This window comes from Maylandia zebra, linkage group LG7, assembly GCF_041146795.1.
Source record: "Maylandia zebra isolate NMK-2024a linkage group LG7, Mzebra_GT3a, whole genome shotgun sequence".
Classification (NCBI taxonomy): domain Eukaryota; kingdom Metazoa; phylum Chordata; class Actinopteri; order Cichliformes; family Cichlidae; genus Maylandia; species Maylandia zebra.
The window spans coordinates 5,404,230-5,535,309 of NC_135173.1; the positions used below are offsets into that span (position 1 = coordinate 5,404,230).

General features: G+C 40.9%; 7 protein-coding genes across 11 annotated transcripts; 3 read left to right on the plus strand and 4 right to left on the minus strand.

Moving 5' to 3' along the window:
• The first annotated feature begins 4,514 nt into the window (after positions 1-4,514).
• si:ch211-236l14.4 (SITS-binding protein) lies at positions 4,515-30,731 on the plus strand. 2 transcript variants are annotated; one of them, XM_004563370.6, is made up of 11 exons: positions 4,515-4,832; positions 5,122-5,572; positions 8,347-8,518; positions 17,182-17,389; positions 17,561-17,711; positions 24,388-24,585; positions 25,051-25,319; positions 25,400-25,536; positions 25,935-26,056; positions 27,830-28,009; positions 28,126-30,731. In XM_004563370.6, the coding sequence occupies exons 1-11, from the start codon at positions 4,828-4,830 to the stop codon at positions 28,297-28,299; spliced, it is 2,067 nt and encodes a 688-aa protein (XP_004563427.3). In that variant the 5' UTR covers positions 4,515-4,827; the 3' UTR covers positions 28,300-30,731. The 2 variants fall into 2 exon arrangements, with proteins under 2 accessions (XP_004563427.3, XP_004563426.3); XM_004563369.6 differs by having other exon boundaries at positions 4,516-4,832; positions 4,910-5,572.
• A 4,148-nt stretch (positions 30,732-34,879) lies between these two features.
• On the minus strand, positions 34,880-58,736 carry cpt1ab (carnitine palmitoyltransferase 1Ab (liver)). Of its 3 annotated transcripts, none has more exons than XM_004563372.5 (19): positions 58,604-58,736; positions 50,465-50,629; positions 49,887-50,029; positions 48,590-48,761; positions 47,999-48,100; positions 47,411-47,548; positions 47,217-47,294; positions 45,077-45,184; positions 44,359-44,446; positions 41,563-41,758; positions 40,726-40,914; positions 40,522-40,627; positions 38,733-38,846; positions 38,304-38,468; positions 37,661-37,792; positions 37,377-37,529; positions 37,105-37,218; positions 36,827-36,919; positions 34,880-36,725 (listed from the first exon to the last, which is right to left on the minus strand). In XM_004563372.5, the coding sequence occupies exons 2-19, from the start codon at positions 50,603-50,605 to the stop codon at positions 36,639-36,641; spliced, it is 2,319 nt and encodes a 772-aa protein (XP_004563429.2). In that variant the 5' UTR covers positions 50,606-50,629; positions 58,604-58,736; the 3' UTR covers positions 34,880-36,638. The 3 variants fall into 3 exon arrangements, with proteins under 3 accessions (XP_004563429.2, XP_004563430.2, XP_004563428.2); XM_004563373.4 differs by lacking the exons at positions 44,359-44,446; positions 58,604-58,736 and adding exons at positions 43,819-43,903; positions 53,579-53,705; XM_004563371.4 differs by lacking the exon at positions 58,604-58,736 and adding an exon at positions 53,579-53,705.
• A 21-nt stretch (positions 58,737-58,757) lies between these two features.
• si:dkeyp-19e1.3 (uncharacterized) lies at positions 58,758-77,824 on the plus strand. The gene is made up of 14 exons (XM_004563375.3): positions 58,758-58,973; positions 68,638-68,711; positions 69,060-69,145; positions 69,341-69,380; positions 69,505-69,585; positions 69,904-70,005; positions 70,098-70,207; positions 71,433-71,481; positions 73,082-73,202; positions 73,402-73,496; positions 73,744-73,809; positions 73,977-74,076; positions 74,493-74,645; positions 74,773-77,824. The coding sequence occupies exons 2-14, from the start codon at positions 68,646-68,648 to the stop codon at positions 76,158-76,160; spliced, it is 2,457 nt and encodes an 818-aa protein (XP_004563432.2). The 5' UTR covers positions 58,758-58,973; positions 68,638-68,645; the 3' UTR covers positions 76,161-77,824.
• Positions 77,825-77,880: 56 nt separating this feature from the next.
• On the minus strand, positions 77,881-82,187 carry uevld (UEV and lactate/malate dehyrogenase domains). Its single transcript, XM_004563374.5, has 12 exons — positions 81,984-82,187; positions 81,300-81,384; positions 81,151-81,216; positions 80,859-81,022; positions 80,631-80,772; positions 80,450-80,544; positions 80,208-80,313; positions 79,757-79,927; positions 79,507-79,671; positions 79,155-79,242; positions 78,900-79,023; positions 77,881-78,744 (listed from the first exon to the last, which is right to left on the minus strand). The coding sequence occupies exons 1-12, from the start codon at positions 82,023-82,025 to the stop codon at positions 78,580-78,582; spliced, it is 1,413 nt and encodes a 470-aa protein (XP_004563431.2). The 5' UTR covers positions 82,026-82,187; the 3' UTR covers positions 77,881-78,579.
• A 491-nt stretch (positions 82,188-82,678) lies between these two features.
• spty2d1 (SPT2 chromatin protein domain containing 1) lies at positions 82,679-87,235 on the minus strand. Its single transcript, XM_076885609.1, has 6 exons — positions 86,723-87,235; positions 86,323-86,437; positions 84,463-86,157; positions 83,390-83,549; positions 83,224-83,298; positions 82,679-83,134 (listed from the first exon to the last, which is right to left on the minus strand). Exons 1-6 carry the CDS (start codon positions 86,783-86,785, stop codon positions 83,041-83,043), a joined length of 2,202 nt encoding a protein of 733 aa, XP_076741724.1. The 5' UTR covers positions 86,786-87,235; the 3' UTR covers positions 82,679-83,040.
• Positions 87,236-90,292: 3,057 nt separating this feature from the next.
• On the plus strand, positions 90,293-102,194 carry tmem86a (transmembrane protein 86A). Of its 2 annotated transcripts, none has more exons than XM_076885610.1 (4): positions 90,293-90,320; positions 91,191-91,486; positions 97,098-97,362; positions 97,663-102,194. In XM_076885610.1, the coding sequence occupies exons 2-4, from the start codon at positions 91,466-91,468 to the stop codon at positions 98,088-98,090; spliced, it is 714 nt and encodes a 237-aa protein (XP_076741725.1). In that variant the 5' UTR covers positions 90,293-90,320; positions 91,191-91,465; the 3' UTR covers positions 98,091-102,194. The 2 variants fall into 2 exon arrangements, with proteins under 2 accessions (XP_076741725.1, XP_004563434.1); XM_004563377.3 differs by having other exon boundaries at positions 90,302-90,320; positions 91,354-91,486.
• Positions 102,195-102,356: 162 nt separating this feature from the next.
• Positions 102,357-119,547, minus strand: LOC101472376 (immunoglobulin superfamily member 22). Its single transcript, XM_076887069.1, is given in 28 exon segments — positions 102,357-104,745; positions 104,883-105,031; positions 105,107-105,188; positions 105,190-105,275; positions 105,278-105,388; positions 105,570-105,628; positions 105,630-105,790; positions 105,857-106,071; positions 106,074-106,176; positions 106,892-107,055; positions 107,227-107,532; positions 107,711-107,917; positions 108,226-108,367; positions 108,481-108,605; positions 109,391-109,665; positions 110,390-110,493; positions 115,125-115,202; positions 115,204-115,259; positions 115,569-115,632; positions 115,635-115,718; positions 115,806-115,940; positions 116,180-116,265; positions 116,268-116,346; positions 116,603-116,655; positions 116,765-116,864; positions 118,169-118,305; positions 118,961-119,095; positions 119,454-119,547. Coding segments are annotated over 28 exon segments (3,609 nt in total). The 3' UTR covers positions 102,357-104,526.
• Between the last annotated feature and the right edge of the window lie 11,533 nt (positions 119,548-131,080).

Below are 131,080 nucleotides of genomic sequence, written 5' to 3' on the forward strand. Positions count from 1 at the left end.
ATGATTAGTGCCTCTGTGCTGTCTTTCAGTCCAGCTTTGTCCAGCCACTGGTAGGATTTCTGGATATCAGCCACCTCCTCTATCTGCCGGTGGTACATACCGTGCAGGGCTCTGTCCTTCCATGATGGTTCCTCGTCTCCCTCCTCTTTCTTGGGTTTCTGCTGCCTGAGGTATTCACTGAGCACTCGGTCAGTTGGGGCCATCTTCCCAATGTATTCTTGGATGTTCGTTGTCTCATCCTGGACTGTGGTGCTGACACTCACCAGTCCCCGGCCCCCTTCCTTCCGCTTAGCGTACAGCCTCAGGGTGCTGGACTTGGGGTGAAACCCTCCATGCATGGTAAGGAGCTTTCTTGTCTTTATGTCAGTGGCTTCTATCTCCTCCTTTGGCCAGCCTATTACCCCAGCAGGGTACCTGATCACGGGCAGGGCGTACGTGTTGATGGCCCGGATCTTGTTCTTACCATTCAGCTGACTCCTCAGGACTTGCCTGACCCTCTGCAGGTACTTGGTGGTTGCAGCTTTTCTAGCGGCCTCTTCATGGTTCCCATTCGCCTGCGGGATCCCCAAGTACTTGTAACTGTCCTCTATGTCTGCAATGTTGCCTTCTGGTAGTTCAATCCCCTCAGTTCTGACTACCTTCCCTCTCTTTGTTACCATCCGACTACACTTCTCCAGTCCGAACGACATTCCAATGTCATTGCTGTATAGCCTGGTAGTGTGGATCAGTGAATCGATGTCTCGTTCACTCTTGGCATACAGCTTGATGTCATCCATGTACAGGAGGTGGCTGACAACTGCTCCGTTCTGTAGTCGGTATCCGTAGCCAGTCTTGTTAATGATCTCACTGAGGGGGTTCAGGCCTATGCAGAACAGCAGTGGGGACAGAGCATCTCCTTGGTAGATCCCGCACTTGATGGTGACTTGTGCTATGGGCTTGGAGTTGGCCTCTAGTGTTGTACGCCACATCCCCATTGAGTTCCTGATGAAGGCTCTTAGGGTCCCATTGATCTTGTACAATTCTAGGCATTCCAGTATCCAGCTGTGGGGCATTGAGTCATAGGCCTTCTTGTAATCAATCCAGGCAGTGCACAGGTTGGTCAGTCTGGTCTTGCAGTCTCGGCTGATTGTTCTGTCTACCAGTAGCTGGTGTTTTGCGCCTCTGGTATTCTTGCCAATTCCTTTCTGTGTCCCGCTCATGTATTGACCCATGTGCCTGTTCATCTTAGCCGATATGATGCCTGACAGGAGCTTCCATGTAGTACTGAGGCAGGTTATTGGTCGGTAGTTGGAGGGGACCGGTCCCTTCTTGGGGTCCTTGGGGATCAGGACCGTCCGGCCTTCAGTTAGCCATTCCGGGTGTCTCTCGTTAACTAGCAGCTGGTTCATTTGTGCTGCCAGACGCTCGTGGAGTGCAGTTAGCTTCTTCAGCCAGTAGGCGTGAACCATGTCGGGCCCTGGTGCTGTCCAACTCTTCATACTGGAGACCCTTTCTTGGATATCTGCCACTGTGATGGTTACTTGACCCTGTTCAGGGAGGTCGCTGTGGTCTGCCCTCAGATCCTCTAGCCACTGAGCATTGCCGTTATGGGTTGCATCCTTCTCCCATATGCTCTTCCAGTATTGCTCCGTCTCCAGCCTTGGTGGTGCTGTTCTCTTATTGTTCCCTTGCCACTGAGAGTACACCTTTGCTGGTTCTGTGGAGAACAGCTGGTTTATTCTCCTGCCTTCTATCTCTCTGGTGTACCTCCTCAAGCGGCTGCTTGATATATATATATATATATATATATATATATATATATATATATATATATATATATATATATATATATATATATATATATATATATATATATATATATGTATATATATATGTATGTATGTATGTATATATATATATATATATATATATATATATATATATATATATATATATATATATATATATATATATATATATATGGCCAAATAAGTAACTATTGTGCACAACCACTGTTTCCTGATATTTCCTGTTTTTCTGACATAATCTCATATTTGATGTTTTATATTTTATGTTTGAAGAACATGACTGAAGGTTTAAATCATTTCAACTCTAAGCAAAGTACTAAATCTACTTGACACCGCAAGCATAAATCATTAGCCTGTCCATCCTACACCTAATTAAACATTTGCCCCTGTGCCATCAACACTAAATGAGTGGTCAGAGGTAGTGGCCAGTTAAGGTCAGAGTCCTATGTTTTTTTCTTGTCCCATGTTCACACACTCGAATGGACTGGGTGCATGCCGTGCAGCAATCCTCTGACTATAAATAGCAACCAGTGTCATGGGCAATCTGGATAGCGTGTAAATGTAGACCCTTCCCCCCTCCCGGATGTTCCGTTGAAGTTACCAACCTGACCTCTGACCCAAGAGCCTGGCTGCGACAGGGCCACCGCTGAACTTGAATTTCAGGGTTTCGAATGCAAGCGTGAAAACACAAAAACACATGAGCAATCTTCAAGTACAGTGCATGCACACATGCAAAAAGACACAGTCTAAAAATGCAGAATCTGAAACAGTTTGAGACAGGTAGCAGTTCAAATATGTCACCCGAGGTCCTGAATACTTGCTGCATTCAGTCACTGTAAGAAAGACGTAAGCTGAAAGATCAACTGACTGTTCAGCTTCTTTGTCTCTCAAACAAGGTGCCTATAGAAGCACTGCAAAAAAATAAAACAAGACAATCTTCTTCTACATTCCTATGGTAATATGTAATCATAAAGCTGCATGCAGTTTTCCAGAGATTTTTAAATTGACTGCATTTGGAATAAGGTGATTAGGTAGAGCGCTCACACGGGTTCCCACAGACTTATCCAGTGTCTCTGCCCCTGCCAGAGTTATGTGATAGACCGGGGGGGTAGGAGGAGTGGCTGACATGCATAAATGAGGACAGGGGCAACTGATCTTCAAGGTATGTCAGTCAACACTCTTGGGATATCTGGTGCACTGCACCACAGAAGACCTCAGCCTACAAACGTAACAACATTGTTCCTGATCTGTGATTCCTCTCGTCTCATTTTTGCGTCCAATAAAAGTTTTGTTTGATACCAAAAGAGCCATAAACATGTTACAATAAGAGCTGTGTTGAAATAAATAGAGAGTGATAAATTAAAATGTACATGAGCAGTGTACAGCTTGGGTTGCAAAAAGTTACTGCATAACAGAAAATATGCTTCAGTGAGAGCAGCGTTCAGCATCAACAAATCTCAGTGTCCACTGAGATTAGTCACCATATAAAAGTATGGGTTGACCAGAAGTCCAGTGAATCTATGCTGACTTTATAACTCAAGGCAAAATTAATGCTGACAGTCAGAATCCCACCTTCAATCAATCACACCATCACCTGCAGCATTTCTGTCCTCAGATGTCTTTTGCCCATCACATGAAACGGAAGCACACACAACAAACTAAACTTCACACACTTAATGACACACAGGTCTTTAAATATCAAAACACACATGGAATCTACCATGGATTCCTTTTTTTGTGACAGTGCTGTATCTAAAATGTGCAAAAGTCACAATACTAAAGAGCAACACGTTAAACAAAACACTTGGTTGTAACTTATTTTAAGTGCAAGCTGTTGTCACATGCTGGAATGCAGATCATTTTCAAAACAAGTGACACTTAACAGAAAGAGCAGAGAAAGGCACATCTGGATGTAAAAGCCACAAGCTCATTTAATCATTGCCATCATCTTGTTTTGCATTGTCTGCTCTGTACTGGCTTTTCTTTTTGTGCCATGCATTTATTTTAATATTCTTATGTGTGGTAGTTTATATATATATATATATATATATATATATACATACATATATGTAACTAAGGAGGAACACCTAGACCAGCATTTGATATTTGATTTTTGATGTTTTTTTATATATTCAAAATATAGCTTTTTGGTATAACTTATGCACATAATGCACAAAGGAGTAGGTTTACTGTAATGTATTTGCTTTGAGCTATATGACTTTGGCCCTGGAGATACAGCAGAGATGTGTGATAAATAACAGGTGCCTCATTTCATTTTGTAACCAGCAAAACTAACAAATTGTCAAAAACCATTTTAATCCCTGCAAAGTCTGTAGAGCCAGTCAACAAGTGACATAATTATTTGTCATTAAAAATAGAGGAAAAAAACATATTTGGCCATTGTGGTAATGAGCCCAAAGATAACGCGCACCCACCCCCCAAAACAAAACAAAAAACAACGACAAAAAACCCACCAAAACGAAATGAAATTAAATTTGTATTTATTATTTTAATTGCTTGAAGCTTGAATAATTTGGAATATAATTGATCCTAAATGTTTGAACGCTTCTTTCATGATTTCACCATCAGTCCTTGACATTACCCTTTGCTTTTCATTGAAACACCCGGGGATCTCATTTGGATGAGGTATGGCATGTTCCCCGACCTTGCCATTTCCAATAGACGCTCCTCGCCGTCTACCAAACCAAGAGTTGAGAAGTGTGCTCAGACTTTACGCATGGAGAGCGCAGGGAGAGTCTGGGAGCACGCATGGGGGTCCCTCCCTTCCAGGCTGCCCGTGGCCTCCTCACCCCGGCGGGCACTTCCAAGACTCTGCCAGGCCCCCTTGATCCCCTATTTCCCCCTCTCTACCTTTCCTCTGAAGAAACTACCCGGCGTTACGTCAGAAAGTGCAGGACAAGCAAGACAGCGTCTTATGAGCTATTCGCAGGCATTGCTGCCAAACCCTACTTGAGGCTGCCTAAGAGCTCACTGCACCCAATGCTATTTACAAATCCAATCCTTTTAAAACATCAGCAGTATGTGGTAAGTCCGTTATTCATTCATATCATTTTATTTCTGCGCTGGGCTTTTTTTTTCTCACAGCTTTCCTCACATGACAGGTCTCTGTTGCCGGCACAATTGCGCAAAAACCCAAAACAGCAGTGTAAACCGTGTAATGATAAAGAGTAGAATGGTTCACACTGTAGCTTCACTGAAAACACCATGACATGATGAAGCAACAGATGATTTTGACGCTCAGAGATTTCTGCAGCATTTTTACTCTTTGACTCTTTGCTGATCTCAAAAACAACATGCCCCACGCTCGAAATAGGAACCCTAGCCCCATCCCAGAGGTAACATGGGATACGGGATTGAAGGAGATGAACGAGACCTGGAAAGGAGCGATAGCCTGTCTCGGGGTTGCCGTCTTCTTCGTAATGACCATCGGGATCATATACTGGCAAGTGGTGGACCAGCCCAACAAAAACTGGATCCTTAGGGGAACTTTCAGCGGACTGATTTGGGAGAGAAAAACCCACTCGCTGCTCATACAGACCCTGACTGAGGATAAGACCTACGTGGAAATTGACGTCGGGAACGTAGGGAACCCCGATATAGAGATTCCCTTCGTGAGGAACCTGTGCTGGCTCAATAAGACCGAGTTCTGCTATACCTGGGACTCGGTGGCCGAGGTGAAGATCTCGCTCGAAGCGAATGAGGATACGGAGACGGAGTGTTACAGCATGACTTGGGCACCGGTACACTGTCATGTGGAGCTGAAGGTAATGTTTCTCTTTATGTGCACACGAAATACACAAATCACAGCAAAATGTGGAGTGCAAACCCAGTTTTGCACTTTCTTCAGGCTAGGAACATTAATGTCCCCCTTTGTAGTTTGTAGTTTGCGGAATGACATTGCCTTGCTTTGATAACAGCCTATTTCTGGTGCACAGTGTGCAACAATTTATAAGCAGGTCCCTTTGCAAAGTTTCTCCGTCAAATATTATAGAATAAGAACTTTATTTTATATTTTATATCAATAATCAAGAAGAAAAAATGTATTTCACTCACAATCTGTTTATATAACTTATTAACGGAAAAGAGAAGCTTTCAAAATGGTAGAAATCTCCTTTTAGAAAAAGTTAAATGTGTTTCTTGCAGCATACGTGATTATCGTTTTCAAAAAACCGGATAAATGTTTTAAATTTGTATAAATTTTTTTAAATTTAACTGGATTTTTATATTGATCTCCAGTGTATGGCCACGGAATTATGTTAAACTACGTGAAACAAACATGTGCACATACAGTGTTCTTTTCCTCCATTTTAAAATGTATTTATCTGCATATTTGTCACACTTGGTACTTGTTTCAGATAATCAAGCTAGTTTTACAATTTCACATATTTTAGACAAAGATAACATGAATAAATGCAAAATACAGTTTAAAATGATGATTTTATTTATTAAGCACAAAAAATGTGTGGCAAATAACAGTTGTTCAAACCTACCTGGCCTTATGTGAAAAAGTAATTGCCCCCTAAACCTAATAACTGCTTGTATCACCCTTGGCAGCAAGAACTCCAATCCAGTGTTTGTGATAAGTCTTAGTCGTCCTAGTAGTTTTTGGCCCACTCTTCTGAGCAGAATTGTTTTAATTCAGCAACATTGAAGAGTTTTTGAGCATAATTGACTTTTCAAGGTCACGCCAAAGTGTCTCACTCTGATTAAAGTCCAGATTTTGACTAGGTCACTCCAAAACCTTAATTTTTTTTAGTTTTTTGTAGTCATTTGAAGGTGGATTTGCTTGTGTATTTTGGTCATTCTGTGCTTGAGCCTCAGTGAATAGCCGAACAGTCTCCTTCAGGATTTTCTGGTAGAGGTTTTCTTGAAAAAGCAGAATTCAAGGTTCCATCAATAACTGCAAGTCGTCCAGGTCCTAAAGCAGCAAAACAGACCCTCATGATTATGTTTGACTCTTGATAGGATGTTCTTTTAGTGAAATACTCTGCTATTTTCAAGCCACATGTAACAGGACGCAAACTTTGCAAAAAGCATTTGTCACATCAGTTCACAGAATGTTTTTCCCAAAATTTTGGGGATTGCCAAAATGTTTTTTTTTTTGTAAATGCAAGATAAGTCTTTTTGTTCTTTTTGGTCAGCGGTGGTTTTCATTTTGAAGCTCTCCATTGGATGCCATTTTTGTCTAATCTCTTTCTTATTGCTGAATAATGAACACTGACCTTAACTGAGGCAAGTTAGATGCTATTCTGGGTTCTTTTGTGATCTCCAGGATGAGTTGTCAGTGCACTCTCATCGTAATTTTGGTAGACCTGTCTCTTCTTCAAGTTTTCTCCATTTGTGGATAATGTCTCATTCTGTGGGACTAGAGTTAGAGTAAGAGGGGCTTGTTTGTCTAATATTAATTTTTTGGGATAATCTGAAACATAAGTGTGACAAATAGACAATAAAGAAATAAATAAATCAGAAAGGGGACAAAAAATTTTGTCAAATCGTTGTAGGTGACTTGTTATGCTTCTTCCTGTCGCTTTCTAAAGCCATTTAATTAACTACACTGAGTGAAGTACTTACTGTACTTTCCCCTGCCTTAATCGTCAGAAGCATTTAACTGTTGCAAAGTTTGGGTAGGTTAATCTGTCCCCACTGGAACATTCCTCGACATAACTCCCTGTCATGTGGTGTGACTGCTCACAGAAAATCTTCTAAACCAAAGTCACATTTATTTTCATAATTTCCAAAAATCCTGCCCAGAGCCTCTCAGGTGACTACTTGGCACCTGTTTTGAAACTGCTTAATGGAGCCCAGATTTGCTGACGTGAAAAAATAAACTTAAGTTCTGCGTATTTGTCTCTTGAAGACAGAAGGGGAAGCATTTGTTTAAAAAAATGAAATAAAATTCTCTCAATCCCTGCATTTTATTCACTGATATACCAGATGCAACCTTAACTGACACTGAATTTCAAATATTACATTAACTCATCCAGTCAAAAAACTGTTAATACAATGCTTTTATGAATAATGTTATTACATTTGTAGCTGTTTAAATTAAAGTAAAATCCTAATTTGAGAACAGAAATGAAATTTATTATGGACTGTAAGTCTCCTAAAATATTTAGATGCTCTTAAATAATTTGTTCTTGAGAGTTGCTGCCCTAATGCATCAACTGCTGTACTTCTAATTTCCTTATATTTACCACAGAACAGTGATGACAACCAAAAGCTTTCTGTTCTATTCTCTTTTCTTTTCTTATTATTTTGTCAAATACTGACAAAATGTTGGTGCCCTTTAGTGAGGTTGCTAAAGTGTTTTAAAACCAAAAGAAATTTTTTACCCTCTCTTCACAAACATTACTCTTTCCATACTTAATTCAGCTACTATTTTAATAATATATGACTTTTTATAAAGTTAATCGAATTAGTTAATCACTGTTTTATTTTTTATTTTTTCTTGTTTGCAAACATTTCACTCTGGTTTTCTTTCCCTTTTCCCTTTAATGTGTGATTGCATGTATATTTGCACATGCGTGTCTTTATTCAGGACTGCTTCTCCATGGCCAACATATCCTGGTACGGGGGTGCCAGTGTTCGGGGTCAGACTTGGCCGATCAACGATCAGAACACCACGATGCAGCCCTTCATCGTCAGTGATCTGAAGGACAATCCCTCTGGGTTCGGCTCTGCCCTGGAGCGCTACTTCCTTGGCTCATCGGGTAAGAGGTCACTGATGGGATTTGCTCTCGATCTCGTCGTTAGAAATGGATTTAGAAATCTTCTCCACGGCTATGTTATTACAAGAAAAAAGGTCTCCTCAGTAAGGATGTTGGCAGTTTGCCACGCTTGCTATTGGTGCAGCGTTAGAACAAGAACAAGGACTCTTGAAACTTGATCCCACATGAGTGGGTATACCATGTGTGGCGTGAATCCCAGGGCGCGAGGGAAGCCCTGTGGATGTTGTTGTGTTGTCCTACCCTTTTCAGCCCCTCATGTAAGCATTTATGCTTTAGCTGGCAAAAATGGTACTAAAGCAGCGTCCCTAAAACACACACAACATACTAGATAAGTTGGCTTCGCCACATAGATAGTGTAACACGATGCTGGCTGTGGCATGTCAGTTTATTAATTCAGAGATTAGAGTACAAAGGCAATCAAGCCACCTGTAGCATCTTAAATTAACTCTTAGGAATACCAGAGTAATTGTCTTTTGTTTCTATTAAAAGAGCAGGTTGGATGGAGGCCCTGCTGACTCTTATAACTCACCAGGTTATTTTGAGGGTGTTAGATTTTATCCTCGGGGGTAAAGGGGGGAGAGGCAGGGGCTGTTAGCGGATGTGAATGGTTAATATGACTGATGAAGAATGTCTGCAGAGAGTGTGTGCATGTGCGTTTACACAAATCTCATGGACTATGGAGATTCAATTTGTCTTTGTGTTGGGTTGGTTTCTGAGCTACTGCTTAAATAAACTAATCTTTGTTCCTATCGAATTTCGATATCAATCTGAGATCATGATTATTATTATTAGCACACTGACATTGTTCAAAAAATCTTTAATATTCACATATTCTCATTTCTACATGCAGGCCTTAGGTGTAGGGCCTTAAGTGAATATCTTTGAGCTCTGTAAATGGTTTAGGATTTAGCTGTGAGTAACTACAAAACTCAAATAACCTGCCACAGGGAACGCAGTGACATCACCCAATAAGGCGACACAAATAATCATCGACTTCACTGATTGTTAGCACTAGCTTCACTCACAGTCATTTACATGCTGATGGAACCTCATGCAACCGCATATACACACATATATCTTTTGCTATGTAACAGTGACAGGCTTCGCCTGAGAGTCACATGACTTAAATCCCTTTTCCACCTTGTGAAAGGATGCCAGTAATTATTAGGACCCCCGTAACCCTTTGTTTATCTGCTTAGCTTTCCACAGAGAGGAAAACACACATGCACACACATGCAGCCAGAGATAGCATGAGATCCCAATGAGATCAACTGTTTATTTGTTGCCAAGTAACCTCTCACAGATACATAGCCCCAAACATAGCAAACTGATGCTCAGCAATGACAATGATGCCTGTTGGAGCATTAAAGGTATATTTAACATGATATCCTGCTTTAAAGTTCAAGGATGTCTTTGTTTGGCTCCAGGATTTGCATAATGTGCACATTAGGCCCGAGAGAAAATGTTTTTCCATGATCAAAGACATTTTCCAAGCATTTCAACACTTCTCACTTTGCTTTCAGATATTGGACACCAGTCCAACAGATCACAAGAACATAAGTTTCATGTATTTTCCTTATTTGCCAACAACATAATCAGTCTGATGTGTGACAAACTAGTAGCTTCTCGGTCCATTTAGTTAAAGAAGTAATTTGTGTAACCTACAGAACATTTCATCACCAACAAGGGCTTTAACCTTCAGACTTGTGTGGTCCTGTGCTGCAAGTAGAAATGTTACACCTGCTTGAACTGCACGAAAGAGCTGTTCTCTCCGGTGTAAACTTGGTACATTTGTGAATTAGCAGCCACTTTTACAAAAGGCATACGAGACAGAGTTTCAGAGGCAGTCCAGTGATGTACTGTGTTTTACTGTCAGAACTGACAGCAAATGGACACCTTCTCAGACCACATCACGTCACATGCCAGACAAATCAATCCATCCATCCATCCAGCCAGCCAGCCAGACATTCATTTTTTCTAGTAATGGAATTCAGGGTCACGGGGGGTTGGAGCCGATCCCAGCTGTCATAGGGCAAGAGGTGGGGTACACCAAGGAAGGATCAAAAGTCAGTTGCAGGGCTATCACAGAGAGACAGGCATTCATTCACATTCACACTTGTGCCAATTTAGAGTCGCCAACCAACTCATCTTGCATGTCTTTGGACTTTTGGAGGAAGCCAGAGTACACAGAGTACACACAATGAGAACATGCACACTCCACACAGAAAGAAGAGGAATGGAGTTAATATCCAGTTATGGTTTAATTCCAGAGTAGTTTGCATACTCTATTAGTATCTACCCTTTATTTGCATGACCCCTGTTATAGTCTCTCTACATGTTGAATTTACATTTATATTTTGTACAAAAATATTGCATTTTACATGCATCAAAATGAATTTGTGCTCATTTTGCTGCTCCGGGCAAAATAACAACACTTTATTCTCATCTGTATAGAAAGAGCATTTTGTCAGTCTTCATTAGCTGCGTTTATCTTCCTTATCTGCCCAGCAGCTCAGTCCAAAGAACCACATGATATCTCAGATTAAAATCCAATGTGATTATGACTGTGAACTAGGTTATTATAGTTAACCAAAACCAAAGTAAAAGCGTGGAAAAACATTCCAGTTAACTAAAATGGAACTAAAAAGCCAGGCTAAGTGTAAACGTCTGATACATTAATCAAAGAATATAGAGATAAATTCAAATGCAAAGGTTTTGGGATGACTACATTAATAGAATCTGCTGCTTTAACATTATTATGGCTGTAATGTCACGTGTATTCCAGTGTTATTGAAGTCGAGACACTGACAAATACCTGTCATACTATTAAAAAATAAGCAAACTCAGCTTGGAAGCCAGAACTGAACTATAAATGAAATGCAAATAAAAAAAACTATGGAAAATTCAGCTATAAATCTTATAATGTGTTTGAGTCATAACTGCTTCATTTTTATGGATAATAGTATTGGGACAGGAAACAATTACAGAAGTTTTTGTGGCAAAGAAAATCCACATTCATGTGTGGATATCATTATAGAGATTTGTGAGGTTATACAACCGTGTGAAAGTTTAATTAGAAAAGTGATTTGTTCCTGCTTTTTTTCTCTTTCTTTGCACTTAATCAAGTCTAATTGAATGCAGATGGAAAAATACTTACAGAAATATAGAGAAGAAATTATATCATATATCACTGGTTATTAGCATGCACAGCTCCTCACCCCTTTCCAAGTGCTAACAGTTTCTTCTCAAGAAAAGTTGCTTTTAAATCCAGCTGTGTCCACCAACACTCAGCAAACCGTGATTAGGATAGTGCTTCTCAATAGGAGTTAGCTGCATGCACACAGCACCGTATGCAGTCATAGACACACAGTACACACTGTTCATGTGTATTTGAAATGCAGCGATATGTCTGCGCCAATAAATGTGTATTGTAATGTGTATTAAAACAAGAACTCCAGTGTTGTTTTTCGTTTAAAAAAAGGAGATTTTGGGAAGGCAGTATTCCAATAGTAATTTAAAAAAAAAAGTAAAACAATCGCCACATGTCTTTACTTTTGGTTAATATTATTTATTATTAATGGACTGACAACACTTTCATCTGAGCTGTCTTCATAAATCTGCTTTGGAGGAACAAACATACAGTTAATGCAGTTTTAACGTAACATTAGGCTTCACAGCTGTTTGAACCCGCTGATCGTTGCAAGTGGCCTGTCTACACTGACTCTAGTTAGTCATAGCTAGAGTTATAAATGTTGTGGGCAGTATAGAGCTGTGGCTGACATTAAAAACTTAAGAGGACTCCTTGGGATAGTTAAAGACCATGGCAGACAGATTGAAATATTTGTGATAACAGAGCATATATGTATGGTAATTGGTCATATTAAACAGAGAATCAAGAAGAGAGGTAAAGAGTAGCAAAGTAAAGCCAAGGTAGAGAAACTGGATGAAAGAGATACAGCATGCCACCATGCAGCAGAGTGACATTTGAGAGCGTTTCCAACTGGAGGAACTTATCACAGCCACACCTGTCTTTATCCATTCAAAAACACAACTGGACTAGTAAGAACAGATTAGCTATTAGCAAAGTAGCATCCTAGATCACATGCATTATAATGGCATATTAAAAGGGCTACAGCTAGAGGTCCGAAGGCTTGACATGGGAATACTGCATGTGTTCAAAAAGATTGTTATTGTGTGCTGCCTGTGGGCTTAAAACAATACTAAGTAGACAAACCAGTAACAGATGAAAACTGTCTCTTTATTTGTCTCCTAAAATAACAAACAAAATGAAATAGATTATAATATAATGAGATCTTTAGCAGTAATGGGAATACAAGCGGCGGAAACGATTATTTGAAACACATTGATTTGAAAGCAAAGTAGCCATTTTTGTCCCGTGTGTGACTAATTAACACGGCAGGATTTATGTGTAAAATAATTGTTGGATGTTGGCACACAAGTGAGAGGTGAATTATTTGCCAGAAATTCTATTCTCATATATAAAAGACTTCATTTTTCCATGGCCTGTATCCAAATGCTTTGTACTGAGCTGAAGTTTGGCTTGCATCGTGAGTTTCCGAATTGTTATTACAAACGAAAGTTCAGAGCAAACCTGTTAGTTTTTTAAAAATGTGATTGTGTAACTACTTTAAATGTCCCCCTCCTGTTGTGCTCAGCCAGCCAGTAATGAATCTAGTTTTTCTTAATAGATTTTTTTTTCATGAAGAGAAACACACAGAACACGCTTTCTCCAAGATTCCTCGCAACAACTTTACAACAACTCTTTAAGATATTACACCACTTCCTCCACATGCACACGTGACTTCTGTCTCTAATATAACGGAGCTTTATGTTGACAAGGGATAGAACAGTTAAAGCTAAAACATGTTTCCATTACTCAGTTTCATGGAAAGCAATAGAAGAGGAAGGAAGGAAACCACAAAAGAAAAACAGATAATTATCAAAAAATTTTAATGTCATTCAGCAATCTGAATGCAAGGTATCCAAGCTGTAAGCTTTTTACAAATGTTTTGGAGATGCAAAGACTAAATACACTCGCTTTCTCCTAACCAGTAATTGAAAGCGCAAATAAGGCTTACGGAGTACCAAAGAGTAAGAAATCAGAAAAGAAATCAGAAAAGAAATCTAGCTCTCTTAACTGTGTTCTTAATTTTTACTAAATATCTTCTCGTTGGAAATGTTTTAAAGATGATTTTCTTATTGGTTTTTAAACCAATCCGAGATCAAGATGCCAAACGTAGGACACTGCTCCAAAACACTCATCTGCGTTGCTCAATAGGTCACGACGAGGTCCCTGGGCAGCTGCCCCGAAACCTCGACACTCCTGCAAAGTAAGATGTGAAACACTTCAAGAATGACACCGTTAGCCAGCTGAAGCTTTGTTAAAAGCAAGCTGTCATCTCCTGTATGAGAGAACTACTGAATGAAAATCACCCCACAACATTTTCCACAGTTGACCTCTTATACTTTCCATGAAGGACAACAGGCAAGAAACAGAAGAAAGACTTTTTAAAGGGTGTAACAACGGGACAGCTTCTGTACTCTTCATATAGACACGTAACTTGTCTGTGGTTGCTCAGGTCATTTCCCTTTCCTTACTTTAACCCTGAGCTTTAGTGAAATCTTTGTTCAAGTGAGAATGTCAGAATATGAGTTTAAACGGTTTGCTAACGTCACCACTGAAGCCAAACAAAAAGTATTATATCAGCTCTCACAGTTTTTAGAGTTTGTCTAATCCAATCTGCTGGTAGTGAAAAGGACACATCTGTAATGTTTGTACAGAACACAGTGTCTCACCCTTGAAACAATAAAACTGATTGATGATAGGAGTAGAGCAGAGAGAGCCTCTTTAGTGTTTCATTATTTCTTCAATAAGTGGGATTGGAAATTTACTACAATGGCAATGTCCCAGTTTTGTGGCCATCAATTTCTTGAGGTTGGGCACAAAAACGAAATTTCCATTGTTAAAGAAGTACATGCCAAACACACACAAACTCGCACACACAGGGTTAGTGTTTGAATGCACATTTTTTTAACCCCTAGTCAGGTCTGTAAGTTTGCACGGTTGTCAGAAAGAACAGTAAAACTATGACAGGTAAACGAGTGCAGTTCATCTGGTCCACAGCAGCAGGGAGTCATAGAGTAGCATTTTCCTTCAGACCAGCACTCTCAAGGATCCTAGGCGCCACATTAAAACCTTACCGACCCTGGTGAAGGTGCACAGGGTCTGCTACCACCTACAGATGTTGAGGTCAGACTGAGTGAAAGTGAGCAAAGAGTCTTTATGGTCCTATAAGCTCAGCACTGTTTTTCTTGGAAAGCTGCAGTTGCACATTGAACAAGGTGTGCCTGAGAGACATGTACGTGAAAATTCATGTATGTCCACATATATCTGATAGTTGTTTGATTTGCGTGTCAACAGCTACAAAACTGAGAAACGTCAATCAGATCTGTACAGCAAACGTGTGTAATCTTTAAATTAACGAGAGGCGAGGCGAGAGCATATTTTCCACCAGTCACAAAATGTCACTTTTTGAGAGCTAGTAAAAAAGAAAAAAGAAAATGTATTGAATTTTGGGGAATTTTTAAGAAGCTGCTTTAAAAATCTCCCTCACCTCCTGGGTACACCACTATGGGAACAACTTAAGGCTTCAAATCTTGTTCATTTTCTTTAAAATGATCATAAATCCTGCTAGCATACGTTGCATCTTATAGAGCGTAATAAATAAACAGGATTAGAATGGTTTGGGTGGGGGGTTGTTTTTAAATGAGAAGCTCCCTGACAGGAAAAAAGGCACACCAGTGCGTTCATAGTGTTTTGAGTAAGATTTTATAAACAGACGACAGGATTTGGTATACTTAACTTTCAAAAATGCACGTTTAATCCGAGATGGAATAACAGGTACAGCAGTTTAGGATCAGTTTGTCTCATTTCCTTGAGGCTCTGCAGTGTCATTTCCAACAAAAATTAATTATGACTTGAGAAGGCAAATTCAACTCCATTTTCCACTCTGTATGCACTTTAGTAAAAGCCACTGTTTGCAGCTTCAGCAGCACATTAGTCTACGAGGCTTCTTGCTGTCTGGTGTAGTCCTTTTGCGTATGTTTCCACTACTTTCTTTCCACTTCCATCCTTCTATAAATCTTTATAATTTTCTCTGCAAACCACATCATACACCACCATACTCTTTCAAAGCACCTTTGCCTTATCAACTTTCTTCTATCGCGTCCATTCAACTCCTTTGTTATTGAAAATATTTCTGTATGTCAGAAATACATAAAATTAAATGTTTATCATAAATATTTCCTAAATAAAATCTGCATTTATCTGCCATTTATAAATTTGTAACAAACACGTGGATGTTGACCTAATACTTTGTGAGAGGCAGCTGAGGTGTTACCAGTATCTCTTTGACATTATCCATTGCAAACACGTGGGAATTACCCTGAGGCTGAAGGCTCCTCACAAGGCTTTTAAATACTGATCTCTGAAACTATTAATCTGATTATAAACTGGTACACGAGTATCCCGCCTGCTCCTGGTCCCTGCTTCCATGAGAACAGTAAGCCCACTGAAACTAGAGAGAGCAGCTGAAATGAGCCAAGGTCTCACCAGTTTCTCAGACTGTCTAATCTGTCCATTGATTGGTCACAAATCTTAAACCCCAGTTTGGTTACTTTGAGCAGCTTTTGCAAAATCTCAATACGAGGTCAGGGTCTGTGTTAATGGCTCAGTTTATTAGATGGGACAGAAACATAGCCAAGCAGAGCACAGAGGAACTGAAGGTTGTTAAAGCTGGGAGGGAGAAGGTGGGAGTCAGGTTAGGGGAGAAGTGGTTAGGGTTAGGGTAACCTGAGATGAATGGGGCATTCCTTCCAGGGCAACTACATCTGCAGATACAATTTTCAGCTACACATAATCTTGTCATTATGCAAGCCATCTGATGGACTGTATGTGCATGCAGTAGCAGAAATCTAAAGAGGCCCCCTTAACTGCAAGGTTTTAGAAGGATAAAGTAGACAAAAATCATCTTCAAATCTTCAATATTTCTGGTAAGTTTTGTTATTCGGAGAGGGAACATGCACGGGACATTCAATGCTCGTGTTTGCCCAGAAGCAAGCATAATGGACAAATAAAAAATGTTTCTAACCCTGCCCTCAGTGTTACTTTCCAGGCTACCTGAATCTCATTTCACTGGTCTGCAGTGTAACCTACCTACTTAGAACTTGCCAGTAGTTTCAGGGTAAACTCATCCAACTGTGTGCTGCTATATCTCATTCTGGGGAGTGTTTTTCTTACATCTGAGTGGAGCAATATCAGCTGACACAGGCTGCACTCTACCTCCCACAACACTCCATCCGTCATACTCATACTGGTCTCAGTAACACTCATGCACTATGTCATATAAGTGGAATTTGCAATGGACTGTCTTATTTGCGCTGATCTCTGCCTCTTTAAATCATAACTGTTTGAATTACCTGACTTTTCCTTCGCATGAGTGTATGACCTAGACTGTGACTTTATATTGCAGCTGTTTATCTGACTCCTTAAAGCAAGGTTTCATCCACAAGCATAATGTAAGCTAATGACCGACGCCCATTCCTGTGTGCTTCCTACCATGCAGGTGTCGCAGTGCTTGTATCTCCTGACATCCCCCTGCAGCTCGGGCTGGACAGCAGACAGCAGTTCTGCCTACAGTCACTTCCAAGTATGGAGCGACTCCCTCTGCAGTACACTGTGTGTGTGGCCCACAATGTAAAAGCTGCTCACCAGGAAGCAGTGCAACAGCTCTCGGAGCACAGCAGGGAGCTGCCCAACATGAAAGCACTGCGGTTAGTTCAGTTTAGATTTAGATTAGACCAGATGTAAATTTCACTCTGCTTCACTTCTGGTTATTATAACAGCGGTGCACTGGTGTGGTTGGTGAGCACCGATTGAAACTTTAGTCTCGCGAGCCAACTGTGTTTAACTGTTCCAGTCTGATTCCTGTGTGTGTGCCGCAGGCTGCCATTCTGGAAGCTGCTCGCCAACATGGACTCAGGGCCGAAGGTGGAGCGGGAGATGAGGACTTTCTCGAATCGTCTGAAGAGACACCAGCTTGGGGAGGGAGTCATCAGCCTCAATGAACATTCCACCACCCTCCTTTCTGATATGGTACATGATGCAGACACACACTGACTACTGAACTGTGCTGTGTCTTCTCCCAGCCTTTAAAGGCTGTGACAGAGTTAAGTTTTCATTGTGAAAATATTCTGCTAAGGCAAACCCAATCTGGGTCGGATAAAAATCCCACTGGTTAAACCGTTTAAATGAAATAAAAAATAAAATTAACCCACCAACAGGATTTAACAAATAGTGGATAAGGATTGGTAACACACTCAGTGTCTTGACAGTTTTTGTATGGCAGGTGTGAGCTCTCATATTAATAAATAGATTATAAAAAGTCAGCACTGCATCATAAAAGGTTGCTGTTTTCAGCATTTTCGAATGCAACCTTTGCTTTATCGCACTGAAGTGGACATTCCTGGTGGATTGGGCCACCTGCTGCGGTGCTGCTGCCATTTGCCATTGCAGGTATCAAATGATGGAGATAGAAGTTTTGCGGATGCAGGCATCAGCTGTATTTAGCTTAAATTTTTATTTAAACATTACAAATATAGTGTGTTGACATTATAGCTGGCTGCAGGGGCCATGCTTTATGTTCAATTCTACTAGTCTGTTGATACGAGGTCTTGAAATGAGAAGCCAGTTCATGGAGTTTCTATTTTCAGTAGAAGCTCTCTTCTTTTACTAAGCCTAGAAAAGTTTGTTAACCCAGTGACTAGAATTAAGATGTGTATATTATTCTTTTTTCATTCATCTTCATTTCTTCCGCTGCATAGCTGCAGATTTTCATAATCCACTGCTTCAACCACAGAGGTTGTGTCAGGTTTTGTGTGGAGGCGAGGAAGAAGGAACCCAAACGCAGGACTCGCAGGTAGGTGAAGCCTGGTGGTTTACTATGATGAGCGGATGAAACAGGACATGCAACGGAGGGCTGACTGAACTGAGATAGCTGGCTGAACTGAAATGACTGAACTCATAGCTGGACTGGCCATCGGGCATACCGGGCATTTGCCCGGTGGGCCGCTGGCGATTTTTTGTTTTTATGGGCCGATGGGTTTTTTTTTTGTTTTTTTTTTTTTTTTTAGGAAGGGTATATATAATGAAAGGTGTTGGATTGGCCAATTGGTCATGATCGACTCTGGGCTGGACCAATTACAGCCGAGGAGGCTGGCTGCACCCTCCCCCTTCTTTAGCAATCACGTGATTTTCGCGCATTGCATGCCGGGAACTCGTGGCAAAACAATCCAAGTACCGCATCAAATGCAAACATTTGCAGCACCGCAAAACGTTCATTCTCCGGTTCCAAAAAATCAAAGGAGTGAAAGAGTGGACAAAAGACATCAGCGTGCTGCCCAACTTTCACCACGCTCAGATTTATAATTATACGCTTCTTGGAGTGAGTGCATACACTCATGAACTTTAGTAACTTCAGGTCACTGCAACATGCCCGGGTACAGTTTACCGACGGATGGGTGCAGGACCTTGAAATGCACCGTGTAGAACGAAAGACTATTGTACATATCATAAGTTTACCAGTCTCACAAATCGTCTTCATAAATACACATTCATTAACAGTTTATTAATAGGACCTTTAAGCTCAACGGTAATTAATTAGTAGTGGAAATAATTTCTGGTAGTGTAACAGTGTTTATGTGGTATTATTCCACTTGCCACAAATATCAGTGTAATGGGGAAACAGCGCCCCCCCCTCTCGGTGTGGCTGGCTGCAGTAATCGCTGCCAGTCTGCCGTAGCCATACGAGAGGTGAGTTGTATTGTTCCGCACACAATATAGCTAAGTAGTACAGACACATAAAACATGTTTGATTAGCTGACGAGCACCGAGTGTAATAAGTGCTTAGTGGACACATGTCCAACACCAATTTTATGTACTTTTCATTTGTTTATTAATGTGTGAAACTGTATGCTAAAGCGGAATGCTAATGAGATGTTCTGCCGTAGTGTGCTGTGCGGAGTGGTGTGTGGCGAGCCTGTGCACTGATAATACACCGTTGTTTCCATTCAGGTACATCATTTGTTGTTGCTGTTATTTTATTGTCTATTAGAAATTGTAATATTGCTGCAGTAATCGCTGCCAGTCTGCCGTAGCCATACGAGAGTGTGCTGTGCGGAGTGGTGTGTGGCGAGCCTGTGCACTGATAATACACCGTTGTTTCCATTTAGGAAATAAAGTGGCAACGATCGATCAGAGACTGTCTTTTTAAAAACACTACACAACGCAGAGTCGAGGAGTCTGTTTGGGCCGAACTGTTGCAGCGGGATGAAGCAGAAACCGGTTACAGTAGCATTACAGAAATGTAGCAGTGACAATAATATTGTAATCGCAATGGACAATTAGTGATACAAAACAACTGTTTTATCCTGTGAATAAAAGTATATGTTTTTGTCAGTGTACCATGGTTATAACAGAAGCGAAACGCAATATTGTGTCAGAACAATTCACTATTTATGCACAATAAACAAAGGAGCATAGCGCGACATCACCAATTATGTTAAGAAAAATGACGTATTAACTACTACAAAACTCTGACCTTTGTGGGAATGCTTGGAGCAGACTAACATGTGAGCTGGGGTGTTCTGAGACGTTATATTTGGTATATCCAGACCATCCATCGGCTCTTACTTCGGAAACATGGCTTAAAAATTTTCACTTCAACGACATAATCCATAAAAAAAAAAAAAAAAACGATCTCTTTACCCGTCGGCTTCCTGTGGCTGTCATGCGCCCGGCTATTGCAGTTAATAATACAACAGCTTCTTGCCATTTTTTGGGTTTCTTTTTATCGCTGTGTAAGTGAGTTCAATTGAAAGCCTGCGTGCGCTAGTACCTCTTGCCACAAGTTCCCAGAATCCTTTGCGGTTTTATCCCTGAATGACGTCACATTTTCAATCTTTATCCTGGTGGGCCGTCTCTAGTCAAAATGCCCGGGCCGATTTTTTGTCCCAGTCCAGCCTTGACTGAACTGGCTGGATTGGAAACACGGACAGTACACAACATCAATGACACGACAAAGACCTGGTGGAACCGAGGAACTTAAATACACAGGTTGAATGACGACAATGTTTGGAAACAGGTGAGTACAGGGCTGAACATAATCTGACTAATGACAAAAGCTGACACAGGGGGGGGGGGGGGGTGGGAAGGAAGTGACAACATTAATGTGGCGAACTAAACTGAACATGTACAAACTGAAATCACTAACAACCCAGGAGCCCTGACAGTACCCCCCCCCCAAAAGAAAGAAGAAGAAGAAAAAAAAAAAAGGAACAGGGTGGGCGGCCGCGGCGGCGGCCACTGAGCAGGTCCGGTGGGCGGCCGCGAGGAAGACGGCGGCGGCCACGCCAGCGACGAGGTCCAGTCAGCGGCCTGGAAGGTGGCCGAATCCATCGAGGACGAGGAGCCGGCGGCGACGGCGGTGATGGAGGAGCGGCTGCGTGGGGCGGCTGCAGGCGACTGCGTGGGCGCCAGCGGGTGCGGAAACCCCTGGCTGAGGAGCTAGAGAGCTCACAGCTGGCTTTGGATGCTGTGGCTGCAGGTCAGGAAACTGAACAGGATGGTGAATGAGTGACTGGGTAGGAGACTGGACTACAGGCTGAACTGACTGGACCACAGGCGGTGGGAGAATGGGTGACTGAGCTACAGGCGACCGGACAGGAGGCGACTGGACTGACAGGAGGCGACTGAGCTGCGGGCGACTGGACAGGAGGAGACTGGACTACAGGAGACTGAACTACAGGGGTCTGGACTGGGGAGGCTAAAGGATCAACAGAGGTTGGTGAGGCTAATGGCTGAGCTAACGACTGAATTAGTGAAGGGCATAAAGCTGCAGCCTGGGCTAGTAAAGCTGGTGCCCGAGCAGGGGACAGGTCCGCTAGCCTAACCAGGGAACGCTGGATCAGGTGGATGAAGAGGTAGACTAGTAGGGGGAGAGGCTAGCTTTTCCGAACCTCTAGGGAGGTCAGGCTGGGTTCTGGCTGCCCTCAGCCTGGGTGCTGGGACAAGAATGGAAGGTGACTGGACGCCAGTCACACCCACCCGAGGAACACGGACGGGTGCAGGAGTGGACTGGGACGCAGCTGCCCTCCTCCTGGGAGCTGGCACAGGTTTGGGTGTAGGCTGACTGATAGGGGTGGAAATAATGACTGGGTGTGTGATACTGCCAGGTTTATCAGGGATTATTCTGGTCCTTCTGCCACCACTATTCACAGTCTTTGACTGAACAGTCCTTGGGGGAGCAGAAAAAAAAATCTTCCCAGTCCACATCATCGTCCAGGAGGGAAACCCCCCATGAATCAGAGATGAGTCTATTTTTTTAAGTGAAGAGTCAGACGAAGAGTGCGAAAAACAATCACTGGAACTCACCACCGGGAGTTGCTCAAAATGGTCCATATTATGGAGGCGTGCGCGCCGCTTTCTCCGGGAAGAGGAAACGGGCAGGGTAAACAACTGAGCCTCTGGCGCGGGAGCCTCCGTTGAGCAGAGTTGGGAGGCAGAGCAACTGTGGCATGGCGAGGTTGGAGGTCCAGTGAATAAGGCGGCGGGTGTGTGAGCGAGGAGCGGAGCGGCAAGAGAAGGAGCGGCTGAAACACGGCGAGAAACGCCCACTCTCCGCGGTAAATGCTCCGGTGCAGGTGAGGCAGCAGGTGGGGGAACGCGGCGTCTGCGAGGCCTGCCCAGAGCCAGGCGAGTCCCCTCGAAGACATGGTCTCTCTCCGCTGTTTTCCCCTGAACTCCTCTGCCCAACGGGAAAGTGCTGCCTCCTGCCGCTCATAGAGGTCCGAGTCCGCTGGGTTCCAATCGTGTCTTCGTAGCACGGGTCGTGTCATTCTGTCAGGTTTTGTGTGGAGGCGAGGAAGAAGGAACCCAAACGCAGGACTCGCTGGTAGGTGACGCCTGGTGGTTTATTGGATTGGAAACACGGACAGCGTACACAACATCAATGACACGACAAAGACCTGGTGGAACCGAGGAACTTAAATACACAGGTTGAATGATGACAACGATTGGAAACAGGTGAGTACAGGGCTGAACATAATCTGACTAATGACACAAGAGACAAGCTGACATGGGAAAAAACAGGAAGTGAGAACATTAATGTGGCGAACTAAACTGAACATGAACAAACTGAAATCACTAAGTCAACGACCCAGGAACCCTGACAGGTAGTAAATCTGGTAAGAGTTCATTGGTCAGAGGCCCACAACTGGTCAGAGATAGAGATGAAGGAGTTTTCTTAAGTGGATCTCCAGAGCACTGGAGGCAGGGAACAAGGGAGGGAGGACAGGTTCAGTGAAATGTTACAACATAGAAAAACAAAAGCCAGATTAGGTTTGTTTTTCCTTTTTTGTTTTGTTTTGTTTTTGTTTGTTTGTTTGTTTGTTTGTTTGTTTGTTTGTTTGTTTGTTTGTTTGTTTGTTTGTTTGTTTGTTTGGGGTTTTTTGCCTAACAGAACTTAGTTCCACAAAATGCCGATCAAATCTTCAGGACACTTTGTGATGCCTTACAGCATGTAAATGGGGCACTTCATCATCAAATATGTTTTCAGATATTCTTTCAGCTGCACATTCATACAGTTCCCTTCCCTAAATGCTATTGCAAACTGCCTGGTAACGACACCACCGGACCACAGTCAAGTCAATCCGTGTCAACACCTGGTAGAACCTGGTGGTGTTCCGTTACAAAACAAATATAGTTGAGAGAAGACAAACAGAGCCTTTCCTAATAGGTATTAGGTTCCTCTGAGTGTGGTAACTGCAGGATGGCAAAGAACTGGGTGTGCTGAGATTTGAAGGAACCTTAGCCAACTCGAGCAAGTAATCCCAGCTTGATGCTCAGATATGACCCAGACTGTACAGCAGAAGACCATGCAGGCAGAAATGCAATCAGTCCATAAAAGGTTATTTCCAGACATCCTGTTATATACGTACACACTGGTAATGTTTCCATTGCATTTTCAGTAGTTGTGAAAGAACAGAAACAAAATAATAATACAGAATAATATGCAATCATGATGGATGGCGGATATTAAGGATATTAATCACCAGTTTTGTTGGTACCACCTCACTTCACTCCCTTCATACTTCAATAAAGAACCAGCCAAGCATAAAATCCTGCATGGAAACTTACAGAATTAACACATTAGGCTGTGTAGAAGTGTGGCTAGCAACAATGATCCCCTTTCACTCCAGTTTTACAAGAGTCCATACATTTTCAGTCACTCTGTTAATTTTTATTTTACAGTTTCCATTTTACTCTGCAAGAACTGGCATCAAAGTGATTTGGTTATTAATAGGTTTGCATTATTTCTAATTTTATTACATAGAAATTAAAGTAAATTTTTAGAATAAAAGCCTAGAGTCTAACACATTATTTGAATTTCTTTGCATTTTACTTCTTTCTGGATTAAAAAAAAAGCAGAAGAAATGAATGGTTAGTGGGGGGGGGGGGGGGGGGGGATCTAAGAAATTAAACAATATGAGCTAATATAGCCTTTCCTCCCACAGCTATTTTACATATGATTTGTCTTGTTCCACAGTTATGTAATGCAAAGTTCCCAAAGGACTCTAGCAAATGTCAAATGGTTCTGACAGAAGTTGCATTCTCAAAGCTACAATTCTGCAAAGCAACTTTGCAAAGGTGTATGCTAGTAGCACCATTAAACTATTAATTTAAAATTGTTGTCTGTCTTTTTGTCACTTTGCAGGACCATGACTACCTCAACAGCAGGAAAAGGGGGATGTCCAAGAGACTGACCAGGGACCTCCCACTTGTCAAGCTTCTTAACATTTCCATCACCATGTCCCCTTTCCTGGGGGTGGACACCACACAGTTCCACACCTCCCTTATTGATGGCACTGAGGCCTACTGGCTCAGTCTCCCTTCAGCCCCTCAGGGACAGCTGGTGAGGCATGAGAGGCACACACTATCATATTGTAAACCACTTAGTTGCGTCCACAGTAATCCACATTTGAACTTTGAACTGAGATTTATGTATTTTCATTTAGTTTGTTGTTGTGGGAGGCAGTATAAAGAACCCACCACATTTTTATTTCATGCTAAGTACAGTTTTCCCTGACAGTTAACTTTCCTCACGCTACTAAAACACTCTATTCGGTCAAACATGAAACCAGACCGAGATTTGGGGATATTTTCCTCCTGCATTGCAGACTCTCTGCATTAATCAGCTCCAGTTTGATCAAATTAAAAAAGCAATGCAATGCAAACGCAGTAGGACTAAACCAGGAAATCTATAATTGCAGCAGCAGTTGCACTGCGGTTTATAATTAGTCAATTATCCACAGAGAAAATAATAGCAGTGTAAAATAAACACCAATTAGAATGCAGTTGCCTCTGTCCCTCTACCCAGATCCCTGTGATGAGTCAGTGGCGAGGAAAGTTCTGTGTAAAGCTGAACATCACAAATCCAGGAGCAGTGAGCTGGTTCCTGGACAGGGTAGGAGCCCTTCAAACCCATTTAGGGATGGAGTACATCATGCTGGAAGGGGGCGAGGGGAATCTGTTTGAGGAGCAGGCACTGCGGCCACCGCAAGCTCTGGGTGGAGACAAGTACATCAGCCTGCTGGCTGACCTGGCCACCAGGATAGGAGATTCCACCATTATGACTGCAGGGACACGGTAATCTGTCAGCTAATGCACAATGACATTGCTTCCCGTAAGGCACATTTGTGTTTATTAGGACTTTTTCTGTGTCTCAGGTCCAGTTACAAGCCACTCTTTGTGAGGATGACCCCCCTGCAGTCTGATTGGAGCCCGATGGGTCTTAAGGCCTTCATTCCCAACCTGTTGCACCACACTTTGCTGGGATACAACTTCCTCATTCCTGATGCAGTAGGTAATACGAGAACCTATGGGTCCCTTTTTTATCACATAGTGATATTTTTGCCTTTTTGTGAGAACTGAAAAAAGCGCTTGATTAGTGTTGCTTTGGACAAAGCTGGGAGCTGTCAGTAAAACATGGGCCTGATATAACTGCCGTGAAACATCTTAAATTGTTCATTAGATATGAGGTATGAGTTGTATCAAGATAGTTTTAGTACAATGTTATAGCCCACACTAGCTTGCAAAACACCAGTAATTAACATGAACCAGATCTAAAAGGATAAATTGATCTTTTTCCAAAATAGAGAAGCCAACGTACATCATATTGCATTGTCTTAAATCTGCAAATTAAAAAAGCCACACGAGTACCCACTGTTTAACTGTTTTTGTCTTTTCTCTGCCTCTGCACAGGTGGCTCTCTGTCTGGAGACCTGGTCACAGATGAGGAGTTGTTCATCCGCTGGCTGGAGATTGCAGCCTTTCTTCCTGTTATGAGCTTCCACACACCACCCTGGATCTTCGGGGAGGGCCAGGTATACTACCGGTCTGCCTCGTGTAGCCACCCGGCAGCAGCCTGCGTTTGGTGCCATTACAGCTGTGTCATCCACATTAGTGACAACCTAGCAGGTTCACATTCTGCTCATGACTTGCTAACCAGATTTTCGCTTGTGAAGATTTACTGTGGAGAGATCAAGTGTAGTGAGGTGTGAATGCTGCCAATTAGATGTTCTAAAAGGGGGTGGGAGATTATCCTTCCTTCCCACATGCTGCTGTTGAAAAAGGGACCTTAGAGAAGTGGTTCATTGGCCCAACAGCCAGCCCTCAATTCTGAGGGTCAAGCGCTGAGAAGTTCCCACCGATTCTTTTGCAGAGGAGCTAGAGGACTGCTGAGACCTGATCTATCAAAACTCAGATCTGACTCTCCCCTCAGCAGGAGGGGCAGGACTGAACCATGAACCTCTCCATGGGAAATGAGGAACACACTATTCACCATGCACAGCAGGAAAACAAAGCCTTAAGTCTCTGATGACAGGTATTGATGCTTTTGACAATGTGTTACCAGAGCTCAGGTTCCTGAACAAAAAACGCTTTATGCTCCTGCAGAGGAAGAAGGGTAATGCCCTCCCTAACCCCCTTCCCCTCCCGCCTTTCCTCATCTCATTCACCTGTGGTTACGAGTCCATCTGGTCTGAATTACAATCCCTATTCTAGATTTATGGCTCGCTCTCACTCTCAAGGGCCACTTCAGCAGGAATGATAATGAATTTGAGGACAAGTCTTGGAAAAATACTTTATTGTGGCAATTAAGATTTCCATGAGTAATTGACAAGTGTGACAGAGTGGGAGTGATCAAATGAATTTTTTTCCACTAGGAGGGAGCTAAAGCAGCAAAATATATTAGTTGTGACTTGTGTTGTGTGACAAAGATAAAAATAGGCCTTTTTGGACGGCGAGGCATTTGACAGCAGCGATGTTTTCCATTTTGGTCTCTTGCATGGTCTTCAGTTCATAAACCCAGATGAAGTGAGAGCGGGGAGATATTTTAGTGGAGATAGACTGTTGCATTGCCCATGATAAATGACTCTTTTATAGACATTTTTACTACAGTTTTAAATGTGGTGCACCTTTATTTCCAGAATGTGTGAGACTGCAGTCGGTCACAGACAGGTCACAGCAGCAAATACGTTGGAATCGAATAGCAGCAAAACCTCAAAGCCACACACATGCCTGGCTTCTCAATTAGGGAAAGATTCACTCAAACCAGTGGCTCATTCCTACAAATGGTCTCAATCCCAAGTCATAAAAATACATTTTTTTATAGAGGCGGTCAAGTTTTGTTTTTGTCGTGAGACTCTGAAGAGGATGTGACCCTTCCAGAAATGCTGAAGTCGTTTGGGCAAAGGGAGACAGCACAAAGGCTTTGGCAGAGTTAAACTCACTAAGTCAACAATGAGTGACTGTTGAGTTGAGTCTGCGTGTAGAGATGGCACAAATGTCCTTAGCAGACCTCACTGTCAATATTTTTCTTGTACTGAAATCCTTGCGGTGGATGATTTAGTTTAGGAAAGGGCTGGTCACTGGTTTCAGTTACTCTGTTGATCCAGATTTCTTGAAAATAGATTCTTTGGATGAACGATGTGAAAAAGGCCTAAGTGGTTCTGAATGAAAATACTGCCCAAGAAAAAGGCAACGATGGATTTTAATTCGATTGTTATAATCCTAGTTGTTTTCTTTTGTTTTTTCTTTTTCTTTTTACTGTAATCCACAATAATGTTCGTTCTCGTGTCTCAAATGGTAATCCATAGGTGCTAAACCTAACTCGGAACTACCTAACAAGGCACCAGAGGGATGTGGCACCGCTGATTGAAAAGTATGCAGAGGAGTGGCAGGTGACGGGAAACCCCATCTATCGCCCAATGTGGTGGCTCAATCCAACTGACTCCATGACCTTTACCATCAATGACCAGTTCCTCATTGGAGATGAGGTCAGTTAATGGAGTTCTGATGATGTGGGATCTAATGCACTTGGCATGTTTTAGCAACTTCAGCCGTATCCTGATGTCACGCATGTGCAATCTCCCTTATACGTATTTATTTTCAGGTCTTAGTGGCACCCGTGGTGGAGAAGGGGGCAGTGCAGAGGGATATATATTTACCTGACGGGGGCTTTCAATGGCAGGACAGTCAGAACGCACGGGTGTTTGACGGGGGGACGTTCTTGCACGACTACCCTGTCCCCCTGACGGAGGTGGCTGTTTTCTTACGGAGAAGCTGACTCGGATGACTGTCCCACAGAGTCACGTGATTTATCCTGTTACTGTTTTGAATCAAATTCTTTTTTTAGGTACTTGTGCTGTTCTTAACTTGCACTTTTCTACTAAAGACCATTGACCCTGCCTCAAGTGCTGCCTTGAGACGATTTGTAGAAATATATACATACATGTATATACATTTTTTTTTTTATACTTGCACTTTATGGTTCAAAATATTTTTTTCCTTTATGTTATTTGTCTTCTTTTCATTTGTTTTTTTTTATGCTGAATGGTTTTACCTCTTAGTGATTTGTTTCTGGACTTTTTCATCCACTCTGCTGCTTTTTTTGTTTGTTTGTTTGTTTTCTTTTTTTTAATGGTTCTGGAGAAGTATGTGTGTTTACATACTGCATTTCTACAGTCTTTAAATTTGTAGCTGCTGTTGGCTCTCTTCATAAGGAGGAACAAAGCAAGCTCCTTGTTTGCTTAAAAGTATCTGAATTTCTCAAGAAGACCAAATGAAGATGCAGAAAGACAAGGAAGGCGGTTAAAAGGGCCTTTTGAGAGAAACACTTACTGGCGGGAAATTAACACAGGAAGCTACATACAAGCACCATGGTACCATATGTCTTGCTCACTCTATGGAAAGGCTCTTACTTGAACTCATCAGGCCAAAGGGCCGATGTTTTATGAAAGATGAATGTACCTCAAGTAACGTATATGAATTGCTTTACAAAGTCATTAGACACAACAGCCTATCACCCCATAGTTCATATTCTTAGAATAGTTAAGTCATAGACATCCATAAATGTCCCTTTGTACTGTATGCTGATGAACTTGAGGCCAAGCCACTTTCATCGTAACTTTGCATATATTTAAATTTTAGATTAGAGTTTAACCTGCTGTATCAAGCGCTTTTAAGTGAGTGCCTCTTTCTTTACTGACTGTTGATGTGTTCTTACATGTGAGCCGAATTAAGTTGTAAAGACAACCTTGCTGATGACACCACATGGGTGAAAAGGAGATTTTGTATAAATACATGTAATCAGACCCTTTTTATCTGATAATCTGACTGTGATATCACTCCCATTCATGAGTAGGAATCCACCAGCAGCAGCTGTGAGGCTCAGTGAAAGACTTTGGACCAGGTATAAAGATAGTTTGGTCCAAAAGATGCAAAATCTGACTTCCAATTGTGCTAAAAATCACTCTTTTGGAGATTTCTCATTTGTCTATTCTGTACAAAAACCGAAATGGAAAAACAAAAAGTTGTATTTTTGTTATTTCTTAAGCCTATTTTACTGAAACCGGTAAATTTATTTTCCAATTTCTATGCAAACGTTGAGTGTCTTCAGTTTATAATTACTTGATAGGGACATATGATCGATGTGTCATATGATGGTACTTTTCTACCTACTACTACTCTCACCATAAAAATAAAGTACAAAACTTATATTTCTCCAAATGTTGAGCCACATCAAATAAATACAATGCTCTCAGTTGTAAGCATACCATGTTTGCATATGAGAAATTGGCTTTTTGGAGAGAAACAAAGTATTTGTGAAGGATTCACCTGAAATTGCTGGAATTGTTGAAAGCACAGATGTGCAGAGGCCCACCTGACATAAACCTTCGTGAGTAATTCAGCTTCTCTCCTCATGTGTACCATTACATAGCCTACTCTCTGGACTATCTTTACACTTCTATCACTTTCTTAAGTTTAGTTGTTTACTTGTAAAAGCTGTTTGAACCCAGACTTAATGCTCTAAGCAAATGAAATGTAAATGAGACTGATTCTATTTTTTGATTATGTTTAAAATCAGTCCAAGAAGAGACGTAATCTTTATACCCTGAAGCTCGGCTCTTTATAGTCAACTGTCAGTGTTGCTTTTTTTTTTTTAATCAATTTGTTCCATAAAGGAAAATCTTAAATGGCAAACAGTGAGGATACAAACTCTGGAAACTTAACATTTATCTCAACTAAATTGATTGTGTAACTTTGATCTAAAAAGTTGACTGTATCAGCTCAAACACTCAGGTCTAATGAAGTTTCCTATCAGATCACCGGATGTCTTAGTGCAACGCAGTATGTTGTGAACACATTAACGTCTTAATGTCTCCTGGGGCAGAATATACAATGGACACACTGTGATTTCCCATAGCCCTTCATGTGCGGAGCTTTTCTTTTTCCCATTATATAATGCTGTTATGGAATGCTTTGGTAGGTTAATGTAGGAGTTGCAGGAAAAGCTTTGTTGTGTTATTCCTTCCCTCTACAGACTGAGTGAGCCATGTGCCTTAATATGCCACAAATCTGGACGACACAGGTGTCTAGATTATTGCAGTATCAGCAATGACCGTAATACAATGACTGTGCCATTACAAGTGTTTTTCTCTCTTCTGTAAATCAGATAACATAGAATGACAAAGTTGCAATAAAGTTTACATTTTCTTACTTAACTCATCAAGTTTGCATTTACTTCATGACATACTGGAGGCCACATTCAAGTGGAGCTGCCAGATTTTAATTATTATTACTTCAGAATTTTTAGTTCAAATCCAATCCTGAAGTTTGCACATTTTTTTTCTGTCTTGATGCTGGTTTGTGTTTGACTGTGCAGGCAGTGGCAATCTGCAGTTGCACCGATCAGGCGCAACATTATGACTACTAACAGGTGAAGTTAATAACACTGATTGTCTCTTCATCATGGCACCTGTTAGGGATATATTAGGAAGCAAGTGAACAATTTGTCCTCAAAGAAGAAGCAGGAAGACTTGTCCAACTTGTGATGTAAAATTGCAGTGCTTCTGGGGTGTTCCTGGTCTGTAGTGATTAGTATCTATGAAAAGTGGTCCAAGGAAGCAACAGCAGTGAACTAGTGACAGGTAAGTGGACATGGAGCCCATACTGACCCCTGTCCACTGCCGAAAACACCTACAATGTGAGCATCAACTGGACCCAAAGCAATGGAATAAGGGGGTGTGGACTAACAAATCACATTATGAAATGCTTTGGTAGGGTTCATGTAGGAGTTGCATCACATGATCAGCCAGTTATGGGTGCATTGCATACCTGGGCGATACACGGCACCAGGATGCACTATGGAAACTGTGGCAGTGTGATACTCTTCTAGAAAACCTTGCGTCATGGCATCTATGTGGATGTTACTTTGACACGTTCCACCTACCTCAGCATCGTTGCAGACTTTGATTACAACCTTTCATGGAAACGATATTGCATTCTTCTTTCAGCAGGATAATGCACCCTGACACAAAGCAAAAATGGTTCAAGAATGGTTTGAAGATCACAACAATGACTTTGTGACCCAGATTTCCTATAGTTCAACCCAATGGCTGGACAAACAAGTCCAATCTATGGAGGCCCCAAATCGCAACTTACAGGGCTTAAAGGTGCAAGATACAAGATACCACGCACATCAACTCCAAGGGTCAAGTGGACACCATGCCTCAATAGGTCAGGGCTGTTTTGAAACAAAAGATAAAACAACATCATTTTAGGATAGTGGTCAATAGATTGTTTTTTGTTTGTTTACATGCCAGGGATACTGGGGCATGCTTCAAAACCACAATTAAACATAACAATAATAAATATGTAAAATGAACACATTTTTAATTTCAGAATTCAAATGTATTATTTTTAACAAATATCCTTGTCATCTTGCACACATGTAATCTTATGCTAAGCCCTGATATTAACCCTTTACCCTCTTTCTTCTCCCCATGCCAGCAGGTCTATGTCTATATCTGTGAGCAGATACTGACAAATAACATCTGCGCTAATTCCACGTAAACCTAATAAAAGTTATTTATAACCTTGGCGAGTAGGCGGTGGAAGAGATTCTCAGGGGACTCACATTCAGCCCAGCCTCCGCTGAGCTCCGTTTCCTTACCTTCCTCTCTTGCTGCCACTTGGCTGAGCTCCACCTTGGGGCCCCAGTCCCGGCTCCTTTAGTGCAGTTAGACAGGTGCAGCTGAATGGAGACATTCAGAGTCCCTCCAAGCCGGCCACCGAACTCACCATCTCCGTTTACACCCGCACTTTAAACACTCAGATTCATGTGGCACTTTTTAAAGTCTGGGTGCAGTTCTCAGCCAGATTAAAATTCACAAGACGTTTTAGTATGGCTCCATGGTTTGTGAGGTGATGAAGATGCAGTGTTAGAGACTTGAGAAGACTCTCCTCCAAGGGACAGCAGAGGTTACAGAGTTAATTTCTTTGCTAAACCTTAAAGGAACTTTAATATAAAGTTCCTTATTTTCAGTTACTAGACAGTTGTTTCAAGAATTCAAGTTGTGTGTACAATAAATCAATTTCATATATGTTCAATATTGATCCGTCATTCTAAACAGTGGATTTCCCACCGTCAGTTCCAGTTTAATGCTAATTCACAGAACAATAGTACAGATCCTGCCAGAAATCCTGTGGTCAAAGACATCCACCCTTAAACTAACATTTAGCAGGAGGTCCAATTATTATATTTTTCCTTGGTCAGTGAATCAACATTTAACATTCAACCCAATTAGTTTGGGGCATAACCAAGCCTTATGTAAGTTGTTGAGCAGTGCAGGAAAAACAAATTGTCCTGCCAAAAACCCAAATCATGAATGACACGAATGATCTACATACGGTAGCAGCAATTAGAACAATGTTATTCTCTACTGTTAACAACTGCCAGTGATTACCGCCAGACAAAATGGAATCATCTCTACCCCTGCATGCATAAATAGCTTATAAAACAGGATAGGCAACGCTGGCTCCCCTCTTTTCTTTGAGGGTGTTTTGGCGCAAGTGGCACATGGTGACAAGCAGAGGCCACAGATCTTTCTCAAAGTCTACTTTTAGAAAGTGCAAGTCAAGGTTTTAGGTGTCAGTGTCTGTTCCCGAGTGAATGGCTTTTCCATCTTGCCAATTAGGTAAGCCAGCGGTTAAAGCTTCATGGTTTTGTAATTGATTGAGTGAGGGTCTTGTATTTTGAGCAGAGAAGAAAGTCCTTCTTTCATTTGTTAGAATACTAATCAGATGTTCCTTTATGCACAGGAAGTCTGCACAGACTTTATGCTTTTAAAAAACACTTTTGAAAAAGACAAAGAAGTGGCTTTGAAAGCGAAATCTTTTTTTTTTTAAGGCAGGTGCACAGAGAAAGAAAACCGTCATGTGTAATGACTTCTTGCCTGCCCCTCTTTGGAAATCTGTCACCATGCAATGCCTTTAAATGTCTTCAATTTAATTTAGGTTAATTGTTGAATGCACCCTGAACAGCCTTAGTGGAGGGACTTATTAATACCCTCAGAGACGGAACTGATTCCTGGGTGCCATCCACTTGAGCTCAACCACCTGTCCAGATGGCAGGCTAATGCCATCACCCAGCTTCCTTTTTATTAAGTAAACACTAAGCTAAGGAAGGAAAGATCTCATTTTCACACCAGACCAGTTTCAAGAGGTTTACAAATTGTCAGAACTAAGAAAAGCTGATGAACATAGCTATGACCTTTAGATGCAGATGGGGGTGAGACGGTTGCAGTTAAAGTAAAATGCAAACAAGGGATAAACAATCGTCATGGTGCAAAGTACATGACCTTTGGGCTTAGGGGGATTTTGAAATAGGTTACAAATATATCACTTTAGGAACACATACACTTTTATGACTTTATTTATCCGTGGTCGCTGGAGGATAAAACACAATAACTTTTGGAAATCCCTGAATATGATAACTATTTTTTAATTAGTAGTAGTAGCTTTGATGCACTGCTCTTTCTGTGACCGGTTTCCTCGTTCCAGCAACTTCCAGGAACCGACCTCACCAACCAGCTGAGGAATACACATTTTTCCTGCACTACTAGTGGTGTATGATGTCCAGTATAGAAGACAAGTAAGTAAAACCTTTATGAATGTGTACAGGGTTTACCTCAAAGTACTGCTATGTTTTAGTGCTGTCTAATGGGAGAATTAAAACATTAGCGCTGTTACAGTAATAACAGTAAATATTGATACACTGTATCAAATATGCTCAGAATTTTAATATAGAAATTTAAAAATATAGAAAGTATTTTTCCCACCTGAGTGGGGGAAAAAAAATACTTGCTAAAAATTGGCCTACATTTGAATGTGCTTTTCAATTCGATTTACTGTGATCATGCAGTAAACATTCTTTAGATAAGATGCTTTGTGCCACACTAAGCCTCTAGATTCATTAGTTTCATTAATAAGTAGTACTGGAACAGGTATACTGAATAAAGTGACCCGTGACCGTATGTAGCTGAGTAAATTACACACAACTTCAGAGAGCAACCAACAATAGCACTCACACTACAAAAAGACTAAATACTGAAATAAAAGCTAAACTAAAATGAGCAAATCTACTCCAAAAACTCCTTAAAGCTAAATTATGCTGAGGAATAAATACACAAAGATTATTAGTCTTTATTTTACTTGATTCTAAAAACTGATGCCATGTCTTTGGCCATAAATCGAACAATTCCAATGACTGTTTCGCAGCCTCCACAGTGGCTGTGTGGTGAGTAAAATGCTTTTCTTTGGAGAGATATGTATTAAGCGTAATAAGCAAAAAGGGACACCTCAGAGGTGATGCAGCCATCTGACATTTACTTTATTGTTCAAACATAATTTGGTATATCAGCTGCTTGTCTTTTAACAATTCTTTAAATTAAAGGCAAACATATACAGCTTCATCTTCAAAAACATGCAGCAGTGTAAACATGAGGTCTAGATAAAACTAGTCTGGGATAACAAAACTGTCATGACAAAAGAAAAGGAAGCATTTTGTCCATGTTTTTTCTTAAACCAGCAAAACCTTAACTTAGGGGTCATCATTTGTGACGATCCGCTGTCAAATAACCAAGATGTGTTAAAATACAGAAGCTAAAACCTGAAAAAATAAATATGATGGACTGACAACATATACATTATTTAAAAAATGCATTCCTATACATGACTAGAAACATGCATTTCTTAAAAAATAGCTGAAGAGAAGAAATGATATCCAACTTTACTGAAGAGACCAAAAAACCGACTATGTGATTTTCTTGACTTAAAAACAACAGCTGCAACACTGCTTTGATATAACCAACAATCCGATTGCTCATAAAAGTTTACAGAATTTTTTTGAGGTGACAAAAGGCTGTACGGGTAGTCTGGAGTTCCTAGGTTTGAACGATAGGGTCAGAGATGGAGTGCGCAACAGAGCTAAAGTACAGTTAATTGGCGATTTCCCCCCCTCAACCCCTCACAAAAGAAGTAAAGTCACTGTTGACCTCATGCTGTCAGATTCAATCCAGACGCACACCTCCCTGTCTTACGAACTCTCACTTCAACAGCAAACTTCACGCTATGCTATCTACCATCTCACTGGAATCACATTGGCATTGTACTGCATTTCAACGTCTAGTGTTGCACATTTACATGTTAGCAAAAGCACTTGTTTTCAGTGTTGTAGCCAGCACCCTAGGACACTAGGCCAAGTTAGCAAAACCTGAGTATGAAAACAACGAACAAGAAAAAAATCATGTGCCTTTGTCGCCACTTAATAAGAGTCATAGACGCCAAACCTGAACAAAAACACTGGCTGTGCACTTGGAATAAGAAAAGACAGTAGCAACGTGTTGATATTCAACATTACAGTGATGTAAGGCTCGCTACTCTGATCCAAGCTGAATGTTTATAACTTTTGCAATCACAGACACCTTACTTTACTCCTGTCTGTGTGAAATTACTGGGTATAGCTGCTAAACGTTCAGAATCATCCTCTCTTTAAACCTCACTTTATGAAATAATGGAGAGCACACACAGCATGCAAATTTAATGAAATTCAACATCAAGTTTGCTGCTTTGGTCAGTGCTTCAGGAGCTGCAACTGCAAGACATTAAAGAAACTTAAGGACAAAGCTAACGCATTGGATGGGAACAGAAATAAAGATATTGCACCATCATGCAACTTAAAATGCAATTCAAGTATTTGATGATGCCACTGAACAAGCCTTTAGCTGAAATATGTTAATGCAGATTTGATCTCAGACGCCCTTTCTGCCCTTTTTACATTAGTGGGTCAGTAAGGCACCGGTATGTACAGTCTTGTGAAAAAAAACCAAAACCAACTTTGATCTGTGCATTACCTGTACCCAACACCACCGGTTACTCGCTACGCCTAAATATACAGCTTACATAAGTGCCTTGCAAACGTATTAATGATAATGCTTCCTTTCAATCATCCTTATTTTTGTAACATCAATTAACATAAATATAACCTCTAAACCAACAAGTGACTCTGTACAACCTTTTTTTGAATATATGTTACTCATAGCCTTCCACCAGCAAAGACAGCCATCACTTGGAAGCTTTGTTGTTGAGCTCAAAGAGACCCAGGATGTCCAGCATGGCCTGTCTGATGTTGGTCCCAAAACGATGCGAGTCCTAAAAAAACAAAAGAAGAAAGAAATGCAGAAGATTCCAGTAAGCTTTTTCATTTAAAATGGCCATTAAAGAAGAAAAAAATGGAAAATTAGTGAACTTACAGTTTCTGGGCTTGAGTGTTTGCTGGAGATGTGGAAGTTGATGTGGTTCTCACCAAGAATGATGTAGGAGATGCCATAACCATCATCAGCCACCTTGTGGGCAAAGAAAGCGAGAGAGTAGACTCTGAGCTTATCCCATACACAGTAATACATTTTTATTGCTTTAATATTTCAACTTTTTTTCTAATTTAAGGATTATACAACCTTATGTGTTTTGTTGCAGGAAAACTAACACAAACAGCTGTTAAAGACACTGTGAAAGCTGATGGACAACTTACTGGACCAAAACCACCTCCAGAGGACACATATTCTGGGTGTCTGACCAGATCGAACAGCTCAACCTGCTGCAGAGGAGTCTGGCTGGTGGACAGCTTCCATGGCTCAGACAGGACCTAAATGTAAAGATTTATGAAATCCACAGATTAAGACACATTATTGTATTGGTCGTTCGCTCGTAACTTTTTTCTATGTATGAAAAAGTTTATAAGAGCAATTATGGGCATTATTCGAGTACCTGTAACACACAAAACTTGTGAAAAGAAGCTCATACCTCCTTCAGGAAGGGTGAATCCTCTCCGAGGTATTTGGAAACCACATAGAGGCAGAAAAGGTGGCGATCGATGCCCTGTCCTGTCATTGCCAAACGGTACAAGTTTTGGTGTTTTTCTGCCGCCAGCTTGAGCAACCTGAGACGCTCTTCTCTCTGTAGAAAGAAATACGAAAGGAATAGAAGTGAAATATGACAAATAGTTTAATAACACAATAACAATAATAAAGTGAAAAAACAATAAGTAAAAAAAATCGGTAGCACATAAATGAAAGGAGGGGACTTACTGTCTCATCTCCGACCATGGCACGAACAAAGGCACAAGTCTCCACGGTGCAGGAGCGCACCGTTTCTGTTCGACCTTCCCTGAACATACGAGTCATGGAGGCTTCATAAGTCAGGCAAAACTTCCCTTTGTCCTGTTGAGAGAGTAGAATTACATTTAATTAAATCACGATTAAAAAGAGAAAACATTTTATGTAAATATATTTTTTTATGCATTAACAGTAGAAATGATTACAAAGGCCTGCGGCTTTTAGGAGGTTTATGTATTATTATTAGCTATTAAAATGGTGTGACAAATTAAGAAACATACCACAACTAACGTGCAACACCAATGTTTTGTGTCATATTATTAATTAAAGTGCAACATGAATAATTAAAAATAAAAGTTTTAATTCGCTATTAAATCCACTAAACACTGCTTGACTGCCTACAAATCTATGCTGGCCAGCTAGTTGTGACTGCCCTCTGCTGGAACTTAATTTAATTGCATGCGGCTGGAAAGCACTGGCTTCTGAGAAGTTACATCTACACTTTTAAATATGAGATTGATTTTATAATATTTTCTGTAATATATATATATAAAAAAAACTTATTTCAGATAAGGATATGAACAGGAAAAAAAAATGGTAGGATGCGGGAACTTACTCTGTAATGGGCCAGCTGCAGGGCAATCTGGATGAAGGCATCAGGACTGGTGCGGCATTTCTTAATCAGCCCCTTTCCAAAGTCAGTGAAGGGGATAATGTGACAGTCCACGTCATCTGCCAGAGCTTTGGCTACTGTCAAAGAACTCTCGATGGCCTCCTGGCACTAGAGGAATAAAGGGAACATAACTGCATGTTTTACTCAGACAAAAATATCTATTTATATATATGCATTTTATGAAGAAACGTCAAGATGATTAAATTATTAGATTAGTTTTAGAAGCTATTTAAATCCAAAAAATAACATCCAATAAACAAACATCTATATAGTTAATTACATCCACTCTGGTGTACTTAGCTTATGCTTCCACAAGAGGGAATCCAAGTTCTGCTAATATAAAATTATGGTGTAAAGTAAAAGATTTTCTACCTCAGCAGGGATGGTCCACTGCAGCCTTTGAGGGCCGGGCAGGTTAGGATGGGGCTTCCCAACACAGTGACCATCTTCAGTGTATCCCAGCTTTGGATCCATGGAAAGTACATGCTGCAAGAGAGTCAACACTTTAACTCATCTCACTCAAAAGTTTCTGCTGTTTTTCTTGCAATGTCTTCTTGCAATTTTGCTTCTGTACACCACCACGTACACTAATTTTAAATTAAAAATCCTTTTTAACACTTGGATTAAAAAAAAAAAAAAATCAGTAAATAACTGAATGAGTTACTGAGTCACTTAAGATGCTGTGTTAGGCATTTACTGCAGCAGTAACCTTCAGATGCGGCTTGCATGCTTAAAAGCACGCTCTATTAAGTTGAGATCTACGGCCTGAGATCTACAGTAGTTCACTTCTTGCAGGGTATATTGCCATGGTAACTTATGCTGTGAACTGTTCCAGACCAGCAGGTATGAAATCACCACCTACTGAACAATTTTCTCCAGAAAATAGCGTCACCATTCCTAGAAGTCTCTTGGACAGTGCGGGGAGTGTAGGAGGGTCTAAAGTGTTTCAGTAGTGTCTAAAGTCTGTTTCCCTGATGAGCATCAGTAATAAATTCAGAAGCAGCTTTGTTGGCCACAGTTTTGCAATAGTAATTTGTTTTTCTATAACATATGATCCTAAAAAGGGACATATCAAATTTGCATGTAAACTAAGCCTATGTTTGAATTTTGTTTTCATATTCAAACTTTACTGCCAAACGTCACTGCAGTCTGCAGAGACTCCGTCATCTGGAAGCACTTATTCTTTTATTCACAGCATGTTTAAGTGTGATATAGATTCTCTGCTGGGGATATATATTATATATATGCAGCTTGTGAAGTCTTAATAAAACTTCTGAACAAAGCACAAACTGTGCGTCACATTGTCACAGGAATGTCCATGCATTAATCTGTTGATTTAGAAAATGTTCTTCTGCTTCATTCTAATCTGCTGCCAAGTCTCTTTTACACTACTGGAATTGCAGCTATTGTAGTAAGTTTGTAGGTGACACTCATAGGGATCATTTTCTGTAGAAGAATAATCATATGATTGGTTAGATGCTGCCAGCAGCACCACAAGCTGATAACCAGCTTCATGTGAATGCTTATCCTGATTGCCAAGGCTTAGAGTAAGTGAATCCAGATAACAGAAAGGTATCCTGGGCATGCTGAATTCAGCAGTCAGGTAACCCTGTTCCACTGGCTGCCATACATGTCCATCATAAACTGTTTCTCTCTTTCTCCATACTTCCCATTCTTCCCATCATTCTGGTACAAGTTAAGCTCGGTTTCATCTGTCTACATTTTTTTTCCAGAAATGTGCAGGTCCTTTAGATGTTTTATGACGTACAAGTATAACTTGACCTTGTTCTTAAGTATAACAAGTGCACTTTTTGCAAATCCTCTGCATTTACCTTCATGAAGGCATCTTTAGATGGTAGATTTTAACAATTTTAACAATAACACGTCTACCTCCTGACTTGGCTGTACTGGTTGTCTTTAGTAGTCGTCCAGGTGTTTTGGTGTTGCTCACCACTAAATTACTCATTTACTAAGACATGAATGCATCAGACTGTTGGTTTGGTTACTTTTAACGTTTTTGCTCTGATTCTTTTGATCTGTAGTGGTGCAGAGTTAAAATGACAAAACTTGTGCCTAAATATTTACGGCTTTAACTATATAATATTTCTTGTGATATTACGAGATACCGCATTTACTTTTTTCCACAAAACCAGTGACTTACCTCCCACAGATGGCCAACAATCGGAGCATCTGCCCAGGAATGCTCTGCATTCAGTCCCATCGTACCATTCTTGTAAACTATCATATTAAAGGACTTATCAAACCACCTGAAGGGTTACAAAATATTATTAGGTTAATTTGCAAACAGGTTAATGCCACAAACCTACTGAAAATTGGCCATAAAATCTATAAAGTTTATCTCCACCTGTCGTAGCATTTTCCATGGAGCAGGGACTTGGCATAAATGTCCAGAGACTTGACTGGGTTTTTTGCATCGTAGCGCTGCTCTGTATCATCGAGGGTGAGGAAGAAGGCTGCCTTTTCTACAGCATCCAGAGACTGCTTGTTCTTTCCACGGCTGAAGAACATCTCACGGGCCTTTGCCCACGGTGTCCTAACAAGGTAAAAACAAAAAATATGTTCAAAAAGTAAAGCATAGACATAACTGCATGAGTGTAAAATATGTTCTTTTAATCTTTCTAACAGAAAGCATATAAAAGCTGGAGCTAAGTGTCATTTTACATAAATACGCGTACATTTTTCTTTGTCAGTATGAGAAAACTGTGAGCCGTCAACACCACACTCTTTATTACTCCGTAAAAATGTATTTTACTAAGCTTTTAGAAAATGCTTGTGAAATCGCTTTTAATTAAATTGCTTTTTAATTACAGCTGCACTTCAAACAAAACAAGTTAGTGGTTAATCTTGTTGCCATGCTTGAAATATGATACATGCCCAGGCCCATATTATTAGCCTATTTTAACATGACTTTGATGTCTCTTTGATTTCAGGTTTATTTTCTTTATTTCAAATAGCAATTTGCAATCACATTTTTAATTTCTTAAAATATATCTTTCAAAATAAAGTTTAAGTTCTACCAGGAGTTTTTGAAGAATACCAAACTCACTGATTCAGCCTATGACCACTGTAAATGTCCACGCATTGCCTACATTGCTGTACTTCCTGTCATGCTACAGATTAAAAAGTAAAATTGTGTGGCCTCATCAATCCTGGCTCCAGCTTATTCTGCAATGATACCCACCTATCCCCTGCAGTGAGTGCTGCTAGTCTCTCCTCTCCTGGCAAGGGCTCCGACTTGTCTGCCAAGATCCTCTCCATCTGCTGCTCGATCTCCCGTGGCAACAGCAGCCGGCCATCATAAAACATCCACACCTTGAAGTAACGTCCCTTATGGTACACAACTATGTGTTTGCTCTCATTCACGTGCTGAAGGGTGTCTAGTGGAGAAAGAACAATGACAGGAAGAGAGAAAACAGGAAAACAAGAAAGACAGATGAAGAAAATCTGTGGTTGTGGGGGAGAAGGGTATATTTATATTTGTACATGTGTTGTGTTTTTTCTTTTTAAATAAAAGAACTTGCATACCACACATCATGTGGGTGACTTGTGTGTATAATCAGAAATGCATGTTGTTTAATGCCAACATCTTTGTGAAAAAGGAGAAATAACTATAGAAATATCAAATATCAAGTGGATGTTGCATTATTTTATTTCTGGTAGCAATACAGATGTTAGTGAACAGTAATTTGCCCCAGAAGTAAAAAGATGTGATATCCAGTTTTCTTTTAAAAGAAAAACATAATTCATTTACACAATACAAAAACTAAGGCGGGTTGAAATGAGGAGTGCAGCAAGTGGGATGAAAAAGGGAAGGACTGGGAACAAGAATGTAGTTGGGAACACAATGCTTGTTTGAACAACAATGTGAACAAATGTGGGAAGCCAGTTTCAAAGCTTTACTTGCATAATCTCATTGCTACTGTGTTATTTTACTACAAATTTGGAGCTTGAGCACTCAAACAAGCAATGTACTTGGTACTGGTAGGATAAAGGGAAACAAATACTTACACCAAGAACAAGCCAAATAATAATATTTAGCCTACTGTAGTTTCTTATAGTAAGGACCTCCATCAGTATGAGTATTCTGGGCCCAGTATACCACAGGGCTGAATTGGAAAGCCGTTCTAATCACTGCAGCAACTCAGATCTTTCTGCTTACAAAGACACTGAATACAACTTATTTTATTAAATTTATTTTTAAAAGCACACTACATTTTTCTGTTTTTTAAATGCCTTCAGTCTAAAAAGGTAGCGTTAAATACCTTCTGCTGGGTCCCATGTGGCTGCTAAGCAACACAATTTATTATTATTGTATATTTATTATTGTCTTGGCCTCGAGTCTTTCAGGTTTGAGTTTTTAAACTTAACTGCTCGTAATCTTGATTAGAGGATTTTTACCTCTTCTAAGAAGCTTATATTTTTTGTAGTAGTTGCGTGCACGTCATTGTGCCTGTAAACACGGCACCTCAAAATTTTGGAATGAATCAAAGTAAACACTTGCTGATTTTCACTGCTTTACTTTACTTCTTAAATTACGTTTAAAAAGAATAATTTTATGTATTACAGAAATTCAATCTACAAGGCCAGAACAATGTAATCTGATCCATTTTTTTATAAAGTTTCCAATTAAGTCATTTTAAAAACAGGTAAAGTCATGTACTTTAAAACAAATGAATACATCCCACTGTTTTTGACAGCATTGTTTTAGTTAATTGCAGTTTGCAGGATTTTTTATTAATGTATAGCTCTCTTTGGGTCCTGACACAGCAAAAAAAAAAAACAGTTATTTTCATATTTATTTTCTAACTGCACTGTCATGAATTTTAACATTTAACATGCAAACTAAGAGTAGACTCTGAGATGTAGCTCTTGTGTTTTTTTGCACTTTCTATGACCATTGCACGTTCTTATCTTGGGGTTAATTTGCTGAGGCATCCCTTCTTGGGAAGACTGTGAGACTGTGTTAACACACAGCAGAATATTCCAGACCAGCAAGCAGAAAGAAAACAACAAGTTCTAAATTTATACAGGTGATCACACTTGTTAATGACAAATTAATCACATTTGATTAACTGCACCTGTCTACTACTAACTCCTTTAATTCCTATGGCAGCAGTAACAGTGTACTTAATGTTTTCCAGGACTGTGAAAACATTCTTATAATTCTTTCGTAAACTGTGTATTATAGTAAATACATATTCTGCATATTTTATTTGCATGAAAAATATACTTCTTTTATTTATTTATCTAAGACTGTTTGTCTTCTAAAACTTATGAACTATATTTCAGTGACATGCAAATTAGTCCTAGAATGTGCACACAGCAGCACACATGCATTATCAATTCATAGAGGTCAGACTTCCAACTCAAACTGATGGACAAATGTCCTGAGGAAAAGTACAGTTGGAGTAGAGGAGGCGCCAGCTAAAGACTCTACCTGTTTCTACACCTGGGACACGAGTCGTGTTGAACATATGCTCGTATTGGGCTGAGCACATGGGAATAGTGTGTAGGAGCATGAGCTGAAAAGCAAAAGGGGAGAGTCAAACACAAAGAGATGACAAACTAATTTACTAAAATCCCAGAGAGAGCCGCAGCAGACACACACCTACATGACCAGGAGACTGGATGAAGTGCAGTGGGAGTGATGAGGATTGGTTTGATAAGCAAGGTTTCCAGGGAAAGAGACATGAGCGGAGTCCAGAAACCAGTGGCTTACTATCTCAAATACACCAGCAAAGCCCTGATGCAACAGTATTTTTTAAGAGAAATTTGAAAGCTTTTAGAATATTGTGACATAATGTATCACCTAAACAAATGTGAACATTCCTATGTATTAAAGCCAATAACAGCACAGGGCTGTGCTGATGAGAACGAGTATAGTAATCAGGGTTTCCAAAGGCTATTGCAATGAACATGACCAGGGTCACAGGGGAGAGGGGGGAGAGGGCACGATGGAGACGTGCCCTCCTCTTACCTGTCTCCAAACCGGGGATGCGGGAGGTGTTAAACATTCTCTCCCACTGAGCTGAACACAGAGGAACCTTGTTCGCCAGCAAGTATATCTAACGCAGCGTCCGGCACAAAACAGTAAAACAGAGACAATCGAGTGTGAGTCTGTAACAGAGCTAGCTCATGCAATGGTCTTTGCATAAATGCATACAGTTGGATTTGGTGAAAGGTAAGTGGGCATTTTCACAACATATTTTGCTATTGTGCAAGTGTAAGAATTTGCACTTAGGCATCATGCAGCTTGGTGAAGGCAAGGGGCTGACGGGGATGCAGGAATAAATGGCACTGGGGTGGGTTAGTTTCTTTACTAAGCTTTTAGAAAATGCCTGTGATATTGCATTGTTGGTAATTACAACTGCACTTCAAACAAGCAAGCAGAAAGCACAGTGCATGGTTAGTTACGGTGAGCTGAGGGTGACAGAGTATAAATATAATAATTCGTGAGACTGTGGATAACAAACTTACATCAAAGCACACAAGAAATGGTCGTTAAAAGATAAGCAGCTTTTCAATGTAAACTTAAAAGGAAAACACACTGAGATAATACCTATTAATCAGTAAAGTATGAGTTAAATATTTACATGGAGCCAGTGTGAATGAGTAGGAAATTTATATTACAACTATGTACGCTTCACATAGTTCAACAAATCATTAAATGTCAAACAGAGGAGCTCTGTACTCACAGGTTTGATCTGAGCTCTGTCCAGTTTTCTCCTGTACAGCATGATAGAATGAATGGCGTTACCTGCCCTGGCAGCCTGGACGGAGGTCGGGAACACGTACAGGAAATCCTGGAGAAACAGAGATGATCAATAAGAAGTTCTCACATCTTCCTACAGCTTGTGAGGCAACAGAAACATAATAACTACCACTTAAGCTGCACATTTAACCTGTGCATTAAAAAAGTCAGATTGTTGCTTTGTTTTAACTGAATCTTTGTTCATCGTTGGTAAACACAAATGTGTGACCAGTTTTGAAGGTGCACTCAATGTGGAGTGAGGTGTGTACCGTAGTGCAGTGAATCCTGTGCTAAATTCTTGGCATTGTTATTGTTGTAGTTCCACCGATAGATCACACTAAGCAAGTTGCCAACGTCTTATCTAAAGCTGTGCACTTGTACTTTTGATAGCTGATTAATTTATTGAGTAATATGTTGTTCTAAATATTACAACAATACCATAAACATTTGCAGCTCTGTTTTGTTTTAACCTGTTGTAGCACCATTAGTCTTTCAAATATGTAAGCCTAAAGACTGAGATGGCTCATCTGGGAACAGGGACAGTATAGAAACTCCTTCCTTCTTGCTCTCTTACTCACAAGAGAATAATCTACACATCTGACAATTTTTTTTCACTAGATGCCTTTCGTTTCCAACACTTTCAGCAATTTGCGCTTCGACTTGTCTCAAACCACAGACTTTTCGAGATGTTAGCCGAATGTGTTATCCACTAAACTATACATCTGGCAGCACGTGTGGTTTTAATTTTTGGACACACTGGAGTTGTGACTTAATTAAGAGGATGAGTTGTTTACTATGTCAGATGATGAGAAAATGTGTCTTTTATGTCAATTTACACTTTGCCTATTCATACTGTATTGTCTTAAAAAAGAAAATCCAAAGAAAATGATCTTAGGTGTGATCTAGATTGTACAACTCAGTCTGCAAACTGGTCTTTGAACTTGAAGTCTGCAGCTAGCTTAAATCAAACCTCAGATAATGTGTTGTTCTTACAACAGGTAAAAGCTAGAATTGATACAAATGCAATCTGGCCTTTGATTCATTGTAGTTATTTTGGTCAAAGACAATTTGCATAGAGTATAAAGAGGGTTTGTAAGCAAGAGCATGGATCCATTTTTGTTCCGGTTTTAGTGACAGATTTACGATTAACAACTGCACACAACTGACACATTTGCAGTGTCCTGACTTTGTCACTGATCCAGGTAAAAAAATGGGAGGTTTAGATTTATGCAGACACTGCGGCCAGTCAACCCATCCACAAAGTACAGATGCTGTAATTAGGTGATTGGCTGCCAGGATTCTGAAGACTTGACGTCTTTAACTCCAAGACTACAAGACTTCAGCTATAACTTGCCCTGAGAAATTATAATAAAGTATATTATTACTCGTGGACACACGAGGGTTAATGTTGCAGAATGCATATCATTAGGGTACATAGAAAGATTTCAAGTTATTAAACACTAAGTTACAAATTAGATTATGTGTGTAGCACAGAAATACTCTCATTCAAAAGCCAAATATGAAAATCGAAGTTAAAGGAAGACAGTTGAGTTACATTTTAGACAGTTCACACGTAGAAACAAACTGAAAGTGTTCGTTCCATTCATTCAAAATCATAAACTCAGAGGTCGTAGTTTTTTGTTATTTGTGCTGTTCTTATCCAGTATATATATATAGTAGCAATAAATAAATTAGTCTCAAATGTTGAGTTTCGTTTTGCAGATAGTGCCGTGAAGCTGCTCGAGTGTTTGCGTTACAGTTTTTTTTCTTTTACAACATTGTGTAACAAGTATGTCACAAGATAACTGCTGATTACTCTGCAAAACTTAAAGATCACACACAAAGAGTTAATAATTAAAAGGCTAAAAGGGTTTGTATGCAATTCACAACCATCCACGCTTTTGGGGGTCAAAGTGGTGATAAACGGGTCACGTTAAAATGAAAACTGCTCAAATTGGAGCTTTTGGGATTTAGCCAGGTGTCAGGGAAAAAAATAAAAACCCACACACAAAATGCCTTCAAACACTCAGACCATCATGAGGAGACTACCTCACTATTACCTAACGGAGGTGGAGTTGCCTTACCATGGCATAATAGTTACTGTTCACCATGATAGGTCCACGGCCTCTCAGGTAAATATACTCTTCCCACCAGTCACTGACCTGTGACAGGCAGAGAGAAGGGGGGGAACAAACAGAAGTTTTCAATGCATTGCTTTTCAGGGTAAGACTGACCTAAGAATCATGACAGTGTGAAAAGTCAGAGAAGAGGAACTCACATAGTTGGACGCCCACCAGGACTTGAGTTTAAGGTACCACTGCAGCCTCGGACCCAGATTCTTCTCAAAGTCTTGAGTCAGGCCTTTCATTCGTTCAAACTGCTGATCATCCATCAGTGGGCGCACTGACTCCAAGTACTGAAAACACCAGAAAAATCAAGGTAAGAAAGAGTGAAGCAAAGAGTATCTGACTTAACAAAGAGCACAAAGGGCAGGGGGAAAAAAAGGAGCACACAGTGTCTTCTCAGACAGACAATCACAGGCAAGAAGATCACTTTCCAGTCACTGCCCTGCACCACAGAGTCAAAGCCTGAGGGAATGTGTAAATGAAGTTAAATCAGTACCTTTAAGGCTTTTTTGTTTACATGCAGTTCCAGTATATTGCATGTTTGGTTTTTTTTTTTGTTTGGTTTTTTTTGAGGGGGGGGGGGGGGGGGGGGGGGGGGGGGGGGTAATCTTAACTGGTATCCTCAATGAAAACCTAGAAGTTTTTTGCTCTTCAAAATGCAACTTTGGTGCCAGTCCAAAGCCTAGCACCTTTATCAGCATGATCATCAATGTAGATAAAAACACCAGATAAGAAATTACCCTTTTGCAGGTGTCCTTGATAGAAGGAACAGGTAGTCGTGGCAGAGAGTTCTGGAAACTGTACAGCATTGGTTTCCGGCCAGAGAACACCTTCACTAGAACCTGGATAAGCAGAGAGATAAGGCAGTTTGAAGTGATGTTTTGCTTCACCTGGAAACCAGCAAGGTACGAGGCAAAGTCCAAAGACATAACCAGCAGTAAATAACAAGATGACACAAGTAGCACTTTGAGTATGGCCTCCACAAGATTTGCATTGTATCTCTGCCTGGACCTAATTGTCATAGCAAGTGACTAATTTTTGAACCTTAATAGCATTATAATTTAGCAATAATTACCTGCTGTTTAGAACTCATCTTATAAGTAAAACAAGCACACATGATTATAATAATGTTTAAAATATAGTATAAAACCTCAGCCCTGTTTAATGTAGAACATTTTATTCAGCATATGACCAGTGAAGACACTCACAAGTGCTTAATAACACTGTTGCAAAAACAGCATTGTTTATTCAAGGCAATAAGGTCAATCTCTATGACATTCTACCAATTAGCTCCTCTTCAGTGACTGGAACAATGGAGCACATTATCTCACCATCCAAATGCGACTCGACCAGGACAAGGAGCCATGACGTTCTCCCATCCATCCATGCCATGACAGCAAGGACTTGAGGACAGTCCTCATAATCATTATTATGGTAACCCACAGGCTCGTGCCCACTAGAATTCCTCCGACTATCCTCTGGCTGTCTGTGGACATATATCGGCTGTGGACAGAGAACGAAACAGGAGGAAGGACAATATAATGTTAAAAATTTAACTGCAGAGTGGACACAAATTATGGTTTTGCTTAATAGGGCTTTACAAGACTAAGTATGTTTTTGTAAGTTAGTAATCTAACTGAAGAATAAGTAAAGTGCTATGATGTTCAAAGTCATTGTATAAACAATTAATTATCAACCTTGGCCAAATGAGCAATCTAAGACTGCACTACACTACAACAGCGTAGTGAAAACATGGGGCAATTACTGTCACACAGCTACTTCCTGACTTGGCGATGTCCAAAGTCAGCAAAGACAGACTGACTCATGACTGATAAATGATGTATGTTATTTGCTCTGATAGGAGGACTAAAACATTTTGATGAATTTACTGTCAGCAGTAAAGTCCTAAACCGCTGTTATGTAGTGTAGCCAAGGTTAATGAGGACAGATCTGATCATGCAGTAGATTTTTCTGTATTTGTAACTTAAAGGTTTCAAACATTTTAACACCAACAGGTTGTACTTGTTACTAAAACAAAAAAGAAGGTTCCAGTACTCTTAATATTTCAGACATTCTTCAATAAATTAAAAAAAAAAAAACAAAAAAAAAAACACTATCAAAGAACAGCCGACTTGACTTGAGAGCACTGTGGATAAGAAAAACATTAAAGGCTTTGCGTGTTCAAGACATGGTTGCACAGTATTACTAAACATGATCAACATTGTTGGCAAATTATAAAATCAGTTGTGGCAGGTAGCTGGAAGAAAATGTGTAGCAAACAGACTAGTTTACAGACTCATGTAACACACAGACCTGTATGAAGCATGCGCATTATTGCAAATGTTGTAACATCTTTAAGTATGAGTCAAACACACTCCATTGCCAACGCATTTGGCAAAATACCTGCTTCCAGCCAAACAACACCTAGCTAATTCCCACTGCATTTGTTTACCTGCTTTCTCACTTATCATTGTGCCACTATGTAAAGAAATGCGCATGGTAGTTAGGGTTATACTTAGAAACAATCTACTTTAGAAAACACTAATAAAAGTTATTATTTTTTAATAGGAAAAAAAATGTACAAAAAGCCATATAATACCAGGATATCACCTCGTGGGATCAGCTTACCTGATGGGCATATGCTGACCCAGCTTGGTAAACAGCCCCAAAGATGGATCCAGCTGTTTAAATTTATTGTAAGCCATGTAGGACCCAACCACTATGGAGAACCCAGCTGGGCTGCCCGGGTACACACCAGTCATTATCCCATTCTGTGGAAATGCAAGTCAAATTGGGGATTAAAGAGGTCATATAGGGCCAAGGAGATAAAATTAAATTACTTCATAACATGTTATCATGAGTCATGAGGATACATGTGACAAATCATTAATTACATACATGAAACAAAAGAGGAATGTGTGAAAATGCTAGCAGGTCTTTGGGTTTGAGTCATTCACTATGGCGGTGTGTAAACAGATAACTAGGCCAAAGGCTAGGACACAAAGAACGGGCAGGAATGTTAGTGTCACAGCTGACTGTTTGTGTGAGAGTCTATGACCTTCTAGTGTGAGCAACCTAATAAACAACAAAGAATTACTTGGGATCTTGTAATGTTAAATAGAAAAGAGCTGTAATGTTGTGTGCATAGCCATTACTATACATAAAACCTCTGAACTTTGCTCTTTGGTTATTTTAATGCCTCCCACCTTGAAGCGAACAAATCTTTTCTTCCAGGAGTGGATGCCAGAGAGGTAGACTTGGCGAAGAGCCTCATGAGACAGGTGTAGATCAATGCCTTCAGGGGTGACTGTGAACTGAAAGGCCACCGCCTGGTGCGCTTCTGCCATGGTGGCTACTGATGTACAGGGTCACTGAGGACAGTAAGAGCAAACAGTAATATTAGCAAAGTGAGAGTTTGAATAAAGTTTATGCCAAAGATTTAAGGACCATGTCAATCAACAACTGATCCAAATCTTCATTCTTGTTCCTACAAACTCTTCTTCACACAGCTAAACACAGATAGTAACTTCAAGAGTGGTTACACACTACAAGGTTCAACACAGCGTGTTGATCTCTAGACAAGGCTGTGAATGATTGGTGTAAGCCAAATATCAGAACTATCCCTCAGCTTCTATCAGTGTCTTGAAAGCATTTGTCCAACACTGCCGATTATCTACCATTTTTAGATGTAATCTGTTTATCTGCAGGGAATCAGCCACAGGGTTAAAAGGGTTGCTGCTGGACTTCTAAAACAGTTGAATGCAGTTTCACTGACACCTGCACAGTCACTCACACAATCTAGGTTTAAAGGCAAAACTAGTGCTAGTTTTAAATGTGGAGCAGTTGTGCACAAGCACAAAGCAATCCATCTGTCATGTGAGGAAGCACCGACACAAATATTTTTAAAAACCCACTTCAAAAATAGAAATTGTGACTAAAGCACAAATCATTTTTAATTATTATTATTACTTTTTTGCATTAGAAAGAATTCACAATGGGCACTGCTCTCAGCTTGGTAAGGATCATAAAAAACTGTGTATCCCTTTTAGCAACTGTTGTGATTGGATTAGCGTCCTTCACAAAATGAAAGTCATGTGTATGTTTTTAACTAAACAGGCTCCTGCAAACTGAGATCAGAGGCCACACACAGGTGGGTGACCCCTTACAAATGTCTGAACTCTGAACTGGTTATACTGGTAGTCCAACATAACTGATGTTTGGCATGAGGCCTGTCTTGTTTTAAAACCGTCAACCCTAGTCAAGATATGGCTGCATAAATAAATAAAGTAAATCTTTTCAGCTACCATAATTATCTACCCCACCCATTCGTTTTGGAAAAATTTGAAACTAACTTGTCTCAGTAAAAGGCAACACTGGGAAGTAACCTTGATCAAAGCAATGTCTGGTCTATTGTATTTGAACAAGTGGGTCTTCCAGCTTACTTACTATAAAAGACTCCATTGTAGTTTGTATATTTATGAGGCAACCAAGAAAACAATTAACATGATGCTTTTTTATGAACAAATGAGAACCAGTTGCTAGCGCCCTGGATATATATTTTTATTTAGATTTAATTGTTTCTTGCTACAAACAGAAAGCAACTGAATTAAAAATGCTTTATTGGCTTAGAAGAAACATGAATGAACTTGACAAGCTGTGCACAAATTCTGTTATATTTTAAACATAGTTTATAAGACTTCCTCAAATAATTCTTCTAATACACAGATCATCTGCTTTGTCATAAATTTACCATGGAATAAACCTGAAAATGACTAGCATGATTCAGGTTTTACAGATTCAGAAGAAAATTAATGAAGCCCTTATTTCCAAAGAGATGTCTCTCTGCAAAGACCATCTTCTTTTAAAGGATTTCTATCTTTTTTCCTTTTTTTGTTACAGGGTCCACTTTTATTTCATTCAATGAGAGCACTCTGAAAGCAGTACACGTCGCTTCTTCCACTCCTCTGAAGGAACAGCATCCACAGAGCAGCGTTTCAGCAGCCAGTCCCCTCCCCCCAGCTACTTTCCAACATCACATGATCCACCCTGTGCTGCAGAAACTAGGGGAAAGGTCGCAGCACAGCGCCGCTTAGATGCCGCGTAAAACTGGCAACACAGTACTCAAGAATCGTCCTGTGCCACCCAGCACAGTCAAATGTGGTAACAAAGGAGCCACTGAAAACATAGCCTTTGCTGTGGATGTCGTATAACCGGCGATAAACATTTAGGTCTTTGCAACCATTGCAACTAGCCCTTGTCTTTATGCAGTTACTGTACTACTGTCTGCATTATCATTATGGCTGCAAACACCACACTCACCCCATAAAACCAACTGTCATTACCGAACACTTACAGGCTCATAAGCTAGGCCCACATATGCCGGTTACATTTGTAAAATTATATCAAATATCCTCCCACGTGGTCTAAGTGAAATTAGGTCACCAGTGTGTAACCTGGACATAAACACAGTACGTGTTATTTATTTATAATAACAAATAATTAACCCTCCCGGTCCTATAAATTGTGTTTTATTGTAGTTTATGAATGTAAACACGCTCCTACAACAAGGACACCACAAGCCAGCTTTTGCTGACCTTCACAGGTAGGTGACATTTATACCCACACCCTTCACTACATGTGTCCTCTGGTGCAATCAAATAATTTGCTCTCTAAGGTTCACGTCCGCGTTACTCTACATTACAGTTACATGCGTTTTATAATGCGATGGCCACTAAAAGGCCTTTATTTGGACTTTTGCCGACATAAATGTTAGGAACAAGAACATAGGAATCACCAGGGGAGTCTAACATGAGAAGCAATATCAAAAACAAAGAAAGAAAGAAAAGTCATGACAGGTGAAATGTTTATATTCATACAGATATGCAGTAGAGGCCTCTTTGACATGCATTCCCATGACCTGCTGTTAAAATAGCTTTGAGTGCAATGGACCGTTTCAGTGGTTTAGGCAGGATGCTTACATTGAAGTTGATCTCTGGTTTCTGTAGGCCAAGCTGCCACACAGAAAACCTGCAGCTGCGTGAGTGGGTGAGGGAAATGGCCTGAACGCCATGCAAACACCTCACAGCTCCACACACTACGCCGACAAGGTACTGCAACAAATTGACAGTCACGGATTTCACTTGTCTAGCCTGTAATATTTCCCCCCGTAGCGCACGTAGCTCTGCATTTTCCCCAACTAATTCCAAAGGAGCACAGAAGAGAGACGGAGAAAGAAAACAGTGTCATGAGAGGCCGCTACGCACTAAGAAAAAGAAAATACGCACAAAGCTTTGTTGTCAGCGTGGAAGAGCAAAACTTACAGTTGTGAGGAGGATGTGACTCTGGCTGGCTGTCGGCAGGAACTGCTAACGTTTAACACTCCTTATGAATGAGAGCGCAGACTTGTATACACGGACTGCCCATTTTGCTACGTCACATATCTCAATTTTCGGCGGCCTCCATATATAAAGGTGGTTAAAACAGCGCCCCCCTGAGGACTCCCGCTCTAAAATTCAAATTCAAATTTTTATTTGTCACGTACACAGTCATACACAGTACGATATGTAGTGAAATGCTTGGACAACTGCTCGTGACCTAAAGAAAACAAAAAAGGAAAAGGCTATGAATAAGAAAGGAAATAAATATGAAAAATTAAAAAGGGTAAATTTAACTAGGAAGGAATCAAATATAAATTAAGGTTAAAAATGAAATAACTGTACAACACAAATTAGAATGAAGGGTAAATTTAACTGGGAAGAATAAGATAAAGATAAATATATAAATTAAAGTTGAAAATAAAATAACTGTACAACAAAATACACAATACACAATATAGAACTATATAAGAATGTATGAAGAAATCTAAATATAAATAAATATATACACAATAACAGCAGCTGTACAAGTATTAACCGGAAATGAAGAATATAGTGACCAGTGTTGTGCAAAACCAAAGTCCAGAAAGTCCAGTGTGTGTGTAAGAACCATATGTGTGGGTCAGTACTGTGTGGTGGTGTGATTAAGAGACCGTATCGCCTGCGGGAAGAAGCTCCTCCTCAGTCTCTCTGTGTTGGTCTTCAGGGAGCGGAATCGCTTTCCTGACCTCAACAGAGAGAACAGTCTGTTGTTGGGATGGCTGAGGTCCTTCACGATCTTCCTGGCCTTGGTCCGGCACCGCCTGCTGTAGATTGAGTGCAGGTCAGGGAGCTCGGAGCGGATGGTGCGCTCAGCTGACCGCACAACCCTCTGTAGAGCTCGTCTGTCCTGCATGGTGCTGTTCCCGAACCAGGTTAAGATGTTTCCCGCCAGGATGCTCTCTATGGTGCACGAGTAAAAGTTCCTGAGCACCTTGGAGGGCAGTTGGAAGTCTCTCAAGCGTCTGAGGTGGTAGAGACGCTGTCGGGCCTTTTTCACCACGGTGTTGATGTGACAGGACCATGACAGGTCCTGCGTGATGTGAACTCCGAGGTATTTGAAGCTGTCCACTCTCTCCACTGGGCACTCGTTGATGACGGGGGTCTGGTAGTTCCTCTCCTGCTTAGTGCTGAAGTCCACTATCAGCTCCTTTGTCTTACTGACGTTTAGAAGGAGGTTGTTCCTCTGGCACCAGTTCTCCAGATTCCTAATCTCCTTCAGGTAGGCCGTCTCGTTGTTATCAGAGATCAGGCCCACCACGACAGTGTCGTCAGCAAACTTGATGATGGTGGTGGAGCTGGTAGTGGCCACACAGTCATATGTGTACAAAGAGTACAGCAGGGGGCTCAGAACACACCCCTGGGGGGCTCCAGTGCTGAGAGTGGTGGAGGCTGAGACATGTCCGCCCATCCTTACTGCCTGTGGTCTGCCAGTTAGGAAGTTGGAGATCCACTGACACATAGATGAGCTGAGTCCCAGATGCTCCAGCTTGGTGGTGAGTGTGGAGGGAATTATGGTATTAAATGCAGAGCTGTAGAATATGAAGAGCATTTTAACATAATTCCCCCTTCCTTCTAGTGTCCGAGTAAGTGATGTGTGGAGGAGATGAGAGATGGCATTGTCTGTGGAACGATTTGGACGGTAAGCGAACTGTAGTGGGTCCAGTGTGTCTGGTAGTGAAGAAATGATGAAGTCTCTGACCAGGCGTTCAAAGCACTTCATCACTACTGAGGTGAGGGCTACAGGGCGATAGTCATTGAGAGAAGCAGGGTGGGGTTTCTTCGGGACAGGAACAATGATGGACTCTTTGAAGCATGTGGGGATCACCGACTGAGATAAAGAGATGTTGAATATCTCAGTGAACACAGGAGCTAGCTGGTATGCGCAGTCTCTTAGGATACGACCTGGGATGCCGTCTGGTCCTGCTGCTTTCCTGGTGTTCACTCTCTTGAAGGCTCTCCTTACTTCATGCTCGGAGATGACGAGCACGTTTCCGGTGCTGGCAGTATCTTCCTGTCTGCAGCCCTTAGCGCCGCTAACACTAGCATTGTTGGAGACCTTAGCTGCAGCCTCGAAGCGAGCATAGAAAGTGTTCAGCTCGTCTGCCAGAGTCACGGCCGCGTTCGTCATACCGGTTGTTGGTGCTTTATAGTCCGTTACTGTCCTCTACAGAAACTATGACAGCTGGTAACCTGTGCAAAGACATTACGCTGGAGATGGGATCCGTGACACCATGACCATGCCATAAGAGAAGAGCTCTGATTTCAGCTTTTGAATGAGTGTTTGGGGTGCAGAAGATGGAATTTGCCCTTGATGGTGAGGTGGGTGGAGTTCTTCATTATTGATCTTTGAGCTGGTTAGTTTATGATCATCCTCAAAATGAAAATTTGCCCTGGTCATGTAAGCTACTTTTCTTTAAACGTGTCAGGAAATCAAACTCCATTCCTCCATGAAGTTTGTAGGTCAAAGAGGCTCTTTACTCAATATCTCTCAACTAACAATGTTATTCCATTCACTGCTCCACACTGGGAACGCCACTTGTATCTACGAGTTCATTGTTTGTTCTTGGCAAGCTTCAATGCCCCACACTGATATCCAATACATGGAATGAGGAGATAATGTTGGGGAAAGTGTATGTTTGATAGAAATAAACTGCTTTCTTCAGTTCTCAGTGTACTGATAGCTGATAATGAATTTATGTTAAGCCACCCACTGTTTGTATAGGTGACAAGGTGGATGGGTTGTTTTGTTGGATAAAGCATTGGCAGTAGTTGGGGCACTGTCTTAAACAGACTCATTACTGTTGTTCCTGGTGGAAAAGCCATGTCCATCACAGGTTTGAATGTAGCTTCTGCTGCTGAGCTATTTATTCAAACTAAAATATAAAGAGATATGCATCATCAGGTAACAGCAGGAGGTGTGTCTTGATGCTCTGCCACCCTTCTCCTTGTTGGATCAGCCCATTTAGATTTGAAATTTTGATGTCACAGTGAAAAATGTCAAATATCCTTTGTTTTTATTCTACTCAAGTCCAGGAAAATTTTAGTGCATGCTCGTATTTGCTTTGGGCAGTGAGTGCAGCAAAGTTGTTGGTAGAAAGGTAAAGCTGGTGCCCTATATAGTAGGCCTGCACATAGTTAAAAAGGGAAAAAATAAAGAAGAACACCAAGACTAGACTACCAAAAAGCTGCACCATGTTAAAGGGATTATAATCTGTTTTTGTCATTTTTAATTTTTAATTTGTTAGTGTGCTTAGAGTTATTTTACAGTCTAAAGAACTATTTCTGCTTTGACCTCAACTGCATCAGAGTCTGCTTACTGACCAGCTCCGAAGGACATGAAGCAACTGCAATCTATAATGTTTCTGCCATTGTGTCACAGTTGTTGAAAAGTTTTCTGTCTGGAAGAAATTTGTGTTTTTACTGCTGCCAAACATTGCCATCTCTGACACTTTGTCCAGAGCTCACTATTGCTGAAGTTCTGCTCTGATGTTCCATCAACAAAGGCTTTGTTTTGGTATGCTTCTAATACATGTCAACTGATGTAATCTTGGACTTAACCAGCTGCAAAAGTCATTATAAACCTTTTTTGGGATTCTCTTGGAAACTTCTTTTTACATTTTGCATTTGGGCATCCTGGAATTATTAATTTGTTCTTTCAGATAGCTTAGAAATAAACATTTAAGCATTAAATATAAAAATTCCTCCCTTGAATCATATATCCACAACATTTTTGAGAGGCCATATTGTGAGGCATTGTTTGACCACAGATCTAAATAATTAAATTTCCATCTATTACTTTTCTTATTTATCCTTAACCTCCTAAGACCCAAACTCTTCCACAGCATGCATTTTTAATTTCTCTTTGATATTTGGGCATTTTGGGGCCAATGTAAAAACAAAGAATTACCAGATTTTTTTTTACCTTATTTTTGTTTTTAAGAAAAATAAGAGCCACATATGAGGATATTCGTTTAGAATTTTGATAGAACAGTAGCAGTATAATGTCCTTGTAAGTGGATATCAGGCCCATGTAGAGCAAAATTGAGTATTTTAGTCTAAATAACCCAAAATGTGATGTCTGCATATGTGGACGCCAGGTCCTAGGAGGTTAAAAAAATAAATCTGGAAGTACCCCTGTCGAAGTACCCTTCAGTATTGGCATTGGATCCATCAAAGTGTGAGTGTTAAATAAAATTGCTTAGTTATTGATAAAAAAAAAAACACTGTATGAACATGAGTGTGAGACTTGAAGTATAAACCGCTTTGCATGTTCAAATTAAATAGAAAGGCACTATACAAGTGCCAGTCCATTTACTATATACTTGAATATTGAGTTGCAAAGCACAAAGAAATAAGGAACACCACTGAGAAGATTCATGAATGAAGTCAAGAAGAGTTGGTGTGACAGAAGAGGATATGGACAGGGTGAGATGGAGACTGGTGCTGCTTTTTATCACCATAGCAACAATTCCAAAAAAGTGCATCAGCCGAAGGAGGGAAAAAATAAAATCCCTGATCACTGAGCATTTCTTAGAAGATCAAATGTCTGCTTGTCTAAATATGTAAAAACCCAAACCTTATTTATGGGATGCAGCTCAGCTTTCAGTATCACCTGCATAGCTACTGTTTATCCAACAGAGGGCGCAATATGACTTTTTTTGGACAGAGTTTCTCACATTCATTTTCCTAGATCTTTTTAAGTCAAATACTCTACAAACTCTCTAAGAACACCAGTGCGTTAAGATGCATTATTGTTATAGCCTTCCTTAGCGCTTCCATCATTCGTCTCTGACAACTCAGTACGCAAGCTCAGTACGCGAGCTGGGGAGATTTCCGCTCTGAACGCGCAGGACATGAACGCAATATGAGGGAAACGACGCAAGAGCTCCCTTGTTGACATTTTGTATACACTTAAAATCGACAGCCTACCGTGTGCTCGCCTTTACGTTCCTCCGTGCAAACACGAAAAACACGTCCAAACTTTGGATTCACGGAGACGTAAGGATCCCACGGCTGCTCATGCGCGTGCGTCATACGCTGTCACTGGTGTGGAGCCTGTCAGACAGCTGCAGCCAACTCGCTCGCGGCATGTGGAGCAGGGCTGAGTGAGGAGGGAGGAAGGGGTGGAGGGGTTGTCCGTTTGACCAACATCGATTTGAGCGGAGGTAGTCGACACTCGTGGACGAGCCTTTACCGCGGTGGCAACGTCGGTGTGACAGCTCCCCTTCGCAGCGAGGGAGAGAATGAGAATAGTGGATGTAGTTTGTACAGCGCGGCAACAGAGAAGTCACTTCAAAAGGTGAGCGGAGACAGCTTTAGCGTCTCTGACACACTGTGTTGTCTTCTCCATCTGATTAGCGCTTGTAACGAAACGACCCGTTTGTTACTGTCTTTTCCTGTCCTGTTATGTTTTCACAACTTGCGCAACCAGCTAGAGATCAGTAAATGAACCCCTGTTCACTCGTTTTAAAACTAGTCGCACGTGCAGGGCTGTTAGAAAGCGCTCGTGTTAACCGTTAATGGAAGTGAAGGTTTGTGCTCGTGAATGTTTTAGGGTTTTTTTAGGGAACAGATACGGTTTATGGTGAGAGAAGTTGGCTAACTTCGCAAACCCTCTGTGGTTAAGAGAAGTGTAGGAGCGGTATTCATTTTTGGGAATTTCTGATTTTGCATCACTCTCGCGAGCTTTCCAGCTGTTAAATTACGTGTTAACCGTGACAAGACAAGTGTTTAAGAACAGGGAAGATGACTCGGTGTCCTTAATTATCTGGCGTTTCACCCGAACACCACTAGTCTGGGGTTTTTTCTCACGAAGCAAAGACATTTCTTAATCAGTTTCGCTCTTACCATCTTTAAGTTCCGCATTGTGTTAATGTATGCTTCGCAGGTATGAGAGAAGTGTCAAAATCGGGAACTATAGTTGTGTTCGACACAATGTCCTGTCGTTTTATGTCCGAAAAGCGACATAGTTTTTTAACTGGAGCCAGCTGGGGTTTACTCTGAATATCCCACCACTCAGAAAGCAGACTCCAGCATCCGAAAGTAGGCCAGTAGCTGGTCTGTATGTCATGCTACACCGTGTTTGGTCCCCCCTCTGGAAGGTTAATGGGAGTCTGGCTGGTTCAAATGTGGAGTGGGGGGAGGTTACAGACAGACAGACTCAAGTGAAAGATGTCCAGCAGCTCTAGCTCTCCTGTGTTGGATTGCAGACTCATATTACAGATGTGCATATTGCTAATGTGCACATTACCTCTTTAATTTAAATATGTACTTGGTAATAGCATGAGAAGTATTGTACAGGCGTATTAAGTCAGTGCTATATTAGGTTTTCATACACACACTTCACAGCTGTGTTTTTTTAAAGATGCTGCTTTCTGTTCATATCAGAAAGGTGTTTCTATGCTTTTGCTTCTTGTTGTGAGAACCCCACCCATACGTCACAATTTCCTGCCTCTTTAATTATCTCCTGCATCTGTTCCTAATTATTTTAGTTAAGAACTGATTTCATTTGGTTTATGTTGTAAAGCTTTTGAGATAGCAATAAGTCAACCACCCTTTAATATTAGATTTTCCCTTATGAGAAAAATAAATCTGTAAATCTGTGTGCACTTACAGATAGGGCATGGCATTTTCAAAAATGAATATTACGTGGATCTCATCGTTTTCAAACCGTCAATTTGATCTAGAGTCCAACAGCACATGATGACTTTAGGATATGTGTGTGAGTAAAACTTTTCCCTTTAAACATTGTTCTGACTGCAAGCAGGATGTCAGCCACATGTGAGGCAGAGCATGTGAGCCCTTATTTTATTATCCTTGTCTTTTTTTCCTAATGACTCACTAGAATTTGCCTTTTTTAGAACACTGATGTGTTCATTAAGCTTTTATAAATTTGCTGTTTTATATCCCTGCTTAGCATACTTAAAAGCAATTATGTAGTATTATGTTCTGCGGTATTATAGATAATAAGTAAATCCCTTGGTTAGCACTTGGAGGAAAGGATCATAATTGGCTTTAGTCAAATAAACCATAAACACAGACGCTTTCTTTTTTTTACTCTGATACAACATTTACGTCTGTTTATGGTTCACATGTTCGTTTTCAGCCAGGAGTTTGCATTGTTTTCTGTTGGGATAATATTATTACAGCAGAGAAGCAACAATAGTCTTTTTGTTGGTCTGAATGGCGGCTTTATGATAGATTCCAAAGGCTTACAAATGGGCCAGTGTCACAAAAAGCACCGAATAGTGAAGCCTTTTGCCAGCCTTTTAAAGAAAGAAGAAAAAGAAACACTTTACCCCAATAGTGTAACCCGTGAAAGGTTTTCAGTGGCCTTGTCACATGATTAAACCACCTACAGGTAATCTCTGATCATCTTGTTGCAATGCAATCGTGGTCAGAGCTGGGGAGGTGTACCATATCGCGTGTGGGGGCTTAGTAGTATAGGTTATAGCTATGTTTATGAAAAGTTGTTCCGAGGCACACTTGAGGCAAGTCCAGGTGTTGGTCTGTTTTTATCAACCAACAAAATAATGTCTAATTTTTTGTTTTTCTTTTATTTACTGTATCGTGCATAAAGCTGTCCGGCCTATTTCAAATGAGAGCTACATCAGAACCAGAAGCTGCAACACTGCTTGTTGATCTGTATGAAAATGTCTCGCACATTGTGTTGTGAGCCATGCTAGGTCGAGATATCACAAATGGGCTGGTCAAAATCCCTTCATCTGACAGTATTATTCAATCATAATCTATGGTAGGGTAGATGTCACAGAAGCTATTTTGGACAGAAATGAGTAAGATTTTCCTCAAAATATTTCAATATCCCCAGCCATTAGTATTCTACATTTTTCTTTTCAGGGTGACAAGATCCTGGAGTTTGTGTCACCATGCATTGCGTAATAGACCTTTGCACACCCTGAATAGCTTTTCTGTGTTTTTACAGGCTACATACAGACAAACATAGTCACACTCACACCTACATACAACTTGGGTTCCTCATTTGCCAAACCTGTGCTTGCACTCCTAGAAAGAACTTGAAAACTCTGCACAGAAAAGCCAAAGTCATCCAGTGGATTGGAACTTAATAGTATAGTCCGTGAATATCTCAGAATAGTGGGGCATTTATGATGCTTTTATGAAGACTGCGATTGTTAGCACCTTTTAAAATTATATTAATACACAAGGATGATCATATTAAGAAGGCAGTTATAAGAGGGCAAATAGATTATAGATACCAGTGTAATAAAATTACTTTACACTATTATAATCCTTAAGTCTCAAATACAGCATTTTAGCATTTGATCAGTATGTTACTTTATCACAATCATGGTGCAAGAAACTAGGTTTCTGCGAGAACTCATTTTGACAGTTGCATGAGCTAGTTTGTCTATAAATGATCCCAATTCTTTTTCCCACACTCCGTCATTAGTGAAATTGAGGTCACACCACTGTTGAGATTGTAAATTGTCACTCAGGCTGAAAACTGCTACACCCATGAGGACACGAGTGGTCGGTTCATGGGATAATAGCTGAAATCTTTGTTTGTTTGTTTTTTGTAGAATGGCTAAAACGGACCATCTTGGAATTTCCCCTCTATGATTGGCTCTGTTTGTGTCTTTTCTAGATGCCACTTTAAATTAGTTTTTGCCCCAAATACTTAACCTCGTTTTGCTGAACTGCTTTAAGTGTCCTTCCAGTGTATGCTGTCCCCCTTCCATAATCCTCTCTTTCTGTTCTTGTAAACAATCTTAAAACTGACCGAATCACACGCGCCGTGTGTAACGGTAAGCCTGGCATTTTTTCTTTTTTTTCTTCAGCTTTTGACTTTGGCCGTGGTCGGCTCTTCCTCATTGGGTAACATCCTCTCTTTGTGTTCACCTTCTTGAATTATTTAATCTATTTGGCTTTCCAAAACCTAGCACTGTGCTGTGGTGGGCAAAATATAATGGTTTGTAAAGAGTGGAAGCTGTATCAGAGGTTACGTTTGAACTTAGTAATGTGACCTGAGCGTTTGCTCTTAATTTGGTGAAGGACGCTTGTTGTGCAGCAAGCTGCTTTTGTAAATGGTTAAATATGAGATCTGTCTATCATCAGCATGATTTAAGCATTGCTTTTTTAAAAACCTGTTTTTCTCTGTTTATTAGTCATTCAGCTTCACGTATGAGTTTACTAACATTACCACAACAGTAGTTATTTAAAGTGTGGATATACGTTGGGTTTTGGGTTTTTTCTAGCTACACCACTTATGTTGTGACTGTGTCTTTCCTAAGATGAGGATCCATTTATGAGAATGTGGCTTTCTCTGCAGGATCTGAGGTTTTGTGTTTATAAATATTCTTCCCTTGACATTCTTGTCCTCCTCATACCACTCCTCAAAAAATTGCTTGCACTCTGGGAAACAGGCCTGCGATGGGCTTGCTTCTCTAGCATCTAAAACTTTGTGTGGTCATTTTTATAATTAGACCCCCCCTTCCTGCTCTCAAGCCACAGTAATGAACAGAGACTGCTTTCAGTCTGAGTGATACAAGGTGAGGTGAGCCCTCTTCCTCCTGCTCCATCTTGTTTTTTTCTTTGTCATGAAAGGAAAAAGGGCACATTTGGATGGTGAGTAATGTTGGTATAATCTATGTTCTGTGTGGCTCTCTCTGGAAAAATGATAAGGCAGAGGGACATGGGTAATATAGAGTGCAGCAGGACAAAAAAGTCCTTAGGGACAGCAAGCTATTCTGAGCCTTTGTGCTTTTTCTCAGTCCCTGAGCTCTGGATGTTTCCCCCTGGGCCACAACGTCTGTGTCTGTATTTTCTATGCATAAACACTACAAAAAAGTGAGTGAGATGGGGCGGCAGGGGAAAGGGCCCAGACAGTAAGGAAGACAGGGAATCTTTTGTTAAGGAGACCATAGCTTCTCAAAAGTAAGATTTTCTCTAAGTGGCCTAAGGTGGGTGGTATTATTCTTGTCTCAAATTGTCCTTTGAATTCCTAGTATGGACTTGCTGTTTGCTTCAGCTCAGTCAAGAAAAGATTTAGTACACAGTTTATTTTACTTTGCTATGAGTCAGTAGCCACTATGAGCAAGCCTTGAGAAAAATGCTACTGGCATGGGCACGGTGAAACAAATGGCTCTTGTCCATGCACCATCACACCTGCCAAACATGTTTGTTAGTATGGAGCCATATATAGAAGCTGTTGATGATACTGAGATATCTGAGCTTGTTTTTTAAATTAATGTGATCATATTTTGAGCATGTTAAAACGTGGCTTCTAAAAATATGACTTGGTAGCTAAATGTCCATTATATTGTACTTAGGAAAAATTCTCTCTGATTAACTCACCTTGAGTATACAATAATCTTGTTTCAGCTGCTTTGGTCTTGCTTTAATGGAGGTTTCATAACTTTATTTTTTTAGAGGCAAAAATAGTCACTCTTGTGTTTGTTGTAATAATGATTCCTGTTCTCTAAGTAGGTTCTAAGCTTTCTATGACATTCCTCATCTCTTAATAGTGCTCTCAGTTGGCCTCTATTACCATCTAATTTGACCCTGGATGATCATCTTTCTTCGCCCCTGCTTAAAGTAGGGAGGGCACCTCGTGGCCGTTGCTCTCTGTCTGCTTTTTCCAGCTCTTTTCTGCTTCTCTTGGACACATCCGTGCTTACATGCATACACTGTGTGTCTGACACCCATTACAAAACTGGAGCTCTGTTGCCATCTGGGACTTGAGCGTTCTTCATGTGGAAATTAAAGCCATGTGGTTGCTTGTAAGCTTCCCTTCTCTGAACTAGAATGACATACTTGTTCTTCACAGCCGCCACAAAGCTACACCACTGAGCTAATGTAATGACGGGGGAAATGGAATGCACCGCAGGACATTCTTTCAATTTAATTGTCATAAATTGTTCTGCTAATGACTGTAGTAATTAATACGATTATAAACTTAAGCAACAGATGTATAATTCCACCATATTCTTAATTTGAATTGCTTTTTCATTTGATGTAGGGAAGTGAGAAACCCTTGATAAAGCATCAGATTTAGATCATTTACATCTTAGTCGTGACTCATTAAAAATGTGTTTGTCTTTGACACTTCATGCTTATTAGTACCCTGACAGTGAGGTTGTAAGATCCTCTGCAGGAACAGTGGTGGTTTACAGTACATGTTTATAATAAAATATGCATCTGAAGAGTGAGTGTGAGAGTTTACTCTGCAAGGTAACCAGGCTGAGTTGGTGCATGGTTCAAGCTTGTCTGATCTGAGTGTCCTTTGGCTGACCATGCAGCGCTGACTAATCGTGTGCTCAAAAGAACGAAACATCTGGCGTCTTTTGCTTTGCGTCGCCATCAGCAGTGAGGTTAGTGTTTTGAGTGACAGCCACATAAAATACATTAACGTAAAAATTTGATATTAATAACAATATTAATATCAGATATTAACAACGAATCTGACCTTCGGGATTCAGGTCAACTTTTTTCCAGTATTTCCAAATTTGACCTTAGCTCGTCTCCCTTGTGTTTTTGCCCTTGTGCTGGTACAAACTGTCTGAGGTAGTTTGACTTGAAGGCTTCAGTTCAAGATATCAACCCACATGCACATATTGCAAATATGTCATCGTGTCTCTATCTAAATAGGAGTCTAGCGCTTGTGGTTAGTTTCCAGGGCCCTACGGTAAGTTATTGCCAGACTACTTGTAATCCCAAGCTTTCATTCTTACTTGGCACTTGTATAATCCTGTCTTAAATCGGAATCCGCTCGGATTAAGATTGATTATAAGCCAAAAGAGAGATGATCAGAAACCAAGGGAAACAGAAATATGTTTAAATAACATTTGAGAATTGTGTTCTGTTTCCTGTGAGATTAAATATATCTTTTAGTTTTTGAACCGCAGTTAGCTGATAGAACTATAAATGGCCTTTTGGTTTTCAGTGCGGAGAGCTGTTTAAAAGTGTGCTACCAGTAAGTCTTTGAAATAAAGCTACTTGGCTTAATTTTTTTCCTTGCAAAAGCCAGGCTGGTTATGGCTTTATCCATGACATTTTAGAGTATGTGAGCAACATTTAGAGATAGGAAATGTTAGTGATAAATCAGTAAAGGAAGTTTTGACTGCCGCATCACGGCATCACCGCTGAAGACCTTGTAATTAGCTGACTGTGACTCAGAATGCTTTGCAAGCTCTTTGTGGTTACAACTGTGCACTGTGAGCTTATATATGTGAGCCTAATTTAGAGCCCTATGTCATAACAGGAAATGATGTCATCTAAGCCTTAGTTTCTACCCTGTTAGCAACATGGTTGTCAAAACGTAGCCATACAGTTGTTTGTTTTGTTTTTCTTCTTCTGAATGTTCAGCGGTGTTAACCATCTCAAATTCCAGCTTACTGTTTGCTCACTATCTCAAGCGGCCGATTTTGTTTCTTTCAAACACATAACCTTTATTCATTCCTTCTGTTTTCTACACAGTTAGACAAATGACACATCCCTGTTCATATTAACTCCCCCAGGTGTGATATTCGTGTGAGGTTTCTCCCACTTGGTGACCTTCTCAGTTGCTTAAGCAGATTTTCCATTGAGCTTCCATCTGTTGACACCCTGATCCCGACCACAAGTAACCACCTTCCTGTTCACCACTTAAAAAGGGCAGTAAAGTAAATTACTTTGATGCAGCCACGGATGTAGCCTCAGCTGTTTTCTCTTGTATTTTGCTTATGAGTCATAAGCAAATCACCAGTTGTATTAGTGTGATATGATCTTACTTCTCGGATGAGAGGTGAAACGTCTTCAGAAAACTTAAAGAAGTCCGGTCGCTTTTCTTTCCAAGCTCCTTAGATTACTTTGACCTGGATGACTGAGAACCTACACAGACAGATCAACTGCAGTTTTACTGAAATCTTTCTTGCTGATCACACAGTCCAAGTCTGAAAGAGTTGAAATATTTGTTTAATGGCTGGAGGAAGAAGAATTTTGTCCCACTCTTTCTGTAGTTTTCCTTGAACCTGTTATTGAAGGAGTGGCAGTCACTAGTTTCCTTTTCTTCCTGGCTCAAAAACAATGCTATCAGCAGTGTGGAGACTCAACACAGGAAGAAAGCATCTGAGACCTAATGATGAAGCCCGACAGATGCTTTAATTATTTATTTATTTATTTATTTATTTATTTATTTTTAAAGAAATTCCCTCAGCAAACAGGACTTTTAAAAAGTGAAATTCCATTGTACAAAGCATAATGAAATGTTATACATATTCGGAGTGTGTATATATATATTTTATACATTTACAACTTACATTTATAAACATGTGAAAATGCAGTAAAGCAATCTTCACTTTGATGACCATAAGTGTTAAAGTTGTTGGCATATAAATCAATTAACTCCTCATGCATTTGAATTAGGTTTCACTGGCAGTACCATTAAAGCTGAACTCATAATAACAGAGCACGTTCTCTTGGCATAACCTTGCTTACACATCCGTGTTGTGTGATGTTCCTACTAAGTCATTGCATTAAAATAAGATTAGTCCTCGATATTCACTTAAATTCAGTGCATGTCTTAGAAGAGAAACATAAATTAAACTTTTGATAATTGTGAAAATACAATTAAATCAAGAGGGCTTAAAAATTCGATTAATTAAGAAAAACAATTATGTAGCTTTACAATGTGGTGCCATGACACTCCACACATCAACTCCGATGTTAAAAAACATTGTGTGCATAGTTAAAGTATTCAGTGCAATTCAGTTTTATTTATATAGCACCAGATCACAACAATAGTTGCCTTAACGTGCTCAGCTTTTTATTAATTTATTTCTTTACGACTTATTTAGCCTATGATAAATACACTAGTAAGACCACATTATCTGATCATGTGATATAGGTAAGATAAGACTTTGGTTACCGAGCTCACCTCACAGACGGTTTACACAGCTGTTCAGAAAGTATGCTGATGCCATCAAAACCCTGAAATGGCTCAAGCTGAGGTGGATGAGAAAAGGGAAATTTTGAAAAGGAAAGCAAAGAGCAACAGAGTCCATTTGTTCAGAGGTCTGGTTTCACTGAGCACCTGTTTCTACTGTGGCAAACCTCTTCCATTATTAGGCTTAATTGTAGGAGAGTCCCAAGAAGTGCTCATATTTCAGCAGCACTGGATACCTTTTTATGTGTGTGGGAAGACACCTGAGAAACAAATTGCATCCTGAACTTGTACGTTTTGTGAATTGTAGATCGCTTCAAATGCAATGTCTCCTGTCAGCACAATGAGTAAGGGTCTGCAGGGAAAAGTTAAAGGGTCTTTGTGTGAGATGACAGGTGCATTCACACCTGTTGCTGCTTGGCATGCTACGAAAAATCTACTGCCTGAGGTTTCTGTTGGCTGCATGTGTCGAGAATCAGTATAACATAGTATTATTCCAAAGAGCTGACTTATTATACTAATTTCCTGTGTAACCTTTTTAAAACAAACACTCTTCAAAAAGTCAATGTGAAGAATTGCATTGGACAATACCATGCAAGCTAATTCAGACAGCCAACTCTAACTGCACTGCGTCATAAACATGTAACATGCCTCATCCGTTATATTCCATATTTAAATTTCGAAATTTGCTACATGTCAGTGCCGCTGCTGCGCTGCATTGCTTCGTGCTGTTTCAAGCCCTCTACCAACTCCAGCATACACTCATAGGCTGTTTACCCCACAATTTCTGTATGTGTCATATTTTTATGGAGGGATCTCGTTAAGTTTAATGCAAGGAGATTGTAGCAGTTTTATCTTACAGTTATCTCTTTTACATTCAAGCAACATTTTATATCATGGATCAAGTGTGTAATTATCCTACCATACCAATCAGCAGTAAATCAATATTTACCTCAATATTAGGTCAATATTCTTCCACATGCCCAATGTATATGCCAATGCATTGGCATATACACAGGTTAAGAGAGATTACTCTCTTAATCTATTTCTGTGTGTTTTCTTATAGATTTTGACATGAAGAAGGACATAGACACATTAATAGCAGAAGAACGGGCTGAAATCATCTCTAAATATGACAAGGTAGGTGTTTACAGGAAAACCTGTGACTGTGAACATTTCCATAGTGACCAATTTGTGGTTACACTTAGAATATTTTTGCAAAGCATAATGCATTTGTAGAGGTGTAGCCACAGAAGATTGTCACGTTTCATTTGGAGGATACTACACAGATCAGCATTCACACGCTCCCTACCTTTGCATGGGCTAAGTCTCAATTGCATCTGTCAGGAAGGCAGAACATCATCAGAAAATGTCAAGGCTCATGTCTCAGGCTCCTAATTTAAAATGTAGTGCACTGACTCGCAGGGTTTAAAGAGGAAAATAATGGATCTGTCCAAATATGCATGATTTGAACTGTTTGTGTTTCAGGGCAGGCAGGAGGGTGTCAGTATTGATCCGTGGGAGGATGCTGACTACAGCATTTATAAAATCACAGACCGCTTTGGCTTCCTGCAGTAAGTACATTTGAAGCTTTGGTCTCTACCTTGCACTATTTTAAATTTGTGCACATTCCCTTGCATTGAATTGGTCCCATCGTTCTGTCTATGCTACTTCTCAGATTATGATGATTTTTTTTATCATTATAAAATGTAGATTACTCTCTTAATCTACCGCTTTGATACATATTGTGTATTCCTGCCCTTCTCCAGTGAGGAAGAGCTTCCAACACCAAGTGTGCTTGAAGAAAAGGTATGAACATTTTAACGTATAGCTACTTCATATTTTTACCATATTTTTACCATTCAAGTGATCTATTTATGTCCGACTCTCACATGCACTGAACCACATGTTGTTTTGTCTTTCTTCTCTCCAGCAAAAGCAGCAGGAGCTCGAGCGAGTTGAGAAATGGCTGAAGATGGTGAAGAAATGGGACAAATACAAGAGCAGTGAAAAGGTCGATAGTCACCCATCAACATTCAGACACCAACATGTCTTAATTTAGCCCATGCTTCCTTTTTTCTGCTTGGCTATCTGATGTACTATTTCTGTTTCTTTTTATAATCTGTTTTCCATTCCTCTTTTAAGCACAGCTCACTCCTTTATCCATCTCCTCTTACCAGACTATCGTGAGGAGATGGCTAAAAAAAAAAAAAACAAGTACATGAGTGTATGAGATGAATCCGTGTCAATCAAGAGAGCTAAAAGGCGTACACCTCAAGAAGCATTCAAACGTGACGCCTGTGTTCATGTGTTTCTGTCACATCTGTTTCAGCTGGCGAAGCGTGTATATAAAGGTATTCCTCTCCAACTTAGAGGACAAGCTTGGGCCTTGCTTTTAGACATAGAGAAGGTGAAACAAGATGGTAAATATGAGGTAAGCTATTAAAATTGTTGGCAATTTTCTATGATTTTGAGAAACTGTGTCCTGGTTTTTACACACAGAAATGTCATTCCCCTGTTATCCAGAAAATGAAGCAGCAGGCTCGTAACTTCTCCACAGAAATTAAGCAGATAGACTTGGATGTTAACAGAACCTTCAGGAACCACATCATGTTCATGGATCGCTTTGGAGTCAAGTGAGTTCTTAGCTTCACTCAGGAGGAAGCTGAAGTATTTCATTGTATCCACATGTAACACATTATACACACATACAAACTGTTAAACCTTGGTTGTTTTTTTTTTGTTTTTTGTTTCTTTTTTGTTACAAGTGGCCTTGTCAGGTTTTTTTGTTTTGTTTTGTCAGGTCACATGTCCAGGTTTCCCCTGACAGAGGTTCCTGCAGGGTGTGACCTCTGACCTAAACGTTGCAGTAGCCCTGTCCCCTCCCCACTTACACACGCACTCACACAGTGCCATGCACACACACACACAAAACCAAAGATGTGGTTTCCTCCTCTCTGCATTTTATTAGCCTTCCTGTCAGTGCGCAAAGCCCCACAGGAAATGGCATTATACAGAAATGTGCGCTGGCGTCACATGTACTGTAATACCACTGCAACAACAGAAACTTATATCACCAAATGTACACAGACTTACCTTCCAAACACTAAATACCTTCTTGTGTTTCTCATTGTATTTGCTTGGGGCAAGGCGCTGTTATGTGTTACTCTTCACTCTGAGTGTGTAACTGAGTGCTCTGTTTTTGCCCTTTGTAATGTACTTCCCCTCCAATTCAAAGCCACCGAGTCCAAATAGACCAAAACACCGCTCCATCCTGCCTGGCTGCCCACTCCTTCCCTGCAAGTCAGCAGCTGTCTCACACACACTGAGAAACTGACAGCTATTTAAAGCTCCTTTCCTGTCTCTGTCCCTGTCCATAAGACATCTATTTACTATAGAAGCCTGTGGGGGCATTGTCCTATCTACATCTGCGTACATTAGATCTGTTACTATCCCTACGCCGTGTGCACGTTGTACACATTAGCCTACACACATTGGCCGCCTGTGTTCAAGGTCTGAAGCAGTTGTAATCAGATGTAATTTCTGGAACATCTGTGGGGCTTTCCATATATGACAGCATATTTTCACATATCACGAACAAAATATATACTTCTCTACTTCACAAGGTCATTACGAAAAGAAAACCATAAAAGTTAACTTTTTGGTCTTTTTTTTTTTTTTTCTTCAGCCATAAAAGAAGTCCTGTCACACATTAAGACTTAAATGTGTAGCAACAATACTGAGGGTTGATTAAGCGACTGGGTGGATACAATAATTGGTTCAATTGAACCGCTTTACTCCGACACAGCGTTTCAGTTTGTTTGGTTGTTTTAACTGGTGGCTTCTCTGTTCTCTCTCCAGGCAACAGGCGCTGTTTCACGTACTAGCTGCTTACTCTGTCTACAACACGGTGAGCAAATTTGTCCGTGTATCTGTGTCCGTACTTACGGTAACATTGTGTTGCATAATATGGAGGAGTCTTGTGTACACTAGCTGCACAGGAACAAGCAGCACATCCATCAAGAGTGTTAGTTTCTGTACAGTGGAAAACAGGCCGAGCTATCCAGACCCATCTGTTGTCACTCTTGTTTAAAGCCTTAGGAGAGATCTTTTATTTATGACTGGCTTGGCCTAATTGCTACACAGTGTAGCAGATAGACCGTTGTTCACACTATTAGACCAACTTCCCCTTTTGACAATATTTTAGCTTCAGGACAAATATTAAGCCAATTCACTCTCTTTTGTTCTAAGATTTTATTCTGTCTTAATGTAAGAGGATGCCTTGTTTCCAGCTAAGCGCAGCTTTTAGAAAAACAAACCTCACATCCTCATTTCTCATAGAAGCCAAGTTGGTTACTTTTCACTTAGCAGTCATCTTAACAGTGTCTCTGCACCAGTGTCTTTGAATCACAGTTGTGGATCTGAAGGCAGAGATAATGAGTTTTTCATGCATCTGCTTGAGGGTCTTAGTGTATTTTTCCAAGTGTTTCTCTTTGCATGGTGAAATTCAGAGTTTACACACATGCACAGAATCACCAGCACTCGTATGCATTTGTATCCTGTGTCTGAACACTTACATCTATCATTTGCATTCACATTGAACAGATTTTAATATTCCTACGCTTTTCAACTAGCAGAAATTTAGCAATAGACTTTTGAAGAGTACACCACACGCAGGCAAGCCAAAGTCTGTTTTTCTGATTGGTTTTTGTAGTCGATTCCTGTGTGGTAGAGGTGTTTGAGCCAGAGGAAATGGGCATGTGTCGTTCCCTTTTTCCTTTTTCCCCTCTTCTCACACACTGCTCAGAAGAAACTGGGTCAGTAGGAGAGCCAAGAGAGAAAAGGGAAGAGAGAGTTGGAGGGGGGGAGGCATGTTTGTTCTTTTTGCCTATGTGATGGTAGTGAAGAATGTGGGGAATGTGTAGTTTAACCTCACCATAACCCTAACTGTATTTATGCTTTTCCTTGGAAGGATATTCTGTCGTGTCCGTTGGTAGCTACACAATAAATCAGCCTTAATATGGACAAATACTAAGCATGTGTCTGTGTTTGCATGTATGTGCTTGCCAAGGGCTAGTTTAGTTTAAGTCACTGAATCATTGTGAAGTCATATTGTCAGTAATTGAAGCTGGATGCATGACATTACTGAGAGTCTTTGATTGGCTAGTGTACATATTTGTACAATCCAGGTTTGAAGTGCTGATAATACCAACACTACATCTTGTTGTGTACAGTAAAACTTCCAGAGTCTGTCTTCAGACCTCATAAGACATTCAGATGCTCTCTGTTCCCTCATTTCTTAGCGTGTGTGTGTGTGTGTGTGTGTGTGTGTGTGTGTGTGTGTGTGTGTGTGTGTGTGTGTGTGTGTGTGTGTGTGTGTGTGTGTGTGTGTGTGTGTGTGTGTGTGTGTGTGTGTGTGTGTGTGTGTGTGTGCTATTAAATTATGAATACTTCCTCTCATTTGCCCGTTCTGTTTAACTAAAGCCATTTCTGCTCCTGTCTTCCCCCAGGAGGTGAGCTACTGCCAGGGGATGAGTCAGATCGCTGCCATCTTGCTCATGTACCTGAATGAGGAGGATGCCTTCTGGGCTCTGTCCCAACTCCTTACCGACAACAAGCATTCCATGCACGGTGAGACAGAGATGGGAAACAGGAAAGCACAGCTAATTAATGTCTGGGAAGTAACTGTACTGTTTAAAACCAATTAAAAATATAAGGATGCTTTACTAACTTTAGTAATCGTTTTCTCTTTAATTTGTATATAATACATCTCTGCTATTGCCATACACAATTTATAGTCTGCTGACTAATTTTTTTCCCTCCCCGCTAGGGTTCTTCATCCCGGGATTTCCCAAGCTGCACCGTTTCCAGGCTCATCATGAGCTAATCCTGTCCAAAATGCTGCCTAAGCTCAAGAAACACCTGGTGAGTAGCAGACTGATGACTGATGCCTTCCATCCATCCTTCCATCCACAAGAGTAATTGAGCTCTTTGAAACCTTAGAAGTTCAGACTCATTTCAAACAATCAGGTCATTTCTCATTTTTTTTGATTAATTCATGTTGCAAAGGACCGCATGTTGCAGATCTTAGATCCCAGAGTATTTGGAAAGCGAGATTTATAACTGAAAACAAATTCTAAGGCAGAGTTTCGCATTCATTCCTGCTCCACAGGACAAGGAGCAGATGACAACAGGGATTTACACCACAAAATGGTTTCTGCAGTGCTTCATTGAAAGAGTGAGTATTTGGATTTCCTCCAGATCTTCACTGTTTTTTCGGGGGGGTTATATCTAGTCCCATTAATGAGTGCCTCACAATGCTTTCTTTTACTTTCACTTTTAAATTAGAACTACACCTATGGCAGTTTTATTATGTTTTGATGAGACTGACTCTTAAATTAACAGACACCTTTCACCCTCACCCTGCGTTTATGGGACATCTACATATTGGAAGGGGAGAAGATGCTATCTGCTATGGCTTACACTATCCTCAAGTTACACAAAAGTGAGTATGAGGCTGTGCCATGCCGCGCTTTATCCCTAGATACGGCCGCGGCTGCTGTTGCTACACGAGTGTGTGTTACTGTGTGGATTACATCGCACGCTTCCTCTCGGTTGGCTGCTTCCTAACTGGATGGCTTACATAACAGAAGTAGTCGGTTGCTGTGGAGAAGAATCAAAAGCTGATTTTTCATTGGGTGGCATACTCTAGCACTGGCTCAGCACATTGGTTGATTTCTTGCAAAACAACTCCTTTAACAGGCCAATTCTTTACTTGGCATCTCTTTACTTGGTATCTTTAAACATTACATCTGAGCTTAACTACTCTTTTTAACAGTAACATTTCTATTCCTCACCTCATGGAGATTATCCTCATAGATTACTTTGCTCCTCCTTTGTCTGTATTGTGTGTGTAATCAGAGCGCCTGCAGAAACTTCAGTTAGAGGACCTGAGAGAATTTCTTCAGGAGCAGCTGGCTGCTTCTTTCTTCATGCCTGATGATGCTGTAGTTGAACAGTTGCAGACAGCAATGACTGAACTACGCAGTAAAAAGCTGGACCAACCTCCTCCAGGTGCACCTATGCTCTTTTACAGGCCTCCCCCCCCCCCCCCCCCCCCCCCCCCCCCCCCCCAATCCTAAGCTTCTTTGTCCACAGCGTTTGTCTTGTAATAACCCACAAATTCTGTTTCCTTTTTTAGCCAAGTCAGATGAGTTACCCAAGAAGCCTCTGGGTCAAGAGAGACCAGTTCTCCTTCTCCCATTGCAGCCTGACTCTTCTGTGAAGGTCAAAATAAGTCCGCAGTCTGAGAGCCAGCCCAGTACAGATACCCAGGAAACAGTTGGCATCACCCCACATCAGCCTCCCTCCCTTGAAGAGCCCCAGGAATCAAGAAGCCTCTCCAGGCCAAACACACCTACTTTGCCTTCACCAGACCCTGTTGTGGTTCACACACAAGGGACACCATCTTCTCTGAGGCCTTGTCGAAATCCTCCGATCCCTCCAAAAGTAGGGGTAAGGAGAGATGTTAAGGAATTGTTCCCAGCAGTTAGTCAAGAGAGGGGCAACGAGGAAAACGAGACCTCAGTCACAGAGATCCAAGAAGAACCTGTGGATTGGCCTCCACCCTATGAGCCCCCTCCCTTGGATATGCATACAATGGAAGCTGAGGAGGAAATCATGGATCTCCCTGATCTACCACCTCCACCTTTCATTTTCCCTAACCAGATTGACCAAATGCCACTGGGAGGTTGTTCGCCCCATCTGGGAGCTAGGACTGGCCCGGGTATCCAGCAGTGCTCTCACTCCCCCCGCTCAGCCTCACCACTGGTCAATCAAATTAAGCTATCCCCAAAACTATACTCTAAACCTCCGACATCACTTGACATTTTGCAGAAAAAATCTTTGCCCTCAAAACCCTCCCCCAATCGTGCCTTCACAGATTCGTCTTCCTCTCCCAGAATTCCCCCAAAGCCAACCAAGTTCCCAGTCTCTCTATACGTCCCGGTATCTGCAGGAGATAGACGGCCTTCTAACACCTCACAGTATGACAACCTTTCGGAGGTTGATGAAGATGACCGTAATCTAGAAAGAGTGCTGAGCTCCACTCCTGAGGAAATTCCTAGCCTGCACAACAACCCATCATACAACAGAGAATATGACCCTGCTGTGTACCCTCTGCCTCCACCTCCTGTCTACATGCATCACTCTGCTTCCCCTCCCTCACTATGTGCCCTTCCCAGTTTGCCACAAGAACCAGAATATGTAGGAGAGGGCAGTTGGGTGGAGGATCCTATCCTTGCCCCTCCTCCACCTAGTTTTGCCGACAGACTTAGTCCCCTCCAATGCACCACTGCCAGCTGTTCAGACCCGCACAAAGCCATGTCACCCGGTTATTCTAAGCCTTTCTCCAGGGGCCCCAGAGACCATTCTGCCTTCCCAGCACCGCTGTTGTACACCGGGTCACCTCCGACTCACTTAAGATCCTCAGGACAGTCAGAAGTAGGAGTAGCTTTGGTCCAGTCCAGTCCAGACTTTTGCAGGGTGCCTCAAAGTGGACATCAGTTGCCCAAGTCGGTGACATTTTAAAGTGTTATACAAATGTTACTGAGTTATTGATTTTGACAATATGCTTGGGATTCTCTGTTACTGCTTGTCTAGTTTTCAAAGACATTTTCAAGGTGAAAGGCCAGTAAGTTTTAAATTTGTTGTGTGTGCTCGCGTGTGCTCATGTGCTCATGCTTCGTGTATTAGATTCTTGCACCTTCTTTTATGGGCAGTGGTGTCAAATTTGTATTTAAATTCTGTTGGCTGCACAGAAAAAGTGTTAACTTGCCTGCTCTTGTTGTCATGTGAGAAAATGAGGTTTCAGTTTTTTGGATTGTAATAAGAAATTTTCAGACTGTTTGTCCATACAACCTGCGCATTTCACCATTGGTTTGTTTCTCTCTGTTTAACAGTGTCCCAACAAAGTGTCTTAACCTTATCATTGTGCACTGAGGGTTGCAACTCTAACACAAGGGCTTTGAGGCTGCCAAATGAGACCTTGCAACCAAAGCCTGTACATTTATGCTGAATTTATATCAAACTGTGAGCAGGCTCACATATCTAACAGTATATCAAACTGTAATGAGAAACTGTTATTATTCTTTACAGAATTTTTAGGTCAGTACTTGATTTAAAAAAGGACCACTAATGCAGTGCACAGGCAAACCTTTCAGAGAGTTTAAAGCTGTATCCACCAGCAGCAATATGAAACGATGTGATACTTCTCTGCTTTAAATACTGAAGTTTATATCACATGAAGCCTGGTCAGGTCAGCTATTTCCCAGGCAGGTAGCAGTGGGTACTTTGTTTGTCTTTTTAATTTCTTTGTTTGGATGCTTTTGTTTTTCAAAGTAATAGTTCCAGTGTTATCTGTTTGTCTAATACTTGATCTCACAGCAATAATGTACTGTGTATATAAACATGCATGTATCAAATTTAATTAAGGAAAGACTAAAATGAGGTTTTATTCCATCACATCAGCAGTTTCTCAGTAAAATCCATTGACACTTTATTTGAGAGTAGCGCCATCTAGTGTTCAGTGGTAGAATAGATTCAAAGACCGAGATGGTTTTTGGGAAACTACTTCTGCTTGTTAATAGTTCTTCCTTTTATTCTTGGTTATGAATGTGCACATATTCAGAGACTTATACATGAGCAAATCCCATATCTCACTGTTTAAAACTGATATAAACCAGGAAGAAAAATTCATCTGAGTTTCTTCACATACTTTAGAGCTATTGGTGACTTTAGTGTTTTTTTTTGTTTTTTTTTTGAGAAATGGAAGTTGAGCCATAATATAAAATACAAGGAACTACTGTATAGTCAAACATGTTTATGTTCTTACAATTATGACATTGTATGTAAACATCAGTTTTGGGTTTTGTTTTGTTTTTTTGCACTGACATTTGTTATTACAGACTTTGCTGTTCTTAATGGTTTTTTTTTTTTTTTATGGAATTACAAATTAGTGCTAAAGTCTTTGGTCTAGGTTTGCAGACTCACTGTACATTCTTGTCTAACAACTTGGACCTTAGCTCCCACACAAGTATATTTTGGCTTGCTGGAGTATTCTGTCATGTGACCTGCCCACCAATTGTGGATCAGTACTCCTTTTATGGATCTGTTTGGCATCAGTGAGATTTGGGCTCAGACCAAAGCTTTTGTGCAGTTATGCAACTATGAGTTTTATAAAGAGACAAACCCGGGTTATCTGTTCTTTTTTTTTTTTCCTCTCCTCTTTTCTGCAAAGACAATTCACAACTGCTTTCAGATATTTATTGCACACCCCACAGTATCATATAGTGTATATACCTCAATATCAAGGTGCTTAAATTAGTTTTTTTATTTATTCCTTTACACAAAGTACATTAGGGCACGAGATTTAAATTTAGACCTTTAGAAGTTCCTTAATATTAAATATGAAAGAACATTCCAACATAATCCACTGATTCAACGCCAGCATCCTACAGTACGTATAATATTCGTACTTCATATTTTATCTGCAGCCACCCTGATTTTTCTCCTGTTGGAATGGGTTAAACATACATTTTAGGTATAAGTGCACTCTTGTCTTCAACTTTGGTTGTTCTTGACAAAACAGTTAAAGGCTACAAGCGTCACAAGTTTTTATGTTTTTGCAGAAAGTTTCTGTACATTCATGTATCAAGTTGTGACAAATTGTCATTTTTACCCAGACAAAATGAACGGCTTGTCATAGATGTGGTTACTGGGAACACAAAATGCTGTCTGTACATTGACAGTATTGACTGATTTGCTATACACTGAGAATGGATGAACAAATGCTGTGATTAGGTTTATATAAATTCAAAATAGAAGTAACGCCTGTAACCTAAAAACTTTAGTGCAAGGAGAAACCACATGCAACCTCAGCACAGACACAGTCCACCCGCTGAGGACGGGGTAGTAAGTAGCACAGCTACGCCCACACCGCTCGTATCGTTCATATCCTAAGTTGAGCCATGAGGTTGGAAAGGGAGGTAACGCTGTTCCTTAGTTTGGAGTCTTCTTCCTGTCCCAGTGACACTCCAGCTAGGCGTGTGGAACCGTTTACTCCCATAATGCACGGCAGACTGAGGAACACCTCTACAGCTATGCCACCCCAACCCTAAAGTAAACAGAAAAGGCTTTTTTTTAGAACAAGATAATCAATGACCTTTCCTACAATGCCCTGAAAGCATCACACACTCACACTCTCTCACACACACTCACTCACATTATTTGAATTAGTTGCTTCAATAACAAGCCACTTAGTGTTGCTACCTGAGCAAGTGTGGAGACAGAGTGCACCTTCCTCTTATCTGTCAGGACACTATTTGTAATGTCGGCGATAGAAAGGCCCACCGACCATGACCGCTGGCCTCGATTTTTCATGATCTCAAAGGCTCTGCAGGCACAAATTAAAATAAACAATTTTTTAAAAAGAAAAATATTTACTTAATTGATCAAAAATGCACTTATAATATTTTACAGTTATTATAACATTTTGTTCAAAGTTATAATAATTCATTCCAGTACCTGTCTAACAGTGGTTTGGTAGAGCTGGATCCTTGGGCAATCTCAGGTGATGCACTGGAGTTCAACCCAGAGTTACTCATCACAGCAACTGTGAGACAAAAACAGAAACGTAATTGTTTGGGTGACTGGTGTTTTTTTCCAAGTCCTTAGAATAGAAAGAAAGTACAAGTTGAACCGGTAGTGCAGCATTACTGCTTATGGTTGAAATGGTTGGGGGAAAAACACGTGAGGTGAATAAATGGGTTAAGACATATCTGTAAATGGAAAAACCGTCAGTGTACAGGTCAGGAACTCACTGAAGGAAAAAAACAAAACAAATATTTAAATAGTCAGTCCTTTCTTTCTGGCTCACTTTTGTTATCTGAAAGTTCTCCTATGACCCAGGCTGGTTTGTGTGTGTTCAGGTTGATATCCATGACATGACTGAGTCGCTCCGAGTCCAGGTTACACCCTGCTCCAATCACATGTGTTGGAGGCAAGCCACTCTGCCTCCAGGCAACGTGGGTCATTATGTCCACTGGAGAGAGAGAGTGAGTGACCGTACGTTATTTATATAATGAGCCGAGCAGTCAGTAGAAGGCGTGTCTGCTGCTGTTACCGACCTGGTTGTGATGCAATTAGCATCACTGCGCTAGGGCTGAGACGTGCCAGACTGGGAATTATTCCTCTGTACAAGTCAACGTTGGTCTGTACCACGGTGACATACGACTGTTCACTGCTCCATGCGTTTGCAGTCACCACGACCACGCTGGAGCCTGCAGAGGCTGAGATATCTAGCACAGCAGAGACAATGGTAATTAATTCCTGCAGACCTGTCACAGCAAAACTTGTAAAAGAAAAACACAAAGCTTAGGCATTGTTAATTCAGCAAACATTGACTGTGGCATTCCCATTCTTGTTCAAATGTTTTCTTTTTCCTCTTTCCTGATGAGTCATCAAATATGCTCTCTACACAAGCACAGTGCCAGTCCTCTCCCTTCTAATCAAACTGACATCACTGGTGACTCAGCAAAGAAGCATCTCTGGGTTATTTGATGGTGCAGTGTGACGTACCTCTGGATACTTCAACCTTTGGCAGACTGAAAATCTCCAGATCTGTACTGCCACCCTTGGTGGAACTCTCAGCGACATCAATGAAAACCAGTTTATCCACTTTACACTGGATGAAAAGCAAATAACAAGATAAACCACTTCTGAATAGTAAAATAGGAATTGCTAACATCTGAAGCTGGTGAAATAATAATTGTATGACATAACAGTTTATTAAAAAAAATACAATAAAATCAGGTGATTACCTTGGATAAAATGCTCATCACTGATGCCATTCCTAAATCTCCTCCCCCAATAACTGAGACTTTGTTGATTGGTTGATCGTGATGGCTGATTCCACCTGAAATTTAGTAAAGCCATCACTATGAACTACTTGTCTCATTAGTGATCATCAGTTATAATAAAACTATATATTAGGAGTTGCACCATCACTGATACGGAAATTGGAGACAAACGCCAGGAGCTCATGGGGATCTTTCTTGTCTGTTGTGGTCTTTGAGGACAATGGAGGGTCTTCCTGAAATTTGGTAACCATCTCATTCAGAAGACCCACCACAGATGACTTTGGCTGTTACAGAGGAAACGAAACAGCAACATTTCAGCACCTTGTCCGCTTTTAATTTTAAATTTCAACCAGACAGTACAAGATCTTACATGATCCCAGTTGTGAAGGCCAGGTAGGTGGATACGTCCATGGGCATCAACGTGCTTGCCCTCTCTGATGACCATGTTAGAAGTGGGTTTCAAGTGGCATATGGGAGGAGTGAATGGGAAGGAGTCCAACAGCCACAGCTGAATGGGGAAGTTGTAGGAGCGACCTTTGGACAGAGACACCTCAGTCAGTACAAAATTATGACCTCATGCTCAAATTAGTGATGCTATTAAATTATACAACTCTTTCTATCAAAATTGGGAGGCAAGTGAGAAGAGTTTGGGTCAGCCACACCTTCATATTGGACCGGGATGGTGCCAGTTAATTTCAGAAGGTCTTTTTGGGTGCTGTCACTAAATGCTGAAATATCAGTAAAGATAGTATAAGTTTAATGTTCTTGTGTGCGAAGGTCAGCAGTAAATGGGTTTAATGTAAGAACTTACTGTATGTGCCTGTGGATAGCGTCATCCCAGGATAGATTCGATTGATTTTCTCCAACTCCTCAACAGCAACATCACGAAATTTGTACTAATATCAGGGGGCAGAGAAGGAAGACTTAACTGTTTCGTATTTGGGTTATATATTACACACATGAGGTATATTGTACCACATCAGTTCTCTACAGATTTGGGTCATTACAGTAATCTTTTATTTACATTAATTAATTTATTTGTGGCTGTAAGAACATTTGTCATCGTACATTTATTCTGACAACAAAACACCCAACAATTACTTTTATATTGACATTTTCTTGAAGGGTCCAACAGGTCATTGCGTATTGCTGTATTCCACACCTACAATGGAAATGCTCATTGGCACAAACAACAATAAGTGAAGCACAATAATACTGCAGTCCACGCAAAGTTAGACACGAGTAGAAAGCAGCTCAGTTTAGCACTTTTTAATTGCCCTTCCTGTCTCATTACTATTTTAAATAAGTTACCATTCTGTTCTTTTTTCCCGTCTCATTGCCATCCAGGTTTCTCTCAGACTTCAGTAACAGAGCTGGTTCGGCTAGTTAGTGAAGGGAGACAGCAGCTAACCTAGCCTGCTATACTACCCGGCAATTATGTTTTGAGTTTTAACTTAAGAGGATCTTTCGAAGCAGCTCGTAATAAATCACTAACCTTCGAAAGAATCCGCTGGATTTTCTCTGACGTGAGGTCCATCTATTAAAGCACGACTCCCCGAAAGAAAATAAAAAATAATCCTCGTTTCTTTTGATTTCCACCAGACTGAGACTTTGCTTCCACTTGAACTCTAAAAAACAAACTTCCGCAAACTTTAAGGAGTAGTCAGGCGACACAGGGCGACGGATCCCGCCCACTTGTGACATCAACTACGGCAAAGTGGCAGGTACAAAAACATATGTAACGCCATTACCACACTGCATGAGCACAACCTTACATACTGACCATGCCAGTTTCTTTAAATAAAATAAACAAAAATACTCGACACAATTTAGGGAAGGAAATCGTTTTTGCTCTCTCTTCCACAGAAATACAAAGCAAAACATTGAGTACCTGCTGCATTGCATTTGCAGTCCAAAAAAAGCTTTAGATTGTCATACTCTGAAAATGCAGACATAAAACTAAACAAAAGCCTTAATGCATTATTGTCAGTCAGATCCTTGCAAAGATAAAACAAAGTATCAAATGGTAATGTCGTCTACATTTTACTGAGTTTACAATAAAAGTCTGGAAAAATATGCAACAACTTCGCCTCAAAAATAGCATGTCATCATTTATATAACATTTCATGTTAGCGTTTTGTTTTGTTTGTTTGTTTTTTTTAAAAAGAGGAAAAAGAAAGAAAGAAATCAATCACACTTTTCCATTACTGTAGTTGTTGATGCCAATCTTTTTTGTTTGTTTTTTTAAACAGATGGGACTGTAGGTATCCCTGCACTCAGCAGGTAAAATAAATAAGAAAGGACAATGTGAGAACTTTAATCCTAGTGCCTGAATAATTTGTGCATATTGTCTTTTTTAAGCCTTCTTTTACTAAAATTCTTCCTCTCCAGTTTTCTTGAGATGCTGCTAGGTTTTATCTAATCTCAGGGAGAGAAGCAATGACAAAGCACCCAAAGTGGACAGTCACTGGGTTTTGTATATCCCTTTGTCGCATCTCTCAGCAAAATGAAGAAAATGATCTTATTTTATTCCTCTCAACGACAATGAGGCCTCAGTTCATTTTTTTCCTCTTGACGTTTTTTCTTTTCAGCTCTTCTTCCTCCCTTCTTTCCTCCTCCAGATCCTCCTGCACAGCCATTCTCAGGCTAAAGTGGCAAATCACAGAAATACAGAACAAAACATTATTTTGTATTTTTTTTTTAAAGGAGTAGACCACTATGGACAAATGGCACACAGACAGAAAAAGAAACTGAAATCTTTCCAGCTGCTCTCCATGAATTTTAGTGCATAGTCACTCTCATCTCTGTATCTGCAGAGGTTGAAAACAAATATAGAATTTGATTTTCAGTTCAATTAAATGGATTTTTCCTTACATCAGACCATGTAGTGACACGCCTTACCTGCTTCGATCATAGCCAAAGATTTCCTTTATGTGCTTAGAAATTTCCTCCTGCACCTCACCTCCATCATCAATAAAATCATCCATTTCTGAGTCATACTCATCTTCCTCATCCTCATATTTCCTCTTGTATGCAGATGTGATAGGTGGCAGCATCGGTCCTGGATAATGAATATAGAAATTACTTTCAAAATGCGGCATATCAAATTTTTCCCTTGTCAATATAAACATAGTAGAGAGAAGACACTGAAATTATGTTTTGTCTGAGGTAGGTCGCAGCTCTGCGACACAATAATGAGGACAAAGGCTGTGAGTGTTGCTGACACTTCATTCAGTTGGGCAAACAAACCCTTTGCCCTGTAGCAGACTGTTGTGTTTTTTTTCAGGCTGTTAGCAAATGTTAGCAATTTTAAATATAATATAATATGATATAATAATTCTAGCCTATGCCGCTTAGGATTGCTGGAATTGATGCTTTTCCACACGGTCCAAACAATCCACAGTCAGTGTCCTGACACAGACACAATGTAACACCCCCCAGATGTCCCATGTTCATGCTCCAGTGGGTAAGAGCTGTTTTGCAGCAGTCAACACAATATTACGCTGATGGGTTTATTACTGTGTGCACAATGTATAATACAATTTCCTTTGTATTGTGTTGCTTGTGGGTTACGGGAAGTTGTTTTTTCTCTCTCTCATATATATTTTTTCTCTCTCTCATATATATATATATATATATATATATATATATATATATACACACACATATACATACATATATTACACTATAATATGAAATACTCACCATTTATATGACCTATACATTTGACCTACAAGTACTTTTTGCTTGTTTTGTTACAGGTAACCATTGCAATAAGAGTTCAAATGTTGAATGTTATTTAAAATGTAGAGAGAAGTTCTTTGTATGGTGCTTAGTGTTTCTGGATTATGTTCGTCAGGCTATTTGTAACACTACTAAATATCCTCGTGACTAAAACACTAAACAGTGTCCGTAACTGAACCCATGATTAACTTAACTTAATTTCATATCATTATTTTCACTCTGATTGTTACCTGGTGGCCTGTTCATCATAGGTCTCTGTGGCATCCCCGGCCGAGGTGGCATCCCCGGCCGAGGTGGCATCCCCGGCCGAGGTGGCATCCCCGGCCGAGGTGGCATGCCTTGCATCCCCGGCCGAGGTGGCATGCCTTGCATCCCCGGCCGAGGTGGCATGCCTTGCATCCCCGGCCGAGGTGGCATGCCTTGCATCCCCGGCCGAGGTGGCATGCCTTGCATCCCCGGCCGAGGTGGCATGCCTGGCCTGGGTCCACCAACATTCTTGGATGAGATGGTCTCTGACACTACAGTGCACTTTGGTCTTCCAGGTCCTAATCCACTACTGCTAGTTGGTCTTCCTGGTACAAGTCCTCCACTGCCAGGCCGACCTGGTCCACTTCCTTGAGGTCGGGATACAATACTTCCAGGATGACCTTGAAGGCCACTACCACCAGGCCTGGCCTTTGGCACACTACCAGATGTTCCTCCAGTTTTTGACTGAGGCTGGCTCCCAGCCTTAGGGGGGCCACTCAAAGAAGGTCTCATCACTGAATTTCCACCTGATTTTGCTGCAGAATTCATTCCAGACCGTGGTGGTTCTCCCCTTCCGAACTTGGGGTCTCCATTTGTGGGTCCCTGCTTTGAGGAGCTACCCTGACTAGGCTTAATCTGTTGAGAACTCACCTGTTTGGACTTCTGGCCTGTGCCAGCTGTACAAGAGGGCCTGTTCCCAGGAATACCTGAAACTTTTCCTTGAAGTAATGACGAGCTTTCTCTTCTGAAGCTAAGGTCACTTAAGGTGCTGGATTTGTGGCTAGACGAGGGCTTTGGGGCCCCTTGTTTGGCTAAAACCTGAGATGACATGGCTTTTGAAGGTACTTTACTGTTTATGACACCTGATGAATTAGACAAGCTTGTCTTGGATTTTTCTTTATCACTGCAAGACAGCTTGGTTCTTTCTCTATCACTACCAGAGAGTTTGGAAAAAGAGAGGCCTGTATCATTAAATACTGTTGGTTGTGACTTCTTTATTGACCCACTGGGCACACTTTGTTTTTCTAAGCAGATCTTTTGTGGTCTGCTGTTCTTCTGTTCCCTCTCAAAAGTGTTTTTTTGACTTGAACTATAACCAGACTGAGACTTCCCATCTCTTCCTCTGTCTGCCTTTGAGTTTTTGTCTTTGTCTTGTTTCTTAGCCTTGCGCTCAATCTCCAGTTCCTTTATCTCATCTGCTGTGCGCAGCCTTTCCTCCTTTTTCACTACTTTGGGTTTTAGATCAACTGGTTCAAACTGTTTCTTTTCTGCCAATTTGAGCAAGTCAGCAAAGTTCATGGAAGGTGCAGGGGGCTTGGGCGGCCCATTGTTTTTTTTAGAAGAGGTTTTGCCACTACTACTGCTACTATTTCCCGCTATTCTCCCAGGCCTCAGTGGCTCGGGCTCGGACTCTGGCTCTGAATCTGTCTGTTCATACTCGTAGTTGTCCTCATCATCCTCTGGGTCAACTGTATTATTCCTAAAACTTCCCCCATTCAAGTCATCTTCCTGCATATCATGTTTTGATCTCCTCTTTTTGGGAACCTCTACCACTGGGACACCATTGTAGCCTTTGAAGTTATCCTTAGTTCGGGAGGCCATGGCACGCGCTTTACGGTCTGACTTTAACTCAACCCTCTTGGCTAATAGCTCCTCTTTCTGTTTCTTCATTTCCCATTCTAGGAAAAAACACACACACACACACACACACACACACACACACACACACACACACACACACACACACACAAAATGAATGAAGAACAATCTGTATACAACAGTCCATAACTAATAAATCCCAATATTCTGCATTAGAAACTTAACAGTTATTAAATCATTAATACCTTTCTTTTTGTTTTCAGTGACTTGCTTCTTCAGAAGTGCCTGCACAGCAGCAGGATTTACACCCTTTGACTTTGGGTCCTTTTTCGGGGGTCCAGCTTGTAAACTGTATCTCTTCTGCTCAAAGAGAAGAACACATACAATACAAGTTGTAGTTTATGGGGAAAGTGTACACTCTTGTTTAACATTTACAGTCCTCCCCATAATGATATAGCAAAAATGGTAATCTAATGTCACAATAAAATGTAGCATGTTTGTACACGTCTATACAGTATGACGACAATGAAAGTTGGCTACATTAACAGACCCTCCCTGATCTGTTTTTTCACACACATACCCACAGATGTTAAGTTTTCTCAGTGGCATGAGTAAAACGTCTGCCAGTGAGAGCCTTCTACTCACCTGTACACTGCTGAGGCCCTGGTTTTGTGAGGCGATGTTCAATATGTTATCAAAATCCATCATTTCGGTCGGCGATGTAGGCTGGCTGTTTGAAGACTCAAGTAGGAGTGCTGAATGACTGTTTAGCTTTCAGGCGTTTCCAAACTTTACTTAGCCAGACAGCTGTAACAAACGACTGTATCAGTAACAGTCTACTGTAGGACATTTGCAAACAGAGTAGTTAATCCTACTTTCTTCACAATAGCACGCGTTAGCAAAGTTAGCTAATCTAACGTTTGGCAACGTTAACGTCAGCTAACCAAAAAGCTCGAAAGGCGAACTTCCGCTCTGCGCTGATAACGCACCAAACTAAGGGAAACCCCATCAAAATTTGCGTATTCAGCACCTACAGATGGACAAAAACCTCCAAATAACAAAAAAATAAATAAATCGAGCACAACCGACGCCGGGTGTTAGTAGAGACTAGCAGCTGGGTAGAACGAAAATTAAAGGTCCGAAGAGCTACTAACGGAAGTAAGATGACTCACTTGTGCGTATATCCGGCTTTGTGGGAGTACGAGTCAGAAAACGTTTTAGTCCGAAGTGTATTCGTGTAATATTTTATATGTGAGCGAGTTTTTGATTCATTTTCACGAACAAAATAATAACCCAACAAATTAACTTCCAAATACAAATATTTATTTTTGTTGACGCGTGTCCGCTGAAGACAGGACGATGACTCTGAAAATGTCACATGGTCCTCCTAACCCATAGACTGCATCTTATATACACTATAAGATGCAGTCTTATAGAAACTCGTTGTTTGAGAAGCGGTGATCCATCTTGATCGTGGATAAAGGAACCGACTGTCTGTTCGTATAACGGGACTTCCAGAAGTTCCTCCATACACTTGCCGGATACATGTATGAGGAGCACTTCCGTTTTCGGCCCCATAGTTTCCTTACGCAATGTCCGTCCAGAACACGTTTTGACAGCTGCAGACCACATGGTGTCGCCACTACTGTGGAAATCTAGAACACTAGAAATTTGATGCGAGGTATCAACAGAGCTGTTTCCACGTGTCTTTTCTTTCCTCGTCAAATAAATAAATAACGTTTATGTCTGGGTCAAAAAAGAACACAGAGAATGCTACAACTTGTTTCCAGTGTTAGAAATATTTACAATAAAAATCATGTAATAAAAGAGGACAGGCTTACAAAAGATAATACAACAATCTTGGAGAGTGAGTGGATGCCTATGGAGAAGAAGTGTATTGGTACTGTTTTTCAAAAACAAGAGTGTGACGTACGTACAGAGGTGTCGTTACTACAGAGCAGGGGCGATTCAAGGATCAGAGCTTTGGGGGTGCTGAGCACCCAGAGAGCTGCCCACCCAGGCAAGGTAAACTTTACTCATCACGATGAGACTTCTTCCTTGTCTCTTTTAGTCCCTGCATCCCTAAATGTTTCCAGTTGTCCCAAATTCCCTCTGACTGTCTCCTTGGTGCATTTAAACCCCTGTTCCTCCCTGTCCTCATCGTCTGTTGTCTTCATCTCCATTATCAGTCATCATAATTTTACCCTCTCTGTGCAAGTCTGCAAATTTCTTTATTAAATCATAAGATTCTTAAATTCATCAAGTCTCTCTGTGCCTGGGTCCTCGTCACAAAACTTGACATCACTGTTTTGTACATTTTAACACAATTTAATCCCCACATTTGTGAAAGAAAAGCAAAACACTTTTTTGACAAGTCTGTAACAAAACCATCAAATCTGATAAAGGTTATTAATATGCTGCTAAAGAAGAATGGATTGGAATTTTAAAAAAAAACTGATGATGAAAATGATGCTCATAGTGAGTAAAAAGTAAACTGAGTGCATTTTTTGGACAGAGATTCACTTTTAAAGTGTATGTATAATATAATACAGATACATAAAAAATACACTCCAAAAATAAAAGAGTCCTTGAAATGTACAAAATATTATTAAAAAATTAGGAAAATTGAGACACCTTGGCCTATGGTATAATGTATGAAAAGATCTTTACTGCAGATACTACTATGGCTCTGCAGATTTTTTCTTTTCTTTTAACCTATGTCGCCTCACCTTGAGGTTGGCAAATCTGTCTATCACATTTTGGTGGTCAAGTCTCTCAAGCATCTCTTTCTCAACTGACATCACAGCCAGGTGCTGGAGTCAGCTTTGACCCATGGTCCTTCTCAGCCAGGTATGGAGCTGACTCAAGACACTAAAAGACCTCTCACAACCACAGCTGCTAACTGGGTTTGTTAGGGCAACCTGAATAACAGTTTTCAGTGTGGGGAAGATCTGATTATCCAGAAGATTGTACAATGTTAACATATCTGGGATGGCACCAGCCTCACTCTTGAGCTTCAAAAAGTCTTTGGCAACCGTGACTTCCTCTGACTGAAGCTCAATATGGTAATGCAGTGCCAGGGCTGACAACCCAGTTTGTTTTGCAGATTCTGTATAGCAGCTTTAATCTAGAGAGAACACAACTTCCAGATTGTATGAGTAAAATTAATTGGGGGGTTTTTTCTTTGCCAGTTTAACAGTTTTTGTTTTGCCTGTTAGTACTCCCTGTCTGTTTTCTTACCTGGTTCTTCCTGACCTTGTACTTTCTCCTCATGCTCCCCTCTTTCCTCTCTCCCTCTTTGGACTGACAATCATACACAAATAGATTGTATTCAATTAGATAAAAAAATACTATTAAGATCACTAATAAAAAAGTCCTCTCTCAGTGTACTTTCAACCAAAAGGCAAATAACCAAACCACATGTACATCTAATAAAGGATATAAATATTGAAACACTGATCCAACATTACCCAAGGTACTAACTAGTCAGTTAGCTAGTTAGGTTTTCAGTTAGGGTTCAATATCGGTACATACACATATGACAAAAAAAACAGTTTCTCTCATTACATTTCAAACAGTTGTAGCAACAGTGGTAACAACGGCAGGCTACGGACAATGTTAAGTTTTAGATTTTAAATAGGCTATATACATTTCAATGAGATCAACAGGACAGTCAAATATCGCTGATGTTACTACAGAGGAGGACGGTTTGTAGGGTAGCAAACATCATTGGAAAACAAGTTTTCAACACTGCAGGTTACCTGGGTGTAATGTTTTTCAGCTAAAAAGAAACATGGCCTGACCCCTACCTAACTATATAAAGAGTAACCGAAAGTTAAATGCAGCTAATATGTCCTGCAAGGAACTTCCACCTCCCCTCCGCTGCAGCCACTATCGCTCTGGCACAGCAACGGCGCTAGAGCCAGAGCAGGGGAGAGCCGAGCTGGAACAAACCATTTTGGGAGGGGGAGGGGTTATCTATACTTTTGTTGTTAAAATGTTCCATCTCAATTAAGTACTGTATGCTTTTATATTTTTAGTAGTGTGTCCCACAAACAGCAAATATCTTTTAAAAAAGTAAGAAATCTTTGGGGGTGCTTTGATTCATTTTGGGGGTGCTGAAGCACCCCCCAAAATGGGCTAAAATCGCCCCTGCTACAGAGGCATAAAGCTGATGAGCCACGACAGCTAGCTAGCTAGGAAACAGTTGTGGAAGCTTGGTTAAGAAGGGAGTTGACAATCGGTGAGTAGCAGTATGTCTTCAAGCGGAGAAAAAATGATAGATAAATAAAATATGTTTGCTTTGAGGGTGTTGATAGAGAAGTGTAGAGAAGATCAGAAGCTGCACTGTAGCTTTGTGGAGCTAGAGAAAATGAGAAACTGGTATCACATAAGTAGTCGCAGAGATGCCTGTGAAGGTGGTGGAGAACATGTATGAAGCCAGACTGTAGTGAGGTGGTAGGGGTGATAGATGACTTCAAAGTGTGGGTGAGATTGTGATCTGTAGTGAGAGCAGGTGGACAAGATCCTGGAGAGGTGGAGGTATGTTCCAGGGAAAAGAGAATGAAAGTTGGAACAGAATACATGTGTGAATTAGAGAAAGAGAGGTGTTACAGTAAATGCAAGAGGGTAGAAGTAGTGAAGGTGGACTAGTTTAAATACCTGGGGTCAGCCATAAAAAGCAATTGACAGTGCACAAGAAAGTTGAAGAAGGGAGCGCACACAGGTTGGAGCAGGTGGGGAGGAGTGACAAGAGTGGTTTGTGACAGTAGGACAGCAGCAACAGTGAAGGTTGACAAGAAAGCCAAACCTGTCATGGCGTATGGTTTGGAGACAATGACCTTAAAGCAAATTGAAGCAGCGGTTTCTGTGATTTGGCACTAAATAAAACTGAATTTAATTGAATTAAAACAAAAAAAAAGAGGAGCGTAAGGTGTCAGAGTTGAAAATGCTCCGGCAGAAAAGTGGTTATTAATAGCTTAATAGCTTTCAATTCATCATCCATACAGCAGTAATGTTTTCTCATCTCTAACGCTCAATATGATCAATTAACGCTGAACTGTCAATGTGCAATCAAAAACCAAGCTCGACAAATCAAGCTCCATTTCCGTAGAATGTAAATAAAGGCCATCTGCTCCGGTATGTAAAAGGAACCCCGACTCCTCCTATCAGGGCGTCGCCTGACGCCTAATTCCGCCCTCTAAGACCAGTCTCTGCACCTATTGGTCAACACTGAAAGGCCTGTCACTGCCTCTCTGATGTCGGACCGCCCACAGGATCGAGGACAAAAACAATCGGCATCTCGCCTTCCTCAGTAAAACATAAACAAGAAGACTCAAACGAATCAGTGTATCCTTTTTAAGCGGCACGGGCAGCACCGAGGGAGAAATGGTTTCTCCAGTAACAGTGGTAAGTACCAGTTTCAAATGGCCATTTAAAACATTCAGGAATAAACAGCGGCTAGTTAAGCTAGTGATACAATAACGAGACTTCCGAAGATAACATCCTTAATGTGTGCATTGTCGACTGCCTCGAGCTGCTATTCAAGCATTTACTGGGGCATTTTCGTTGTTATTCATATCTTGTCATACTTTATCTCGGAAGGCCAGCGCATGCTCTCTGGTTCATTATTTAATTGCCAGTAAATAAGCGCGTCTGCTAAATGAAAAACCGTTCGGTCAGGTGCTCGCGGTAACTCACGCAGCTATCTCATTTTCTCGTCATTAAATAGTGTCCCTCTGTATGTGTTTGTGCAGACACAAGGCAGAAACTTTCTTGTTTCCGTCTAGCCGTTTCCCTTTTTTGGCACAGCAGCGACGCTGCTCGCTTGTTCCTTCTCGGTATTGAACATACACAAATTTCGAAAGGCTATCCCTGACAAAAAAGAAAAAGCTGTCATGCCACGACCTTTTTTGTGTTTTTTTTCCCGTTCCTTACCCTCCAGTAACGCATGCGCCGAGCTGTGGTCGATTCTGGCTTTCTTTTCATCTCCCTTGTTGTAGCTGTGCTTTATATAGAGTTTATTGTTTGGCGTATCTATTGGCTCAATAATGGACCTCACCTGGAAATCGTCCATTTTGACAAAAAAGCTGATAACTACATGAATAATTTAAGCAGGTGGAGCATCATCTTGCTCTAGCAGAGCTGCTATGAAATTTTACCCCCTTTGCTGGGGCCATGAAGGACGGTTCATTGTAAGTTGGCCTGTAGAAAACCCGGGTGTGTAAGCCTGTGTGGAGGAATGCCTGCCATACAGACTAGTTTCCTTAGTGATGAAGATACTGTGCAGGTCCTGGTTTTCCTTTATTTCTATTAGGGTCCCAACATTGCTGAGAAAAAGATGTATGCTTTTATTCAGGGTTGTTTTTCTGATGCTGAAAAATTATAATATATTGGTGTGTTAGTGTCTGATAATTGCCAGTACCTGTTCAGAAGTAAACGTGATTATTGTCCCACTGGAGGCTGCTATTATTCAGTTTTACTTAGATGCAGTTCAACAGTTCCTGCTTGATTTTTTTTTGGTATGTTTTTTTTTTTTTAAACACAGTACTACACTCAGTTTTACAACAGTGAGCAGAATGTTGTCCTTATAAGGGACTCTATGAACATTTTTAAATCTAGATATGTCAAGGAACCATTCAAACAGGCAGAGCACATGCAGTCTGAAACCAATCTGTACTGCCCAAAGACTTTGACTCACGTTGCTTGCCTTAACTTGATTTGCTTATTTTTGGCTATATTGATCATCTGTAGAGGCATCAGCACATCCAGTGCCCACAGTGGGGGGGATTTTGTTTTGTTGTTTGTTTGTTTGTTTTTTTATCAGAAACTGAAGTTTTTACTCTTACGTCAGGAACTCAAGACGTCATACAGTGCAGCAGTAAGGTTGTATTCCTTTCTAGTCTGCATCCCCAAATGTCTTCAAGTCATCTTTGTTGAGCTAAAGCAGCTCAAAGATGGAAAAAACAGAGTTGTGTGATGCTTCGTAGAAATAACATTGTCATAAGACTCACATGCCAGCTGTGCAGACTTTAGAGGCGCCATATTTCTGTACTTCAAAAGGACACAAAAAAGAAAGAACAAATTGTCTTTTCTTTGGTTTAGGATACGAGGTGCCTTTTAAAGGTCAGTCGATGTGTATTGACTAATCATGCAAATATAGTCAATCATTAACAGTATTATTGTTTAACAGAGGACAGGAGCAGGTGTGTGTAGCTGTTCAGCTTTATATGGTCCTGCACTTTTGCAAACATCCTTTATTTATAATGTGATCATTTAGACAGATAAATGATGACGAAATGATTCATTTTCTTTGCTTCTTAAGTGAGGTATTATGTTCTCCTTTTTTTTTCTGGCGACAGCCGGCTATTACAGGACTAACAGCCATCGCTAATGTCCCTGTCTTCAGTGCTCCCACAGACAAACTGACGCCTCCACGAATAAGAGTGGACTGGTTTACAGTTGAGATGATAGTGTGCTACATAACTCCACCAATTTCAGTCAAGTACAAGAAACTGAACAGGAGAACAATGCTGATCATCTGAGCAAGAAACCCATTAAAACTGGTATAAAGCAGTTTATGGATTCCCACAAGCAATTATGCTTTCCTGATGGAAAAATTTGTGCAATCACATTTTAATGGGGGTGGGGAAATATTACAGCAGCAATTGTTTAGGATATGACAGAAATTAATACTTGAACTCCTGATACTATCATAATCTGGATTCATATCTAAGTCTGCAAAATGAAACTTCTTTTATAGAACACTGTAACAAAATTGAAGCCTAATTGTATTAGAAGACTTAAAGGATTATGTTATAAATGTTTCAAATCCTATTTTAGTTATGCCTTTCTCCTTCTTAAAGGATTTTGTTTAGCGTGTACATGCCATGATTGGATGGCAAAGAATAAAAAACGAAACTGAAAAGTATCTCAAACCCAGCATAGAACAGACTAAAGGTTATAGGAGTCACTGACTTCCTCCCAACTTCCTTTCCTTTCTTAAGTGCCAAACCAATCATTAGTCTTGTCTGTAGATAGAAATCAAACTGACACTGCCTTATTGAGCATAGTAAACTGTTTTCACTGGACCTTATTTAATAAGAACTAACTGCTATATGTGTAATGAGAATACCTAAAGTCATCCTTGAGTCCCAGGAGTGTAACAGATATGGCATGTGGTGTTTTCTTGTGCTCTGTCCTAAAGTAAGACAACCCTGGCTTTTTAAGTAGAATTTTCATATCGGTTAGTCTGGGAGTGTTGCCAGGGCCGTCTCCTTGCCTCGCCACCTATGTGGCCTTAATGTGATAGATAGGTTCACTGTACAAGTACAGCAAAGTGGATAATGGAAAGGAGTGCATTAGTTCCCATTATATACCTAGCCCTGGTTTGATGGCAGTGGAAAACAGCATTACACTTGTACCTAGAGGAGACTGATATTAATCTTAAATGTATTGTGAAAGCAGAAAACAAAACTGCTGAAATTTATCTTAATCTTGTCAGAGTGAAAAAGTGGCAGAGCAAGTATTGTTACTTCTTTTTGCCATTTTGGTAGGAAACCTAAATATTCAAAGAAAAATGACTGAAACAACTTTTATTTTTACAGGATACATCTAACTAAAAGTACTTTATAACGCAAGAATTTGAAGTAATAATCAGGGGTAATTTTAGTATTGTAATCCATATGCTGAAGCGGCTTAAGAGGTGAGTTTAAAAGTAAATGTCCAATCTTGGCACGCAGACCACTAGGTATCCAGAAGCTCTGTGTGCGTGTGCTAGGTATCTTCATACACTCAGATATATATATATATATATATATATATATATATATATATATATATATATATATATATATATATATATATATATATATATATATATATATATATATATATATATATATATATATATATATATATATATATATATATATATATATATATATATATATATATATATATATATATATATATATATATATATATAAAATTAGCTAAAACTTATATTGTGACTATGGAACAATATCAAATAATGTTGTGTATGAAGCTTTAGTAGGTCTGCAGAGCTCCTGGGAGGATCATATAACACATGTAAGCAGTGGATAAACATATAGCTAACTGAGTGCTAAAACACACTCCTGGCATATCTACCTGATGGAAACCTGTTTCCAAGCAAGGGCTTTCCTGGAGACCATATAATTCAGGAAATTTAGACAGATACATTACTGCCTTTTTCCTCTATTGTCTCGTTCTCAATGGATGTCCTTGCACCACACAAGCCCTTGGAAGTAATGTGCTTGTTGCATCCTCCCTGAAGCAGACTGTTGATTACATTTAGAAAAATGGTCAAAGTGCCTTCCTAGTCTGGCATGCTTTCAGGGAACATGCAAATGATCTTCTCAGCATCCTGCTTTTAATACTGGAGAACCCAGGCAATAGTTATTTTGCTGTCCTACTTTTAGCTCAATATGGTCATGACTGTATGAACTTGTGCATCAGATCCCTGTTGTTTTCCTGCTGGTAGTCTATCAGGTACTCTAGAGTAGGTTTGGTGTCACCTAAACTCGGTCACTTAAACCTCACCCCCTTCTTCCTTCTCCATGTTTCTGCGTGCTTCAGCACAGAGAATCGTCTGATCATTAGGGTTTTCCAGTTAATATTGTAGGGGTTTACCTTGCTATATAAGTCTCATTCATTCTACTGTTGTTGCAAATTGGCAGTATACAACTAAAATTGAATTAAAATAAACTGAACACTTCAGTTGATCCTGTACTGTCATTTGATCTGTTACTTTTTTGAAGAATTGTGCATTTCTGGTCTGTTCCTTTCTACCTTCCTTCACAGAAATAAACTGTAAGATCCTTCAGTCTCTATCCTACTCCTCCTCTGCTACTACATCCAGCTGTCATCTGAATGGTGGTACACCAGCTCATTCACTGTTTTTGTTTTTTGTTTTTTTCCCCCCTAAGGCTTCTTTATTTGTGCTTCTTCTTATTTTCCTTTCTCTTTGTCCTAGTTGCCCTTTCTTTCCTTTTTTTTCTCTTTTGAACTTTGCAACCATGCCAGGGCTTTTTTTGGGGGGTTTTTTGGTTTGTTTTTTTTTTTTTTTTTTACATCATTTTGCTTACCACTGAATATATCAGGGTAGGATGCAAAAAAACACGCTGTAAAATAGCCCTTTGGGACATCAAACCAGCAGTTCTTGCCCAGTCTTTTGAAACTTTTCCTTGCTGCACTATGACCCATTGTTCCTCCTCTTCTTCCCGCCTTATTCATATACTCTTCTCTCGTCCAGCGATCTCACCTCTAGTGAACCCACACTCAGTGCCTTTCCCTTCCACCTCACCCACTTTCTTTTTTCTTTTGCCTTTTGATCCCACAGGCCTGCCTCAAAAGTGATTCTCAGAATCACCGGTGGCTCATCATTCCAGGGGTTTTGTGAAACTTTTTCATACTCTGGATTTGTATGCGTGTTGTGTGCCTCATCTATTTGGACAAAAATAAATATGACTGGTAACACAGTTGGAAAGAGGAACTTGAGTGATGATTACACTTCACAGTTCTCAGTAACTTCATATACGAGGAAGAAGGTAAACCAGACGAGAAAGGAAAAACAAAATAATAAAATTAGTTGCAAAAAGGAGAAATTTAAAGGTTACTAGGAGTCACAGTTTGGGAGCGTTCTCATTTCCTTCGACAGCCTTTTCCCACAAAGTTTGGTTTCAGTGACACGTGTACGTATGGCTGACGGCAAGAAACTAATGGCCACACAAAGTCAGCAGTTTTAAATCTCACTACTTGTTTTTTTCCCTCCTTTATTCATAAATATAACACTATGCAGCTCAAACAGAAAATGCATCTATTTTAACCTCGTAAGCCCCAACGCCCCCAGATACGGGGGCAAAAGGCAGGACATCAGGTAGGCTTGGGGCTTAAGAGGTTAAGTCGATGATTATAAGAGCATCACATGTATTTGCAACTATATTTCAGTTATTAATGTAACTATTCATTTTACTTTCAGGTCAAGAGTGAAGGCCCTAAATTGGTGCCATTCTTCAAAGCAACCTGTGTATACTTTGTCCTGTGGCTGCCCACCTCAAGCCCATCTTGGTTCAGCGCCTTGATCAAATGCCTGCCCATCTTCTGCCTGTGGGTGTTTTTGCTGGCTCATGGCTTCACCTTTCTCTGTGCTCACTCCAGTGCCCGCAAGATCTTGGCTGGTCTAATCTTTTCTGCTCTGGGTGATGCCTTTCTCATCTGGCAGGAGCAGGGCTACTTTGTCCATGGTGAGGAAAAGCTCTGCATTTTAACAATTATCTCATCAGATGTAATTCAACCATATAACAATAAATGTCTAGGTGTGTCCATTTAAAAACATCTCTGTTGTAAACAGCCATCAAATATTAACAGACATAACCCCTGGTTCAGGAATTGTTTTATCACCTGACTCCCCCTGGCTTCTTGGCCTTTTGAGCCCGTTGAAAACATTAATCAGAACCATTAGAAAGACTAAATAAAACTCAATGGAAGCAACTTGTATTAAAACCTAATTATTATGATTTCATGTATTATTTAATATTCTACAGGCCTTCTGATGTTTGCCATTACCCATATACTCTACTCTTCTGCTTTTGGGATGAAGCCCATTAACGTGCGTGCTGGGCTGGTGATCACTGCTGTATCCTTTCTGTGCTATATCCTGCTGTACCCCTACCTCTCTGGCCCCTTCACCTATTTGGTGGCCGTCTACATCGCCCTAATTGGTTTCATGGGCTGGAGGGCCATCGCAGGTTTGCAGCTGGCGAATGACCTGTGGACCTGGACCAAGTTGTCTGCCTGCCTGGGTGCCGTGCTCTTCATGGTCTCCGACCTCACCATTGCAGTCAACAAGTTCTGCTTCCCTGTGCCCCATTCGCGAGCCATCATCATGGCCACCTACTACGCTGCCCAGATGCTCATAGCACTGTCAGCTGTTGAGTGCCAGGACGTGGAGGTGGCCAGGAAGAGAACATGAGTTGCAGCAGTCTCCAAACCATGTGATTATGGACACATCTCACTGCCAGGTTCCCAGCCCCCAGCCTTCATCTCAGTGTGGTGCTCAAACACCGCTGGGCCACTACAGCCTTTACATCACCCTTCTGCCCCATTAGCGTTGTAATCTCACATGTGTCCTCTAACCAAGAAGATACAGTAGTATTATCTTCTGCCTCACCCAACAACAGTCCTACCTGCCTCCTCTAAAGATAGAATGGCTTTCAACCTAGTTACAAAGGTGATAAGTGCAGTAATATTAACCTGCTATGTAGAGAGTATTACATACTTTTAACTGGCTAATGGAAGCATGTCACTGGGCACCTTCAAGGAGTGTGTATGGGAGAGCAATGGGGTCTGTGTGCGTTGATGTATTTGATTTTTACCTCGCTTGGCACACAGTCCTTTCACACACCTCACACTCCCAGCACAGACGTATGCTTTATGTTGTCCAGCATTACTATTTAACATTTAGTTTGTTATTTGTTGTTGTTAAAAAGGGAGGGTTTTTTTAATACCGACATATACATATTTTTTCCATTCTCTGTTGCTCTGTGTTCCCCTTAATTAAGGGTGCTATTCTAAAAGCTTGTCCAAACCTGTTTTCGTTATCTGCCATCCCCTTGATATTATTTATAACAATCCTGCCCCTCTACACTTTCATAAGTCATCATCAACGTATTTTTTAAAGTATTTTTTCTTCCATGATGTCCTCGAATAACTAGATGCACAGCTTAAAAAATGATAAAAAGTAAACCAATAAGGCTGAAATTCAGGGAGGGAAATTTGGGTGTCAACAAACCAGTGTGTACTGTAAGTTTCATGACTGAACATTTATGTTGGATGGGGAAGAAGTTTAGCTTTCTCCTGAGATTCACACTGCTGTCAGTGTCCTGCTGTCACAAAGAGAACACACTAAATACCATAGTCACAGCAGACTACTGCACACATTATTACTTGCTGTGTAGTGTGCACCTGCTTCTCCTTTTGGTGTTAAGTCCACCAGGAATTTGTTTTCCCCACCAGCAGCTTTTTAAGAAACGCAGGTGCAGATGTTACCACGTACACACACCTGACACCCACAGCTCCTGCTGTGTTAGTTATTGGAAAAAGTTCATGGGGATCTTATTGCTAGAATGGATCAGCTGACATGCGCTTATTTGGCCTAATAGCAATGTTATGAAGACTGAAAAGAAGGGCTATGTTACAGGATGGAATCTTTTTGTTTATCAACTCTGTGTGTGTCTGTCAGGGCCCTGGGAAAGGGCTCACTCGCTTATAATGAAATGCACGCATACATGCACAAAAGTGTGCGCTTTGTCCTTAAGGCAGCCAAAACAAACTGAAAAACCAAAATGGGGAAAAAAAATAGGGAAGACAAGGGAACTGGCATGTCATGTGAGGAAACAGTTATCCCATTATTCCCAATAATTCCCTCTCACAGGACACTTCATCAGCTTTAATCCTGCAAAATCCGCCACAGCTAATCCCTAACAGGCTGGCTCCTATTTTGTCTTTCATCTCTTACATATTTCTGCTTCTCACCTCTCGTTTGTTTTGTCCCCTGCAATTTTTATTTTATTTTAAAACTCAGTGTCTTACTGAATATTTAAGAATTACACTCCAACTTTTTCTTCAGATGTCTACACTTGCACGTGTTTTTGAGCGTCTGCATATGTGTGAGAGTGCGTACACTGCTTTTTTTTTTTTTTTTTTTTTTTTTTCTTAGCTGTTGCTTAAACATCTGTGTGTTCTTGTGGCAAATCAGAACCAACTCGAGGCCCGAAATGCTGTGAACCAACAGAGTTTCTATGAAGTACACACACTACTGGGTATTTTTATTGTATTATCACAATGCTCTTAAAACCATCTTCATGCCCATCGCCTCTTCAGAACTGCAGCTTTGTAACAGACTGCAGATCTACTGTCAGTTAAGAACTTTAGGCTAGTTTAATAATGAAACTCTCAGATGTGATGCTGTGTATATATTGTTTATGAAGCAACCGTGGAAAATACAAGCCCATGTTATGGGTTTCTTCTGCTGGGTCATTGACCCCAACAGCTGTCAGCAGCTACATGCGCACAAAAACAAAACATACCACAAAAAACCCCACACACATTCAAACACTTCAAAAGGTGTTTAGGCATCACCTTAGCCACCATGACAGATCTGCAGGCAGACAATGGTGTTGACTGTCATCAAGGTTTTTATCAATATCAGTATCGCAGTTTTGCTTTGACCAAGAAAGACACTTGGCACAAGTGGCTATTCTTTCAGCCTGTCACTATGCTTGTCAGCACAATGTTTCTGCTTTGTCAGTCAGAAATGTTCCATCAGTCTGGTCGTGTGACCACTTTTCTTCTGTTGCGTGTTTTAATTTGTCCTCCCAGCACTGCAGACTCTGACTCTGCAGTTCTCTCCCTGTTTTCATCACCGATGGAGCACGTTCTGTCAACAATTAATATCGGCCGCCTTTGTGCTAAAAGCCGTCCACCGAAGCTTGATAGCAGTCTTAAAAGAAAGTGGAGTGCAAGTAGAGATGCTAGCCAACACAGACTCTAGTACATGGCCTCAAGTAAACCATGCAGGGACTTAGTCAAGCAGTCTTACTCATCCTTACTATGTGGGCAATTTCTGTGGGCACCTCCTTCTTTGTCCTTTGCTACACAAAGCCTCCTGACTGTTGTTCCTACAGTACAGAGCATTTATTTTTGAAATATTTCTTCTTGGCCAAACTGTTTCTTCTCTAAAGTATCTGCTTTTATTTGATTTGGGCTCCAGAAACCAAGCTTAAATTATAATTCAAAACTGAACTCATTTGACTGAGTGGAACTTGTCAACATTAGAGGTTTCTCATGTGTCAAACCAGCTGTTGTTGTTTCACAGGTGACAGAAATCTCCCCCCCCCCCCCCCCCCCCCCCCCCCCACCACCACCACCACCACCACCACCACTGGTGCAGGATTGCTTTTAGCTTTTTCATTGAGGACGAAGGTTATTATTGGGTGATATTGTAGCTTGAATTAGATTACAAGGTGAAATATGACACAGAGGGGAAGCTGTTAGCTACCACCCTGTTCCCCCACAGATGGCAGGCCAGCAGGCGCATCAGTTTACCTTAGTCTGTCAACGGCCCGTTGTTCAAAGCTTTGTGTGCACATATAAAAGGGACCAGAGAGAGCTGTCAGAGGTCTCCACAGTGAGTCCTGTGGTTTCACTTGGTCCTCTGAATAGGTTAGCACTTTTCTTTGATTAGAAGTTTTCTTGCTGAATTCTTTTTGCTGTTGTTTCTTGTGATTGTTGATTTGAAGACTTTGCTGCTAATGCACTGTGCTCATGATTACGAAGTGGGTTTCATTCAAAACGGATAGCTGTAAAGTTTGTATATTTATCATGCATGACTAGTGGGCTGATGTGACTCCTCCACATCAACACCAATGTTTTTTTTGTTTTGTTTTTTACTACAATATGTGGAAATAAACATCTTTGTAAAATTACCCCCCTCCCCCTCCCCATATTCTGCACTTTTCTGTACCCAAAGTAAGGCCAGTTGATCTCTCCTTAAACCTAGCAGTGAAAGTGTTATTAACAAAGGATTATTGTGTACTGTATCCTCTAAAGTATATGCTCATTTTTCCTTTCATTTTTTCTCGAAAAGTTAGTGTTTTGAAAGTGACAAATCAGCATGTGAGAATCATGTGTTTTCTTTAAAAGACATTCATTTTAATTAAGTGTTACTTACCTTGATGTATAAATCTTTTTTTAAAGTGTTATCCTTTCATTTGCAGAAAATGAAAACCCAAAATGTTTTGCCTGTCAATGTGGGAAAAGCCAAATTTGTTTCCCACAGATTATTTAATTCTTGTTTTAAGGTCCCTTGCAATGCAGAATTTGAATTCCGTTTATTGAAAGAATGTTTCACTTTTCTTTTAATTCAATGACGTGCTTTACCTTGTTGTCCTTGATTTTTTCACTTTATTGTGATTTCTTTCTTTCATGACTGTAGAGATGAAATAGTTTCTTCCTTGTAGTGAAACTGCTATGAATGTGAATAACTATTGGAGAAATAAATGCAATTACAATGCAAGTTCAGCAAAATGTGTTTTGTTTTTGTTTTGTTTTTTTTTTCGTTGTTGTTGTTGGTTGGTTTTTTTTTTGTTTGTTTTGTTTTTTTTTCCTAGGATCACTGCATTGAAAATGTCAGCAGATGTTTATAACTCTTTGGTTTTTTTGTGTTTCTACTGAAGCTGATGGTCCTCAGCAGTAAAGTGCCATTACAGACAGAATGAACTGGAGGACAACAGAGAGCTCTGTTCTAGTAGCTGCTGTGCAGTATTGTCTGGCCGAGGGAAATGTGCTTTCAACAGCAGTTAACCCTGTGAAAACTCAGAGTTCTACCGACAAGGCTCTCTGTTTCTCTTCCATTTCAGCTTCCTGTTACCTTACCTTGTCTGTATTTTCTTCCTCAACATGCACACAGACATCTTAAGAATTTTGTCTTGCTGAATCCGTGCCAGTTCTTTTCAAATGTGTCCCATTCATTTGCAGCCAAAGTCTTGCCATCAAAGAAGTCCAGTCTTCTAAGAAATAAAGTATCTCTTTTATGGCCCTTATAAAAACAGACCTCGTGAGACAAGAAATATACATGAAACTGATGAAATAATGTCACTCCTGAAGAGTGAAGAAAGTCCTTTTTAAAAAAAAAAAAAACTTAATCACATTAATGAAAATGTGAGGCAATAAAACATCAAAGAAATCTATTAGAAATGCACAAGAATCAAGTTCCGTTTGAGCGCAGCAGCCTTTAGTTTCTTTGAAATGCCGAGACTAACCATTCAAAGTTTCACTCCACGGTATTTCAACTTTATTGTGGCTTAGCTGAATAGGGGAGAAACGGAAGGTACCTGTGACGTCAGTTTAGTGCCTTTTGGTGCTTAATTGATTTGAACCTGGCAGTCTGACTGCCAGTCCTCTGGTGGGTCTATACAAATGGAGTTGTGGGCGCCAGCAATAGTGACGCAAGGACAGAGAGGGGTTGTAACCCCTCTCTGTCAGGCTGGCAGCTCCTTACCAGACCACACTCAGTCTCAAGCAGCAGCAGTCCGCTCTGAGGTAATGTCTTTTAAAGAGACTGTCGGATATGCAGATTAAAAGTAATCTGGTATTTTGTGATTTAAAAGGAATGGATAACACTGTGGCTAAGTGGACGTTATGGTTGAAAGTAGAATCTGTTGGAGTCATACACATCCTTTATACAGGCATTGCATTGTAAGGCAATACAGTAAGTTAGCATGCAAGCAGTGGCCAAGCAGCTGGCATGCAAAGTTGATCACCTGACCTCAAATTGGCTGCAGATTGGTGTCACTGGCCAAAAGACACAAAAAACTAAGCAAAAAAACCCAAAGCCAAACAAACCTCAAAACAAAAGACAACCAAAAACGAAGAAGTGAAAATGGATCCGTGCAGACTGTCCTAAAAATGTAGTTGTACCTGAGGCCCTGTAGCACTTTGAGGTACACAAGTTCTTGTTTTTGTTTGAAATGCATCTTGAGGCAACTTTGATTTTTGTTTTTGTTTTTTAAAGCACAGTCCAATACGCCAAGCAATGCTGGGTGTGCAAGAAAAGAAAGATATCTGACAACGGCTCCAGCCTGCCTTCAAGCACAGGTCATTGTAATTACATGATACAGATCCGCAAAGTAAGCTATGGGGATAAGTGAGCTTTAAATTGTGGCCTTTTGCATAATTGGCAGAAAACTATTCTCACACTATTGTCTGTTGTGGATGTGGTGCAACATGTACCGTGAGTTAACTTAGTTTCGTTTGAATCTTAAGGTCACACAAAAACTAGAGCAACAAACTGGAGGGTTTTTTTAAATAGGTGGCCTGATGCGGAGTCCCGTGAAACAAGCTATTCTGGAAGAACTGGACACCTATAAGGAGGAAGAAAAAAACATTCTTTTTCTATTCTTTTCTTTCTTTCTTATTTTTAAGACAGAAAAGCATTTGTGAGCTAAAGATAAAAGACAATCTCTCTGGCTGAATGAGCTGACTAATGACGAGCAACCCCCAAACATACCAAACATTTAACCACTCCTGAAGGAAGAGTGAGAGTCTGACCTCTAGTGTTTGCTAAAAGTATTACCAGAATTGAAAAAATTGAAAACAGAAAACTACAACATGCCTAACAGTTATAATCAGTGATATACAGAACTTAGTCAAACCAAAATGAGTGAAAATGCCAACAGCAATGTAAGAACAAGTGAAGTGGCCAATTATAGAAGACTCCTTCCAAAATAAGCATCTCTTTGTTTTTCTGATTAGTCAGGAAGCTCTCCAGCAGACCCTTGTCATCTTTATCTGAAAGTCCTAACATATAGATATATATTTAGTAAGGTAATATCATTATAAATTATTAATTATTTCACTCTCCACCCTCTCTCATTGTAGAACCTACCATACACTACTAGGTTACAGGTACACTTGACCATCCCCAGAGGGTTTTCCAGCACCAGAGTGTATTCTACATTGTCTTGAGCTCCACAAGTGGGGATGACTAGAGTGCACACTCCATTAACTGTGCGTTGCCAAAAGTGAGTGGAATCAGAGATCATGGATTCCCCTTGATACCAGCAAGACTACAAAGGGGAGAATTTTTTTACTTGTGGGCAACAGAAGTAAACATCTGTGTGTACAAAGATTGTACGCACAGATGTTTTAAATTTTGCTTCACATATATTATGGTTGCTGACATCAGTAGCCATGTCTTTCATACCAGTGGAGTTGGCAGCCCCTGTTAGGCACAGCTCATGTTGCAGTCATGTCCTTTGAGAACGGCTTAGTCCTTCAGCGGCAGCAGGAAAGTAAGTTTAACATGACTTTGAGGTAATGCATATTCCTTCCCCTGAAGGCTGTTGATGCTCTCTTGGAAACACACAGCAGACATAAATAAATCTGAGTAAAGAGCGTGACTGAGACTGAGAAATACACTACTGTTACCTTTCTCCTTGGCGATGATGAAAGGTTGCTTTGAATCTAAGGGATCCCTGTCACCGACTGAATTCTGTGCAGTGACCCTAAAAATAGTACTTCCTTCCTGGAAGCAGTCCAGTAACAGTGTACTTGCTAATGAAAACACACTCGGTCACAGTAAACCAGGAAGCTGTACATAATGTGTTGCCTGATCCTCATCAGCCAGGTCACGGGTGTGATCCCATTGCAGAGCCACTGTGTCCAGGATCTCCTCCACCAACTGGAGGTTGTTTGGCGGTTGGGGAACATCTGAGTACAGCAGCAGGAGAACAAGAGGAAGAAATTACTGTAAATTTCTCTTGACAGATCTGGAAGTTTGTATAAAGCTATCAAAACAGCAAAAATGGATCTGAAGTGACTTCTTGTTACAGAATACAATCATTAAAGAAGGACAAAGTGGGGAGTAAATAATGAAGCATTCGTCACTTACCTATAACCTTGACATGGACTTTATAGTGAGCCTCTCCATAGTTATTCTTCAGGAGAACAGATGCCAGAGTCAAGTTGCTGAGTGGAAGAAGTGAATGACTGGGAGTGATTCTTGGTGTTTGTGATGACCTGTCTTCCTGTGGTGAGAATGCCATCTTGGATATAAATGTGTCTGACTGGATGTTTGTGGTTTGTGTTTCGAGGTACAGTTATTACATCCTCCTGAAGAGAAAGACAACTGTTAAATATTAGCCACTTTATTTCACTGATGAAGTCTTACAGTGAAGCTGAAGTCAAGGCAAATTGCCTTTCCAGCCTGGAAAACCACACGATTATGGCCAATACACCTTTTGCTAGCTCAGTGGGCTCCCCCACCCCTTTTTCATTGACAGCTCAGACACGGACGTGGTACCTCATCTGCTCCTGAAGTCCCACCACTGTGAAGGCAGTACAGGAGACAGGGATCTTAGTGGCTTTCCTCCACGTCTTAGCATCTCCTTGATAGGCTCATCTCCTTGGCATGGAGGAGTCCACTTTAGAGAAACGGAGGAGTTTGTGGAATCAGATACATTCAGGTTCCTCACTAGGCCGGGAGCTGCTTCAGGGGAAAATTAAATTTGTATACTGTTGAATAAATCAAATATTTAGGTACAGAAATAAAAGGAACATAAACTCCACATATATAAAGTGAATTGCTCAGGTTTTTTTAATGGCCGAAAGGGGCATAAAAAAAGCAAAACCATACATTAGAAATGGCAAAACTTTACACTTAATTTTTGATCTGAGTAAACATTTTCCAAATTACTGGATAAGTTGCTAATTTCAAGTTTTTTTTAATACAGCACGGTATCCATTTAGAGTAAAATAGGTGATAAAGCAAATGACTAAGTGGTTAAGACACAAATTCAAAACTCAAAGCTTCAATATGGGAGCCTACATACCGATGGGCTCCATCCTGCTGATTCAGGAAAGAAAATAAACAACACACTGTGAGGGGAAGACGTACGTGCTGGATTTTTAGCCGGCATGGGATTAGAAACGTTGCTGGGAGTGCCTGCAACAGCCCTGTTTACACTAGTCACTCATACCCCATATCTTCCACCAATCCGCACACCATGAAGTTGGTTTCTAGAAGCAGTAATAAAGGCTTGAATGTGATAGATGTGAATGTAGCATCAGTAAGGAAGCTAGGTTAGGAGTCAGGAGTTATTAGATAAAATGCTAAAATGGGCACTTCGGCTTGTAACGGTACCACTGATTTCAATAAAAAATTTGCAGTGACGCATGAGATTGCTTGGCTTGGCACGCTGCTCCAAGCCTGACCAGTGAGTAGCTCCTTATGGATTTGCAGCCTTTATTTCTCCTCAGTTCACAGATGTAGCCGTGAACTGAAGCTCCTCCATCACTGGCTGGAGGACTCCAACTCACTGTCATGGTGTTCTTAGTTAAATTAGACACATGAGGCTGTGATGCTGTACCTGGAGGCTCTGGATAAGTGGATTTTAAACAGATGTCAATAGACATCTCAAATCCAGGATATGAAACTTTTAGCATGGCAATGAAGTGGAACTGCAGTGAACTGTAAACCATAAAGCATTTCTCTTTACCTTTCACCTCTAGTTGGACCTATTTGGGCTGATTTTGATCATGATTAGTGCTCACCTATGGGCTCTCCACCATGGCCTCCTCTGTCTCCAGAGGGTCACTCATTCCCTCTTCATTGATGGCTCTGATGCAATGCTAGTATGCATGGCCCTCCTCCACTTTATCATCAGTGAAGGCATTAATGCTACTATCCACTTCTCCAACCCTGTTCCAGGACCTCTTGCCTACCATACAGCGATCGATCACAAAACTGGTGACCTGCTTACCCCCGTTGTCACTTCGAGCCTTCCATTTCATCTTGATACACTTCTCTTACGGCTCAAGAAACTCAACTTTCCCTTGAGGAGGCTTTGGGCGGTCTAAAGAAAGTGATGTGTTAGTTAAATACAAACCTCCATTTCAAAAAGTGCTTTAAATTAATATGATTGTGTGATTTCATCCACCAATCACAATGAGTTGCACGTCAGTAACAGCAGCACCACAGTCGCTCTTGAGACAACGCATAAATGCGCCACTAATCTTCTCTCACGCATCAAGTAAACATCCAAAGTAAATAAAAAAACAACTGTATCTGCATATGATACAGCATGACACCCTTTATTTTAATCCACCTGCTAAGCACCAATGAGGTGCTATTATCTGTCTGCTCCACCTTGGTCCTCTCATCCTCCATAACCTTCACACCATCCTTATACCAGGTAAGCTTAGGATCTGATTTGCCTTTGTAATACCAGATGCTGTAAGTTTAGATACATTTCACTGAGTATTGTACTTGTATAACTATGCATGTGACAAATAAAGAATCTTGTTTCCTGTTTTATTGTGAAAGTCCCTGTGCAGTGTGCCTAGTTTTGCTTCCCCTTGTCTCATTAGGTCTGATTTGTCCCAGCTGTTCCCCATAGAAATAAACCACAATGGAGTTTGAAAAAAAAAACATGGGCGTGTGTGTTTGGAGGATGTGTTTGTGCGTGGGGGTTTCGGGGGGGAGCGAGGATTTTTCTTGTAAAACAAAGGGGGACCTAGCAAAACAGTTTGGGAACCACTGCACTAACCTGCAATACTGGGCACAGCCTCACTTTCAGCCCCTTTAGCTCTGAATGTGTACTTGCTCTCATGGGACTCATTCACACCAGAGAAAATTAGTTTGTGCACAGCTCCCTGTTTTACCACCTGAACTCCATTCAGCTTCGAAAACTGTTGAATTTAACACAAAAGGATGGATGAAAAAGGCAAAAAAAAATTGCCAAATTTACATTTCAGGATTAACAGCTAACAAGTCTTTTATCCAGTTCTGCGTTATCTCTTACCTCCACCCCATCCTTCAGCCATACTCCATCCACCTTCTCATCAGCAAGAACAACACTCGGCTCTGCAGGGGACCCTGTCGAACACTGAACATCTGACATACCACTCTTCAGTGAGGCAAAACACTCTGGCAACACACAGAGAAAAAGAACTTAGAGAGAATTAACATTCATAGAATTAATTATTAATCAGTTATGCTGTGTTGTTAGATTTTTACAGTTTTTTCCATTGCCTTGGCTTTGGCTGATTCAAAAACGTTAGCTGAAATCTGCAAAAGAAACATCCATTTTACTCTCTAAAATATGCTAGTAGTATTTTACATCCAAAATGATCCATCTTATTGTCAGAAGCTGAAAGGTGGAAGTCACGAGCATGACTATTGTAAAACATACTTACAGAACTTGAGAGCAGTAAGCAATTTGTGAACATGGTGGAGTCTGCTCAGATAAAAATTCTGCAGGGGTAACAGCCTGAAAGAGGAGGAAGGATGTGTGGGAGTGCAACAAGGGAGAGACAAAAGAATATGGGAAGTTACACAAGAGTGAAGAAGATAGATCGCCATACTCGCAAGTCTTTCTACTGCAGTGTTGCAAGGGAGAGCACTGGGTGCTTGCCTGATAGGAATCTGTGGCTAACAGTTCAACAGTTGGAGCACTTACTCTCACCACTACTCTGTGGCTGTGCAGTACTATAATAATACACACAATAGGCCTGTGTTTTGTTTCCACAAAGCATCTTTTTTGGCACTGACACTCTGTTTTGTTCTGAACAGCACTGTGCTATTTTTCTATTTCTCTGTTGCTGTAACTGCAGTTTACTGCATTGTTTGATCAGTGGAGGAACACATGCACTTTCACCTTATAGTCCAAGAAAATTTAAGGGTTCTTTTTCTCTATAGAGCAGAATTCTTACCAGCCTCAGTGACTTTAGCAGACTTGACATATTCGTGTGCATCGTTGTCCTGAGTGCAGACAACAGAGTACTCTCCCTCATCAGCCAGCTGACACTCTTCTATAATAACCTCAGCCCTTTTCCCCTCACGCATGAAGATGTAGCGCCCGCTTGCTGTGATATCACACCCATCCTTCAGCCAGTGAATGTGCACGTCCTTGGAGCTCATCTCACACTCCAGGCGGGCTGTGCTTCTCTCATGCACACAGACATTCTGGTAAACTTGATGGGAATGCCTATATAGAATTAAAACAGAGGAAGAATGAAAATAAGAGAGGCACTTTAGCGCTAATGTGGACTTTATTAGCATACTACACTTACAAAGTTTTAGTAATTTTAGAAGTAGAAGCACAGACACTGATGATTACAAGGTGAAAGTATGAACAGAATTTAAATGCTCTTGCACTTATTAGGCTTGTTCTTTATATTCAGTCCCAGAAAAAAAAAGATAGAGCGTACTCATATTCATGAATAACTATAATTAACACAACCTCAATTGCTATGCTTCTCTTGGTCCAAACCCAGAGGACAGCCACGTGTCCTTGTAAAGATATTTACATGCCCCAACTTGCACCTTGGGCAAGTAAATGTCTTGTTAGGCAGAGCTGTAATAAATGAGCTTGTTGTGAGCAGGGATTTGGTTGGATTACTTTCAACTGAGCACTAGGAGGGAGGATTTATTGCACTCCCCATACATCTTCATTTGAAAAACAGGGAAGATGATGTTGTTTTGCATAGCTACAAAGGAGCGAAGCTTCTAATCTCAGGGGAGGAAAACAAGGCAGTGGCAGCTCATATCTCAACTGTGAAGGTTTGTTTCCCTAGAAATATTAGCTCCAACAAGACAGCTCTGTTGGGAAAAACAAAACAACAAAAACAAGACAAACTAGTTTTTTTTCTTCGTGTTGGCAAATAAAAAGCAGCAAGGTGGCAGTGAGGTCTCCAGTGCTGATTGTTTAGTTTCCAGTGTCAGTGGCTTTCATATCCTTAATCTTTAAGGTGTAGGTGAGGTCATCCTCATACAGAGAGACATCAGACTTTTCATCTCTTTCCCTCTCCTTTTCCTTTACCTGCAAAAACAAAAAACACTTCTGGGAAAACTATTTCCACATTATGTTCCAGTGTTTTATATTTCCTCAAACAATGGCAGTATACTGTATCTGTGGGTTCCTTTTTTTTGGAGTAACTGAGATAGTCAAAGGAGCTTGCAAAGAAAAGCGTCTGGACTTCTTTAAGTTGCTTGAAGACGTTTCACCTCTCATCCGAGAAGCTTCTTAAGTTCTAAGGTCAAATGGTGGAGAGTCCCAGATATAAACCTAGTGGGAGTGACCCCCCCACAGAGGGACAAAAGGACCCCCTGATGATCCTCTAATTCCCTGAGCCAAGGTGGGAAACTGGGCGTGGGTCCCAATCAGCCAGAGTTTCGGGTGTGTTCATTGTGAAACCTGGCCCCACCTTATCATGCGAATTCCTGAGGTCAGATGGCCCAGGATGTGAGTGGGCGTTAAGGCGTCTGGGAAGGGATCTCAAAACTGGATTATAGATGGCAGAGAGTTGGTGTCGTAAACCCCCGCCTCTGTTCAAAGATGGTCGCTCACAGTGGACATAGATGCTTCTTTCACTCCTCTTTCAAACCATCTGTCCTCTCTGTCCAAAATGTGAACATTGGCATCCTCGAAAGAGTGACCTTTGACCTTAAGATGCAGATGGACTGCTGAGTCTTGTCCTGTGGAGGTGGCTCTTCTGTGTTGTGCCATGCGCTTGTGAAGTGGCTGTTTGGTCTCTCCAATGTAGAGGTCTGAGCATTCCTCGCTGCACTGTACAGCATACACCACATTGTTAAGTTTGTGTTTTGGCGTTTTGTCTTTCGGGTGAACCAGTTTCTGTCTGAGCGTGTTGCTGGGTCTGAAATACACTGGGATGTCATGCTTGGAGAAAACTCTCCTGAGTGTCTCTGATACACCGGCTACATAGGGGATGACAATGTTGTTGCGTCTGTCCTTCTTATCCTCCCTCGCTGGTGTCTGGTCTTCTTTTCTGTGCCTCTTTGCTGACTTTAAGAACGCCCATTTAGGATAGCCGCACGTTTTGAGTGCTTCCTTTACATGTGTGTGTTCCTTCTTTTTCCCTTCAGGCTTAGAGGGAACATGTTCTGCCCGGTGGTGTAGGGTCCTGATTACTCCAAGTTTGTGTTCCAGAGGGTGATGGGAGTCAAAGAGGAGGTACTGGTCCGTGTGTGTGGGCTTCCGGTAAACTTCGATGTTGAGTTTGCCGTTCTCTTCAATGTGCACAGCACAGTCCAGGAAAGGCAGACAGTTGTCCTTTGTGTCTTCCCTGGTGAACTTGATGTTCTTATCCACAGCGTTGATGTGCGCAGTGAAGGATTCCACTTCTTGTGTCTTGATTTTGACCCAGGTGTCGTCCACATATCTGTACCAGTGGCTGGGTACTCTTCCTTTGAAAGAGCCAAGAGCCTTCCTTTCCACTTCCTCCATGTAAAGGTTGGCTACAATAGGTGACACGGGGGAGCCCATGGCACAGCCATGTTTTTGTCTGTAAAAGCCTTCGTTGTATTTGAAATATGTAGTGGTGAGGCAGAGGTCTAACATTGTGCAAATCTGATTGGGTGTGAAGTTGGTCCTGTCCTCCAAGGAGCTGTCTTCTTGTAGTCGTTTTCTGACAGTCTCCACGGCCTCCGTGGTGGGTATGCAGGTGAAGAGAGAGACTACATCAAAGGACACCATGGTTTCATCTGGATCCAGGGTAAGTTTCTGGACCTTGTCGGTGAAGTCGGTGGAGTTCTTGATGTGGTGTGGGTTGTTCCCCACGAGAGGAGCAAGGATGGTAGCAAGGTGTTTTGCAATGTTATAAGTGGCTGAGTTTATGCTACTGACTATGGGTCTGAGTGGGACAGCTTCCTTGTGGATCTTAGGAAGTCCATAGATGCAGGGTATGGCATCCCCTGGGTAAAGGCGGTGATATGTAAGGCGGTCAATAATTTTGTCCTTTTCAAAGTCTTGAAGGCAAGCTATAACTTTCTTTTTGTAGCTGCTTGTGGGGTCTCGCTTTAGGGCTTCGTAGGTATTGTTGTCACTGAGGAGAGTAGTGATCTTTGTATGGTAATCTGTAGTGTTTAGGACCACGGTGCATCTTCCCTTATCAGCTGGTAAAACAGTGATGTTGTGGTCTTTGCTCAGGGAAGCGACGGCCTTCTTTTCCTGTATTGTGAGGTTGGATGGAGGGACTTTGGCACTGGAGAGCATGGCTGAGACTTTCATCCTGATTTGCTCTGCTTCTGTCTGTGATAATTTATTAATCCGTATGGCAGATTCTGTGGCTGTGATGAGGTCCACTATGGGCAACTGTTGTGGAGAAATGGCAAAATTGAGTCCTTTGGCTAATACTCTCTTTTCAGGTTCAGTGAGGATCCTGTCTGAAAAGTTCTTAACCCATTTCTCCTGACTGGCATCAGGTGTGTTTTCTTCTCTGGGTTGTGTAGGTTCAGGATGAGGAGTGTGTGTTTTTGAAAGCAAGGTGTGAAATTTCCTGCGTTGTCTTTCTTTTCCTTTAGAGTGTTGGGCCCGCTGAGCCTTGTCCACAAACTTGTAAACCTCTTCTAAGATTGGACAGGGTAGAAGGATTTCCAGTTCCTGCAGGGTCTGGCTGATCTTGATCTGGAGGGCATCTATGGTGAAATGGACCTGTCTTATCCTTTCACTTAAAAGGTGATTTTGTGCTCTCTGTAGAATCAAGTCTGCTCTGTATCCCCTGACAGTGGATCCAAGGCGCAGGCTCTTAGGAACAACTCTGCTTTGTCTACATCTTAGGTTGAAACGGAGATGGTTCCTATAATCCGCTAGTTTCCTTGATTCCCTTTCATACTCCCGCACCAGTTGAAGGGTGTTCCTCCCAAAATGTACGGCAATATGTCTGTGAAGGTTCTCAGTCATCCAGGTCATCGTAGTCAAAGGAGCTTGCAAAGAAAAGCGTCTGGACTTCTTTAAGTTGCTTGAAGACGTTTCACCTCTCATCCGAGAAGAAAACGACTACAAGAAGACAGCTCCTTGGAGGACAGGACCAACTTCACACCCGATCAGATCTGCACAATGTTAGACCTCTGCCTCACCACTACATATTTCAAATACAACGAAGGCTTTTACAGACAAAAACATGGCTGTGCCATGGGCTCCCCCGTGTCACCTATTGTAGCCAACCTTTACATGGAGGAAGTGGAAAGGAAGGCTCTTGGCTCTTTCAAAGGAAGAGTACCCAGCCACTGGTACAGATATGTGGACGACACCTGGGTCAAAATCAAGACACAAGAAGTGGAATCCTTCACTGCGCACATCAACGCTGTGGATAAGAACATCAAGTTCACCAGGGAAGACACAAAGGACAACTGTCTGCCTTTCCTGGACTGTGCTGTGCACATTGAAGAGAACGGCAAACTCAACATCGAAGTTTACCGGAAGCCCACACACACGGACCAGTACCTCCTCTTTGACTCCCATCACCCTCTGGAACACAAACTTGGAGTAATCAGGACCCTACACCACCGGGCAGAACATGTTCCCTCTAAGCCTGAAGGGAAAAAGAAGGAACACACACATGTAAAGGAAGCACTCAAAACGTGCGGCTATCCTAAATGGGCGTTCTTAAAGTCAGCAAAGAGGCACAGAAAAGAAGACCAGACACCAGCGAGGGAGGATAAGAAGGACAGACGCAACAACATTGTCATCCCCTATGTAGCCGGTGTATCAGAGACACTCAGGAGAGTTTTCTCCAAGCATGACATCCCAGTGTATTTCAGACCCAGCAACACGCTCAGACAGAAACTGGTTCACCCGAAAGACAAAACGCCAAGACACAAACTTAACAATGTGGTGTATGCTGTACAGTGCAGCGAGGAATGCTCAGACCTCTACATTGGAGAGACCAAACAGCCACTTCACAAGCGCATGGCACAACACAGAAGAGCCACCTCCACAGGACAAGACTCAGCAGTCCATCTGCATCTTAAGGATAAAGGACACTCTTTCGAGGATGCCAATGTTCACATTTTGGACAGAGAGGACAGATGGTTTGAAAGAGGAGTGAAAGAAGCCATCTATGTCCACTGTGAGCGACCATCTTTGAACAGAGGCGGGGGTTTACGACACCAACTCTCTGCCATCTATAATCCAGTTTTGAGATCCCTTCCCAGACGCCTTAACGCCCACTCACATCCTGGGCCATCTGACCTCAGGAATTCGCATGATAAGGTGGGGCCAGGTTTCACAATGAACACACCCGAAACTCTGACTGATTGGGACCCACGCCCAGTTTCCCACCTTGGCTCAGGCGATTAGAGGATCATCAGGGGGTCCTTTTGTCCCTCTGTGGGGGGATACTCCCACTAGGTTTATATCTGGGACTCTCCACCATTTGACCTTAGAACTGAAGAAGCTTCTCGGATGAGAGGTGAAACGTCTTCAAGCAACTTAAAGAAGTCCAGACGCTTTTCTTTGCAAGCTCCTTTGACTACGATGACCTGGATGACTGAGAACCTTCACAGACAGAGTAACTGAGATGTTAAGAAATTCAGGAAACTATCTTTAAAAAGCATTTTCAGTCTCATCCTATATGCGATATCATATGATAGTGTAAAAGTGTAATTAAATTCTATGATTCTCTTCCTGAACTACACACTAACTACACTAACCTTCCAGATTAGGGGTCGATCTGTTTTCTTGGAAAGATGGACCTCAAACACAGCAGTCTGTCGCTCATTTACTCTTTTTTGGCTTTAAGTCAGACACGACTTTAAGCAGTTCATTTGAATGAGATAAAGCAGAAGACAAGAAGGGTTTTTATTGATCAGTCAAGTAAACATATCCAAGGATTCCAAGCCAACTAGCTATGGATCTGGGGGGGAGGGGGTTGACATGAGGGTTTTTGAGTAATATGAACTAAGTGAGAAAGTCTGATCACTGGGTCAAATAAATACTGACACTGAATGGAGGGGATAAAATATGACATGGTGTTAAGTAATGACAAATGTAAAGAAAGCATGTAAAAAGGAGTATGTAAATGGGGACAGTAAATACAATAAAATCTGTATTATGAGCAGTGAGAAGGAGTCCCGAGTTCCACTCTGCACATGCCGAAAGTCTCTTGTCTCCAACCTGCAGAGTGTAGGTGCCCATGTCACTCAGGTGCACGCAATAGAAATGCATAGCATGTGCTTAGTTCCCATCAGTTTCACTTCATATTTCCCATGAGAGTACTGGACCCACTGCAGCTCTGCGCCCTGAATTGCAAGCACAACGCTGAGATGAGGGGAGAAATCGCAAGTGGTTTATGTCATGGTAACATTCATAAATAAGAAGACTTTGACACTGAACCAGAAAACTGATGTGCTTTACCAAAAACCACTGATCCTGATGTTTGGATCCTTCAGTTCCAAGACAGTGTTGAACACGATGTCAACTTTGGCAGTGATGTCTTCCAGGGGCTTCAAGACACGCACCATCTTGTAAAACATATCAAATGTAGAAATACTTAAATAATGACATTTTGAATTATTTCCCATCTTCACATCAGCTGACTTTTGCTTTACTAACTTAACTTTGTCGCCAAGTTGTGTAAACTTTTCTCAGTTCTCCCTTGCTCTATTTTAAGCTGTTTTTTTTTAAAATATCATATCCCAAACCCGTTCATCTTTATTTGATCCTGTGTCATGTGTGCAAGCTCTCTGCATCACAGGTCTACCTCCACCTCCACTTTCTTCTTCATCTCCTTGAACTTCTTGAGAATGCCTCTGATGTTGCTGAAGCCATACTTGGCACAGATCCCCCCCAGTCCTTCTTGTCAGCTCCAGCCCGGATCTTTAACATCTCCTCCTCTGTAGGTGGCTTCTTCTTCTCTTCTCCATACCTCTGCAAAAGAAGAAATATGTTACACAGGAAGCAGTTATACAGGTATATACTATGCTTGTTTGCATGCATGACATAGAATAGGAATATGTGCGATAGTAGCTGAAAAGAATCTTCCTCAGTCCCACCAGAAACTCTTTAGATCTTGTCCTGTGGGTATTTCTGGATACATGCAAAAACATATATCTGGCAATTGATCAGAGAGTGCTCCATCACACCTTGACAGGTTCTAGGAGTGTCACAGCTAGTATTAGACAACATGCGTGTGCTCCTGCTGCTTCTCCAGCATCTTTTTGAAGTCCATTGGTGGTTCTGGAAACAAAGAGAAAGCAACTTTCACCTGTGGCACTAGGAGAAAACTGGAGGCAAACTGTGCTGATGGCTTCCAAACAACCCATGCTGTACGATATGGCTGGCTTACTTTCTGTAACACTGAGTGATATGGAGAAGGCAGCATCTCTGTGCTTGTTGGAGGCAGTGCACTTGTAGACATCGGCATCCTCCAAGGTCAGATTTTTGATCTAATTTGGAGAGAAGGTATTAGACATTAGGTAAATGACTAATGAAGGAAAAAGCAACGTGTCTAGTTACAGTGAGACGTTTCAAACTGTCACACTGTCATTCAGGTCATTTTTATCCCACTGCAGTACTCATTTTAAGCAGTAGAAGGCAGTGGCATGATAGGAATAACTCCTCAACACACAGTATTGGAACTTAACAGTCATCCCTTACCAGAGAAACAGATGGCAAGGGGAGATGCATATGTCAGCACCCACAAGTTAATTGCTTTATAATAGCTATTTAAGCTTCAGTTAAGCTCCCCGGCTGGTACAGAGAAAGCACTAAATCCACTGTGGAGTGGTTATAGATAAAAGGTTCAGTGAGAGTTTTTTTCCCCGTCCTATCTACTTTTCCTCATGATGCATGGTGTGTCATCTCACTTGACAGCACCAAAACGGGGAGCTGTTCAGCTAAATGATAGGCTGTACAGAGATACCATGCCCAGAAAGAGTATTTCACCTTTTAAAGCAACACATTTTTACTAGATACCCTAAACCCTGAATTCACACTTCCAGATAATGATGCTGAAATTACAGTCTTAACTTAAAAAAAATAATGGCATGATTTATTTGTCAATAGAGTAACATTCAGTGAAAAACTTGAGAAAACAGAGTACACAAGTACATGCAAAGCTACAGTAAATACTACTTACATGTATAGTGTTAGATGACTAAAATTAAACAGGGATGCTCATCAGATATAACACAAGCTTAACATTAGTCAGCAGCAACACAATGACAGTGAACAAAATCCCTTAATGTTTTAAAATATCACATAAAAAGGGGGAAATTTAATCTTCTTCTTCTTCTACTTTCAGCTGCTCACTTTAGGAGTTGTCACAGCCCATCATCTGCCTCCATCTTATCCTATCTCTAGGGCATTCTCCTCTGTCACACCAACAGTCTGCATGTCCCTCTTCACTACATCCACGAATCTTCTCTGCGATCTTCCTCTTTTCCTCCTGCCTGGTAACATCCTGGTCAAATATATCACAATCCCTCCTCCGCTCATGTCCAAACCATCTCAGACACACTTCTCTAACTTTGTCTCCAAACCATTCAGCCTGAGCTGAACCTCTGATGTATTCATTTCTTATCTTGTCCATCCTAGTCACTCTTAATGAAAATCTTAACATCTTTACCTCTGCGACCTCCAGATCTGCCTCCGGTCCTTTTTTCATACATCATGGCAGGTCTAACTAGTATTTTGTAGATCAAATTTCAATTAGGCCAAGGATAAGTCATGTAGTTTTACAGTGTCAAACCTTCAGTATATGCTGTTTGTCGATGTTGTCATGGGAAGATTTTGTTGCCACAGACAGTGGGAACCCACTAGCTCGCTCCCAGCTCACACTGGGCTGTGGATTCCCAGTCACATTTGCCTTGAATGCAGCATTGTCACCTATGAATGACAAAAAGACAGATCAGGTTAAGATTTATATTTTGCTATAACAGTTGCCATAACATTAAATGATTTAGGATCATCATTTTCTGCTTTCCTTTTGAGACAAGTAGCTGTAGGGTCATTCCATGAATGATAATAGCCTGGCTACTCTGCAGTATTCTGCATATTGTGATGGGCGAGCTTCTGCAGCTCTCTTAATCTATAATTTACAGGTAGAGGTAGAGTGAATCAGATTAAAACGCGTAGATTTTATGCTAAAAAGGCACTGGTATTCAGCATAAGCAGCAAATGCTTTTTCAATAGAGGTGATGAGAACTATAAAGTCTTTATCACAGTATTTCTGTCCTTGGTGAGGTCTTTGTTAGGACTTTTATCAGATGCAGCCCACAGTACCTTCGCTCAGTAAGAAAAAATGTTTACCTAAAGTTTTCACATCACATGAAACTTTTGTTTCCCAGTAGAGTTTTGTTTGTGTCATCCAGTGTTTCCAGGCAAATCATGGGCAAGTGTCTAAATTTGGCTGGTGCACGCTTTTCTTATAGTCTCAAGGGCACTTGCTTGCAATATAATGTGAGGAGAGATTCTGCAAGATGCAAAGGGCATTTTGTAAAATTTCAAGCTGCTGTGGAATGAAAAGAATGGTTCACCTCACCCTCTTGGGCAGTGATGGGCCGTAGCTTCACTTCAAAATCTGGGACAGACTCTCCCTCTGGGATTTGGGGGGATTTTTGTACCTGGTTGAAGGACTCCACCACAGCGGAGGTCTTACATTGAACCCCAGAGTGCTCTAAAGGTGAGTCAAGTACATCCACAGTAAGACTATCAGAATATTGTACAAACAGGCAACCTAAGTGCACAATTGTTTCTTTTTCCTTTTTTTTGAAAGGAGAAGAGAAAAAAGAACGGAGGCCTGACTAAGTGCTGAGAAGTCTGCAGTAGGTAATAAACTTTATTTTTGCGCTCTACATTAGGGGATTTGACATGGTTGTTGAAGCTAATCATTGATGTTAGTTAATTATGCTGCTTTTGCTTATAGCAAAGACAGCTCTTTTAGATAGTCCTTCCTTGCCTGTCTCATAATACCAAAGATTTAGCGCTAAGAATGCCAGAATGAAGGAGGATCTCCTTGCATGCAAGATCCCTACCCTCTGCGCTCCTTGCCAAGCCCTGAGCCACCTTAGGATACTTGGTGGAGCTCATGGAGGAGGTGAAGGTGGACGAGCTGCAGGAAGAGGTCATCTGCCTCTCTCACATGTGCTGTTCTGTGTGCTCTGCTTTGACCCCGGAGGTCTGGAGGAGCTCTGATAGTATGATGATAGTGATGTAAAGGTGAGGTGAACTGCACCTGGCTTTAAGTAGACACCAATAGAGATGTGAAAGTATAGTTTTGCAAATGGCAGATATTGGGCTCCCACTTCCGTGGGGTTAGGTGCAACATCATTTAACTCTAGTGGATAAGAGGGGACAAAGGCACATCCTTTCCAACTGATACAGTGATACAGCTAATATCCTATATTGTGACTTAATAGGACAAGCGGAAGAACCGCTAGCCCTGTGCTCATGCTTATATACCTGAATGTGTTTAGGTCTATATAAAAGTGTGCCGGTTGCATTTAACACACTCTTCCTGTGGTGATTGGGTGTGTGTTCCCAAAAGCATGCAAGATTGTAACTCACTTCCCTTCCTCTGCTCATTCCCTGTCCTTTTCTTGCTTTGTCATCCCCCTTTCAGCAGCGACTACAATAGGCCTTTGCCTTTTCCAGTCTCACACCAAGATCCAATTAAAAGGTAATCCACACACCTGCTGTGTGAGATAAAGCATTGTGTTTGTATCACTGATGAACTGTGCTCCTTCTTTCTTACTTTGAATTTGGATTTCTCCCTCATGCCCAGACCTAATTTCTTTTCACATGTGTAGCTGTGTATCTACTTCTTTGTGTGGACATAATGAATACACACTATGAGAAGCTGAAGGAACAATACTGGATATATAAAACCTCCGTGAAAGTATGAGCAAATGTCAAGCTCCGTATACTGTTACCTACTAGATAGGATTTTTTTTTAACAAAAGAAAAGAACCGAACATGCATTTCACTACACGTGAGCATGTTTACATGTGAGCTAGTGTACAAATCCAACCTTTTTTCCTCACCCTGGGGTTTTGCATGTAAATTTGACTTTAAAAGCCAATGAAATGAGCAATTAACCTCAATATGAGTGATAAAAAATGTAAATCCAAGAAGTTTATGTAAGTTTTGCCTCCTGCAGCAAATAACTACACATTGAGAGCTAATTAGCGCTGTAAGCTTTGATACCTGCCATAGAGAGTCGTTTTTAAGCAGCCCCAGCAAACTCTTTGATGGTATAACTCTACAGTCTAACCGAGTAGCAAGTGACTGCAAGCTACAAAGTGCTGAACAGGTTGCTGTCTCACTGCAAGTGGAACACAAGAACGTCTTTTCTCCCTGCTTACTTCTCTGCCTCTTTGTTCAGTGTCCTTGATCTCTCTCTCTCTCTCTCAGCAGCCAGCATAGCAAATTGCAAAAGGATTTTTATTCCCCCCTTGGCTCGATTATTTCAGAAAAAAACAAGACACACAGCCAACCAAACTTACTTGTTAAAAAGCTTTTAGTTTTTCATAGATTTAGTCTGTGCCCAAGGTTTCTGGTTATACTGCTTCCAGCCCAAATGTCTCCTCTTATGATGTTCTTAATCCACACAATGCTCCACGCTCTGTGGGATCCTGCCAGTTTGGTCTCCACATTTTTCTCGAGTCTTTTTTGGTGAATGAGCCATGATAGGGCACTCAGCTTGAACCCCTGCTGTGTCCTGTCTCTGGACAAATAAGGCTGTGATCTGTTCTGGGTTATGATTGCTGAGGCTACACTCAGCAGGGCCATAATGCTAATATTTCCCACAGGTCACTTTGTTTGATGGTACTCTGTGGGCTATTGCAGGCATTAATGTTCTCCAAAGAGCTTGTGCTGACAGAGAGTTTCTAGCAGCCTTCATTTCTGATGAACATTTTCCTTTCTGCTTGGGTGTCAGAGGTCTCAGTATATCATTACAAGTGGAAAATGTATGTACATCTAGCAATGATACATCCATTAACCAATACATTATCATCCTCTGCTCTCAGACCTTGCGTGTCCTTGTGTGCTCTTCAGGATGTTAAAAAGCTTGGTTATACCATGTGCCGAGAGCTGCAGTGTGTCTATCACTCCAACACAGGATAAACGGCTAAACTATAGACTGTAATAATATAATATAATATAATGAAGAGAAACGGTACAGCACCCCCATCCCCCCTTCTTTTTTCCAACTGGGGCAATGCCTGTGGCATTTAACAGAGGAAAAAGAAGAAGTCTGTATGAATTCCACTGAGGTCACACCCTTGATGTTTTTCTGCAAATTTGCAAAAAGAAAGAAAATCACACTTTACAGTTTTCAAGAAGATAACGTATGGGTAAAAAAATTTATTTGTCGATTCCAGTATGGCAGATAAGGAAAACTACTGATAGAAATAATAATATCTGAACACATCATTACATTAATAAAAACTTTAAAATGTCATATGCATGTTTTTTCTTTTTTCCCTTTATTTTTACTTTTTCCTCTTCATTGTATGTCCTGTTCTTCTCTGTCTAGTTCCTAAAAAACAGATACTGAGCAAAGGCCCATTTACAGCTCATTGATTTTACCAGGTACCACTTTTGTCTTCAGAACGAAATCATTCTTTGCAGCATAGATTCAAAAAGTTGCTAAAATTTTAGTCTATAATGAGATGCTAACACCTCACAGTTGATGCAGATTTTTCTGTTTCACATCAATGATGCAAACTGTCCCTTTCAACCAAATCCCAAACATGCTCTATTGAACTGAGATGTGGTTGCTGTGGAGGCCATCTGAGTAAAGCGAACTTACTGTCATGCTCAGAGAAGCAGTTTGAGTTTGATTTGATTTATGTGGAATGGTGCGTTCAGAGACAGAGACCAGTCAGTCACTTGAAAGTTTCTCTTTTTGGAGGAGTTAAAGTTCAGCAGGTCATCTTGATCATGTCTACATCGCTAAATGCATTTAGTTGCTACCATATAATTAGCTATTGTGGATACACTGTGTTTTTGGGACATTTTTTACATTTTCATGCTAATTCTGCTATTGCTATAAAGGATCTGAAAAAAAAATCACTGCTGATGATTACTTAATTAAAAAGTAGTTTAGAAAGTAGCACATGAAAAAGTGAGGGGATTGCACAATGAGATGAGAGTAACTCAAAAGAGAAAAAAAAAAGCAAATGTGAAAATATTGCTACAAAAGTTAAAGAAAGTTGGAAGAAAATTAGAAGTCCAGAAAGCAGTGGGAGTCTGGAGAGTCTAACAGAGACGAGAATATTTAAATATCCAAACCAGTCCAAAAGGCAGCAGGTGGGCACAGATAGCGTTGGTGCAGTGTGAGTTCAGGGTAAAAAAGAATTCGTCTGTTGTGAAAACAGAAGCGCTTTAAAGGAGCACTGGTGGGAAGGCATTGGTGAAAAAACAGAGCCGATTTCAGCTAAATGATCCAGTCTTGATGAAGATGAGATGATGAGATGATTCTGATGACTGAAAGATGATGACTAAGTTAACTGAGAAAATGTTCTTTAGTTGCAGTCCTGCTCATATTGGCTGAAAGTTGAAGAGTGAGTTTAAAAAAAAACAAGAATGGTGGTATGAGAAATAAGGTGAGAAAGTTTGTTGTCGAGATGATCTTACTTCTGTAAAACTGGCGGCCTCCTCCTGCTCATCTGTTTCAGTGATCTTTTATTATTGAATGGATTTGCATTGATTGCTCTACACAACAAGACCTTGATTTGACATCTATATTGATTCTACACTACATCCGTACCTATGGCCAGTTTAGATTATGTAATTAAACTATGAAAGGTAGTTGGAGGAAACCACATAGGTGCAGGGAGAGCATGTAAACTCAGTAAACTCCACACAGAAAGACGCCAGCTAACGAGGGGATTTGAACTCAGATCATCTCTGCTGTGAGACAACAGTAACAACCATGGCACCATGTAGTGGTCATGCATCAATGCATCAATTCATCCACCCAGTTTTGCATTCCTAGTGATGCCCCCCACCCCCCATCTTCTTTTCTGCTTAATTTATCAGAAGCACAAGATCCTTAAAGTCCACCTGATTTTTCATTGGATTCCCTCTAAGGATGCTCTGTGCTTTTTATCCTGCCTGGCTAATTTCTTTTTTTCGTCCTATGTTTTTGCTTTTTGAAGGCATCTCCCTTTTGTTTTCACTTCCTTTGCCTCTTATGAAATAAATCCAGGGAGGTGGACTGGTCTGAGTGGTCGGCAGAGTAGATCTTCCTCTCATCTCTAGAGACGGGGCCCGCTAAGACCTCAGACATCTGCTTCACTGATGATAGTTACTGACTTCAATTTTCTGAGAATGAATCTTTAGAGATTTTGTCTTCCTGCTAGATAGGAAAAAAACAGTAAAAAGTGCTTCTTGTAAAACTGCTAAAAACAAAACATGACCTCAGGAAGAACACACTGAGAATATGAGACCATTCTTATTTAATTGTAAAATTTAATATTGTTGCAAGACCAACACTTTAGATTTCTTATGTTATGACTAAACTACATAAGCTACAGATAATCAATTATGTCCAAAATATATTCTTTTTTTTTACATTTCTGAGGAAGGTATAAACTCAAGCCACTTTCAAACTTATGACAGTTCTTCCTCTCTATCTGGCAGATGATCAGTGTGTCGAGGTTTGCAGAAATAGCACCCAAACACAGGACTCACAGACAGGCAAGAACAAACTAAAACCAACCTTTATTTGGCAGGAAACCAAATTACATAACACAAAGTCTGCAAATAGAAGCATAAACCACACTGTGGCTGAAGAGGAGACTGAAACTACATGTACACAAGATGTAATTTGGGATCACAAACCATAATCCCCTGGAAACACCTGGAGTAAAAAGACACAGCTGAAGTTTACTTGGAAAATGACAGGAAGGAAGTAAAAATGGACACAAGACACAAAAGACCAGCAGATATCAAAATAAAACAGGAAGTAAGACACAATTAAACAAGGGAATCACTAACTGAAAGGAAACTAACTGAAAACAAACTCCACAAAATCTTCAGTAACCAAAAACTAACAAGAACTGAAGACTCAACATACAAAGCAATATAGAGATCAACTTAATATAGATCAACTTTGGGTGCTAACAAAGAATAAAGAACTCATGAAGAACACAAACACAGATGGTCAAACGACCTTTGAGCTCACAAAAAACTAAAACAACCGGGTCAGAGACCAAGGGACCATGACATGTTGGACGGAGACATTTGGATGCACCATTGAAGAGCTGTGTTTGTTTTGTTTACTGACTCATGCAAGAAAATGACAGGAGTCAAAAATAAAGCACAAACTATAAATGGATTAGTTTTACAAGAAGACTACCACACAGACACTTCATAACCTGCCAGAATGTGACAGATGCTGGAATTAGAGTTGCATTTAAAAAGATATATACAAATGAATAAAACTATACCTATGTTGAGCATGTAGACTCACTAGAAAACGTGACACAAACCATTCCCACTTTACAGAGCTATCCTTTGGAACCAGGCTTGAACACAAATTTTGCTGTAGATTCATGTTTGTTTGTGGCTTTGCAAACGTGTGTTCCCTGTCTATGGCTCCATATCTCTACTGGTGTGTTTATTCAAAGATCATAATAATGCCAGAGAGTATGTTCTTTCAAAACAGAAGTTGTGTCTTGGCAAATGACGCAAGCCTATTTTTACACTCAGCGAAGACGGATGCGATTTCTGCCTTCTGCATCAAGCTTCGTATTTGCGCCCATCTGTGTTAGCTAGTTAACCTTCGGGTGCAGTGGAGTTGCACTGGTGTGTTTGGCATTAGAATGGGGTGCAGAGCAACAACTAGATCGGCCAAAATTATATTGAAAACTTGCAGAGATATACAGTGATTCACATTTGTGAATGGCACAGTTTGGCTCATGATTGTCTTTCAGGCGAAGTTTGCTGCTTAAAACTCCTACCTGTGAGTTTTAGGAGCAGGGAAACTATACAGTGTCTGTGCTGAAATTTACTTTAATGATTTTATGCAATGTCAGAAGTTAAATTTTGGAACTGTTTCTTGTTTAATGGGTTTTAAACAAGCTCATCCTTGAAGCTTGGTATAATACAGAAATATTTTATTGCAAATTTTGACTGCTTGTCATGGAAATACTCTTTGAGGTACAGCGGGGAGCACTTAAGTGTGATTGTTTGGTTTTGAGAGAAAGAGATAGAATGAAGGAGAGGCAGACATAGAGAGCCCTATTGGCATTATTTCCCTCTAATCCTCTTTGTGCTACACCTGGCTGGCATATTAATGATGGCGAAATGACCTAGATTTCTTTCTAAGCACATTCATACTCAAAAACACAAAAACAGGATGATTCAGTTGGTTGAATTTTATTTTGTGTGATTTTTCTGTCAGCACTGAATTCCTGGAAAGCACCAAGATACACATTCACTCTTGATAAAAGATGGACTCTAAGACTAAGAAAGTCACTCCGGTTTCAGCTGTCGGAGCTTCTTCAGTGACTACATAATGAAAGAAGTTGGTACTTTTAAAAAGAAGCTACGATATTCAGCACATCAAAGATCACATTGATGATGTCCTTTGATATTGCGTGCCCTCTCCTCAGATAAACCGTTCACGACTAAGAGCACTGAAGAATTCACACTTTGATACATTCACCGCTAACGTAACACTGACAGCAGAGCTATTTTTACAGTTTCTGTATTTAGATTCTTCACTTGTTCACATGGGATTGTAGCTTGCTCTTTAATTCACTGCAGCAGTGCTCCACAACTGACAAAAATCTTTGTGGAAAGATAGAGGGTGGACTTGTGTGGGCGTTTAGGTCTATTTAACTTTTTGCAGAAGCAATCAGAGAGAACACTGCTGTTGCCGCTTAATATGGCAACAGCTCTATCTATGTGAAGGCCCCTCTGAGCCGCACATCTCTGGAGACAACTCATTTGGAGACAACGGTATTTGGATGGCTGCAGAAGACAGCTGCAGAGTGCTTGCGTCCATCTTCTGTGCAGCGACTCAATGTAAAAATTAAAGTCGAGTTTTAAATGACAACTTTTCCATTATTTTGCATTTATATTCTGAGGGCACACATCTGTTTCTGTGCATCTGTTGTAAAGGAAGATTCAATATTTATCAAAATGATATAAATAAGTGAATAATCAAAGCTGAACTGAAATATAGAAAACAAATTTTCACTCAAATATTTTGCTCAAAGGATTTTGATCTCCTGTTTCCTCCTCATCCTTTCACTTGACCTCTCCTCATACCCTGTTTCCTCTTTTACTCATCTATAAACATGGAAGAATGTTATTCCCTCCACCTCCCTCTCTGGAAATAAATTCAATAGGACACAGAGGAGCAGAAAGAAATGCCAATCCGCACCTGTTTTGGGGGGGAAGAAGCTGAGGCACAGAGGGCAGCCAGAACTGATCCGGAGGGATGCAGGAGGCAAAACCTGTTAATCCCTGTGACATTTTAGCTTAGACCTCTCATCAAAGCCTGTGGGCTGCTGTGCTGCCCAGGAAAAAACGAAGGTTGGACGACAACAAGGCGGGGTGTTTGTGAGAGACTGAAGGAGATGAAGGTTGAAGGACGGGTGGACAGACAGGCAGGCAGGCCGACAGATGTGCAGAGACAGTCAAAGATAGACAAGCAGATGTTGGGTGAGTGCGAAGAAAGAAATTCCTAAAAAGCTGCAGTTCCTGGTTTAGTAGAATTGCTGATTAAAACTATGGCACCCTTGACAAAGAGGCTGGTTTCTCCTCATTTGCTCGTCTGTGTCACGTTTTCTTTGTTCAAATTGCAAACATCATCATATTCTGAGATAATGCCCTCTGCATACCAAGCTCCTGGTGATGTTGTACCCTGTGGTTCAGTTTTCTCTAACTTCAGTGCTAAATTAGTGCCTCACAGCCTACTGGGCCTTGACTCTTCCCCATGGGCATGGTTTCTGCAATACCGTACAAAACAGCAGCATACCTACCTCTATCTGTCCCCACCTTGAACATACCCTCTCTGTCCATATCATTGCACTGCACACCAGCTCATCTGCCTCCAGGATTCATGGAGATCCCTGCAGGGTGGGACTGGGTGCCAAATGTTCCTGCAGAAGTAAAATCACTGCAAGTTAAATTCAAAACAGAAATCACAAACGTGAAACCTGACCGACTGCATGTTTCAGATCATTTTAAACCGTTTACTAAGCCAGTCTACACCTTCTTCTTTGTGTTAGTCGTCACTAAATGAAGCTACATGTGCTGTGTGACAATTTGTTCACTTGTAATATGTGTTAAAAAAGTGAAGGTCCCTTGCTGCTCATTGGATGCTTGCCTGATCTTGGATGAAAAAGAAAGAACGGAAGAACAGACAAACAGGGGATTATAGCACAAAAGAGACCGGTTTTTACTTCAAGCCTCACAAAAATGAGTCAGATGATCAAATGTAATGAAGAATGTCCCTCAGAAGGCCTATGATAATCTCCTGCATCCAAATGGGAAAAGGAAAAAAAGGAAGCACAGGAAACTACTTGATTACATACTTCGGGTGACTTTCAAACCCCGTGTGTGCGCGTGATGAAATACCTTCAATGTTCACTGCAACAGTCCAAGCAAGGTGAACGCTGTGAAGTTTTTGTTTCGGCGTGAATGATGTCTGACTGGGGTCATTCACTCATTTCAATACAGCCCAGGTGAATACCTAAACATTTCATTTACGCTCAGTGTTTGCTCTGAAGATTACATTATTAATCCACAGAGACAGGGGATTATGGTTTGTGATCCAACTGATTCAGAAGGGACAGTCAGGACAAACTAAATTGAGGTCATAATATGATAGGACAGATTTTGTGTCCTTTGATCTCTATCTAGATTCATAATGGCATCAGCGTCTTACTATAGCTGCAGCTGTTTGACTGGAACTACATCTTGCTGGGAATAAACAACATGTTTAATGTATTTTGTCATTCAAAAGGGCGACTTGTTCTCTAGAGGTTTATGCGAGGCTCCTTTTATTTCATATATCACATGTGTACACGCCTTGTTCTTTCACACCCACAGATATTGTCACTTAGACATCTTCTGCAGGCTGTGTGGGTGTGAGCAGACCGACAGCTCCCCCAACCCTTTCTTTGATACCACCTGCCAGACTGAGATGGTTTTATACCTTTTTATCATTCCCACCATCCCAGTGCCAAGCTAACTCAACATGGTATGTACCGTAGGAAATAATCACTATTGCAGAAGAAGCTACTTTTAGCTGCTGCCTTATTCACAAGGGTTTGCCACAGCAGGTAGCTCCACATATTTGATTTGCCAGATTTATTTATTTTTTTTTACATCCTTTCTGATACAACCCCCAAGGGATTTGTGTCTACTTCCACAGATGAACTGGTTGATAGGTATATGTGTAACTCACTACACTATAGAGCCACTAAATAATGAACACAGCATTGTGTTTAAGTCTAGCAGTGGATCCAAAAAGACAGCAAGATGCTTCGTTTTCAGTTTGGTTTAGTTTCCAGAAAGAGTTTTGTTATTGCAGTTTAGATTTTCTTTTCTTTTATGAGTTATAGTTTTGATTTAATGGATGTTTTCATTTTTATTTGTTTAAAAAAAACCCACAAGAGCAGTATTTAAAAATTTCTGAGGTATTAAAAGACAAAAACATCTTTCTGAAGGCAGCTGAGTCCCAGCCACCAGTACGTATACACACCAAAGCCTCCTCCTCTGCCAGTTGTGTTGACCAAACTGACAAAACCCAAAACTATAGAACGGGGGTGTCAAAGGTAAGGGTCTAGAATCGGCCCAGCAAAGACTCCAATCTGATCCACTGGAAAGCTGAAAAATGTGAAGGAGGACATAAATATTTGGACGTTTAACGTTTCATTTCCTGCTGATAAAGATCCCGTGGCCATTCAGGCTAAACCGAAGGAATTAAGTAACAGATAAACAATTAAATGGCAAACATGTTCCTGTTTTTCACCACCTACAGAAATTTTGGTTTAAAAAAAACCCATTTTGTGTGAATTAACATAAACTTATACAGTGGGGCAAAAAAGTATTTAGTCAGCCACCGATTGTGCAAGTTCCCCCACTTAAAATGATGACAGAGGTCAGTAATTTGCACCAGAGGTACACTTCAACTGTGAGAGACAGAATGTGAAAAAAAATCCATGAATTCACATGGTAGGATTTGTAAAGAATTTATTCGTAAATTCGGGTGGAAAATAAGTATTTGGTCACCTCAAACAAGGAAAATCTCTGGCTCTCACAGACCTGTAACGTCTTCTGTAAGACGCTTTTCTGTCCCCCACTCGTTACCTGTATGAATGGCACCTGTTTGAACTCATCATCTGTATAAAAGACACCTGTCCACAGCCTCAAACAGTCAGACTCCAAACTCCGCCATGGCCAAGACCAAAGAGCTTTCGAAGGACACCAGGAAAAGTATTGTAGACCTGCACCAGACTGGGAAGAGTGAATCTACAATAGGCAAGCAGCTTGGTGTGAAAAAATCAACTGTGGGAGCAATCATCAGAAAATGGAAGGCATACAAGACCACTGATAATCTCCCTCGATCTGAGGCTCCACGCAAGATCTCATCCCGTGGGGTCAAAATGATCATGAGAACGGTGAGCAAAGATCCCAGAACCACACGGGGGGACCTGGTGAATGACCTGCAGAGAGCTGGGACCAAAGTAACAAAGGTCACCATCAGTAACACACTACAACGGCAGGGAATCAAATCCCGCAGTGCCAGACGTGTTCCGCTGCTGAAGCCAGTGCATGTCTAGGCCCGTCTGAAGTTTGCCAGAGAGCACATGGATGATACAGCAGAGGATTGGGAGAATGTCATGTGGTCATATGAAACCAAAGTAGAACTTTTTGGTATAAACTCAACTCGTCGTATTTGGAGGAAGAAGAATACTGAGTTGCATCCCAAGAACACCATACCTACTGTGAAGCATGGGGGTGGAAACATCATGCTATGGGGCTGTTTTTCTGCCAAGGGGACAGGACGACTGATCCGTGTTAAGGACAGAATGAATGGGGCCATGTATCGTGAGATTTTGAGCCAAAACCTCCTTCCATCAGTGAGAACTTTGAAGATGAAACGAGGCTGGGTCTTCCAACATGACAATGATCCAAAACACACCGCCCGGGCAACAAAGGAGTGGCTCCGTAAGAAGCATTTGAAAGTCCTGGAGTGGCCTAGCCAGTCTCCAGACCTCAACCCCATAGAAAATCTGTGGCGGGAGTTGAAAGTCCGTGTTGCTCGGCGACAGCCCCAAAACATCACTGCTCTCGAGAAGATCTGCATGGAGGAATGGGCCAAAATACCAGCTACTGTGTGTGCAAACCTGGTAAAGACCTATAGTAAACGTTTGACCTCTGTTATTGCCAACAAAGGTTATGTTACAAAGTATTGAGTTGTATTTTTGTTATTGACCAAATACTTATTTTCCACCCTGATTTACGAATAAATTCTTTACAAATCCTACCATGTGGATTCATGGATTTTTTTTTTTTTCACATTCTGTCTCTCACAGTTGAAGTGTACCTCTGGTGCAAATTACTGACCTCTGTCATCATTTTAGGTGGGGGAACTTGCACAATCGGTGGCTGACTAAATACTTTTTTGCCC

What these genes read in the sequence shown, in the direction of transcription:
- si:ch211-236l14.4 (XM_004563369.6), top strand. Translation starts at nt 5,102, where the DNA reads ATGCCCCACGCTCGAAATAGGAACCCTAGCCCCATCCCAGAGGTAACA. An exon ending in ACTGTCATGTGGAGCTGAAG is followed by an intron (nt 5,573 to 8,346) that starts GTAATGTTTCTC and finishes GTCTTTATTCAG; the next exon opens with GACTGCTTCTCCATGGCCAA. An exon ending in CCTCATTCCTGATGCAGTAG is followed by an intron (nt 25,537 to 25,934) that starts GTAATACGAGAA and finishes GCCTCTGCACAG; the next exon opens with GTGGCTCTCTGTCTGGAGAC.
- cpt1ab (XM_004563372.5), bottom strand. Translation starts at nt 50,605, where the DNA reads ATGGCAGAAGCGCACCAGGCGGTGGCCTTTCAGTTCACAGTCACCCCT. An exon ending in AAAGATTTGTTCGCTTCAAG is followed by an intron (nt 50,030 to 50,464) that starts GTGGGAGGCATT and finishes GCATTTCCACAG; the next exon opens with AATGGGATAATGACTGGTGT. An exon ending in CATCCCCGGTTTGGAGACAG is followed by an intron (nt 41,759 to 44,358) that starts GTAAGAGGAGGG and finishes TTTCTCCACTAG; the next exon opens with ACACCCTTCAGCACGTGAAT.
- si:dkeyp-19e1.3 (XM_004563375.3), top strand. Translation starts at nt 68,646, where the DNA reads ATGAAGAAGGACATAGACACATTAATAGCAGAAGAACGGGCTGAAATC. An exon ending in CAAGTGTGCTTGAAGAAAAG is followed by an intron (nt 69,381 to 69,504) that starts GTATGAACATTT and finishes TCTTCTCTCCAG; the next exon opens with CAAAAGCAGCAGGAGCTCGA. An exon ending in TGCAGTGCTTCATTGAAAGA is followed by an intron (nt 73,810 to 73,976) that starts GTGAGTATTTGG and finishes TTAAATTAACAG; the next exon opens with ACACCTTTCACCCTCACCCT.
- uevld (XM_004563374.5), bottom strand. Translation starts at nt 82,025, where the DNA reads ATGGACCTCACGTCAGAGAAAATCCAGCGGATTCTTTCGAAG. An exon ending in TCCAGCGGATTCTTTCGAAG is followed by an intron (nt 81,385 to 81,983) that starts GTTAGTGATTTA and finishes CCCTGATATTAG; the next exon opens with TACAAATTTCGTGATGTTGC. An exon ending in CATCCCGGTCCAATATGAAG is followed by an intron (nt 81,023 to 81,150) that starts GTGTGGCTGACC and finishes CTCTGTCCAAAG; the next exon opens with GTCGCTCCTACAACTTCCCC.
- spty2d1 (XM_076885609.1), bottom strand. Translation starts at nt 86,785, where the DNA reads ATGATGGATTTTGATAACATATTGAACATCGCCTCACAAAACCAGGGC. An exon ending in AGGGCCTCAGCAGTGTACAG is followed by an intron (nt 86,438 to 86,722) that starts GTGAGTAGAAGG and finishes CTCTTTGAGCAG; the next exon opens with AAGAGATACAGTTTACAAGC. An exon ending in TTCAGTTTCTTTTTCTGTCT is followed by an intron (nt 83,135 to 83,223) that starts GTGTGCCATTTG and finishes TTGCCACTTTAG; the next exon opens with CCTGAGAATGGCTGTGCAGG.
- tmem86a (XM_076885610.1), top strand. Translation starts at nt 91,466, where the DNA reads ATGGTTTCTCCAGTAACAGTG. An exon ending in TGGTTTCTCCAGTAACAGTG is followed by an intron (nt 91,487 to 97,097) that starts GTAAGTACCAGT and finishes TTTTACTTTCAG; the next exon opens with GTCAAGAGTGAAGGCCCTAA. An exon ending in GCAGGGCTACTTTGTCCATG is followed by an intron (nt 97,363 to 97,662) that starts GTGAGGAAAAGC and finishes AATATTCTACAG; the next exon opens with GCCTTCTGATGTTTGCCATT.